Source organism: Mytilus trossulus, chromosome 4, assembly GCF_036588685.1.
Source record: "Mytilus trossulus isolate FHL-02 chromosome 4, PNRI_Mtr1.1.1.hap1, whole genome shotgun sequence".
Classification (NCBI taxonomy): Eukaryota; Metazoa; Mollusca; class Bivalvia; order Mytilida; family Mytilidae; genus Mytilus; species Mytilus trossulus.
In genome coordinates this window covers 80,084,064-80,215,336 of record NC_086376.1, presented here as the reverse complement: position 1 = coordinate 80,215,336, position 131,273 = coordinate 80,084,064, and the positions used below count along the sequence as shown (strand labels likewise).

The following is a 131,273-nucleotide window of genomic DNA, read 5'->3' as shown; positions in this document are numbered from 1 at the left end:
AACAATAAGTGAAAAAAAATCACACGATAGGAAACCTAAACACTTTTCTTATGTATTCACTGAATCGTGAAATGAAGTCAAGGACAACAGTCATGTGTCTAACAGAAAATTAATATCATAAGGCATTCAATGCTAGGTATGACGTTTACAGGTCTTCTAGACTTCCCTTTGAAAAATATAATTAAAACCAATAGTTTTCGCCGCCGACACCAGATATTTAAAATAGATTTGTCTAGCATTTTTCAGCTTTCGTCGCAGGCGAGGCAAACATAACCTTTCAAACCAGTCATATTCGCCAAAAAAACTAGCAAGCTAGACATTTCTTTATCCACTTTTACTATTAAAATCAATTGAAAGATTCATAAATTTGCACATTGGATGATATGTCGAGCCCCATCTCCCTTTAACAGGAGCTTCACTAAGAATATAAACCAGTTTGCCAGTATAGTGAAACAAAGCAGGCACTTGTGACAGTGAGTCCCAATGATTTTTTTAAAACAATATGAAAATAATATAACTGGAGGAATCACTATAGTAGTGAACCTCTTAATTATCATGAGTAAAAAATATCTTTACTTGAATACATATTTATAAAAGTATTATGCCAGTTAAGCTATCTAGAATACCAATTAGAAATAATCATTTGTGTGGTAAGAAAGCTTTGGGATTTGTACGGGGCCAACGTATTGATCCTAAGGTATTTTTTTTCAAGGTAAAATTTTTTTTGTTGGTGTTCACCTTTTAACCCTTTTTACCTCCATTATGACCTGTACATGTAAAATCTTATCTTAGCCATCCATACACAAGTTGTACAATTTACTTATGTCATAAGTATGTACTATAAGATAAACTAAATGTCAGATGTTGTCATGATAATATCAAAATCTCTTTTACAATTCTTGTGCATGGGGTAAATACTTAAAATCGTTTACCTATTAAATGTATGAAACAAATACTAGATCCTTCTACTGTTAAAATAAATCATTAATCATACACATCAAGTAAATATAATAATGAACCCAGTATATTGATATATAAACGACATTTCTCTAGAGGGGAAGTGGATGGAAACTCATCAGTTTCTAACAAAATTAATGATTGTTTCCTCTTATTTTCCCTCTTAAACATGATTGTGAGCGTCCACAAATACCCCTAACATGAAATCCTGAAAACAGCACAGCATAAAACAAACCATAAACAATCAACAGTTTGGTCTTAATATACATGTATTCTTTAACACAAGACAGAGACATGTTTACACATGTATATGTCTCTGCACAGGCCAATTACCTTGACTTTATAAGTTTAGACCCTTGAATGATCTCCAATTGGGAACATATCTGACAAGTTTGATATCATTTGAATCAAAGGTCATAGCACGAATATTTGTTTAAATCAGATGAATTCTGATTTATTTATTTGTTTTCTTAACACTCTATTTGTTCTTAAAAAGTAAACCAAAATGAATGATCCTATAGTAAGATTTTGCCTCCGCGTGCATTCAATTTGCATTTCAAATCCAAGCAATCGTCATGAAATAATGAACACATATACACAAAATGTTTCTACAAGCTTTTGGTAAATTTATCTTTTAAAGAAACATTTAAAACGACTTTCCTGAATTTTTATACTGAATGGGCTAAAGTCCAACTTTTAAAACTGAACATTATATAAACAAAGTGAAATATTTATGACTTTTTTATCCATCACTATCCTTTTTCTTTCGTGTTTCAAATATGTGATTTGAAAAGAGCTCTCCTCCTTCGTGTGATCCTTGTAATTTGACCAAGATTTTTATTTTGAACATTGTAGTGCGGTGTTATTGCTTAGTTTTTTTCTTATTTAGTTACATTTTAAATGATTCGATCAGATAACTATCTTGCTAGAGCATTATCCAATGTATACATTACTTTTACGTTCGTTTCTGTCCCCTGCGTAGACAAAAAACTGAAATTTGTTATTATTTGAGGTATATAATATACACGGTTCCTGATACAATCACCGTAACTATCACCGTGGTTTGTGCGCATGCGCAAGAAACGCCCACCGAATTTCCTACTTTCATTTTTGAAAAATCTTCTATTTGGAGATAGATTTGTACGCATCTATTTACATTTTATCTGCGAAAGAAAATACACTTGCTCAGTTGCTGAAGTGGCTCTCTTTCTCGTCCTGAAGAGCACACATAACTTCTAAAACGTAAAAAAAATTATGTGAAAGGTATGAAAAATAATGCATTGTAACAATGAAAACATACATCATCTTTAAATGCAAAATAACATTTTAAAGGAAAAGAGGCTTCACCCCCCCCCCCCCCCCCCCCCCTTTTTCCTTTTCCAACTACAAAATGTGATCTGGTTCAAAAGAGCCGGACAATTAATACTTTTCATGTGTATGTGTCAGGTCAGTGTTCATAGGAGGTGGCCGAAATGTTTTCTTGGGGAGTCCAGAAAGTTTTCAAAAGATTGTTATGGATAGTGCATGTATGACATGTATGAGGGGGATAGGACCTTTATCAGGGGTCTCATTGGGGTGTTCCGATCCCGGATCCCGCTTACTGTTTTATCAGATTCCCGTATCCTGCTTACACTATATACGTAAGCAATTCTCATTTTTTTGTCATTTCCCTGGTCCCGCAAGACCTCACTTCCCGTTTTCATGACACAATAATTTGACTTTCACGTGGCATGCTTACAAATGAATTGGCAATCCCATGTCACGCTTAGACATCAATGAGAACCACTTTATCGGGACTCCAAGATCAGGTGTTTTTCGGAATTGACTATTTAGGGATCCAGGAATTTTTTTTTTGAATTTCGGGATGTTGGGATGTCAGGATTTAAATTCGGGAATTCAGAATTTCATGTTTTTAAGCCCAAGATTTTGGGATCAGGACTCCTCCTACCCCCGGTCATGTATGAGGGCGATACTTGTAATCCCGGGAAATCTTGGTACCTCTGTCTTAATGAATAACCGTAAAAAAAAATTGCCAAATGACAATTATAACAGTAATCACCACTCTATTCATCTATCAACACACTGTATATATTTATCACCATTCAGTATTAATCCTCATTCTGTATTAATCACCACTTTGTACAACACAATATATCTATCACAATGCTATATATTTATCACCATTCTGTATTAATCACCACTTTGTACAACACTGTATACATCTATCACCATGCTATATATTTATCACCACTCTATAAATCTATCAACACACTGTATATATCTAAAACCACAGTATATATTTATGGCCACTTTGTACGACACTGTATATATACCTAACACCAACAGTGTTTAATTTAGATCTTTCTGTATATATTTTTCATTATTGAGCACAATATATATCTATCACCATCTACAATATCTATCACCTAACTTTATCTCTCTATCACCATACTTTATCTGTCTATCACCATACTTAATATATATACCACTTCAGATATATATATATATATGTTTACATGCACACGTATAAAAATTGTGGTTTTTATCCATCACAATCATAGGTTTGAATGTAGTTTTCAATTTAGACTTGTTTATATAATTTGCGAAAGCAAATTTACAGATCTAACATTGTTTGGTTGATGTTTAGACGAGTTGTATATTATATATATATATATATATATCCACTAACTATCCACTAACTATATATCTATGTCCTTACTATACATCTATCACATCACGTAATCTATCACTACACTTTATATCACCAATCACCACTTTATATTAATATCACCATACTGAATATATATATATCACCACTTTATAAATCAATAACTGCTTTATAATTCAATCAACACACTATATATAACTAAAACCACTGTATATAACTATCACTGTTCTGTGTAAATATCAATTTGTACAATACTGTATAAATTAACCACCAAAAGATGTTTATATTTGTATCTCTCTGAATTTCTTTCCATACTATAGACCTCAACTGCCTCCCTTTATATGTTTATGACTTCACTGTTTATATTCATCGCCTTGCTAGATATCTTTTAGGTAGCTTCACATATCTCTTCCCACAATTCATATATTTATCACCTAACATTATACACCAATCACCCCACTTTATATATCTATCACCTCACTGTTGTCTTTCACCATACTATATATATGCATCACCACTCTTTATAAAGCTGTCACCACACTTTATATCTAGCACCGCACTTTATTTACCTATCACATCACAGTTTTACCTATCATCTCTCTTTATATTTGTATCACCATACTGAATATATCTAGCACCTCTCTCTATATATATGACTTTTCTACATTCTTGTAATCATGCTCATGTTCTATGTACATGAAAATAGGAATATGGTATAATGAATGTTGGTCAAACAACCTTATTGAATATATGTATATATCCTGTAGTAACACATTTTTATAGTGACTATTTTAACACATGAAATTTCATTTTTATCATACCACACACCGCATATCTATTGATACAGTCTCTTTATCTATTACCATACTCTCAATATCTATCACTACATCCCTTTGTGTATTACCACATTATAAACACCTATCTCATGGTATATATCAATCACTACACTCTATAATTATCATCATACTGTTTATATCTAAAACTTAATTGAAATCTCAATGACCTGAGTAAATATTTAACACCCCAATTGATACATCTTTCACCTTTCTTCATATATCTATCATCTTACTTGATACATTTATCACCTCACTTTATATATTTAGCACTTCACTATAGCTATATATATTGATATTGATATCCTCACTATATATACATATGTATATCAATCACATCACTTTATTTATATATCTATCACCTCACTTTATATATCTATCACCTCACTTTATATATCTATCACCTCACTTTATATATCTATCACCTCACTTTATATATCTATCACCTAACTTTACATATTTTCCCCTTAACTTTAAACATCTGTCACCACAATGTATATCTATCACCACACTTTGTATATTTATCACCTCATTTTATATATCCATCACCACGATTTTCATATCTATCATCACACTTAATATATCTATCATCACACTTAATATATTTATCACCTCACTATATACGTCTATCACCACACTGTTCATATGTCACAACACTATATATCTATCACCACACTTTGTATATCTATCACCAACCTATATACATCTATCACCACACTGTTCATATGTAACAACACTTTATATAACTATCACCACACTCTAAATATCTATCACTACACTTAATATATCTATCACCACACTTTATATATCTATCACCCTACTTTATATATCTATCACCTCACTTTATATATCTATCACTACACTTAATATATCTATCACCACACTTTATATATCTATCACCCCACTTAATATATCTATCACCACACTATTCATATGTCAAAACACTTTATGTATCTATCACCACACTTTGTATATCTATCACCACCCTATATACATCTACCACCACACTGTTCTTATGTCAAAACACTATATATCTATCACTACACTTTGTTTATCTATCACCACCCAATATACATCTATCACCACACTGTTCATATGAAACAACACTTTATATAACTATCACCACACTCTAAATATCTATCACTACACTTAATATATCTATCACCACACTTTATATATCTATCACCCCACTTTATATATCTATCACCACACTATTCATATGTCAAAACACTTTATGTATCTATCACCAAATTAAATACATCTATCACCACACTGTTAATATGTCATAACACTTTATGTATCTATCACCTCATTTTATATATCCATCAACACAATTTTTATATCTATCATCACACTTAATATATCTATCATTAAACTTAATATATTTATCACCTCACTAAATACATCTATCACCTCACTAAATACATCTATCACCACACTTTGTATATCTATCACCACCCTATATACATCTATCACCACACTGTTCTTATGTCAAAACACTATATATCTATCACCACACTTTGTTTATCTATCACCACCCAATATACATCTATCACCACACTGTTCATATGTAACAACACTTTATATAACTATCACCACAATCTAAATATCTATCACTACACTTAATATATCTATCACCACATTTTATATATCTATCACCTCACTTTATATATCTATCACCACACTATTCATATGTCACAACACTTTATGTATCTATCACCACACTTTGTATATCTCTCACCACCCTATATACATCTACCACCACACTGTTCTTATGTTTCAACACTATATATCTATCACCACACTTTGTTTATCTATCACCACCCAATATACATCTATCACCCCACTGTTCATATGTAACAACACTTTATATAACTATCACCACACTCTAAATATCTATCACTACACTTAATATATCTATCACCACACTTTATATATCTATCACCCCACTTAATATATCTATCACCACACTATTCATATGTCAAAACACTTTATGTATCTATCACCACACTTTGTATATCTATCACCACCCTATATACATCTATCACCACACTGTTCTTATGTTACAACTCTATATATCTATCACCACACTTTGTTTATCTATCACCACCCAATAAAAATCTATCACCACACTGTTCATATGTAACAACACTTTATATAACTATCACCACACTCTAAATATCTATCACTACACTTAATATATCTATCACCTCACTTTATATATCTATCACCCACTTTATATATCTATCACCTCACTTTATATATCTATCACCACACTATTCATATGTCAAAACACTTTATGTATCTATCACCACACTTTGTATATCTATCACCACCCTATATACATCTACCACCACACTGTTCTTATGTTACAACTCTATATATCTATCACCACACTTTGTTTATCTATCACCACCCAATAAAAATCTATCACCACACTGTTCATATGTAACAACACTTTATATAACTATCACCACACTCTAAATATCTATCACTACACTTAATATATCTATCACCACACTTTATATATCTATCACCTCACTTTATATATCTATCACCACACTATTCATATGTCAAAACACTTTATGTATCTATCACCACACTTTGTATATCTATCACCACCCTATATACATCTACCACCACACTGTTCTTATGTTCCAACACTATATATCTATTACCACACTTTGTTTATCTATCACCACCCAATATACATCTATCATCACACTTAATATATCTATCATCACACTTAATATATTTATCACCTCACTATATACGTCTATCACCACACTGTTCATATGTCACGACACTATATATCTATCACCACACTTTGTATATCTATCACCAACCTATATACATCTATCACCACACTGTTCATATGTAACAACACTTTATATAACTATCACCACACTCTAAATATCTATCACTACACTTAATATATCTATCACCACACTTTATATATCTATCACCCTACTTTATATATCTATCACCTCACTTTATATATCTATCACTACACTTAATATATCTATCACCAAACTTTATATATCTATCACCCCACTTAATATATCTATCACCACACTATTCATATGTCAAAACACTTTATGTATCTATCACCACACTTTGTATATCTATCACCACCCTATATACATCTACCACCACACTGTTCTTATGTCAAAACACTCTATATCTATCACTACACTTTGTTTATCTATCACCACCCAATATACATCTATCACCACACTGTTCATATGAAACAACACTTTATATAACTATCACCACACTCTAAATATCTATCACTACACTTAATATATCTATCACCACACTTTATATATCTATCACCACACTTTATATATCTATCACCCCACTTTATATATCTATCACCACACTATTCATATGTCAAAACACTTTATGTATCTATCACCACACTTTGTATACCTATCACCACCCTATATACATCTATCACCACACTGTTCTTATGTCAAAACACTATATATCTATCACCACACTTTGTTAATCTATCACCACCCAATATACATCTATCACCACACTGTTCACATGTAACAACACTTTAAATAACTATCACCACACTTTAAATATCTATCACTACACTAAACATATCTTTCACCACACTTTATATATCTATCACCACACTTTATATATCTATCACCACACTTTTCATATGTCAAAACACTTTATGTATCTATCACCAAATTAAATACATCTATCACCACACTGTTAATATGTCATAACACTTTATGTATCTATCACCTCATTTTATATATCCATCAACACAATTTTTATATCTATCATCACACTTAATATATCTATCATTAAACTTAATATATTTATCACCTCACTAAATACATCTATCACCACACTTTGTATATCTATCACCACCCTATATACATCTATCACCACACTGTTCTTATGTCAAAACACTATATATCTATCACCACACTTTGTTTATCTAACACCACCCAATATACATCTATCACCACACTGTTCATATGTAACAACACTTTATATAACTATCACCACAATCTAAATATCTATCACTACACTTAATATGTCTATCACCACACTTTATATATCTATCACCTCACTTTATATATCTATCACCACACTATTCATATGTCACAACACTTTATGTATCTATCACCACACTTTGTATATCTATCACCACCCTATATACATCTACCACCACACTGTTCTTATGTTTCAACACTATATATCTATCACCACACTTTGTTTATCTATCACCACCCAATATACATCTATCACCCCACTGTTCATATGTAACAACACTTTATATAACTATCACCACACTCTAAATATCTATCACTACACTTAATATATCTATCACCACACTTTATATATCTATCACCCCACTTAATATATCTATCACCACACTATTCATATGTCAAAACACTTTATGTATCTATCACCACACTTTGTATATCTATCACCTCCCTATATACATCTATCACCACACTGTTCTTATGTTACAACTCTATATATCTATCACCACACTTTGTTTATCTATCACCACCCAATAAAAATCTATCACCACACTGTTCATATGTAACAACACTTTATATAACTATCACCACACTCTAAATATCTATCACTACACTTAATATATCTATTACCACACTTTATATATCTATCACCTCACTTTATATATCTATCACCACACTATTCATATGTCAAAACACTTTATGTATCTATCACCACACTTTGTATATCTATCACCACCCTATATACATCTACCACCACACTGTTCTTATGTTCCAACACTATATATCTATTACCACACTTTGTTTATCTATCACCACCCAATATACATCTATCATCACACTTAATATATTTATCACCTCACTATATACGTCTATCACCACACTGTTAATATGTCACAACACTATATATCTATCACCACACTTTGTATATCTATCACCAACCTATATACATCTATCACCACACTGTTCATATGTAACAACACTTTATATAACTATCACCACACTCTAAATATCTATCACTACACTTAATATATCTATCACCACACTTTATATATCTATCACCCTACTTTATATATCTATCACCTCACTTTATATATCTATCACTACACTTAATATATCTATCACCACACTTTATATGTCTATCACCCCACTTAATATATCTATCACCACACTATTCATATGTCAAAACACTTTATGTATCTATCACCACACTTTGTATACCTATCACCACCCTATATACATCTATCACCACACTGTTCTTATGTCAAAACACTATATATCTATCACCACACTTTGTTAATCTATCACCACCCAATATACATCTATCACCACACTGTTCACATGTAACAACACTTTAAATAACTATCACCACACTTTAAATATCTATCACTACACTAAACATATCTTTCACCACACTTTATATATCTATCACCACACTTTATATATCTATCACCACACCATTCATATGTCAAAACACTTTATGTATCTATCACCAAATTAAATACATCTATCACCACACTGTTAATATGTCATAACACTTTATGTATCTATCACCTCATTTTATATATCCATCAACACAGTTTTTATATCTATCATCACACTTAATATATCTATCATTAAACTTAATATATTTATCACCTCACTAAATACATCTATCACCACACTTTGTATATCTATCACCACCCTATATACATCTATCACCACACTGTTCTTATGTCAAAACACTATATATCTATCACCACACTTTGTTTATCTATCACCACCCAATATACATCTATCACCACACTGTTCTTATGTCAAAACACTATATATCTATCACCACACTTTGTTTATCTATCACCACCCAATATACATCTATCACCACACTGTTCATATGTAACAACACTTTATATAACTATCACCACAATCTAAATATCTATCACTACACTTAATATATCTATCACCACATTTTATATATCTATCACCTCACTTTATATATCTATCACCACACTATTCATATGTCACAACACTTTATGTATCTATCACCACACTTTGTATATCTCTCACCACCCTATATACATCTACCACCACACTGTTCTTATGTTTCAACACTATATATCTATCACCACACTTTGTTTATCTATCACCACCCAATATACATCTATCACCCCACTGTTCATATGTAACAACACTTTATATAACTATCACCACACTCTAAATATCTATCACTACACTTAATATATCTATCACCACACTTTATATATCTATCACCCCACTTAATATATCTATCACCACACTATTCATATGTCAAAACACTTTATGTATCTATCACCACACTTTGTATATCTATCACCACCCTATAAACATCTATCACCACACTGTTCTTATGTTACAACTCTATATATCTATCACCACACTTTGTTTATCTATCACCACCCAATAAAAATCTATCACCACACTGTTCATATGTAACAACACTTTATATAACTATCACCACACTCTAAATATCTATCACTACACTTAATATATCTATCACCTCACTTTATATATCTATCACCCACTTTATATATCTATCACCTCACTTTATATATCTATCACCACACTATTCATATGTCAAAACACTTTATGTATCTATCACCACACTTTGTATATCTATCACCACCCTATATACATCTACCACCACACTGTTCTTATGTCAAAACACTATATATCTATCACCACACTTTGTTTATCTATCACCACCCATTATACATCTATCACCCCACTGTTCATATGTAACAACACTTTATATAACTATCACCACACTCTAAATATCTATCACTACACTTAATATATCTATCACCACACTTTATATATCTATCACCCCACTTAATATATCTATCACCACACTATTCATATGTCAAAACACTTTATGTATCTATCACCACACTTTGTATATCTATCACCACCCTATATACATCTATCACCACACTGTTCTTATGTTACAACTCTATATATCTATCACCACACTTTGTTTATCTATCACCACCCAATAAAAATCTATCACCACACTGTTCATATGTAACAACACTTTATATAACTATCACCACACTCTAAATATCTATCACTACACTTAATATATCTATCACCACACTTTATATATCTATCGCCTCACTTTATAAATCTATCACCACACTATTCATATGTCAAAACACTTTATGTATCTATCACCACACTTTGTATATCTATCACCACCCTATATACATCTACCACCACACTGTTCTTATGTTCCAACACTATATATCTATTACCACACTTTGTTTATCTATCACCACCCAATATACATCTATCATCACACTTTATATCTATCATCACACTTAATATATTTATCACCTCACTATATACGTCTATCACCACACTGTTCATATGTCACGACACTATATATCTATCACCACACTTTGTATATCTATCACCAACCTATATACATCTATCACCACACTGTTCATATGTAACAACACTTTATATAACTATCACCACACTCTAAATATCTATCACTACACTTAATATATCTATCACCACACTTTATATATCTATCACCCTACTTTATATATCTATCACCTCACTTTATATATCTATCACTACACTTAATATATCTATCACCAAACTTTATATATCTATCACCCCACTTAATATATCTATCACCACACTATTCATATGTCAAAACACTTTATGTATCTATCACCACACTTTGTATATCTATCACCACCCTATATACATCTACCACCACACTGTTCTTATGTCAAAACACTCTATATCTATCACTACACTTTGTTTATCTATCACCACCCAATATACATCTATCACCACACTGTTCATATGAAACAACACTTTATATAACTATCACCACACTCTAAATATCTATCACTACACTTAATATATCTATCACCACACTTTATATATCTATCACCACACTTTATATATCTATCACCCCACTTTATATATCTATCACCACACTATTCATATGTCAAAACACTTTATGTATCTATCACCACACTTTGTATACCTATCACCACCCTATATACATCTATCAACACACTGTTCTTATGTCAAAACACTATATATCTATCACCACACTTTGTTAATCTATCACCACCCAATATACATCTATCACCACACTGTTCACATGTAACAACACTTTAAATAACTATCACCACACTTTAAATATCTATCACTACACTAAACATATCTTTCACCACACTTTATATATCTATCACCACACTTTATATATCTATCACCACACTATTCATATGTCAAAACACTTTATGTACCTATCACCAAATTAAATACATCTATCACCACACTGTTAATATGTCATAACACTTTATGTATCTATCACCTCATTTTATATATCCATCAACACAATTTTTATATCTATCATCACACTTAATATATCTATCATTAAACTTAATATATTTATCACCTCACTAAATACATCTATCACCACACTTTGTATATCTATCACCACCCTATATACATCTATCACCACACTGTTCTTATGTCAAAACACTATATATCTATCACCACACTTTGTTTATCTAACACCACCCAATATACATCTATCACCACACTGTTCATATGTAACAACACTTTATATAACTATCACCACAATCTAAATATCTATCACTACACTTAATATGTCTATCACCACACTTTATATATCTATCACCTCACTTTATATATCTATCACCACACTATTCATATGTCACAACACTTTATGTATCTATCACCACACTTTGTATATCTATCACCACCCTATATACATCTACCACCACACTGTTCTTATGTTTCAACACTATATATCTATCACCACACTTTGTTTATCTATCACCACCCAATATACATCTATCACCCCACTGTTCATATGTAACAACACTTTATATAACTATCACCACACTCTAAATATCTATCACTACACTTAATATATCTATCACCACACTTTATATATCTATCACCCCACTTAATATATCTATCACCACACTATTCATATGTCAAAACACTTTATGTATCTATCACCACACTTTGTATATCTATCACCTCCCTATATACATCTATCACCACACTGTTCTTATGTTACAACTCTATATATCTATCACCACACTTTGTTTATCTATCACCACCCAATAAAAATCTATCACCACACTGTTCATATGTAACAACACTTTATATAACTATCACCACACTCTAAATATCTATCACTACACTTAATATATCTATTACCACACTTTATATATCTATCACCTCACTTTATATATCTATCACCACACTATTCATATGTCAAAACACTTTATGTATCTATCACCACACTTTGTATATCTATCACCACCCTATATACATCTACCACCACACTGTTCTTATGTTCCAACACTATATATCTATTACCACACTTTGTTTATCTATCACCACCCAATATACATCTATCATCACACTTAATATATTTATCACCTCACTATATACGTCTATCACCACACTGTTAATATGTCACAACACTATATATCTATCACCACACTTTGTATATCTATCACCAACCTATATACATCTATCACCACACTGTTCATATGTAACAACACTTTATATAACTATCACCACACTCTAAATATCTATCACTACACTTAATATATCTATCACCACACTTTATATATCTATCACCCTACTTTATATATCTATCACCTCACTTTATATATCTATCACTACACTTAATATATCTATCACCACACTTTATATGTCTATCACCCCACTTAATATATCTATCACCACACTATTCATATGTCAAAACACTTTATGTATCTATCACCACACTTTGTATACCTATCACCACCCTATATACATCTATCACCACACTGTTCTTATGTCAAAACACTATATATCTATCACCACACTTTGTTAATCTATCACCACCCAATATACATCTATCACCACACTGTTCACATGTAACAACACTTTAAATAACTATCACCACACTTTAAATATCTATCACTACACTAAACATATCTTTCACCACACTTTATATATCTATCACCACACTTTATATATCTATCACCACACCATTCATATGTCAAAACACTTTATGTATCTATCACCAAATTAAATACATCTATCACCACACTGTTAATATGTCATAACACTTTATGTATCTATCACCTCATTTTATATATCCATCAACACAGTTTTTATATCTATCATCACACTTAATATATCTATCATTAAACTTAATATATTTATCACCTCACTAAATACATCTATCACCACACTTTGTATATCTATCACCACCCTATATACATCTATCACCACACTGTTCTTATGTCAAAACACTATATATCTATCACCACACTTTGTTTATCTATCACCACCCAATATACATCTATCACCACACTGTTCATATGTAACAACACTTTATATAACTATCACCACAATTTAAATATCTATCACTACACTTAATATATCTATCACCACACTTTATATATCTATCACCTCACTTTATATATCTATCACCACACTATTCATATGTCACAACACTTTATGTATCTATCACCACACTTTGTATATCTATCACCACCCAATATACATCTATCACCCCACTGTTCATATGTAACAACACTTTATATAACTATCACCACACTCTAAATATCTATCACTACACTTAATATATCTATCACCACACTTTATATATCTATCACCCCACTTAATATATCTATCACCACACTATTCATATGTCAAAACACTTTATGTATCTATCACCACACTTTGTATATCTATCACCACCCTATATACATCTATCACCACACTGTTCTTATGTTACAACTCTATATATCTATCACCACACTTTGTTTATCTATCACCACCCAATAAAAATCTATCACCACACTGTTCATATGTAACAACACTTTATATAACTATCACCACACTCTAAATATCTATCACTACACTTAATATATCTATCACCTCACTTTATATATCTATCACCCCACTTTATATATCTATCACCTCACTTTATATATCTATCACCACACTATTCATATGTCAAAACACTTTATGTATCTATCACCACACTTTGTATATCTATCACCACCCTATATACATCTACCACCACACTGTTCTTATGTCAAAACACTATATATCTATCACCACACTTTGTTTATCTATCACCACCCAATATACATCTATCACCCCACTGTTCATATGTAACAACACTTTATATAACTATCACCACACTCTAAATATCTATCACTACACTTAATATATCTATCACCACACTTTATATATCTATCACCCCACTTTATATATCTGTCACCACACTATTCATATGTCAAAACACTTTATGTATCTATCACCAAATTAGATACATATATCACCACACTATTCATATGTCATAACACTTTATGTATCTTTCACCACACTTTCTATCACACCTCAATTTATATATCCATCAACACACTTTTTATATCTATCATCAAATTTTTTATATTTATCACCTCACTATATATATCTATCACCACACTTTGTTTATCTATCACCACCCAATATACATCTATCACCACACTGTTCATATGTCACAACACTATATATCTATCACCACACTCTAAATATCTATCACCACACTTAATATATCTATCACCACACTTCATTTATCTATCACCACACTTTTCATATTGATCACCACACTGCATATCTATCACCACACTATTCATATGTCAAAACACTTCATGTATCTATCACTAAATTATATACATTTATCACCACACTGTTCATATGTCAACTAACTTCATGTATCTATCATCACATTTTATATACAGTCTCTTTATCTTTTACCATACTCTCAATATCTATCACTACGTCCCTTTGTGTATTACCACATTATTAACACCTATCACCTAACTATCAGCTCACGGTATATATCAATCACTTCACTCTATAATTATCATCATACTGTTTATATCTAAACCTTAATTGATATATCAATGACCTGAGTAAATATTTAACACCACAATTGATACATCTTCCACCTTTCTTCATATATCTATCATCTTACTTGATACATTTATCATCTCAATTAATATATTAAGCACTTCACTATAGCTATATATATTGATGTCCTCACTGTATATACATATATATATCTATCACCTCACTTTATATATCTATCACCTAACTTTACATATTTTCCACATAACTTTAAACATCTGTCACCACAATGTATATCTATCACCACACCTTGTATATCTATCACCACACTTTGTATATTTATCACCTCATTTTATATATCCATCACAATGATTTTTATATCTATCATCACACTTAATATATCTATCATCACACTTAATATATTTATCACCTCACTATATACATCTATCACCACACTGTTCATATATCACAACACTATATATCTATCACCACACTTTGTATATCTATTACCACCCTATATACATGTATCATCACACTGTTCATATGTCACAACACTTTATATAACTATCACCACACTCTAAATATCTATCACCATTCTTAATATATCTATCACCACACTTGATATATCTATCACCACACTTTATATATCTATCACCACACTTTATATATCTATCACATTATTCATATGTCAAAACACTTTATGTATCTATCACCAAATTATATACATCTATCACCACACTGTTCATATGTCACCTAATTAATGTATCTATCATAATTATATGGTCATTTTTTTATAAATTTTCTATTAACAAAACTTTGAATTTTTCAAAATACTAAGGATTTTCTTACCCCAGGAGTAGATTACCTTAGCCGTATTTGGCACAACTTTTTGGAATTTTGGATCCTCAATGCTCTTCAACTTTGTATTTATTTGGCTTTTTAACTATTTTGATCTGAGCGTCACTGATGAGTCTTATGTAGAAGAAACGCGCGTCTGGCGTATAAAATTATAATCCTGGTATTTTTGATAACTATGTATAAAATTATAATCCTGGTACTTTTGATAACTATTTGTATATCTATCACATAACTTTGTATATCTTTCACCTCACTTTATACAAATATCACCCACTGTGCATTGTAACCACACTATGCATATCTTTCATCTCACTTTATATATCTATCACCTCATTTTATATATGAATGGCCTCGCTGAAAATATCTCATTGACAGCACTGTTTATACTTTTTCACCACATTTTATATATGTATCTATTACCTCACTGCACTGTTTAAATCAATTACAACATCATCAATACTTGTCACCAGCCAGTATATATCTTAATACTATTCTCACTCAGCAATAGTGATGGTAAAGTTTTTTTAGAAAATGATACTCAATAAAAGATATATATAGTGTGCTGGTTGATATATTCCACTATTGCTACAGTCACTGTATTCATCACCACACTCTCCATATCTATCCCAACACTCTCAATAGCTATCCCAATACTATGATTATCTATCACTACACTCTCCATTCCAAAGCCAACAGTCGTCATTATGTATATCATAATTGTCTGTATTTATATCATAATTGTCTGTATTTATATCATAATAGCCTCTATTTTTTTTATTGAGTTAAGCCTGCCAATTGATATTTTATCGTGCGTTTTGCTATGTTGTGATGTCATGCTATTGTTTCAGAAAAAGGGAGAAGGTTTGGTACCATTAAAACTTTTAATCCCCCTGCAAAATTTTTCACCTGTCCTAAGTCAGGAATCTGATGTACAGTAGTTGTCGTTTGTTTATGTAATTTATACATGTTTCTCGTTTCTTTTTTTTTATATAGATTAGACTGTTGGTTTTCCTGTTTGAATGGTTTTACACTTGTAATTTGGAGCCCTTTACAGCTTGTTGTTCAGTGTGAGTCAAGTCTCCATGTTGAAGGCCCTACATTGACCTATAATGGTTTAATTTTTTTAATTGTTATTTGGATGGAGAGTTGTCTCATTGGCACTCACACCACATATTCATATATCTATCTATATATATCATAACAGTCTCTATGTATATCCCCACATAATAAACACCTATTATCTTACTTTATTTATTCATCACCTCACTTTATATATCAATCACCACAAACTCTATATATCTATCCACATACTTTCAATATCTATCCAAACACTCTCTATATCTATCCCCATGCTTTTGATATCAATCCCCACAATCTCTATATCTTTCTCCTCAGTCTCTATGTATATGTCCTCACTATATAAAACCTACTCCATTACTTTATTAATCAATCATCTTACTTTATAAATCAATCACATTCTCTCTTTGATTATCATCAGACTTTCTACATCTTTCCCACAGTTTCTATGTTTATTGCCACATGATATTTAATCTACCACCTTAATAAACATACATATCACCTTAATTTATTTATCAATCACCTCACTACATATATCAATCACCACACAATCTCTATATCTATTCTCATACTCTCTATCCCCACAGAGTTATGCATACTTTCAAATAACAAACACTGATCACCTTATTTTGTATACCTATTACCTCACTTTATATATCAATCACCACATACTCTATATCTATCCCCATGATCTCTGCATCTATCACCCACTCTCTATATCTAAACCAACAGTCTATGTATATCTCCACATATTAAATACCTTTCACTTTAATTTATTTATCAATCACCTCACTTAATATATAAATCACCATACTCTCTATATCTATCCACATACTCTCTATATCCACCACAAATGTCTCTCTGTATATATCCACATATTAAACACCTATCACTTTACTTTATTTATCAATCACCTCACTTTATGTATAAATCACCACACTCTCTATATCTATCCACATACTCTCTATATCCACCACAAATGTCTCTCTCTATATATCCACATATTAAACACCTATCACCTTACTTTATTTATCAATCACCTCACTTAATATATAAATCACCACACTCTCTATAATTATCCCCATAATCATTGTATCTATCCCCACAATCTCTATGTATATCACAACATTATAAACACCTATCACTTTACTTTATTTATCAATCTCCTCAGTTTATACATGTTATACATCAATCACCACACTCTCTTTGTTTATCCCCATATTCTATATCCACCATAAAAGTCTATGTTTATCTGCACATAATAATTACCTATCACTTTACTTTATTTATCAATCACCTCACTTTAAACATGTTATACATCAATCACCACACTCTCTTTGTTTATCCCCATATTTTATATCCACCCCCAAAGTCTATGTTTATCTGCACATAATAAACACCTATCACCTTACTTTATTTATCAATCACCTCACTTTATATATCAATCACCACATTCTCTATATCTATCCCCATGATCTCTGTATCTATCCCCCACAATCTCTATGTATATCACTACACTATATACACCTGTGCCTTTAGTTAAAATACCAATCACCTCACTTTGTAAATCAATCATTTCATTTTATATGTATCACCTCACTCAAAATATCTTTCACCTCACTGTTTATATTTTCACCTCAATTTGTATATTATGTCTATCACACCACTGGTTATATCTCTCAAAGCCCTATTTATACCAATTTCAAAGTGGATATGAGCATAATAATAATCCACTTTTCTGTACAGAAATCTGTTTATGTGTTTTTAGATTTTAAACTAAAAATTACTCAATGTGACACCTATCATTGTTATTTTTTTTTCAGAAAAGGGAAACTAGATATTTGAGAGATAGAAAATAGAAGAAAAGGAAAAGGTAAGCTTCATTGATATTGATAGTATTATACATATGAATGTAAAGAGTTAATTAGCAATCAAACAATCCTGGTTGAAATGAAATAATTGAAAAAAAATGTTTTTTTAAAGAATAACTGCTCAAAATGTCATGCAATATTTTATGTAAATATCATGTCAGGTAACTTTTCAATAAAAGTAGCAAATATGGTATACTAACTGTGGGTCAATGATTCTAACATTCAAGATGAGTAAACCTTATAAATATATTGCTTCAGTGTTATTGTACTTGTAGCATTGTCTACATAATACATCTGCTGGAACACACATAATGTATATACCACCACATATTATGTATCTACTACATCACATGATATAATTATGGCCACATATAATATAGCTACCACCACACATAATCAACCACCACACTATTTTGTTGATCACCACACTGTTTGTCTATCAACTCACTGTGTTTATATATCACCACACTATGTTTGTCTATCATCTCACTATTGCCTATCACCACACTATTGTCTATCATCACACTATGTTTGTCTATCACCACACTTTGTTTGTCTATCACCACACTGTGTTTGTCTATCACCACACTATGTTTGTCAATCACCACACTATGTTTGTCTATCACCTTACTAATGTCTATCACCACACTGTGTTTATCTATCACCACACTATGTTTGTCTATCACCACACTATGTTTTTCTATCACCTCACTATTGTCTATCACCACTGTGTGTATATCTATCACCACACTATGTTTGTCAATCGACACACTTTGTTTGTCTATTACCTCACTATTGTCTATCACCACACTGTATATCTATCACCACACTATGTATATCTATCACCACACTATGTTTGTCTATCACCACACTGTGTTCATAAATTACCACACTATGTTTTTCTTTCACCACACTATGTTTGTCTATCACCACACTACACTATATACACCTGTGCCTTTAGTTAAAATACCAATCACCTCACTTTGTAAATCAATCATTTCATTTTATATGTATCACCTCACTCAAAATATCTATCACCTCACTGTTTATATTTTCATCTCAATTTGTCTATCACACCACTGGGTATATCTCTCAAAGCACCCTATTTATACCAATTTCAAAGTTTGTTTTTAGATTTTAAACTAAAAATTACTCAATGTGACACCTATCATTGTTACTTTTTTTCAGAAAAAGGAAACTAAATATTTGAGAGATAGAAAATAGAAGAAAAGGAAAAGGTAATCTTCATTTTTATTTATTTGTCTATCACCACACTATGTTTGTCTATTACTTTAGTATGTTTGTCTATCACAACACTTTATATTTTAAGCATCACAGTTTTCATATTCACCAACACATTCTTATTACCAATACTAGATAAAAAGAAATAGTTATGATTAAGCCTTGTTTTCTCCCTATATTGACATTTCATAAAAAAGGTAAATCATGGTTCTTTGAAATGCATTTCTAATGAAAAAAATGATTTGAACTTTTCATTTAAATGATTGATCTCACAAATGAATTGTATTTCTGCATTACAAATTTTACAATTTGATACAATCTGGGGATTATTTGCTGTCTTTGCATTGATGAAACACTCCTATTTACTCTCAGATGGAAAATAAATGTCAACTGTTTGAGACATTTAAATTTTGTATTGTATTAGACTAATTATTTATTCAACTGAACCATATATTGTTTTGTAGGTTAATCAAGATGTAGTGCTGGCCACACACTTAAGAAAGAATAAGAACAAGAATGTCTTTACAGAATAGGGGAGACTATTTTACTGCACTTAGATTTGTGTTTTTGTTATAATTAACTGATATTGTAATTTGTCCTTGGATAAAATATCTGCAATGTGGAGGACAACTGAACTGTGTTCTTATATATTGAAGACCTACAATGATTTAAAATGCATGAACTTTATACTACTGGAAAATGGTTATCATTAAAGTAACAAACACAGAATTTATTTACATGTATAAAATGTTATCTGAAAGGTGAAAGGTGAAAGTAAACAGATTCCTGGTTGTTTGAATACAAATCAAAGCAGTTGTATTGTGTAGTTAAGAATATATTTACGTTGTTTATGCATTTATATATTGGAATATTTAGAATTGTACAATATGTTTAATTTTCTAAAACCTTCGTTCTATGTTATGTAGGTTTGATTTTCATGAAATAAAAAGTTTAAAATTTTATTATTACTTTTACTTAATATCAATGTGATTATTTTCCAGCAACAATTGCTATATGATTGCTTTTCTATATATATAATGAAATTCTTCATCACTTTATTGACAAGAACTAAATATTGTGTCTATGATGATAATAAGAAATTGTAAACAGTCTTATGATAGGGAGACTTGGAATATCTTGAAATGGTTGTATATTAAACTCATGAAATAGAGTTATTGGTTTCCGAAATTTTTCAGATTATTCCGGAGGGAACATCTACAATCTTTTATGAACATTTTATATATTACCGACTGTAAGACATAGGTACTTTAGTCAGGGTGAAATATCCAAAAGACACTTACATAGTAGGGTGTATTATTGATATTTGAGCGGGAACATCAACAATGCATCATACACAGTTCTATGGTATTTTTCTAAATGCAGGAGAGATATATATATAGGTACACTATTATGGATGATATTCTCCATGAAAATTTATTCAGTAGCTGCAAGTGTCGAACTACGATGACATCTACAATGCTTCATACACATTTGATATTTACTAACTGTAAGGGATATATAGGTTTATTAGTAAGGATGAAATTTTTCCAAGAACATTTATACAGTAGGCTGCAAGTGTTGATATTTAAGAGGGAAAATCTACAATCCTTTATACACATTTTGTATTTTACCGACTGCATGACATATAAGAAATGACAGAAATATGAAATATTTCCAGGAAAATTATAAAGCTGTGGTTTGTGCTCATAGTTGAAGTCCGTACTGTGACCTTTAGTTGTTAATTTCTGTGTCAATTTGGTTTCTTGTGGAGAGTTGTCTCATTGGCAATCATACCATATCTTCTTTTTTGTCGAGCCTGCAACTTTTGTTGCAGAGAGCTCGACATAGGGATAGTGATCCGGCGGCGGCTGCGGCGGCGGTGTTAGCTAACTTCTTAAAAGGTTTATATTTTAGAAGGTGATAGACCTGGATGCTTCATACTTTGTATATAGATGCCTCATGTTAGGAAGTTTCCGTCAGTCACATGTCCAATGTCCTTGATCTCATTTTTATGGTTCAGTGACCACTTGAATAAAAAGTTCCAATTTTTTGTAATGTTGAATTCTCTCTTATTATAAATAATAGGATAACTGTATTTGGTATGTGCTTACCTTGCAAGGTCCTCATGTCTGTCAGGCAGTTTTCACTTGACCTCGACCTCATTTCATGGATCAGTGAACAAGGACAAGTTAGGTGGTCAAGTCCATATCTCAGATATAATAAGCAATAGGGCTAGTATATTTGGTGTATGGAAGGACTGTAAGGTGTACATGTCCAACTGGCAGATGTCATCTGACCTTGAACTCATTTTTATGGTTCAGCGGTTATAGTTAAGTTTTGTGTTTTGGTCTGTTTTGATAACTAATTTCTCATACTTTAAGCAATAGGTCTACTATATTTGTTGTATGGAATGATTGTAAGGTGTACAGGTCTAGCGGGCAGAAGTCATCTGACCTTGACCTCATTATTTGGTGTATGGAAATATATTATGATCTATATGTCAGTCCCGCAGGTTTTATTAGACCATGACCTCAATATCATGGTTCATTGCACAATGTTAAGTTTTTGTGTTTTGTTTTATTTTTCTTAAACTATAAGTAATAGGTCAACTATAATTGTTATAAGGAAGCATTGTTAGCTGTACATGTCTGCCTGGCATGGTTCATCTCACCTTGACCTCATTTTCATGGTTCATTGGTCTTTGTTTAGCTATCTTGATAAATGTTAAGTTTATGTGATAGTTGTAATAAAGCTTTTTACTTAGGACTATCAACATAATACCAATGATTAGTAACGAAGACGAGATATATCAGTGTGTGCACTCTTGTTTATAATTATGAGGATGTAAGTGGTGATATTTGAGAAGGAACATCTACAATCCTTCATAAATAGATATAAGAAGATGTGATATGAGACAAATCTCCATCTAATTAACAAGTGGTAAAAGTTACCAATTATAACATTTTATAAATCAAAGTTCTGTCTTCAACACAGAGTTTTGGCTCACACCGAACAGCAAGCTATATAGGGCCCCAAAATCATTCGTGTGAACCATTTAAACAGGACCACAAACGATCTTATTTAAATGGAAAAAAAACGTGAAACACTTATGAACCACGTCAACAAACAACACCCACTGAACATCAGGTACCTCATTAGGACAGGCGAAAAAACAAATGCAGTGGAATTAAATGTTTTGATACCAAGGTACCAAGCTTAACCCTTAAATGAACGATAGTGTGACATCACAACATATAAAACCTCACTATAAAATATGAATTAAAATGGGTTAACTTAATCAAAGGACATATTAGTGAGTTTGATATATGCCACAATGATAATACAAAATCATTAAAATAAGGGATTATATGTTAAACAATTTCACAAGGATAACCACAACCTTTATTTTAAAGGTACACATTTGGGAGTTTACCGACTTTAGGAGCTATATAGCTACTTAGGTATAATTGAAATCTATCAATGTACATTTATACAGTAGGCAGTATGTGCTTGAATTCGAGAAACAACACCTACAATCCTTTGTGTACATTTGATATAATAAAAATTGCAAGATTATGGTTAGAATTTGTGAATCTGCACAAACTATCGTATCGTTTATGTTTGCACCACCACAAAACGTAAATCGTTAGTTCTTTATCTGTGTCTTTATCTTCAAGTTGTTTTTGTATTTACTTTTGTGGTACATGCGATTCATCATATCTGCTCATTATTTTACTCATTGTAATGATCACCATCTGCTCCAAAACTCCTAACCGAAATGTAATAATCTTTTGGCATAATGTTTACTCTCTAATGTTGTAGTGCAATCTATATGCTAGTAGAATTTTGGGTCAGAACTGTATGTGGGTTTCTTTGCCGAAGCATGAACGTATTTTGCAATAGGTTTATTTGAGAGATACATATTGTTAAGGATTTTTATAGTGAAAAGGATTTTGAGGTTTATACAAATTCTTGCCAATTTTTATCCACAAACTCTAAAAATCCTTTTTTACAATGATTTATACCTTCTTATAATCTTAACCATATTATATGATATTTTACACCTAATTTTCTAAAACCATATATTACAATAAATTAAACTTTCTCATGATCTTAACCATATAATCTTTTAGCATCCCATTTTTTATCAGATTTGTTATAGCGTATACTTTACACTTGGAGATACAGTAATATTCCCATGAAAAGCCAGAAATTAACTGGCACGCAAGCTCAAAATATAATTGTAGTTATCTTTAAGGCAAATTCGTTTTGGCATTACTTGAAAAAAAATCTGTATGCACTTAATCTGGTTAAACTTGGATGTAATTTTTTCTAGTTATCTTACTCAAACCACATTTTCTTATATAAAAATGATTTATAAACATTAACAATTTAAAATGCATGCAGGAGGACATATCTTTTGATATAAGACAACTTATAATTGCAAGTCTCTTAAAACACACAACAGCAATAAACTATATAACAATTAAATATTATACTCTGAATGGGCACTTTACACGAAACATGCGTCATAGGACTTTGAACACATATACAGCAATCCCTAAATGAACCTGTATTCACTGTTTATAAAATATCTCAATTATTTTATAAATATAAGGTTAAATTTTTAGCAGTTAATATACAATTTCACGAAAGGCTGTTCTCTCAGTCTCATTGATAAAAATGAACAAAGGCATTGTCTTCAAAATAACCGATGTTGCTTCAATTTTATTCGCTGTTTCAAACTGTTTTCCTTATTTTCTAAATAGCAGACAAACTTGGTCCAAGTTGAGGAGTAACTTTTAATCAATTATGCGACAGATATATCAAGTGTCCATAAAGCACTTAACACTTTTTCAACATGGTATTGAAAAGTCCAACATTATAGGTGTAAATCATATTTTAACTGGTGTTTTCACATCAAACTTTAAGATCAACGGGTTATAGTTTATAAAGTATCATCATTCATCGAAACATTTAAGAAATTAAAATATTTTCTTCATTCCATTGTAAAATATGTTATAATTCTGAACATCGGACAGACGCTAAAGTAGTTTTTAGTCAAACAAATGTGTTAATGCTACGTCCATTTCTATTATTACTGAATAACTGAATGCAAACCAACAGAAAAATATATCGAAAACTTCTTCAAATCTTGTATCTTGTATGTAGTATTAACAAATATCAGTATTTCTTCAATCATTCTAAACCACCCACTGAAAAAGATATGTTTAGTGAAGATTTTTTGTGTGGTTTGTGTTGCTAAGTCTTTATGTGCTTTTTATGCTGATGTTTGTGTTTGTGATTTGGTCTTTTTCTTTTTTTATCCCTGATGTTGTCACTTTATTTTCGACTTCTCAGTTTGTAAGTCCCTTTTATATCGATCGCCTCTCTAAAGCTCAACTTCTTGGAGGTTTTAAATAACTGCATCTCCTGTATGTTCCCTTCAAATCGATTGATAGTTGTGACTTCTTGATTTGCGTACTTCATTTCTATTTCATAGGTTAAAGGTTTTTTTAAAATAGCCAGTTGTTATCAGCAACTAATAGCATGTCCTCTTCGGTCAGGAAAATGATGAATATGGCACATATACTTATAAAGACCCATAGTGATATCATGTTAGCTATATATTTTCTCCATGAAAACTGTATATTAATGTTTGGCAAATAAAGTAAAAACGCATGACTGTAGGTTTTTTTTTAAATTTTCCACATTGTTCTTAGGTTTGTTCGTGTGTTGTTGTGAACAAAAGTGTATTATCAAAAGATAGTAACGACCGTGTAGATTCCATTCACTACAAAACGTTAAAAATATCTACCGGTACCTTCATGATATTTTTTGCTTTGAATAATTAAGACTTGATTCTCTCAATGCTAATATGAAGAGATCAATTCTTTCGGCTTATGTCTTTCGGGATTTGATATTTCACCTTATAAAAAATTGCCAACTATTATCAAAATCATGAGATAACGTCTTTTGAGTAACAAACACGTTTCAGCTAATCAACTGTGTCAACTCTTTAATAGTTTCAGTACATACAAACAAACAAAATACTCAGAATCACGGCTGATACAAGCTGGTTCCCAGACTCCAGAACAATACCAACTGCCTATACCTCTTACCATCTCATAACCATAAACAAAACATATACAGACTGTATATGGGAATCACAGACAATAAAAATAAACTGTAGATGTATCTTACAACCACCGAAATACAAAGACTGTTTTTAGAACCACAGACTATTTACATTTAAATTACTTTTAAGAACCACAGACAATACATTCAGACTGTGAGGAGAACCACAGACAAAACACACTAACGTACCTAACAATTAGACAATTCATTAAGAACACATGCAATACATATAGGTTTAAGTGGATTAACGACCCACCTTTTATGTAAGTTTGATTACACATTGTTGTCAATATAATGGAATTTTATACACCTGAGAGGTTAAGCTAGCTATAAAACCAGGTTAAAGCCACCAGTTTCTACATCAGAAAATGTCTGTACCCTTTCAGTAAAAAGACAGGTGGTATACCAATTATGTCTGTGTTTTTTTCAAACATCGTTATACATAAATGGAATTTGATGTGACAGTCATACAAGCGCTACAAAGCCAGGTTAAATCCACCATTTTTTGCATTTAAGAATGCAGGTACAAAGTCAGGAATATAACAGTTGCTGTTTATTCATTTGATGTATTTTATCATTTGATTTTGCCATTTGATCAGGAACTTTCTGTTTCTGCTTTTCCTAGGAGCTCTGTAATTTTGTTATTTTACTTCATGCAAATGAAGCATATTCTTTTTGCTGTGCATGTTCTTATTTTGTGTCATGGAAGAATACCCATATCATGTGTTATTCTAATACATGAAGAAAATCTAGAAGTAATCTTTCAACTTAAAATTGTTTCACACATGCTTAAAAATTAAACACTTGAAATGTGGTATGATTATCAAGAAGATAACTATCCAATGGAGACTTTCAAAAATGGCAAAACACATACCATATTGTATAATTTAGTTCAAAGGAGAAAACCAGCCATGTCATTAGTGTAGAAAACTTGGGGTCAACACATTCAGAAAGTGAGTAGGTTAAAATCAATCCAGGTTAGTCTGGTGTAAAATCATTCTGTAATTGCCAAAAGTGCATTGGATATAAAACATGTGTAAGGCAATTTCCTATATAATTTACATTTCCAAGGGACATTACTCATGGAGATATAGTGGATTAATTGAAATGAATTTCAAACTAACCCCAATTATTGCTAAGATAAACCTTCAATATGAATTTCGTAGCAATCCTATGAATGATGTAGATTTGAAAAAGCTTTCCATGCAATTTTTCATATGATTTATATATCCCAGGGGAATAACTCCATCAATAATAATTGTTTGGCACTGCTTATGACTCCCCTATAAAATGAATTCTAAACACTAACTTAACTAGGAGCTACATTCAGTTTAAAGGTAATCAAGTATAAAGGCATATTAAAACTGCTTCTGAAATTTCTAGTTGTTACAGATACACATGTTAGAAAAAAGGTTAAAAAAAGATATGCATTTGTCACTTTACTAGGAGTATCCCATGTTGGCAAAGAACCCCAAGCATGAGAAGGAAAAATGACATAAAGTATCTAAGAACATAATATAACATGATTTATTGTACGTAGCTCTTTAATACTAATTGAATATAACTAAAACACAAATCTAAGTGCAGTAAAAATAGTCTCCTCTGTTCTGTAGACATTCTTGTCTCTCATGCTTTCTTAACTGTGTGGTAGGCACCAAATCTTGTTTAACCTAAAAAAAATAACAATATGGTTCAGTTGACCAAATGATTATTCCAAAACAATACAAATTTTAAAAGCTTCAAACAGTTGTTATTTACTTTATATCTAAAGACAAATAGGATGTTTCACCATTGCAATGGCAGAATCCCAAGATAGTATCAAAATGTAAAACTTATAATGCAGAAATTCAATTCACGTGTGAGACCAATCATTTAAATGAAAAGTTCAAATCATTTTTTTCTTGGGTAATTACTTTCCTTTGATTTACAACTGTGATGATTAAAAGAAAAAGTGTTGTGTTAGACAAACATAGTGTGGTGATAGATAAACATAGAGTGGTGAGAGACAATAGTGTGGTGATAGACAAACATAGTGTGGTGATAGATATACAGACTGTGAGGACAGATTTATACAGTGTGGTTATTGATTATGTGTGGCAGTAGATATATTATATGTGGTCATAATTATATATTATGTGTGGCAGTAGATACATAATATGTGGTGGTATATACATTATGTGTGTGCCAGCAGATGTATTATGTCAACAATGTACAATAACACCGAAACAATATATTTATTAGGTTTACTCATCATGAATGTTAGAATCATTGACAGACAGTTAGTATACCATATTTGCTGCTTTTATTGAAAAGACACCTAACATGATATTTACATATAATATTGCATAATATGTTGAAGCAGTTATTCTTTAAAAATATTTCTTTTAAATTATTTCATTTCAACCAGGATTGTTTCATGCTAATCCACTTTCAAATTGGTATAAACAGGGCTTTGAGAGATATACCCAGTGGTGTGATAGACATAATATATCAATTGAGGTGAAAATCTAAAGAGTAAGGTGAGAGATATTTTGAGTGAGGTGAAACATATAAAATGAGGTGATTGATTTGCAAGGTGAGGTGATTGGTATTTTTAGTAAGGTGATAGGGTATATTGTGTGGAGATGTACATAGAGAATTTTGGGGTCGATATAGGGTTAATTGGGATAGATATAGAGAGTGTGTGGTCATTGATAATTCATGTGAGGTGAAAGTATGTAAAGTAAGGTGATATGTGTTTATAATGTGGACATAAATAAAGGTACTGTGTTGATAGATATGGATAGCATGGGCATAGATATAGAATGTGTGTGGTGATTGATATATAAAGTGAGGTGATTGGTAAAAAAAAGTAAGGTGATATGTGTTTATGATGTGGTCATAAACATGGAGACTGTGGGGAGAGATGTTGAGAGTATGGGGATAGATATACAGAGTGTGTGGTGATTGATATATGAAGTGAGGTGATTGATAAATAAAGTAAGGTGATATGTGTTTATTATGTGCAGATATACATAGAGAAGTTTGAGGTAGATATCGAGAGTATGGGGATATATATAGAGAGGGTGTGGTGATTGATATATAAAGTATGGTGATTGAATAATAAAGTAAGGTGATAGGTGTTTAATATGTGGAGATATACATATGAGACTTTTGGGGTAGATATAGAGAGTGTGTGGTCATTGATAATTTATGGTAGGTGAAAGTATGTAAAGTAAGGTGATAGGTCTTTATAATGTGGTCATAAACATAGAGACTGTTGGGATAGAAATGGAGAGTATAAGGATAGATATAGATATTGTGTGGTGATTGATATATAAAGTGAGGTGATGGATAAATAAGGTAAGGTAATAGGTGTTTATAATGTGGTCATACACTTAGAGACTGTGGGGAAAAGATATCTAGAGTATGGGCATAGATAAAGAGTGTGTGGTGAGTGACATAGAGAATGTGGTGATAGACACAGAGATGATGGGGATAATTATAGAGAGTGTGGTGATTGAGATATAAAGTGAGGTGATTGATAAATTAAGTAAGGTGATAGGTGTTTATTTTGAGAAAATATACAAAGAGACTTTTAGGGCAGATATAGAGAGTGTGTGTGTGGTGATTGATTTAAAAAATGAGGTGATTGATAAATAAAGTAAGGTGATAGGCTTTTATTAAGTAGAGATATACAAAAAGACATTCGGGGTGGATATAGAGAGTATGGGGATAATTATAAAGAGTGTGGTGATTGATATATAAAGTGAGGTGATTGATATAAAAGTGAGGTGATTGATATAAAAGTGAGGTGATTGATAAATAAGGTGAGGTGATAGGGTGTTAATTTGTGGAGATATACAGACAGACTTAACGGGTAGATATAGAGATTATGGGGATAGATTAAAGAGTGTGGTGATTGATATATAAAGTGAGGTGATTGATAAATAAAGTAAGGTGATAGGTGTTTATTTTGTGGAAATATACAGACTTTTGGGGCAAATATAGAGAGTGGGGGATAGATATAGAGAGTGTGTGTGGTGATTGATTTATAAAGTGAGGTGATTGATTTATAAAATGAGGTGATTGATAAATAAAGTAAGGTGATAGGTGTTTATTAAGTGGAGATATACAGAAAGACATTTGGGGTGTATATAGAGAGTATGAGGATAGTATGAGGATAGATATAGAGAGTGTGGTGATTGATATATAAAGTGAGGTGATTGATAAATAAAGTAAGGGGGTAGCTTCTGTATAATGGGGAGATATACATGGAAACTGTTATGATATACATGATGACTGTTGGCATAGTTATGAAGATTGTAGTGATAGATAATCATGGTATGGGGATAGCTATTGAGACTGTTAAGATAGATATGGAGAGTGTGGTGATGAATACAGCGACTGCAGCAATGGAGTAAATTATCAACCACCACACTTTTTATCTGTTATTGAGTATCATTTTTTATAAAAAAAATACTTTACCATCATCACTATTGCTGAGTGCTGCTTGGTTGTAAATCTTTTAACTATTTTTGTTATTTCATTTATCTTTTCTTCAATTTTCACAAATGACCTGTAAATCCCTGGAAAATCTTGTTTGGTATTTCTGTCAGAAGAACACAAATATAAATAATCAATTTCATAATTGCTACATGATAAGTGTACAATCTTATACAAACATATCTCAGTGGACATTGCATATCTGCATATAATCTTCCACTGTAAATTATACAATGACCAGTCTATTTCTCTCACTTATAGAAGATACAACAATAGTATATCGTCTAGTGAAAAACAGAAAAAGAATGATGATAGATGTAATCGTTGTGTTACTATAAATATGATAAGATGGTGATACATAGATATAGATTGGTGATAAGTGTGGACTTAGTTATAGTTGGGTTATGTGTACACAGAACAGTAGTATGATATATACAGTGTGATGATATATAAACAAAAGGATGATATATATATACATACTGTGTGGTGACATATATCAATGGTGTTGTGATTGATTTAAACAGTGTAGTGAGTTAATAGATACATATGTGCAGGGGATACATATATAAAAAAATATATATAAAATGTGATGAAAAAAATCAACAGTGAGGTCAATAAGATATTTTCAGGGAGGTCATACATATATAAAATGAGGAGATAGATATATAAATTGAGGTGAGAGATATAAAAATTGTGGTGACAGATACAGTGTGGTGATATATGTATAAAGTTAGGTGATAGAGATATAAAATGTAGTAATATATGTACAGTGTGGTGATAGATATATTAAATAAGGTGATAGATATATGAAATTATGTCTAACTTACATAAAATGAGGAGATAGATATACAAATTGAGGTGATAGATATATAGAGTGAGGTGATAGATACATAAAGTGCAGTGATACATGTTTAAAGTGAGGTGATACATGTTTAAAGTGAGGTGATAGATGAATAAAGTGATGTGATTGATATGTATGTACATGTATATAGTGAGGTCATAGCTTATAGTGAAGTGATAAATATATAAAGTGAGATGATAAATGTAACAAGTGAGGTAATAGATATATAGTAAGAATAGAGAAATAAATAGTTTGGTTATAGATAAATAGTGAGGTAATAGATATAAATAGTTTGGTCATAGATAAGTGTCTGGTGGAAAGAACATTTACAATGATGTCATCAAGATATTTTCAGAGAGGTGACAGATTCATATGAGGAGGGACTACATATATAAAGTGAGAAAGAAGAAAAATATTGACAGTCAGGCCAATAAGATATTAGCAATGAGGTGATACATCAATAAAATGAGGACATTGATATATAAAGTGAGGTAATATATATATATAAAGGTCGGTTTTAAATTATAGTTATGACCAGTTAGGTGATAGATGTATAGTGAGGTCAAAGATATATAAAGTGTGTTGATAGATATATAAAGTGTGATGATAGATATATAAAGTAAAGGGGTAGCTTCTGTATAATGCGGAGATATACATGGAAACTGTTATGATATACATAGTGTTGTGACATATGATCAGATACGTGTTAGATATATACAGTGTGGTGATAGATACATAAAGTGTGGTGATAGAAACATAAAGTGTGGTGACATATGACCAGTTAGGTAATAGATGTATATAATGAGTTGATAGATATATAAAGTGTGGTGATAGATATATAAAGTGTGGTAATAGATGTATAAAGTGTGGTAATAGATACATAAAGTGTGGTGATATATGATCAGTTTTGTGAAAGATGTATGAAGTTAGGTGATAGAAATATAAAAGTGTGGTGATAGATATATAAATTGTGGTGATAGATATGTAAAGTGTGTTGATAGATATATTAAGTGTGGTAATAGATACATAAAGTGTGGTGACATATGATCAGTAAGATGATAAATGTATATATTGAGGTGATAGATATATAAAGTTTGGTGATAGATATATAAAGTGTGGTGATAGATATATAAAGTGTGGTGATAGATACATAAAGTGTGGTGACATATGATTAGTTAGGTGATAGATATATAAAGTGTGGTGATAGATACATAAAGTGTGGTGACACATGATCAGATAGGTGATAGATATATAAAGTGAGGTAATAGATACATAAAGTTTGGATACATATGATGAGTTAGGTGATAGATAAATAAAGTGTGGTGATAGATATATAAAGTGTGGTAATATTTACATAAAGTGTGGTGACATATGATTAGTAAGGTGATAGAAGTATATAGTGAGGTGATAGATATATAAATTGTGGTTATAGATATGTAAAGTGTGGTGATAGATTTATAAAAGGTAATGATAGATGTATATAGTGTGGTGATAGATACATAACATGAAGTGATAGATACATAAATTGTGGTGACATATGATCAGTTAGATGATAGATGTATATAATGAGTTGTTAAATATATAAAGTGTGGTGATAGATACATAAAGTGTTGTGACATATGAATAGTAGGGTAATAGATGTATATAGTGAGGTGATAGATGTATAAAGTGTGGTGATAGATATATAAAGTGTGGTGATAGATATGTAAAGTGTGGTAACATATGATTAGTTAGGTGATAAAAGTATAGTGTAGTGATAGATATATAAAGTGTTGTGACATATGATCAGATAAGTGATAGATATATAAAGTGTGGTATAGATTTATAAATATATAAAGTGTGGTGATATATATTTATATAATAGATGTATATAGTGAGGTGATAGATGTATAAAGTGTGGTGATATATATATAAAGTGTGGTAATAGATATATAAAGTGTGGTGACATATGATTAGTTAGGTTATAGATGTATATAGTGAGGTGATATATATATAAAGTGTGGTAATAGATACATAAAGTGTGGTGACATATGATTAGTTAGGTTATAGATGTATATAGTGAGGTGATAGATATATAAAGTGAGGTGATAGATACATAAAGTGTTGTGACATATGAATAGTAGGGTAATAGATGTATAAAGTGTGGTGATAGATATATAAAGTGAGGTGATAGAAACATAAAGTGTGGTGACATATGATTAGTTAGGTAATAGATGTATAAAGTGTGGTAATAGATACATAAAGTGTGGTGACATATGATCAGTTAGGTGATAGAAGTATAAAGTGAGGTGATAGATATACAAAGTGTGGTGATAGATACATAAAGTGTGGTGACATATGATTAGTTAGGTTATAGATGTATATAGTGAGGTGATAGATATATAAAGTGAGGTGATAGATACATAAAGTGTTGTGACATATGAATAGTAGGGTAATAGATGTATATAGTGAGGTGATAGATGTATAAAGTGTGGTGATATATATATAAAGAGTGGTGATAGATATATAAAGTAAGGGAGTATATACAAAAAGTGTTGTGACATATGAATAGTAGGGTTGAGATGTATAAAGTGTGGTGATAGATATATAAAGTGAGGTGATAGAAACATAAAGTGTGGTGACATATGATTAGTTAGGTAATAGATGTATAAAATGTGGTAATAGATACATAAAGTGTGGTTATAGATACATAAAGTGTGGTGACATATGATTAGTAAGGTGATAGAAGTATAAAGTGAGGTGATAAATATACAAAGTGTGGTGATAGATACATAAAGTGTTGTGAATTATGATTATTTGGGTGATAGATGTATAAAGTGTGGTCATAGATACATAGAGTGTGGTGACACATGATCAGTTAGGTGATAGATGTATAGTGAGGTGATAGAAACATAAAGTGTGGTGATATATGATCAGTTAAATGAAAGATGTATAAAGTTAGGTGATAGATATATAAAGATAGGTGATAGATATATAAATTGTGGTTATAGATATATAAAGATAGGTGATAGATATATAAATTTTGGTTATAGATATATAAAGTGTGGTGATAGATTTATAAAAGGTGATGATAGATGTATATAGTGTGGTGATAGATACATAACATGAAGTGATAGATACATAAATTGTGGTGACATATGATCAGTTAGATGATAGATGCATATAATTAGTTGATAAATATATATAGTGTGGTGATAGATACATAAAGTGTTGTGACATATGAATAGTAGGGTAATAGATGTATATAGTGAGGTGATAGATGTATAAAGTGTGGTGATAGATATATAGAGTGTAGTGATAGATACATAAAGTGTGGTGACATATGGTCAGTTAGATGATAAATGTATATATTGAGGTGATAGATATATAAAGTGTGGTGATAGATATATAAAGTGTGGTGATAGATATATAAAGTGTGGTGATAGATACATAAAGTGTGGTGACATATGATTAGTTAGGTGATAGATATATAAAGTGTGGTGATGGATACATAAAGTGTGGTGACATATGATCAGATAAGTGATAGATATATAAAGTGTGGTATAGATTTATAAATATATAAAGTGTGGTGATATATATTTATATAATAGATGTATATAGTGAGGTGATAGATGTATAAAGTGTGGTGATATATATATAAAGTGTGGTAATAGATATATAAAGTGTGGTGACATATGATTAGTTAGGTTATAGATGTATATAGTGAGGTGATATATATATAAAGTGTGGTAATAGATACATAAAGTGTGGTGACATATGATTAGTTAGGTTATAGATGTATATAGTGAGGTGATAGATATATAAAGTGAGGTGATAGATACATAAAGTGTTGTGACATATGAATAGTAGGGTAATAGATGTATAAAGTGTGGTGATAGATATATAAAGTGAGGTGATAGAAACATAAAGTGTGGTGACATATGATTAGTTAGGTAATAGATGTATAAAGTGTGGTAATAGATACATAAAGTGTGGTGACATATGATCAGTTAGGTGATAGAAGTATAAAGTGAGGTGATAGATATACAAAGTGTGGTGATAGATACATAAAGTGTGGTGACATATGATTAGTTAGGTTATAGATGTATATAGTGAGGTGATAGATATATAAAGTGAGGTGATAGATACATAAAGTGTTGTGACATATGAATAGTAGGGTAATAGATGTATATAGTGAGGTGATAGATGTATAAAGTGTGGTGATATATATATAAAGAGTGGTGATAGATATATAAAGTAAGGGAGTATATACAAAAAGTGTTGTGACATATGAATAGTAGGGTTAAGATGTATAAAGTGTGGTGATAGATATATAAAGTGAGGTGATAGAAACATAAAGTGTGGTGACATATGATTAGTTAGGTAATAGATGTATAAAATGTGGTAATAGATACATAAAGTGTGGTTATAGATACATAAAGTGTGGTGACATATGATTAGTAAGGTGATAGAAGTATAAAGTGAGGTGATAAATATACAAAGTGTGGTGATAGATACATAAAGTGTTGTGAATTATGATTATTTGGGTGATAGATGTATAAAGTGTGGTCATAGATACATAGAGTGTGGTGACACATGATCAGTTAGGTGATAGATGTATAGTGAGGTGATAGAAACATAAAGTGTGGTGATATATGATCAGTTAAATGAAAGATGTATAAAGTTAGGTGATAGATATATAAAGATAGGTGATAGATATATAAATTGTGGTTATAGATATATAAAGATAGGTGATAGATATATAAATTTTGGTTATAGATATATAAAGTGTGGTGATAGATTTATAAAAGGTGATGATAGATGTATATAGTGTGGTGATAGATACATAACATGAAGTGATAGATACATAAATTGTGGTGACATATGATCAGTTAGATGATAGATGCATATAATTAGTTGATAAATATATATAGTGTGGTGATAGATACATAAAGTGTTGTGACATATGAATAGTAGGGTAATAGATGTATATAGTGAGGTGATAGATGTATAAAGTGTGGTGATAGATATATAGAGTGTAGTGATAGATACATAAAGTGTGGTGACATATGGTCAGTTAGATGATAAATGTATATATTGAGGTGATAGATATATAAAGTGTGGTGATAGATATATAAAGTGTGGTGATAGATATATAAAGTGTGGTGATAGATACATAAAGTGTGGTGACATATGATTAGTTAGGTGATAGATATATAAAGTGTGGTGATGGATACATAAAGTGTGGTGACATATGATCAGATAAATGATAATTATATAAAGTGAGGAAATAGATACATAAAGTTTGGATACATATGATGAGTTAGGTGATATATATATAAAGTGTGGTGATAGATAAATAAAGTGTGGTGATAGATATATAAAGTGTGGTAATAGATACATAAAGTGTGGTGACATATGATTAGTAAGGTGATAGAAGTATATAGTGAGGTGATAGATATACAAAGTGTTGTGATAGATACATAAAGTGTTGTGAATTATGATTATTTGGGTGATAGATGTATAAAGTGTGGTTATAGATACATAAAGTGTGGTGACACATGATCAGTTAGGTGATAGATGTATAGTGAGTTGATAGATACATAAAGTGTGGTGATATATGATCAGTTAAATGAAAGATGTATAAAGTTAGGTGATAGATATATAAAGATAGGTGATAGATATATAAAGATAGGTGATAGATATATAAAGATAGGTGATAGATATATAAATTGTGGTTATAGATATATAAAGTGTGGTGATATATTTATAAAAGGTGATGATAGATGTATATAGTATGGTGATAGATACATAACATGAAGTGATAGATACATAAATTGTGGTGACATATGATCAGTTAGATTATAGATGTATATAGTATGGTGATAGATACATAACATGAAGTGATAGATACATAAATTGTGGTGACATATGATCAGTTAGATTATAGATGTATATAGCTATAGTGAGGTGATAGATATATAAAGTGTGATGATAGATATATAAGGTGTGGTGATAGATCTGTAAAGTGTGGTGATAGATATATAAAGTGTTTTGATAGAAATACAAAGTGTGTTGACAGATATACAGTGTGGTGACAGATGTATAAAGTGATAAATGCATAAAGTTAGGTGATAAATACATAAAGTTATTGGATAGATATATAAAATGAGGTGAGATATATATATATATATATAGAGAGAGAGAGAGTTAGGACATTAATATATATAGCTATAGTGAAGTGCTAAATATATAAAGTGAGGTGATAAATGTATCAAGCAAGGTGATAAATGTATCAAGTAAGGTTATAAATGTATCAAGTAAGGTTACAGATATATAAAGAAATGTGTTAGATGTATTATTTGTTGAGTTACATATATAGTCACGTCAAAGATATATCAATAGAGGTTTACATATAAACAGTGAGATTATAAATATATTGTGTGAGGTGATTGATACATAAGGCAAGATGATGGGTATTTAAAGTAAGTAATAGGTGTATATAATGTGGTGGTATATACAGATACTGTGGGGATATATATAGAGAGTATGGTGATTATTATAGAGTGTGGTGATTGATATATAATGTGAGGTTAAAGGTATCTTAAGTAAGTTGATAGGTGAGGCAATAAGGAGATATACATAGAGACTTTTGGGATAGATATAGAGAGTATAGGTATAGATAAGTATATATATAGAGAGTGTGATGATTGATACATTAATTGAGGTGATAGGTATTTAAACTTAGGTGATAGGTGTATATAATGTGGTGACATACAAAGAGACTGTTGGGATAGCTATAGAGAGTATAGGTATAGATATAGGGAGTGGTGGTTGATATGTGAGGTGATAGGTATATATAATGTAGTGATACACATAGAGACTGTAGGGGTAGATAAAGACAGTATGATGATAATTATAGAGTGTGGTGATTGATATATACCATGAGCTGATAGTAAGGTGATAGGTGTTTATAATGTGGTAATATACAAATACATTCATCATAGATACCAGGACTAAATTTTGTATATATGCCAGACACATGTTTCATCTACAAAAGACTCATCAGTGACGCTCGAATCCATAAAAGTTTAAAAGGCTGAATAAAGTAACAGACTGAAGTGATAGATATTGAGAGTATGGTAATAGATATAGAGACTGTAGCAATAGATATGCAGTGTGTGGTATGATAAAAATGAAATTTCATGTGTTAAAATAATCACTATATAAATTTGTTACTAAAGGATATATACATGTATTCAATAAGGATGTTTGACCAACATTTATTATACCATATTCCTATTTTTATTTACATAATACATGTGCATGATTACAAGAATGTAGAAAAGTCATTGATATAAATATTGTGTGATATGCTGTAGCAGTTTTCCTAATAATTATTTTCTAACGAACCCTTCACCATCACTATAAACAGAATTGCTGAGTGCTTCTTTGTTATAAATCATTAAGTTATACTTGTTATTTTATTTGAAATTAAATATACCTTGTTCTTTTCTTCCATTTTCACCCATTACATCTTTGTCCTTTTAAAATCGTGTTTTGTATCTCTGTAAGAAAATTCAAAATATAAATAATAATTCCTACATGAAGTCATTATAGGTTTACAAGCTTATACAAACATATATCAATGGAAAAGCAGAATTTGTTGGAATTTCTCTACCGTTTTAAAATTTAAAAAAATTAAGAAGCTAATAACCTAAGTTAAATTTTAGTATTGTACAAGTTTTACAACTTAGTTATACGGTATTAACTGTTTTATTGTATAAATTTCAAAATTGTTATAATCTAATCAAAGAAAATTGATGTGATTCATTTTACATTATGATCATACTGATGAAGGTTAACCAAAATATTTATAAATAATTACTTCATTACGGTTTTGTTTACTTTTAAGGGTTTAATTATATATATCAAGATGAGGTGGTGAAAGATATATAGTGTGGTAATTTATAAATATAAATATGATAAAGTGGTGATACATAGATATAGAGTGGTGATAAGTGAGGACATATATATATATAGCAAATTTACAGATATAACATTGTGTGGTTGATGTTTAGACGAATATATATTGTAATTTTTGAATATAGTGCGTTGAAGAATATACAGAATAGCGATTATATATAACTTATGATATATAAGCAAAGTGGAGGTATACATATATACTGTGTGGTGACAAATATAAACAGTGCGGTGATTGGTTTAACCAGTGTAGTGGTAGACATATTAACAAAGTGGTGATGGATATATAGGGGTGACAAGTATCAATTGTGTGTTGAATGATATACATGTTAAGTGTAGTTATATGTACTATTAGTGTTGTTATATATATATAGTGTGGTTGTTGATATATATAGTGTGGGGATATCCAATATAATCAGGATAGTTGGTAGCTAATAAAAAAAAACCTGAATCAATCCATTTCTTTCCTCTAGATACACCAACTGTATTTGAAGCAGTTTTTTCATGACATAGCTTCTTCTTCTTCCAAATATGATGAATATTCTGGCAAGTTGTGCATGATTAAAATGAATAATCAAAATGAGAAGCAGTTTTCTTCTTGATGTGTACCATTGTATTACTTCCTTTCCATCCGAATTTATCAAGGTCCATTGTAGAATAGCAATCTGAAAAAATTCATATAAAAAATAACATTACAAATTCAGTAAATCAAAAGACATTCTACCATATCAACAAACTGTGATATAAAGCCCATTCTTACTTGTAAACATATATTAAAGCTGTTTTTTTAACTTTTTAACATATGGATATACGAATCTTTAATATATAAAAAAAAATATGTAATAGATCTATATAGAAAGACAAATTTATTTTTTAGATTGTGGTGATAATTGCATAGTGTGAATAGTGTAAAAATAGATATACAGTATGTGGTGATAGAAATACATATAGTAATGATAGCTATTGGGAGTGTGGTGATGGATAAAGAAAGTGTGGTGATAGAAATGTAACATGTGGTGATAGATTTGAACAATGTAGATGTATTGAGTTTGGTGATAGAATAAAAAGTGTAATGATAGATAAATAGTGTGGTGATAGATAAATTTAGTACAGAGATTTATATATATATATTCATGTATTGTAGTACGCTGCTAGATTAAAACTGACGAGGAAAGGTAACACACGGCCACCGAAAGCTTTATTTTTGTGAAGCCCAGGTGGTCGTGTGGTCTAACGGGACGGCTGCAGTGCAGGCCATTTGGTGTCACGATATCTCAGTAGAATGGGTTCGAATCCCGACAAGGGAAGAACAAAAAATTTGCGAAAGCAAATTTACAGATCTAACATTGTTGGGTTGATGTTTAGAAGGTTGTGTATATATATATATATATATATAAAGAGAGGTGATAGATATATTCAATATGTTGATATAAATATAAAAAGAGATGATAGGTAAAAGTGTGATGTGATAGATAAATAAGGTGATGTGGTAGATATATGAGGTGTGGTGACATAAGACCAGTTAGGTGATAAATGTATATAGTGAGGTGAAAGATATAAAAAGTGTGGTGATAGAAATATAAAGTGTGATGATAGATATATCAAGTGTTGTGACATATGATCAGATAGGTGTTAGATACATAAAGTGTGGTGATGGATACATAAAGTGTGGTGATAGATACATTAAGTGTGGTGATAGAAACATAAAGTGTTGTGACATATGATCAGTTAGGTAAAAGATGTATATAGTGTGGTGATAGATACATAAAGTGTGGTGATAGATACATAAAGTTTTGTGACATATGATGAGTTAGGTGATAGATATTTAAAGTGTGGCGATAGATACATAAAGTGTGGTGACATATGATCAGTTAGGTGATAGATGTATATAGTGAGGTGATAGATATATAAAGTGTGGTGATAGATATATAAAGTGTTGTAACATATGATTAGTAGGGTGATAGATGTATAAAGTGTGGTTATAGATACATAAAGTGTGGTGACACATGATCAGTTAGATGATAGATGTATAGTGTAGTGATAGATACATAAAGTGTGGTGATATATGATCAGTTAAGTGATAAATGTATATAGTGAGGTGAAAGATATAAAAAGTGTGGTGATAGAAATATAAAGTGTGATGATAGATATATCAAGTGTTGTGACATATGATCAGATAGGTGTTAGATACATAAAGTGTGGTGATGGATACATAAAGTGTGGTGATAGATACATTAAGTGTGGTGATAGAAACATAAAGCGTTGTGACATATGATCAGATAGGTGTTAGATACATAAAGTGTGGTGATGGATACATAAAGTGTGGTGATAGATACATAAAGTGTGGTGATAGATACATAAAGTTTTGTGACATATGATGAGTTAGGTGATAGATATTTAAAGTGTGGCGATAGATACATAAAGTCTGGTGACATATGATCAGTTAGGTGATAGATGTATATAGTGAGGTGATAGATATATAAAGTGTGGTGATAGATATATAAAGTGTTGTAACATATGATAAGTAGGGTGATAGATGTATAAAGTGTGGTTATAGATACATAAAGTGTGGTGACACATGATCAGTTAGATGATAGATGTATAGTGTAGTGATAGATACATAAAGTGTGGTGATATATGATCAGTTAAGTGAAAGATGTATAAAGTTAGGTGATAGATATATAAAGTGTGGTGATAGATGTATATAGTGTTGTGATAGATGTATATAGTGTGGTGATAATGTGGTGATAGATGTATATAGTGTGGTGGTAGATATAACGTGTGGTGATAGATACATAAAGTGTGGTGATATAGATTTCTATTGAGGTGATTTATATTTATTAATATGGTGATATATAATTAGAGAGTTGAAAGTCTATATATACAGTGAGGTCATAGATATATACATAGAGTGGTAATAAATAAAAATATAAACATCTTTTATGGTAAATATGTATAACATTGTATAAAGTCATGATTTTATACAGAATGGTGATAAATATAAAAAATGTATTGATAGAAGTATAGAGAAGTAATAGATTATTAGTGTGGTGATATATATATATATATATATAAGAAAAGTATTAAAAGATAATAACGGTTTCAATGCATCACTTTTTTACTAGTACTTTCACTGCTTCCGCAGATCTTCAGGTAATGTGACTTGGTGTCACGATATCTCAGCATACCATATCTCGGTTACCAGCATACGGACTTTACTTAACTTTTTCTTATCTACTTACGTATGTATTGGCATGATTTTTTTTTTTTTGTTACCAGCATACGGACTTTACTTAACTTTTTCTTATATATATATATATATATATATAAAGAGAGGTGATAGATATATTCAATATGTTAATATAAATATAAAGAGAGATGACAGGTAAAACTGTGATGTGATAGATAAATAAGGTGAGGTGTTAGATATAAAGTGTGGTGACAGCTTTATAAAGAGTGGTGATTTATATATATATAGTGTGGTGAAAGAGAAAAATGTGAGGTGATTCATTGATTGGTGTATAATGTTAGGTGATGGATATATGAAGTGTGGGGATAGAAATGTGAAGCTACCTAAAAGAAATCTAGTGAGGCGATAAATATAAATAGTGAGGCCTTAGACATATAAAGGGAGGCAGTTAATGACTATAGTATGGTGTAAAAGGTATTCAGAGAGATACAAATATAAACATCTTTTGGTGATAATATATACAGTATTGTACAAATTGGTATTTATACAGAACAGTGATAGTTATATATAATGCTTTTAGTTATATACAGTGTGTTGATTGAATTATAAAGCAGTAATAGATTTAAAAAGTGGTAATACATGTATATATATTCAGTGTGGTGATATTAATATAAAGTGGTGATTGATAAATATGTTGATGATACAAAAGTGTAGTGATAGATTAAGTGAGGTGATAGATGTATAGTAAAGACATAGATATATAGTTAGTGGATATCTATATCTGAAGTGGTATATATATAAAGTATGGTGATAGAGAGATAAAGGGATAAAGTGATAGATATTGTAGATGGTGATAGATATATATTGTGATAAATAATGGAAAATATATATAGAAAGATCTGAATTAAACACAATTGGTGTTAGATATATATACAGTATTGTACAAAGTGGTGATAAATACAGAATGGTGATAAATATATACAGTGGTTTTGGATATATACAGTGTGTTAATAGATTTATAGAGTGGTGATTAACATATAGTGTGGTGATAGATATATACAGGAGTGTTGTACAAAGTGGCGATTGATACAGAATGGTGATAAATAGATAGCTTGGTGATAGATATATACAGTGTTGTATAAAGTGGTGATTAATGCAGAATGGTGATAAATATATACAGTGGATTGATAGATTTATAGAGTGGTGATAAATATATAGTGTGGTGATAGATATATTTAGTGTGGAGATTTTAATATATTGGTGATATAGTGTAGTGATAAATAAAGTGAGGTGATAGATATATAGATTGGTGAGAGATATAAAAACAGTAGGATGATAGATATATACAGTGGTGATAGATGTTTGCAATGGTGATAGATATATACAATGGTAATATATATCATGTATGTTTACATTGGTGAAAAAAAAAAAAAAAAAATTTATTATAAATATTGTTTTTATTATAAATATTTTTTAACTCGATATATCGCATTCCCGACCTGTTGATTATTTTCATTTAATCTAGGTGTGGTTAGTTTGATCATACATTGTAGTTGTTCATTGGTCAATATTTGATTATGACGTAAAATTTTCATGCTTTCATCTGAAATTCCCATTGTGACGACATGAAAAGACAGAGAAATATATTTCACCTCCAAATCTTGTGCAATACTATATTTATCCACTCTTGACTGTGTCAAAAACAATTGATTTTAATATGGCCTAAAGGAATGTGTACTTTTTTATCGTCAAGGATCAAAAATTACTGTTATAAATGTCATAATAAAAATATTGTCTATTGTCTATATTGTCTATTGTCATTTGGCAATTTTTTTTTAACGGTTATTAGTGAAGACAGGGGTACCAAGATTCCCAGGGGATTACAAGTATCACCCTCATACATGTACATGACCGGGGGTAGGAGGGGTCATGATCCCAAAATCCTGGGCTTAAAAACATGAAATCCCGAGATCCCTTATTTAAATAAATTTAAATCTCTACATCATGAAATTCAAAAATAGAATTCCTGGATACCTAAATAGTCAATCCCAAAATCCTGAAGCTAAAAACACCCAATCCTGGTGTCCCGATAAAGGTCCTATCCCCCTCATACATGCACGATCCATAACAATCTTTTTAAAACTTTCTGGACTCCCCAAGAAATCATTTCGGCCACCTCCTATGAACACTGACCTGACACATACACATGAAAAGTATTAATTGTCCGGCTCTTTTGAACCACATCACATTTTGTAGTTGGAAAAGGAAAAGGGGGGGGGGGGAAGCCTCCTTTCCTTTAAAATGTTATTTTGCATTTAAAGATGATGTATGTTTTCATTGTTACAATGCATTATTTGTCATACCTTTCACATGTTTTTTTTTTATAATTTTAGAAGTTATGTGTGCTCTTAAGGACGAGAAAGAGAGCCACTTCAGCAACTGAGCAAGTGTATTTTCTTTCGCAGATAAAATGTAAATAGATGCGTACAAATCTATCTCCAAATAGAAGATTTTTCAAAAATGAAAGTAGAAATTCAGTGGGCGTTTCTTGCGCATGCGCACAGACCACGGTGATAGTTACGGTGACTGTATCAGGAACCTTGCATATTATATACCTCATTATTTCCAAATCCAGATTTTCAAATGATTTAAAATGCAGAGCATCTATTTTACATTATTTTCAGTGAAGGTATGTGAAGCAAGAACCTCAAAATACACTTTCATTACACCAGCACAATAAACTGCAGTAGATCTAGAACAGTTGAGGATAAAACAGTTCCAAGGAAAAATTTATATAAGAGGGGTGAGAGATACCTGTAACCTAGTCCAAATAATTATGACGTCTGGCAAGGCTATTTTAATTTTTTTCTGGGACGCCTTCCAGTCGTAGGAAGGCGTCACAGAAAAATAATAAAATAGCCGTCCAAGACGTCATAATTATTTGGACTACCTGTAACCATACTAGGGACATTCAAACTCATAGATTGAAAATAAACTGATTACGCCTTAGCTAAAAAAGAAAAAGACAAATGGACAAATAATAGTACCGAAGACACATCGTCATAGAAAACTAAAGACTAAGCAACTTAGTAAGATGATCCTCAGCAAAAACTTGGGCGATCTCAGGTGCCCTGGAAGGGTAAGCAGATCCTGTTCCACATTTGGCACCTGCTTTGATGCTCATGTTATTGCAAATCAGGTAAATTGTCTAATTCAGTAGGTCACATTCGTGAAAAGAGAACAGGATTGTAGTTGAGACATAAGGAACATATTTTCGATATCATCTGTGTCAGAAACAAATATTAAATATTAAACCGTCAACCAACTCGTCATGACGTCTTTGAAATTTACAAAGGGATGATTCTATCTTCCCCATTTGGAACTTTTGGTTTAATAGCGTCCTTGTGAGCAGCAACCCTCTATCAAGGAAATTATGATGGGGAAATACAAGCCCAGGAATTATGTATCAACATGATCCATAGACAACTTTTGAGTTCAATGCATATCCGTCAAAAACTCTAGTTAAATGAACATCATTTGTGCATTTAGGGGCATCGTCACTTCTGTTCTAATTTTGAGCAAGTGGTTGCAGGTGCTGCTGGAATGTGCCATTTTGTAAAAAGTATATTTGTGTACATGAATAGGAAATTATCACGCCAATATTCTTTAGAGGGAAGCCACAAAACTTTAATATAATCACAAATTTTCATATTCACAATTTAATCATAGATTACCCTCTTGTTCATCAAAAGCAGCTTACAATTATCCTGCCATGATTTGCTTACTATAAGTGCAAACTTATATAACAACCCTTGTGCTAAGTCACTAATTGTAAGCAAAATCTAGCCTCAGTATTCTGTAAAAAAGAAGATGTGGTATGATTGAAAATGAAACAACTCTCTGCTAGAGATCAAATGACACAGAAATTAACAGTTATAGGTCACTGTACAGCCTTCAATAAGAAAAGCTCATACCACAGTCAGCTTTAAAAGGCCCTGAAATGACTATGTAAGACAATTCAAAAGAGAAAACTTACAGCCTAATGTATGTACAAAACTTGAATAAAACACAAATAAGTAACACATAAACAAATGACAACCACTGAATTACAGACTCCTGAATTGGATCAGGTACATACATACAGAATGTGATGAAGTTAAGCATTTTAGCAGGATCCAACCCCCCCCCCCCTTAGCTTGGACAGTGGTGTAACAATACAACATAAGAACGAACTATAAAAATCAGTTGAAAAGGCTAAACTCATCAGATGGATAACAATACAAATATCACAAATACAAGTGGCGGCCTGTACTTGTACATCCCAATTCTGTTTGCTTATCAAATTTTGCTATTCATTTGTTGGTCACTATTTTTAAGGCTATGACAGCCATCTTGCGCACAAAACCCCCATGGGCATTTTGAAAAATTGGCAGGTATGATATTTAACCCCACCACATTTTTGCACCACTCTGAGGTCAGGAGCCTCTGGCCTTTGTTTTATTAGTCTTCTATGATTCTAATTTTAGTTTCTTGTGTCTAGTAATTTAGTATGACTTCCATTATCACTGAACTTGTATACATTTTTGTTTAGGGGCCAGATGAAGAACGTCTCTGGTTGTGGGTCAGTTTCTCACTGCATTGAAGAGCCATTGGTGGCCTTCGGTTGTTGTCTGCTCTTTAGTCAGGTTGTTGTCCCTTTAACAAATTCCCTATTTCCATTCTTAATTTTATCTTGAAATAGCTTTAATAATGATTTTTTTTTCACAGTTGAAGTCTGCAGAAGAAATATTTCAAAGTCATTTTACTGCTGACGAAAAAGAAAAAGGTTTAAATTTGTTGCTGTCCTTCCAAACAAGATGTTTGAAAACTTTTTCTTCCACACCATCATCAAGTCCTACGGGAGCATTATCTAAGCTACACACATCTATATCATTGGTAAATCCAACACATAATTTAGACCAAATAAGAGCAGTTCAAGAGGATATAGCATATGAAGCTACTATTGTCAGCAATGAAATGTGTACATTGAATACATCAACAATAAACAGCCAATCAACAAATAAATTTATTGCCGAGTCAATAAACAAGGAAATTTATGAAAAAATCGTCAGAGATGAAGAATCCACCAATACTCTTAATGATAGTTTTGAAACAATAAACACAGAAGCCTTTAGAACACTGGTTAATCAGAATTACAATAGAACACTGGTTAACCTGGACTACAGTAGAAGCCATGATAATTTTACTAGTGAGAAACCATATACATGTATTGACCAGATTGACCACAGTGATGACTGCAGTAATGTGGGAAATGAAGTTGTGATTGAAGAAGAATCTCTGCACTCTCAGTCTAATGTTAAAAGTGTAAAAAAGAAAAGAAAAACAAAGAAAAAAGTTGAAAAGGACCCATCAGTCCCAAAGAGAACTCGTCGTCGAAACATTATCCATGTCTGTAAAAAATGTGACTTGACCTTTGAAAGTGGAAAAGCATATAGGGAACACATGAAATCAAGTCATAGCATTATTAACTTCAAATGTGATAAATGTGGAATGGGTTTTTATTTTACCCGTCAATATAATAACCACATGGAATCTCATCAGGAATATAACTGCACTACTTGTGAAAAGTTGTTTCACTCATTCACTGAATATTCCGATCACTGCCAAGTTCAGCATGCCATAAATGTTTCCAAAGTTGATTTGATGAAAATACATAACACTTGTAAATTATGTGATAAATCTTTTGACACACCCAGTAGGCTATATACCCACCACAAAAAACATCATACAGGTAAATATATGCATATAGACTAGTATTATGTACTCTAGCAAGAAACAAGCCATTTTGAAAGGGGTGGGGGTTACCTAACATCATGAAAAATTTACATAATTTAATAGAAGAAAATAATGGACAGAGGATTCCAAACCGGGGAACACCCTACAGGATCTGCCAATGATACTATGTAGTACTGTTTCTTTAGTATTCAACTATATATATAACAGCATTCAACCAAAAAGAAAGCTGGATTTTAAAAAAAGGCAATACAAACTTGTGGCAACGACAGGACAAATATACATGAATTACAAACAATGAGCTATTGACTTGATAAACAGATCAAAATGCAAAATATTTTTTTTTACCATGTTGCTTGATCACATGATGATGTTCTTTAATTTATAAAGTATGATTTTATAATACTGTGGATTCATTTATATTCGTTGGATACCAATTTTCGAGAATTCTGTTGGTAAAGGGGAACCAAGAATTTAAATGTTCAATGAATAACAAATTTTCTTAAGCAATGTTAAGGAATGTATGCAGTCTTTGTAAAAACCATGAAATTAAATATGCAAGAACATACATAATTTTCTTTATCCACGAAAATTGGTTCCAATGAAAAATAAATGAATCCACATGTACAGTATGACAATGTCTGATGAATACATGAACAAGAATGAGAAGAGATAGAACAAAAAAGAATTTGCAGATGTTTTGTATAATCAACTTCTTTTTCAATTATCAATCCAGAGCTTATAAAAATACTTTGGGAATATTTGTTATAAACATTAAGGATGTGAACCTCATGATGTGTAAATATGATATCTGCATGTGTTTGTTTTACAGAAGGACCGATAATGTGTAAACCATGCCAACAGATCTTCTCAACAAGACTCAGTTTAAGAAATCATGAAAAAAGTTATGCACACCATAAAAAAAGTGGACAGAAGTTTACATTAGAAAGGAATTTGTTATGTTCAGATTGTGGAAAATCATTTTATAGGTAGGTTAGACCAGGTTTTAAAACATATCCATAAGTACCAGCCCAGGACTACATTTTCTCAATCTAATAAACATTTAATTTACTTTTCTTACTTTTCTACATTGGTTAGAGGTATAGGGGGAGGGTTGAGATCTCACAAACATGTTTAACCCCGCCGCCTTTTTGCGCCAGTCCTAAGTCAGGAGCCTCTGGCCTTAGTTAGTCTTGTATTATTTTAATTTTTTGTTTCTTGTGTACAATTTGGAAATTAGTAAAGTGTTCATTATCACTGAACTAGTATATATTTGTTAAGGGGCCAGCTGAAGGACGCCTCCAGGTGAGGGAATTTCTCGCTACATTGAAGACCTGTTGGTGACCTTCTGCTGTTGTTTTTTTATTTGTTCGGGTTGTTGTCTCTTTGACACATTACCCATTTCCATTCTCAATTTTATTAAATCTCTACACTTGCACCTCATTGTTTATATGTCGCACAACATAAACACAAGGAGGAGCAAGTGCAGAGATTTTATTTTAATTAGATTGGGAAAATGTAGTCCTAGACTGATACTTGAAATGGATATATACAAATATATATCCGAGATTGCATCCTGCAATGTGTAACATACAGACAGAAAGGGCACAATATGAATTGTTGTTTAGCAATGGAAAATAATGGCTTGTGTTAAAGTACTAGACTACTAGTGAAGAAGTTTGATTTCTGTACTCCAAACATCATGTTATTTGTTAATGTCACACAAGGAAACTTATTGCTCTAGCTTAAAAAAATGGGAGACCTCTCTCAAATGCAATTACAGTGTCAATTCCCTTCATATGACAGAATTAAAAAAAGAACAAGACTAAGGTATGATGTTTCCTCCAACATTGGCAGTTGGATCAACCGTTGTTACAGTTTGTCATTTCCTGTACCTGGGTAGCCAGGGTAGGTCCAGTCAATCTAGCATAAATTTGACCCTAACCTTAAAGTAATTGCAACAGACGATTTTTTTATGTTTTAATCATAAGCATTATACCCCTTATAAACACAGAAGAAAGTCTCATAAAATCTAACTTGAGGAAGACTAAAAATTAAAAAAAATCATGATTTAAAATTTCTATTGAGATTTGAATTGAAAAGGGAGATAACTCTGCAAAAAAGGCAGAAATATCAATGAAAATTGATACAAAATTATAGATTTACCCTTCTTGAGCACCTGAGTCCACCCCAAAATTTTGGCAGGGGTCATGTTGCTTAGTCTTTAGTTTCGATGTTTTGTCTTCTGTACTAATATTTGTTTGTTAGTCTATTTCTTTTTAGCCATGGTGTCGTCAGTTTATTTTCAATCAATGAGTTTGACTGTCCCTCTGATATATGTTTGTCCCTCTTTTGCATAGTTTTTATGTTAGAGATTGTTATTAGTTCAGGGTTGAGTGTCTGCTGACATTTTTAACCCTGCCATATTCTGTATGTGCCTTTTTAAAACAGGAGCCTGTAATTTAGTGCTTATTGTTTATTGCTATGTTACATATTTTATTTTGTTTGTTTATTATTTTGTAGAAAAATTAGCCAGTTATTTTTCTCGTTTGAATTGTTTAATGTTAGTAATTTCTGGGCCTTCATAACTGATTAAAGGTATGAACTTTGCTCATTATTGAAGGCTGTACAATGACCTAAAGTTGTCAATTTCTGTGTCATTTTGGTCTCTATTGAAGAGTTTCCTCATTTTCAATCATACCACATCTTTTAACAAATAACCAGAAACTGTAAAATTCATGTTAACCTAATAGTCACAAATTTTCATATTTGATTTATTTCATACTAAAACATTCATCCAAAGGCAAATCACAAAAAGTCTAAAATAAACCAAAAAGTTACATTGTTACAATTAGCAATGCATGGACTAAATAATATGAAACAGCATTTTATGTGTATTTTTAAACTTATTACCGGGTAACCATTTAGAAAACCTTCAAAGACTGCGGACGGTCATTTAATTTCATATAAACATAAATAGAAATAGATAAAAGGCATTTGCTATAGGATTTTCTAGGTCTGATGATTTTGTGCAGAGTGATGTCCCTTGGACTTTATTAAAAAAAAAATCATCAAAATTTTGTTTCATCATCCTTGCAGATATTGACTTAATATTTGCTATATAGCTTACACTATGACAAGTTGTAGATAAAGTTAAGACTTTGTTCCATTACAATGAATTTTTAATTAGTAGGGACTATGTATTACCAAGCAATTCTCACAGAATGCTTGGTTTTTACCTTTTTTAACTGTTATGCCTCCACTTAGGGACATTATGTTTTTTCGGTCTGTGCTTTTGTTTGTCCATTCATTATATTTTAGTTCGTTCATCCTTTCCTCCATTTGTCCTGCTACAGGTTGAATTTTTTGGTGTATGTAGTTTTTGAAGAAGATGAAGTCCAAGCAACTTGAAACTTATTATACATGTTTCCTATGATAGGATCTTAATAATTTTTCTACCCCAATTTCACAGTCCACTGAATATAGAAATGATTATGCTAGTGGGGCATCCATGTGCTATGGACACATTCTTGTTAAATTTTGATTTATTTTTTGGTCCATTATTCTGTAGAATTATCCCATTATTTTGTATTCTGTAAACCCCACCTAAACCCTTCTATATATTCCATAATAAGTTGTATAAGTATTCTTTATATTTTATTTATATTTTTCTACATTTAATTAAATATGTTGTTATGTTTATTTTTTTCAGTAAGAGTAATTTAGCTACACACATGAAATATCACAAATCAGAAAAGAAATATGCATGTGAGCACTGCAATTTCAAGTGTTATTTCAGTGCTAGATTAAAGACGCATATAAAACAACACTTTGATTCAGAACGAAGATTTGTCTGTGAAACTTGCGGAGCAGCTTTCCATACCAATCAAATTCTCCAATCACATATTGGATATAAACATAGCGATGCAAGGAATTTTTGCTGCCATATATGTTCATCAACTTTTAAGGGCAGAAATGCACTTACTCGTCATATCAAGGAACATTCAATTGAAAATCACAAGAAATGTTTTTGTGGCAGAACTTTTTCACGTATTGGAGCACTTCGCCAGCATATGGAAAAAGTTCACAGTGAGAATGCAACTGAAGCAGTTCGTCGTAGGTCAATGATGAGGGTTAAGAATTCAGAGAATAAAACAGATCTTTTAACTAAAAAATCAAGAAAGAAAAAGAAGAAGCTAACTAAATCCACTAACAGTAAAATGTCCAAAAGTGTGGGAAATACTGATATATCAGCTGCCGTTAAAAAAATTACAGATTCCAAATTTAAACCTATAAAGTCATCTGCTGAGAAACCTGTTCAACACGTCCAAGGTATTTGTATTGCAAACTTCAAATATGCACCACTCGATATTATAAATCAGGCATCCAACACATTAATGGATGAGAACATAATCAAGAATTCTGGTGAGATAACAAAGGCTGAGACATTTGATCAGTCAGAACATGCTAAGAACAATCAGCTGATTCCTGTTCAACCAGAAAAAAATGACAAACTACCTCTGTCCAGTACTGATTTGAGTATGCATAAACAAAACAGCTTTTTAAAATCAAATGTCAGTGACACTGTCAAAACAGAACCATTATCTTTTCTTAAAGAGAAAACAGTTGAAAACCCAAAGCAAAATACTTTTGTTGAGTCAGCACATAGCTATAGATTGTTTTGTATTGAGTCTGATCATAACTACAGCAACATGTCTAATGGTCAGTCAGAACAAATTGAAAAACTACCAGTGTCCAAGGAGTTTTGTATTATACCGAAACAGAAATATCTATTACAAACAAATGTCAATTGCAATGATCAAAATGAAGCAGGACGTGATCTTCAAAACAAAAAAATAGAACAACCCAAACTCATTCTTCCAAAAGGACCAACTAATTATTCTCAGTTCGGACCGCCAACATATCAGCCCAATACTATTTCCAGCAACATATTGCAAGGACAGAGCACCACAAGTTATAGATTCAATTGTCCATTGGTTTTACCACAAAATACCAGTGCTAAAACACCTCTTCTTATTTTATGGAGACCTCCACCACCAAATTGATATTATTTTTATAGTATTCTGTTGAACTAAGTTTGAAATTCTTGTTATTGTATTCTTGTTTTAAAAGTTTCAATATGAAACATATATAACAATATTGTAGTACATGTAGTAATAAACCATTTCAGCCACTGAGATTTTTTAGGTTCTTTATATTCCTTCTTAACTACATGGAAGACATTTTACTTTCAAAATCATGAAGATGCTATAATAGATTAAATTCTGTGGCAATGTCATGTAAATTTTCCATCACAATATTACCGTATATCTTTTAATGAATTTCATGACAGTCAAATATATGAAATTAGATAATTCTTTTTTAAATGTTGATTCCAATGTACCTAATTGCATTTGGTTACCGCAAAATTTGAAAAAAAATTTCGTCGTATATTGCTATCACGTTGGCGTCGTCCGAATACTTTTAGTTTTCGCACTCTAACTTTAGTAAAAGTGAATAGAAATCTATGAAATTTGAACACAAGGTTTATGACCACATAAGAAAGGTTGGGATTGATTTTGGGAGTTTTGGTACCAAAATTTTAGGAATTAGGGGCCAAAAAGGGCCCAAATAAGCATTTTCTTGGTTTTCGCATTATAACTTTAGTTAAAGTTAATAGAAATTTATGAAATGTTGACACAAGGTTTATGACCACAAAAGAAAGGTTGGGATTGATTTTGGGAGTTTTGGTTCCAACCGTTTAGGAATTAGGGGCCAAAAAAGGGCCCAAATAAGCATTATTCTTGGTTTTTGCACAATAACTTTAGTTTAAGTAAATAGAAATCAATGAACTTTTAACACAATGTTTATGACCACAAAAGGAAGGCTGGTATTGATGTCCCAACAGTTTAGGAATAAGGGGCCAAAAAGGGACCCAAATAAGCATTTTTTTTGGTTTTCGCACCATAACTTTAGTATTTATTAATAGAAATCTATGAAATTCAAACATAAGGTTTATGACCATAAAAGGAAGGTTGGTATTGATTTTGGGAGTTTTGGTCCCAACAGTTTAGGAATAAAGGGCCCAAAGGGTCCAAAATTAAACTTTGTTTGATTTCATCAAAAATTGAATAATTGGGGTTCTTTGATATGCCGAATCTAACTGTGTATGTAGATTCTTAATTTTGGTCCCGTTTTCAACTTGGTCTACATTAAAGTCCAAAGGGTCCAAAATTAAACTAAGTTTGATTTTAACAAAAATTGAATTCTTTGGCCTCTTTGATATGCTGAATCTAAACATGTACTTAGATTTTTGATTATGGGCCCAGTTTTCAAGTTGGTCCAAATCAGGATCCAAAATTATTATATTAAGTATTATGCAATAGCAAGAAATTTTCAATTGCACAGTTATAAATTCAGCAATAGCAAGAAATCTTCAATTGCACAGTATTGCACAATAGCAAGAAATATCTAATTGCACAATAGCAAGAAATTCCAATTGGATTTCAAGTGGAGTTATCTTTCTTTGTCCAGAATAGTAGTTGAATCAACTTAAATCATTGTTTTATACAATATACAATGTATATTCAATTTTACTACCAACTGATAGATGACAATCTTTACCATTCAGTCATTGTCAGTGATAACAAGCACTTTTTTTACATTTTGATATTTTATGATGTATTTAAATGAGTATTTATTGTTGCAAACTTCATTAGAAATTTGAATTGAGATCAGTTTTGAATAAGGGAAAGGGGGATGTGAAAAAAATTGGGGGGGGGGGGGGGGTCAATTTTTTTCATTTCAGATTTCATAAATAAAAAGAAAATTTCTTCAAACATTTTTTTGAGAGGATTAATATTCAACAGCATAGTGAATTGCTCAAAGGCAAATTTTTTTTTTAAGTTCATTAGACCACATTCATTCTGTGTCAGAAACCTATGCTGTGTCAACTATTTAATCACAATCCAAATTTAGAGCTGAATCCAGCTTGAATGTTGTGTCCATACTTGCCCCAACCGTTCAGGGTTCAACCTTTGCGGTTGTATAAAGCTGCGCCCTGCGGAGCATCTGGTTGACAAATGTTTTAAAAAATAGTTTATTATAATAATGTTATTGTATTAAGGGTTTTTTCACAATGATATGAGATTTTATTTTGATGCAATAATTGTTATACTTTTTTTCTCATCATTTGTTTTAATTGACTAGTTTAATTATATGTTGAACATAATGCTGCATATAATATACACTGATTATATAAATGTTTAAAGTTTTCATATGGCATTGTTATTATATTAAAACAGTCAAATAAGCACTGAACAATCCCTTTGATATTTACATGAATTGTTGATTTGTTTGGTTTTTATTTAAAATGGGAGGAGTCATATATTTATGACCTTTTATGCAATTTTTTTTATCAGCCAATCATTTGGGAGAGACCCTGGCACTTATATGATTTTCTCTGCAAAAAATTCTTATGATTTGATACAAGTTTTTCTTTAAAAACTATTAGATGTTTTTATCAACTTATGATTTGTAATTTAAAGTGTCACTGTGAATAAAATAATTAACTCTACTGGGACCAGGTATTGTCAATGCTGTCCTTGACCAAAGTTTTTATCCTCATTTGTATCCATCATATTGTTCATCCTCATCTAAGTATGTTAAATTTAACAAAAGTCTCCTCTGTCGAAACTACTTGGCGAAATTTAACCAACCTTTGGTCACAATCATAATTGGGTATCTGGTGTCAAGAAATGTATCAAATGACCCAATCTGCTATCCAACATGGCAGACATGGTGAAAAATAGCACATTGGGATCAATTGCCAGTGTTGTCCATAATCTTGAAATCTACTATAAAAAGGGAAAATCTAATAGGGAAGATACGTTTTGTTGAGATCTGCCTACTGTTTATTTACATCAAAACTGTTCTTATTATAATCATTGTCCTAAATGATGAATTTTACATTTTTTGTTAAGCCTCAACTTATGTTTCAGAAAGCTCGACATAGGGATAGTGATCTGGTGGTGGTGGCAGCAGCAGTATTGGCTAACTTCTTCAAAGCTTTATTTTTTAGAAGGTGGAAAGCCTGTTGCTTCATACATGTATATACATGCCTTATGTTACGAAGTTTCTGTCTTTCATATGTTCATTGTCTATGACCTCATTTTCATGGTTCAGTGACTACTTGAAAAATAAGTTAAAAACTGATTTTTTTGTTATGTTAATTTCTCTCTTTTGTGTTTTGGATAACTATATTTGGTATGTGCATACTTTGAATGGTCCTCATACTCGTCAGATAGTTTTCACTTGGCCCTGACCTCATTTCATGGATCAGTGAACAAGATTAATTTTTGGTGGTCACACCATATCTCAGATACTATAAGCAATATGTCTAGTATATTTGGTGTATGGAAGGATTGTAAGGTGTACATTGACCTCAACCTCATTTTCATGGTTAAGTGGTTAGACACCATTTGCGAGTATGGTCTTGAGGAAACGATGATAGTCCGTCGGACGGGGACGATAAATGGCTGACCCGTGTTAAGAGAGAGCCATATCTCTTGCACATTAAAGATACCCTTGTAGATTTCGAAAAAGAGCAGGCTAATGCCGCTACAAGGCAGCACTCGCACCCGCAAAGTGGAAAGGGATTAATATAAGTTGCAAAACTTGTTTCCCAATCCACTATAAATAAATATGTTTAAACTAAGTGGTTAGACAGCTAAGATTTGTGTTTCAATCTGTTTTTCTCACACTGTATACAATACTAAGGTACTATATTTGTTGTATGGAATGATTGAAAGGTGTACATGTCCAACTGGCAGCTGTGATCTGACCTCTACCTCATTTTCATGGTTCAGTGGTCAAAGTAAAGTTTTTGAGTTGAGTTTTTTTTCTTTCTTTCTAATACTATATGCAATAGGCCAAATATTTGGTGTATGAAAATATTTTATGATTTACTTGTCAGTTTTAAATTAATTTACATGATATCTGATAAACATATAATGAGGAATTTCACCAGGGTGGTTTGATATAATTTATAATTTCTATTACTTGGTGGGAAAATAAAGAGTTCATTTCTCCATAATATATCCTGATCAGCTAACTATTATTTGTAGAAACCTGGTTTAAAATATTAACTCTTTGATGACGAAGAAAGAGACAGTGGAAGAAAAGCAATTAACAAATTTATTTCATTCAACCTTTAAATAAACAATAATAAATAATCATGTATGTACACAAATATTCCACAACAATATCATGTATAAATTTGCATATCTAAAAAACAAAATTGGTTGAATTCTATCACATCTACTTACTAGTATTTAATATAAGTGGTGATTTTATTACAAACCTGTTGAAGAATTCTTTCACAAAAAAGATGCTCAAGATTTAAACAATACAAGACTTGTTTATGTTTTCAAAAGAAGTAAAATTGCTTGTACACAAACAATAATCATATAAAACCATATGACTTATAAAAGAGAACGAGGCATTTCACCAAACAATTACAACTGAACTATTACCACAAAATATCCTTCAAAGTCATCAATTTTAGTCATAAGATTTTTTTCTGAAACCCTGGAAAGGATACCAGGGTACAAATTCAATGATATACTCAACAAATATTGCACACCATCATATGTGTAGTAAAATGCAGGATAACACATTGTTGTGCAAAACACTCTAGCAGCATGAAGACCTCTTACATCTTAAATGCAAACAAATATTATAAAATTTTTACTCTACAGAAACATAAAAGTACAATTTCATCTAAGAATGTTTGTGCTGTTTTTTCAAAAACATACATGTAATCCATGGAAAGCACTTCTCAAACTGTGATTTTGTGTCAAATACAGTGAAAATGTAGGTGAAATTCCAAGTTTGCCTTTATAGGTGATAACCTAATGTTAAATATGGCCTCCCTTGAGGACCATGTATGTTTAAATTTAACAGTTTTACTATTTTTTTTCTAAGTTTACATCTAACAAAATGATTGCTTATAACAACCAATCCATACAGTCTTCTTGTGAAACATTCAATAGTACAAAAAATGTCATCACTAAATAAGAGTGCATAAACTTAACAATTGGCAAAGAAAAATACACCCAAAAAAGTAACATTTATAAGACTTTTGGAGAACAGCAGTTTCTGTTATAAAGTTTTGATATGATAAAGTTAGATATTGATGAATTTAAAAAATAAAATGTTGTTAGTTTAGTTAAATAAACAATCTTATTTAGGATTTTGTAAGAGGTCATTCTATCGAAGTGAATTAAGTGGCAACCATTGGATCTTCCGCAATTTGTTTTAATTTTTTTTCACTTTTTTATCAAAGTTTTAAAAATTGATTAGGTTACTAAAGGAAGAGAAATTACTTCATAAATATAGGAAATCTGGAAATAAGGTTTCTTATTTGTAATAAGCAGTACTGTAATAAGTAATTAATAATAAAACAATAATAAAATAATAAAAAAAATGTAAAGCAAATACAAAGAAGATTATGCGTCAACAAATAAAGTCCTACAAGCTTTATGAAATGGGAGGAAAACAATGAAACAACTTAGTCTGTCAAATCCAACCTCGACAGTTTTGAATGATGACCTTACGACCTGTTATCTCATTTAAAAGGATCTGAGACCTTAAAATTGATCAAAACTTTTTATTCAAATGTTTTATTATTTCTTTCAATTTCTAATCAAGACCTCGAGACCTTAAGGGAGTATCCTAGTCGAGCCCCATCAAGAAGTAATGATTGGTTTCACTCTTATACACCCTTGGTAGATGGAAAGTTATATGATAAGTATGAATTATCATTGAACTGCTACAACTAGTTATGAAATACAGTTTGTTTTCCACAAACAATACTGGACAAAAATCTAAACAAGGTAAAGGTGACACTTCTGTAATTAACAGTTTTCTGATATCTTTGTTTTATACTATTTTTCTGATACATTGTATTTATGTTTTTTTTTTCTGTTTTTGGATTTCTAAGTTATTTTCAGATTTCAGATATCTTTATTATTTGCAGTTTTTTTTTTTATGATACATGTATTTAAAGTGTTGCTGTTATAACAGCTTTTACATTTTATGTCGTTTTCTGATATATCTGTTGTTTTTAAATACAGACAATAAAAGAAATTTAGAAAAAAAGAACATAGTAAATATGTTAATATATCAAAACAGCTATGCATATAACAAGCACTATACAACATTTAAAAAGAAAAGAAAATATAATTCAAACTAAAGTAAATATTACATAACAACAAGCTCGATGATAGTCGTTCCAAGCAATATATAACAGAAGGCCTGATACAGGTATTTGTTTGTTCTTATAAGAACATATCACAAAATTAGTCACTAACATTTTAAAGCAAAAAAAAAATTCTAAAAAAAATATCACTTGATATAAAAAAATTAAATAATAGTCATTTATATGTGATGGTTTGTCAAAATTCCTCTGGTTTGTTAGCATTTCAACCAACAGCCCTTCAACAGACTACATTAAACTAAATATAAAACTATCTTCTTATACATCTAAAATTCCAAATAGATACCTGTAGCATTAATTTCCCTAGAAAACATTATAGTTTGAAATTATTTATTCCTAAAGCTACTTATTTTCCCTCAGTTGTTTTCTAACTGCATATGAATTTTCTATCACACTTAAAACAAAACAAATAAATGAATCATGAGTCAGTTTTTTTAGGTTTTTCTGTACAAAAAGAATACAGTAAAAAATTATTCAATATTTAACAATATCATGGGACAGTATGGCTTTTTATTTGGCTTGATAAATTCGAAGCAGAGTGAAATATTTCAAATAAAGAAGCTCTTATCGAGTGTTGAGCAGGTATTGTATCTAATTATTAAAGAATTATTTCAAAAACTAAACATTTTTAATAAGGAACTAATTCTTTTATTCTTTTATGTATAGTACATGTATTTCAACTCAGATAAACAGGGAATATAAATGCAGTATCTCAAGATCCTTTACATTTTAAAGCTATCAATTTTAAAGAAAGAAAAAATATTTGAACTCAGCTCTGCCAGAGGAATATCACTCTCATCTGTCATTATCATCAGACCACATTGTTTTTGGACAGGTTTGTAAACACCATAAAATACAGTACAACTGAAAGCAAAATGGAGGTATAAGCAAAACTGTGAATAATTGTGTAAAGTGCAAACACCCAAACAGAATTACAATCATGCCAAAATAGACATTTTCTAGTACACAGTGGCACTGCTAATGATACACTTATTCTTAATAGTAAAAACAGGGTTCTCACTAAGGATTTTTAAAGGCAGGTCCTGGGACTCGTCATTTTTGGCCATGGTGAGTCCAACAGTAAGAAGATATTTTATTTTAATATAATTTGTTATTTTGGTCTCCATGACCTAATAGAGTAATGAACTGACATTAAATTTAGATTACTTTAAACTTTTGCTATAAAATAATGATATTTGTGTTCAGTTATACAAAATATTTCAATCTTTGGACTCACCAGTTTTGAAAATGGTGAGTCCAGACAGATTTTAATGAGTCCAGGACTCATGGACTCGCCTTAGTGAGAACCCTGGTAAAAACTTAAAGTCCCCTAACATATACAATTTTTTTACATGAGAAGTTAAATGCATACAACAGATTTTCTATCAGTACTTTTACCGCTGAAGTGGGAAATAGATGCTAAATAAACAACAGAGCTATTACTTTCATCTTTCTAAATTATTAAATTGATAAAGCTAATTGATATATATAGTCCTACAACCTAGTTTTCATGGTTTCATTGGATTTTTGTCTTGCTTTGAAACAAGCTGAACACAAATAATCAGTTTTTTCACTGCCATAAAATTCACATCCTTGAGTTTGACAGTGTTTTGTTCCTGCAGGACCAACAGGACGGTTTGTGGACTGAACACTTGTGGTAGTTGAAATTGGTTTACTTGGGACAGGTACCGGTTCTGGTTTCCCATTTGTCCCTGACATAGATGCAGGTCTTGCTGTCTGTTTGTTAGCAGTCATATTTTGAATTTTTGGCAGAAGTTTTGGAGAAGGTTGTGTTTTCAAATTAACTTTGTATTCCACATTATCATAATCTGGTGATGGTGTCCTTAACCTTGAATATTTATTCAATGGAACATTTCCTGTAGAACGACTCCTAGTATCAGCAGAATTTGTGTTTGGTGTTGGATTTGGTTTATTACGAAGATTAACCTTGGCTAATTCTGATGCCTCGTCCTCATCTACATGAGTATAAAACTTTGACTTCCCATAGGTTTCTACCTCAGAATTCTGTTTAGGACCACGTCCTGGATACGTAGCATAATTTTCCTTCAATGGCCTATTACGGTCAAGAGTTGCATTTTTTTGCTCTTCAAAACATTTTGAACAAAGATAATGTGTATCTACATTTCCAATAAATTTGCATTCAGAATTGACACATCTGACTGGTGTTCCAGATATATGCAAATCCTGTAAAGAAGCTCCTATTGAACGTCTTCGTATTTCATCTCCAGCAGCTTTCAGGAGTGAACGTTCCTCTCTAAAACGACCTTCCGCACTTTTAAGATAATTCCCGATCATTTTAGTTTGCTCATCTATTATCTTAACATTAAGTTTGGCTGTCCATACAAACTTATGTTCCTGATCAATCATGGCTGATATTGTCATGGGAACCTTTGTACTCTGTGTAAGTCCACTTCCAATTGAGGCTTTACGACTTTTATCATTATCTGGACCCATCGCTTTGAGAGATTTTCCAACATTTCCAAAATTTTTCTTTAACTTTTTACCAACAGTCTTACCTAAACTCCCAAACTGTTTTGACACACTTTGTTTAGATCCTTTTCCATCCTTCTTTTTCTCTTTCCCTAAACAGGCTACATTATCGTCAGAATCATATGATCCACTAGATTTACGATCAGTGTCACTATCCACATCAGATTCAACATACGGAATACGTTCCAAATCCATATATTTTTGTAACAAATTCATATGGTCTTCACGAGAAAGAGTTGTTTTTACTTTGGCAAGAGTGTTACCTGTACCAGTAGAAAAGTTAAAGTTTGCTCCTGGATCTACGTTGAAATGTAACTGTAATAGATTGAGATCTGGTCCAACTAATGGAATAGATACTGAAAAATAAAGTAAACACATTTTTGTATACTTTATTTCTAATATAATCCTGATTTCTAATATAATCATGATAATAACATCAACAAATACTGTAAAAAAAAATAATTTTTAAGTATAAGTTCAATATAATTATGATAATTACACCAACAAATACTTTAAAAAATATTCAAGTACCGTTAAAAAAATTAAAGGTCAAAATTCAATTATGTGTATCTTATAATAAAACTGACTTAACAAATAAGTTGCTAGTTCATGCTGTATATTTCCAGTCACAAAAAAAAAAAAATAAATAACCCATCACACTGTTATTTCAGATTGTACATGTTTAAATAAAAACCTTTTTAATATTCTGTAACCATCCAATGTCTTAGTTCAAATATTGTCTTTTTATAATTAATCCGTTTAATTTCAATTTCTGAAAATTAAAAACTGTTTATCATTGAAATTGTGAAGGATTTTATTCATGTTCTCCTGTCTCTGGTGTCAGTATGATGAACATGTACATGTCATACTTCTTTGTTTGTTTGTTTGTAGTAAATTAATCATTCAGATGAGTATATTACAAATATTCAATAGCGATATATCAAACGATTATTTTACTACTTTTACAAAGGGAGATAATTTAAAAGGTTGTTTCTAAGTTAAAATAAGTAAACAAATCCACTTCCAACTTTCTTTTGATTGTTATATTGAAAGTATTCTATACATACATGGAAGACTAGGTTTATCTTTCTGAGATTTCTCTTTTTCCATTGGAACAAGAGCAGAAAAATGTGCAGCATCATACGTCAACAATAATGGTGATCTATAACACGTTGCTGGATTGCATTCTAAGGGGAGATAAATCCCTCCAAAAGGTATTGGTGCTAGAGCGTCACCATGAGTATCCTTTAACATGGTATCTGCTACAATAATTATGGCACGCTGTAAAACATGAGCCAGGACAAAGACATGGAATTCCTCTAAACTTTCATAAACAACTGGGTCTACATCATCACTAGAATTGCTGAAAAACAAAAACAATAAGACTTCATGTAATTGAGACAGAATGGCAATTGAATAAAAATTTTGGATGACTATCTTTACATCTTATCCAGAAACTATTCATATAAGTCTATGTATGTTGATGTATTTCTTAAGAGAAACTAGAAAAATACTATCTCAAATTAGTACAATTTAATAGGAATTGTAAATAAGTGACATTCCCTGACTGTTTATGACATCATTATACTTATTTCATTGGATGTTGGATGTGTAATGCTTGATAATTAAGTCTTAGATGTATGATTTTTTTAATTAGTTGTTAGTGGCATTGAACTGGCTGTCAGTAACTGTGAATTCTCTCAGTTCTGTACTTTAGTGTCTTTTTTGTTGTTGGGATATAGAAGTACCTGGCCGTGTCCACTCTGTGTTCTTGTTAGATGTATTTCTCTTTGTATCGAACTAATTTTTATAGTTTGTTCTTATGTTTTACTGTTACACTATTGTCCCATTGTCAGGCTGACATGTTTTATCTAGCCACATTTTTGTGCCTGTCCAAAGTCAGGAGCCTCTTTCCTTTGAAAGTCTTGCATGTTTTGCAATTTTAGTTCATTGATATGCTTTGGAGTTCAGTGTGACGTCCATTTTCACTGAACTTGTACACCACTTTATCTAGGGACCAGCTGAAGTCCACCTTTGAATGCTGGATTTTCACTCTTTGCTGAACATTAATTGATGGCCTTTAGCTGTTGTCTGCTCTTTGGTCAAGTTGTTGTTTCTATGACATATTCCTCATTTTCATTCTCAATTTTATTCTAAATTGAGTCTTCTTATTTATTTTTTAAGTAATGCCTTTGTTAAAGATCACTGAATCCTCTTACATATTTCAGCCATTAATTTATATTACCAAGTATTACCTGGTAAACCCTGAGTTTTCCCAGTTATTCTATCTGGACGTGCCAATAAATAGATTTGTTTTAGACTGTTGTTTGATTTAATGTTGTTTTTCTTTTGTGTATACAATTGATTATATTGAACTTTTTTTATCTGTATTGGTATCTTTATTTTGTTCGAGTCATACCTATTTGTGACAGGGCTGTCACAACAGCTGCTGTTTCTACGATTGTTCCATGGAAATGATCTGGGGGTAGATGATGCTAGCTTTAACACACTATTCCATTCTTTTTGCCATTCTTCTTCAGTAAACACTAAACCATACTGTAAGATAGAAAATGTTGACAAGATTTATTATATAAACTTTAAAAACATACAATATATGCACATTGCAGGAAAATATATAAATTGATAGGAAAATTTATAAATTGATTGGCACAATCTTTATACCTGTTTTGTAGTGATATGAGTACAAAGGAATTACTGTATGTACCTTTCTTTTCTTGTACTTAATTTTTGGTATTTCCAAAGAATTTGCATATATTTAAATTTGCATTTTTTTAAAATATCAAAATATAATTATAAGAGACATATAAAATGTTCATTTTTCAAATTATTATTTCTTTCAATAAATAAAACAAAATAAACAATGATTAATCCATAATCAAAACAAACATCTGTTCCATAAAAGCTAATATTCAATTGAATTGTAAGTTACACAATACACTGTCATATTCAGCTTTTGTCATAATTTGTTAGCTTTTGTCTTTTCATCCTTTATTGGTTTTCTGTATGGATCACTGATGTTGTTTAAAGTTTCACAGTTCATTTGTGGTTACACTAAATGTTACAGTTGTATTTTCCAGTGATACTTGTTGAATGACTTTTATGTGCATGTTTTCTGCATGCATATCCAACAAAAACAGTCTAAAAAAAACCTACAAATAGATCACTGACAGAGCAAACCAAACCAAACCAAAATATGGGGGTGATATCCAGGATCTCAATGCTCCTTGTCAAATAATCCAAGTAAGATGCTTTTTTAATTATGACACTACCAGTATAGTACACAGTTAAAACAAATCCCAGCCAATATCATGGTCATTAGACTAGAGTAGAGACAAAGACCAAGAGACCATTGGTGGCCTTTGACTGTTTTCTACTCTTCGGATTGTTGTCTTAGACACATTCCCAGTTTCCATTCTTAATTTTAATACATACCTGTACATATAGTGGAGTCTAATAAATCAGAGATCCATTACATACCTGTAAATTCAGTTGAGTCTGGTGCCATCTCCATCTTCTTTTAAGTGCTGTACAATATGGTTTACATGTTAGGGAGTCATACAAAGCTTTCCTCAACATTAACTGTCTATCATGTATACCCAACATTGCTGTAAAGTAATTTATTAAGAAAATATTCTAAGAATGAGTAAGATATCTATCAATCAAATATCACTGAAACATAGCTGATTTGGGAATTGGATTGAAATCCATAGATGCCTAATGCATTTACATATCAAATATCTGTGATCTATCGAGTATCAAAATACTTCTTCCACAAAAATCTTTATTAGATAGTACATGTATTGAATTCCAAAGTTAATGACCATGGTCCTCAATGCTCTTGGTACTTTATTTGGCCTATTAAAACAATTTTGATTCAAGCGTCACTGACAAGTCTTTTAAAGACAAAACATGTGTCTGGTGTAAATACAAAATTTTAATTCTGGTATCTATGATGAGTTTATTTAATTGCTACCAAAGTTATAATGCCTATAGCTATAGCTAGATTTTTTATCTTTCTAATTAAAACTAGACAAGGACTTTTTATTTCCACTTTATCTTATTCATTCATCAGGTCATTTATGAAACTACTATCTTAAATAATCGTCAACATCATTGTTACATGAGTTGTTTTTCTTCCAGCTGGAAGTTGTTTGAAAGAATTCAAAAATATTATTCAAAGCTTGGAATTAAATTGTAAAAGTACATTTCTAAATATCAAAAGAACACTTGTTTTTGGGACACTTAACAACGTAAATATAAAGTGTTGGTTTTATATAACTATTTTAATTACCAAGTGAAGCTGCATGTAGTAGACAGTTTCCATCCCCAGAGGTTGCCATGGGTATCAACCTTTGACAAATTCCCATGTCTGCCCACCAGTTTAATCTCCCTGTAATTAGAATCAATATTGTAGCATACTGACTGATCTATTCAGATTATTTTTCTGAATATAGAAAGATAACAACCTCCCATATTTTCCCATTCATTAGCTCTTTATTTACTACTCAGTAAAAAATAATTTAAACAATTTGCAACTTAAACTGTCTCACACAATAAAACATTATTTCAGCTGCTGTGATTGGCTGATACCTAATGATGTCATAAATATTTAGCTTTGATGGAAACAAATTTGTCGTTGCCCTATTCAATGACATTTTTTTTGCATTTGAAGGAATGAAAAACATTCAAGAGAAACAATTTCTCATCTTATTAGCTTCTGATTTATGATATTTCTCAATTTATAATATATCAACTTGATTGCTAAAGCTCCTATGTTGCAAATTTGAAAACTGCTTGTTTAATACTGTAAAATAAAAGCCTTATGAACTTTAATGTGACACTTTTTGTTGAGTGAATACAGCCAACAAGAAAGATTCACATATTGATGAGCTGCTGATATTTCATGATATCACAGTTTATCAATTCATCACGCTATTTCTCATCTTGCTAATAACTTCTCCTCAGACATTGAAACATAGCTTATAAGTTCTGATTAAATCTCAAAGCTGAGACATAAAAGTTGACATAGGTAAAGGAAAGGAAGAAAACCTTAACAGGCCAGACTGCTGTCAAATTCATGTCGATTTTCCTCAAAATTTTCAGACATGATTCATAACATTTATCTGCCAAAAAAATCTGAACTCATCCGAACTCATAATATAATTTTGACCAAAGTAGAACTGAGATCAAATGAACCAATCACTGGTTAAATTTAAAAAAAACAGGTCAGGAAAAAGATAAATTGGGTCAGAATTAAAGAAATTTATATTGTATTACTTTTACACTTCGAGAAAAAACAAATGACAAATGGTGAAAAGTTTACTGTTTAGAAATGCTCATGTTTTGTTTTTAAAGATATTGAATAAAGTCTTTCTCTAAACTTTGCATGTCGTGATTATATTGCATCCCTTTTCCTTCAGGACATGGTCTCAGTTTTTGCATTTAATAAAAAAATCTTTAAAATCATTATCAACTATTAAACTCAGTGAAACCTTTTTTTTAAAATCTATAAAAAAGTAAATCTTCTAAGAAACAGTAAGATATATTTGACATTTTTTAAATTAGCATCAGAAACAGATTAATGACAAAAGTAATTTGAACACAGCACAGCTATCTAAAGAAACATAAAAGTAATGCCTTCTTTGAATGTTAGTGACTCAGAAATATTAGAATTGTATAGTTCCTGATTATACAAGGTATTAGTTGCTAGATCAATAGTATTAAATCAGTTAATGTATACTTGATCTAAGTGGTGGTATTCAGAAATATATAATTGGAGAATCCATTCATTAATGTCAATGAACCTTACACGAACACTAATACCATGAATACCAGCTGATTATTCCAAAATGTAATGTTTCATGTATAGTACTAAAGTGTGTCAAATTACGTTTTTAGTGAAAAATATTACAATTTACAACAATTTCTTTCTTAATGTACAATAGTTACTTTTCTAATAGAAAATACTGTTGAATCATACTTATTTGTAAGGTACCAATTTTTGTAGATTTCTTGGATATATATATGTAGGACTCAAATCTATGGCGGGTTCCAAATCTATGGCAGATTCCTAATCTATGGCAAATGTGACGTTATAAACGACAAACAACTCAAATCTATGGCAGATTTTTGTTTTCTCCAAATCTATGGCAGATCTAACGTATAACGTCACAATGCAATAACGCCATATTACATCGTCGCCGCTGCAAACGATGGCGGTACCCATAGAATTGAACACCATTCTAGATGACAACAATTTGGCGATGGTCTACATAAAGATGTGACCCATTATCCAGAAAAGGGACACAATGTGCTGTACCGGTCGAAGTCTGCGATGAACAAGGACACCGCTTTTTTCAGTAACGGATATTTCAGAAAAGGAGTTATCATAGTATACATTTTACTGTCTTCGGTTGGCAAAGCTTATAAAGTGAAACATGAAATTAACGGATACCAATTTTATTTAGGTCGTCATAAAATAAAAAAAGATGCCATAACGATGAATAACATATTATTTGAACATTCAAACTGTTTATTTTTTATTTATCCAGCTTTTTTTCATTTATTAAAGATCCACCTTCTTGTTTGTTAAGGGACTAAACGTTAATTACTAGTTGGTTACATGAATGCACAGATTAGAAAATGTTTATTTTTACAAGGCACATCATTTCAATCTTGAAGTCTGTATTTTTGTTATGAATTCATCATTTACGGTTGTTTTTTTTGCCGCCATGATTTTGTTGACCAGTATTTATTGTTTATTTCACAAATGTTTATAGACATGCTTCCGTTGTCGTACACGTTCGCTAGTTTAAATAATGCAAGTTAATGATCGTATGTGTACTGCATTTTTTTTCCATTTGCAATTCATTTTTCATAGACTTGGACACACTAAAATTCCGCCAAAGATTAGGAAATTACAAAACTTGCCATAGATTAGGATTGTAAAATATCTGCCATAGAATTGGGATGGCATGACGTCACATTTACCATAGATTAGGAATCTGCCATAGATTTGGAACCCACCATAGATTTGAGTCCTACATATATATAGGTTAAAGCACAATTTGAATGTCCACTCAAGTTCACATTTTCTATAGATTTGTATGCTAAAACCGCAAAACCACAAAATCATTATAATATAGTCACCAAAATATGATTTTTCCTGAATCAAAGAAAAATTAGAAAATGGTCACTACGAACATAAATGAATACAGTACATCATTGCAGAATATTATAATCCCTGTCATGTTACTAATGAAGAACCATTCTAATCTTGCAAAATTCAACTTTTTCCAATATACTGTACTGATATGTGGTCTAATGGCATTATCATGCTCATCTTATGTGCCAGGAGTCCTGGATTTGATTACCGGTAAATAAAAGATTTTATAAATGATATTTGCTGGTCCCCCCTCCTTCCGAAACTTATTATTAAGAGATGACCTGTCTATCTGCGGTCAGGATGTTGTGTTGGACCTGTCTCCTGCATACTGTACCTTGTAAGCTAGTGTCAGATAAAAAAACTGACTTTTACTTTGTAAGCTAGTGTATGAATTTTCAGTATAAACCTATACCCAAGTCTTTTAACAAATATATTATAAATTTCTGGTTATTATTGTGTATTGTCCTGTAGTATTATTAAAAGCTAGTGTTATACAATGCAGAATGGTTACCACAACATGTTATTCTACTGGTTAACTATTGGTGTCATAAGTCCAATATTTGTAAATGGTTTCCTTTCTTTAAAATAATTACCATTTTCTTTCATTCAATATAAATGCAGTTTCCTTTTCTAATTTAGCATGCATTTACCTACTTTCATTTGTCATTTGTTCATTCAAGAATGTGTCAGCTGAATTTTAAGAATTGCATAGTCATGATTGTTATTATATAACTAAATTATCTTGTCTATGCATGACTGAACATATTCATTTTTTTTATGTATAAATATTAAGGCCGTTACTTTTTCTCATTTGAATGTACATTTTCATTTCAGGACCTTTTATAGCTGACTATGTGGTATGGGCTTTTCTCATTGTTGAAGGCCATGTTGTGACCTATAGTTGTTGATTTCTTTTTCATTTTGGTCATCTTGTGGACAGTTGTCTCATTGGCAATCATACCACATCTTCTTTTTTTATATCTTGAGATTAATGACTCAATATGGGAAAGGTTGCACATAAATTTTAGTTATTGTTGGTCTGAATTTTATTGTCAAAATACAAGATTTGTATACCTTAAGGGTTAGCTATGAAAATAAAAACATACATTTAACCTTTAACTTCAGATCAATTTACCACAATACTAAAGAATAGACTAGTTACCACCTAGTATAGCAGCTGCATGCTTTTACATATAAGTGAATCCTTTTTTCTTTTAAACTTTTTTTAAGTATCTAACAGTAAAACATAACTATTTTACTTTCTTAATTTACATTATAATTTCCGAATTTTGAGCCTTGCAAATCTGGTGGGTTTTTTTTTTGTTTTTTTTTTTAAACATCCTTAATACATTTATACAAATCTATATGCATCAATACTTTAACACTTTTAAAAATGAAGTCCATTTGATAAAAGTCATTAACTTTATCTCCACTATTTTTTAAAATCAAGTTTGACTTATAGCATACATGTTACTTAATGTTCATTTTTCTATGAGGAGACTTCTAAATATACTTGTGTAACCTGAAATTTTGTGTAAGAACTTATAATAACTGGTTTTGGTGGAATTAACATTCACGATAAATCCAGAAAAGCCCTTCAGATGCACAAATATTATTCAGTGTTATTTTTAATTACTCCAAAAAAATAAAATACAATGAACCAACAAAATTTGACCAGAACTCACACCATACTGTAAGAGTTGTCGACACAACAAAGCTTAGACTATATAAACATTTGATTAACATGAAGGCACTAGTAGATTTGTATCTAAAATTAGTCATTTTTCATTCTTTACTACCTACATAGTCAATTCACATAAGATTCAGTTCTTTGACAATATTATACATAATATCAGTGGCAGATTTAGGATGCCCTCACCCTTTTTGTGGGAAAAATTTGGTTGATAATTTAGGCAATCATGGAAACATGATTGTAGCTGGCCCCTATTAGGCAGTCAGTAATCCCCCACTTATGAAAGTTTCTGTATCCCCCACTGATTATGGTCAGTGGTTGCCTCAACTCTCTTGTCATAACTACCTACCTGCTTGTTCTAACGACACAAGGGTGGAAGTCTCTATCAACTCTTTCTCAAGGAATGCCCTGAAGTCAGCAGTATACACGGTTAGATCTGGTAACATAAACGTTTGTGTGTACAAGTGATCCTTACTATCTTCTTCAATGTCATGGAGAAGCTTGTTTTGTGTCTGCTTAACAAGAGTCTCATTTTCCATAATCTTTGATATACCTCTCTTTAAAACTTTGGGTGCTACAAAAAAATTAAAGAATTCTATTTCAATTGAGATTGTTCTAGACATATTGTATAAGATCATGACATTTTTGAAGTAGAAATAATTTCAATTCTAGTGAATTCATGTACATTATTCATTCATCTTAAGAAACTCGTGTTATTTCAACAAAGGTAAACAGTTGGTCTAAGGTCTTGTTTAAGTTCAAAAGTGACTGTGCCAAGAAAGATCTAACATATGATGGTTTAACTCAAACTTGCTAGTGTATAGGAATATACAGATATTAGAAATTTTAACATTTCCTATCTTTTAAAAACTCTTCATTGGTACATTGTATTTTAACTTGAGCTAAGAGTAGAATTATCAGAAACAAATATATAAAATCTTATTATATCCAAGAACGCAATAAAGAATAGGAGGAAGAGTATTAAACACATATTTGTAAACTTTGGCAATATTTGGCAAACTTATTAAATAATTTAAACAAGGAATTAATTGAAACTGGAATAAATTTGAATTCTGGAAAATAGATGAAAAATTTATGATGAATACTAACCAAACTAAAAGGGTTAGCCATGCACACATGGATAAAGGGGGTTAGTAAGTTCATACTGAAATGACAATGAAAGTAAAAATAACCATGGCTAACCCTTTTTAGTTGGGTTAGTTTTCATCATACATTTATAATCAATTTTCCAGAATTCAAATAATTCCTTATTTTTACTAAGTTGAAAGAAACATCATGTCACATTGATGATGCAAACAAAACTATCATATTATGTTGACATCAGACATATACAGGATTTAAGACACTCATTGTATAACATTTGTTGGCACTTGGCAATATGGTTAGAATATCTATCCATACATTTTTTATAAACTTTTTCTTCAAATAATTGCTTGTTGCTTGAGTCTTTGGTAATTTCAGGTAAGAAAACTAAAACTGCAATCAATTTAATTAGTACATCTTAAATAATTCATTTGAGAATTATGATAGAAAAAAAATATTTCTGACATGCAACTTACAAGCTGGAGGTGATTTCATTGGTACATTGGTTTTCTGTACTTGCAAACTAGAGTTATTCCCCTTGGCAGGAGTTGATGGTAAAAAGACGGAATCTGTACTCCCAGTACTAATTCTGTTGGCACTGACATTGATTTGTGATATATTCTGACCCTTGGCAGTTTGATCAGGCTTTGTAGGAGCTGGTTTAGCAAAACTTTCACTCGCAGGACGTGGAGCTACTGTTTTGTTATCATTACCTAAAATATAACAAATATATAAATATAACAATGAATTGTACATATTTGACATTGAATCAAAATCCAATTACTGTGGATCAACATATCTAAAACCCTTTATAATTGAAGGATAGCTTCCTTAATAGCTCCATTTCCCGTTCTTAAATATATAAATATATAAAGGTTTTAACTACAACTACCACCTAAATTTTTCATTATCAATGATTCATGTAAATTAGGTCAAGGTTAGATGAACCCAAACATGTACACTTGCAATCATTCCATACATTTTTTTTTATAGTATCCAACAAAGAGACCCAAATATAAAAAACTATCAATTACATTGACCAATTAACCATGAAAATGAGGTCAGGGTCAGGTCTTACCCTTCAGTCAGACATGTACATCTTACAATCATTACATACACTATATATGGATAAAAGCTGGAGGCCATTTTGTGGCATAAGCATAACAAATAACAAGTGCAAATGTTTTTTATCTTGTTTTTCATCAGTTTATTGTTAACAAATGTTATTTATTGTAAACAAGTGTAACTAAAGATCATTTTGCCAAACATATGCATGAAAAGTACAGGATACATGTATGGATTTGTGAAACTGAAGTTATCTTTCATATTTTTTTAATACTGAACAGAATACATTTTCTTGATAACTCTATCAAACAAAGTTTTATCATATTATGATTTGCTACATCAATTAATTCCTCAGATTACGTAAATAAATAATTAAGTACTCAAAATTGATTTTCTGATTAACCTTCTAAAATCTTGAAATTTTTAGCTATCACAATTGAAAAACGTTTCTGAATTTGAGAAGAGAAACTAACATCTACACTATTTATCTATTAAAACATTTTATGAATTGAAAATAAATGTATCTTCACTAATTAATAGATCATTTGACATTGTAATGTTGAATTGATCTTTATTCTAATATTATCTTATTTACATTCCATTGAAAGTATTTTTTAATATGAAATCAATTACACAATGATGAGTTACAGATCAATTGATGCTCAAATCCTAAAACAATTCATTGTTTTCTAATTCAAAATATGATTTCTATCAAAAATATTATTTTATAATTACTGACACATGTTTTATAATTACAATGTTGAATGAGTGGTCTAATAGACTGAAGAATATTATAGTTTAAACATCTTTCCTAATGTCCTCATTTTTCATATGGTTCTTATACATTTACTTCAGATCTCAAATTATACTGCTAATTATGTGCATTTGAAATTGCTATGGATCTGAGTTGTAAATGATAGGTATTTTATTCATATAAGCCTATTGATTAAATAGATGGCCGATGCTAACATTAGGCACCATTTTCATGGGCTATAACACCTTAGAACTTGTTCCACAATGCATTTATGATTAAGTTATTTTTTCAATTTAACAACTCAAAATACAGAAATGTTGGTTTAATAACTTAAATACATTCTGATTCTGAATCCAACTATAACTTGAAAAAGTACAAGTCTATGGCTTTTATTTAGATACTGAAATCCTAATAAGACAATCACTCTAGATCGTTTGTAAGCAAGCAGTTCAACCTTTTAAAGCCCTTAATGAATGACTTAAAACTGTCAAATTGTGCAAAATAAACATTAAGACTTATTGTATAATACATTTGACTACTGTTGAAGATAGAGTGTTGATATCTTTTGACCTTTTGTGTACAACAGTTGGGTTGTACATCTAATCAATAAAAAAACATGCCATCTTCTACTACATTTGTATTAAAAAGTACCAAAGATAAATCCATCCAGTTTAAATAACTACTCTATATGCTAAGAACAAATGCATAATTTACTGGAAACTGTTAAAGGATTAAAACTTGTTCACAGTTCAATAAACACAACAATTTTCAGATCTGTTTCAAATAAAATTTTGTCTCTGCTACTTGAATAAAACAAAATTCTTGCAAATAAGACTTGTGATTGTGCAAATATTTTACAACAAGTGTATGTCATGTATGTATCTCTAGGTCACAATGCATATGCTCCGCTTGTATTATCACATTTGTATGTTCAATGAACAGTGAAATGATGGTCAAATCTGTAATTTGACATATGTTTTAAAAATTCACATTAAAAAATAAAAATATCTACACAATGCCTTCTAAAACTATAGGCAAGGATTACAAGCATACCACAAAATGTAACTATAATTTTACCTGAATTAACTTTTATTGGTTGACTGAGTGGTCTACCTGCTGGACCTTGACTGGACCAGGCTCCTACTGCTGGTTTCTCCATATTACTTGGCCTTACAGTTGCTGGTGTTTGTATGTGTCCAGAATTAGCTGTTGCATGTCCTATTCCAGTCCTAACATGTTCTACAGGAATTGGGCGAAGTGTCGGTCGTAACTGGCTGTTGTAAGGAGTAGGTGGATAGTATGGTCGGATTCTGTTAACTCGCACCAGTTCATCAAACAATCGAATGGCTTGATTAGGATCCCAGTTTGCTTCTGAAAAAGAAATTACAAATCAATTTGTTATATACAATTTTCCATAATATATTGACTGTCCTAAAGAAATTTGTCACCTATTGACCTTGACACAACTCTTATGTCATATGTACTTTTACAATGAAAACTTATTTTTACTTGAGCTTTAGTTTTGTGGTATTATGATGAATAACCTATTGCATTTGACTTTAAAAAGTTTTTTACAAATGCATGCTGTCACAGTCTTCCATAAATAACTGTATTACTGGTAAAAATATGTTCAAACTTATATCTTATGATTTATTTAACTTTAGGTTGTAAAGGTGATGATGACAGGACTTATTATCTCATTTTTAACACTTTTTTTAAAAATTGAATTAGATGAGCAATTTCGTTTTTCATTTCATTTTTTTTTACCTTTTCTGGTATAGATTTGATCTATTCTTCAACCAGATGCTCCGCAGGGCGTAGCTTTATACGACCGCAGAGGTTGAACCCTGAACGGTTGGGGCAAGTATGGACACAACATTCAAGCTGGATTCCGCTCTAAATTTGGATTGTGATTAAAAGTTGACACAGCATAGGTTTCTGACACAGAATGAATGTATTCAAATGAACTTAAAATTTTTTTTTTCTCTTAGAGCAATTCACTATGCTGTTGAATATTAATCCTCTCAAAAAAATGTTTGAAGAAATTTTCTTTTTATCTATGAAATTTCAAATGAGAAAAATTTAACCCAATTTTTTATTCACATCCCCCTTTCCCTTATTCCAAAACTAATTTCAATTAAAATATTCTAATGGAGTTTGCAACAGTTACTACTCATTTAAATACATGATGTAAAAAAACTGCTTGTTATCACTGAATGGTAAAGATTATTTAAATTTATCAGTTGGTAGTAAAAAGTGAATATACATTGTATATTGTATATAACAAAGATTTAAGTTGATTCTGGACAAAGAAAGATAACTCCAATTAAAAAAATTCTTGCAGATATTTCTTGCTTACTATACTGGACAAAGAAAGATAACTCTTAATTAAAAAAAAATTTGCTATTTCACAATATTGTGAAATTAGATATTTCTTGCCATTGCACAATACTTAATATAATAATTTAGATCCTGATTTGGACCAACTTGAAAACTGGGCCCATAATCAAAAATCTAAGTACATGTTTAGATTCAGCATATCAAAGAGGCCCAAGAATATAATTTTTGTTAAAATCAAACTTAGTTTAATTTTGGACCCTTTGCACTTTAATTTAGACCAATTTTAAAACTGGACCAAAAATTAAGAATCTACATACACAGTTAGATTTGGCATATTAAAGAACCCCAATTATTCAATTTTTGATGAAATCAAACAATGTTAAATTTTGGACCCCGATTTGGGCCAACTTGAAAACTGGGCCAATAATCAAAAATCTAAGTACATTTTTAGATTCAGCATATCAAAGAACCCCAAGGTTTCAATTTTTGTTAAAATCAAACTAAGTTTAATTTTGGACCCTTTGGACCTTAATGTAGACCAATTTGAAAACGGGACCAATTAAGAATCTACATACACAGTTAGATTCGGCATATTAAAGAATCCCAATTATTCAATTTTGATGAAATCAAACAAAGTTTAATTTTGGACCCTTTGGGTCCCTTTTTCCTTAACTGTTGGGACCAAAACTTCCAAAATCAATACCAACCTTCCTTTTATAGTCATAAACCTTGTGTTTAAATTTCATAGATTTCTATTTACTTATACTAACGCTATGGTGCGAAAACCAAGAAAAATGCTTATTTGGGTCCCTTTTTGGCCCCTAATTCCTAAACTGTTGGGACCGAAACTCCCAAAATCAATACCGACCTTCCTTTTGTGGTCATAAACATTGTGTTTAAATTTCATTGATTTCTATTTACTTTAACTAAAGTTATTGTGCGAAAACCAAGAATAATGCTTATTTGGGCCATTTTTTGGCCCCTTATTCCTAAACTGTTGAAAATAAAACTCCCAAAATCAATCCCAACCTTTATTTTGTGGTTATAAACCTTGTGTCAAAATTTCATAGATTTCTATTAACTTAAACTAAAGTTATAGTGCGAAAACCAAGAAAATGCTTATTTGGGCCCTTTTTGGCCCCTAATTCCTAAAATGTTGGGACCAAAACTCCCAAAATCAATACCAGCCTTCCTTTTATGGTCATAAACCTTGTGTTAAAATTTCATAGATTTCTATTCACTTTTACTAAAGTTAGAGTGCGAAAACTAAAAGTATTCGGACGACGACGACGACGCCAACGTGATAGCAATATATGACGAAAATTTTTTCAAAATTTGCGGTCGTATAAAAAGAAAACAACCCCTTTTTGTAAATTGAAAAAAATGTAAAATGAAGTTGTGGTAGATAAACAATGTTGAGATTAATGAACAAGGCTTACACAGAAACTTTTTTGTATTATAACTAAACCTGAACAGTTTTAGTTTAAATGGCCACATACTTTTCAGGAAATTGAACACATACTGGTACATGTATTTAGAAAAATTATCGATTTGAAAATAAAAAGTCATGTCCTTTCAGTGACAACAAGTAAAAATACCATTCATATATAAATGTATCAATTACCAAAAAATCGTTTGCTAAACATGTCTACAACCTATTTTCACTCATAATTATGATATGACATAATCAATTATAAAATGTAAACCCACCCAATCTTTACACATAGCCTGTATCCATATCCCTGATTAATGAACAATAACAGCTGATGTACTTTATACAGTTGTACATGATGATTCATATAATCATATAACAATCTTATAAATACTCTTTCCACGAAAAAACTTTTAATACAAACAATACAAACTTAATAGTGTCATTTCCTTTATTTTTGTTTTTTACTTTCCTTATATATAGATTGAAAAATTGATTTTATTTAAAAGAGAAATTTATTTGAAAAATATAAATATTGTACTTATATGGGGTTAAAAGTCAAACATTCGTTTTGTATTGAGGCTGAAATTACTGTATTAGTAATCCTTTAAAATGAGAAGATATGCAACATAATCATGTTTGTACTCATCTTAATCAAAATATTATTTATAGTTATATTTTAAAATATTCAAATTTTAAAGTAAATTTGGATTTTATTAGATAAATACTTACCATCATAAATTCTGAGTGTAACCCCAATTGCGTCATAGGTCAGATGGAAAATCCCAACTAAAAATAAACGTATTCTCACTGGTCCGGACATATACCCCTGTTTGCCCATATTCTTCCATTCAATTTCCTCAAGACAGAAAACATAAGGAAAGGGGATGAAGGGGAGGTGGGTGGGACCTATAATTTATGATGGTAAGTATTTATCTAATAAAATCCAAATTTACTTTAAAATTTGAATATTTTATAGCTATAAATACGTTACCATCATAAATTCTGAGTAACAGAATCTAACGTAAAGCTGAATCCCCTGTAACAGAAGAAACAGGAGGAAAGTTCAATCTTTGTGCTGAAACTATAGGTCCAAGAGAGTATAAACTCTCGGCAAAAGTAGCCATAGATTGGAGGTAGTGAGATATAAAAGAGTTCTCATTTCTCCAGAAACCTGCAGACAGTACCTCTTCCAAAGATGCACTGTTAAACAGAGCCCAGGATGTAGAGATACCCCTAACATCATGAGCTTTAACATTAAAACTATTTAAAAGTTCTGCCTTAGAAGAACCATAAGCTAAAGATATGCATTTGCATATCCAAGTAGAAATAGTTTTAACAGAAAGATCTGAGATTCCTTTTTTAATAGGAATAAAGAGTCTTGAGTTAGAAACAGAACGTAAACTACACGTTCTTTCCAGATAAATAGAAAGGATTCTTACTGGACATAAAAGTACAGAAATAGAATCGCTAGGGAGTGCAGGAATCACAACTGGTTCTGCACCCTTATCTGGAATCTGATTCTTTGCCAAAAAAGCAGGATCCGTTAAAAGAGTAACAGAAGATTTATCCCTGTTAAATCGAAGGCAAGCATCAGAAATAGAGAAGGCATGGATTTCACTCCTTCTCCGTCCAGAAGCCAAAGCTAAAAGAAAACAGCATTTATAGGAAAGAAACCTTAAATCTATTGTTTCTGCTGGTTCAAAAGGAGGAAGTTTTAAAAAGGATAAAACTAGTCCAAGGTCCCACTTAGGAACTAAAGTTTTTTGTCTTGGTCTTTCAAGACTAAAACTACGAACCAAAAGAGAAATATGTTCATTGATTCCAAAATCTGGGCCACCAGAAATATGAATAGTTATTGAGATAGCTGATCTATATCCCTTAAAAGTAGAGGGACATAATCCTTTGGATTCAAAAAGAAAAACTAGAAAGTCTGCTAATTGTTGTACAGTGACTTGGAAAGGATCAATTTCCCGCTCACTACACCAATCTGAGAAGATTGACCATTTTGCATCATAGACAATGCTAGTGGAGTCTCTGACAGACTTTGTGAGATGCTTGGTTGCTCCTTCAGAAAAACCTCTCTTTCTGAGGCTAACCCTGAGAGAAGCCAGGCGTGTAGATGAAGTTTTTCTGGATTTTGATAAAGAACCTTGCCCTTGATTTGAGACAGAAGGTCTGGTCTCAGAGGTAGAACTAGAGGACAAGCACATGATAGGCGCAGAAGGTCTGGAAACCAAGACTGTTTTGGCCATGCTGGAGCAATAACTATGATCTTGCAATTTTCCCCTGCTATTTTCTGAAGTACTGGGGAGAGAAACCTGAAAGGAGGGAAGGCGTACCCGAACATTCCTTTCCAAGATAGGCTCATTGCGTCTACTGCAAAAGATTTTGGATCTGGAACCGGAGACACAAATGTTAGAAGTTTGTGATTGAGACTGGTCGCAAACAGATCTATCTGAGGTGACCCCCAATGAAGAGTCACAGCTTTGAAAACTACTTGAAGTAGTTCCCACTCCGTGTTTACTGGAGCAAGAGATCTGGATAGAGTGTCGGCTAGAATATTGAGGTGCCCCGCAATATGTCTCACCACTAGATGAACCTGGAGTTGAAAACACAGAAGGAGAATGTCTCTGGCTATCTGATAAAGAGAAGGTGAATGAGTTCCTCCCTGATTCTTGAGATAAGCTACAACTGTTGTGTTGTCCGTGGCCAGAATGACAGACTGATTCTTTAGAGACATTTGGAAATGATTCAGTGCAAACAGAACTGCTTTCATTTCCAATACATTGATATGCTCTTCCAAAAGATCTGGACTCCAGACTCCCGAGATTGTAAGCCCCTCCAGATATGCTCCCCAACCGAGGGTGGAGGCATCTGTGAATAATGTTAGACTGGGAACTTGAGGGGACAGACATAGGCCCCTCATTACATTTTCCCGTACTAACCACCATTGAAGGTGTGGAAATAAAGGCTGAGTGATTGGAATCAATGCTTCCCATTCTTGTGAAGCTGCAATCCATAACTTGTGTAGATAAAACTGAAGCGGACGAATGTGAAGTCGTCCCAATGGAATTACATCTGCCAGAGAGTTCAATAGACCCAGAAGTTGCAAGAATTGACGTGCTGTGACTGATTGAACCGTCAGGAATAAATGTATTTTCTGACATAGTTTTGTAAATTTCTCCTCTGGTGGGAGGACTAGGCCTACACTGGTTAGGAAATGTTCTCCCAGGAAAACAAAGTCTTGAGACGGAATTATCTCTGACTTTTTCCAAGAGATAAGGAAGCCTAGGGACAGAAAACAATTGATGACCAAATCTGTCTGAACCCTCAATTTGATTGGGCAAAATTCCTTGAGAAGGGAATCGTCCAGATAGGAATGAATCTGAATAGACAGGGAATGTAGGTGAGCTATAGCAGCCTGCATGATTTTTGTAAACGCCAAAGGGGCTGTAGACAGGCCAAAAGGGAGAGCCTTGAACTGGAAAACTTTGTTGTTCCAAACGAAGCGAAGGTATTTCCTGTAAGTTTTGGAAATGGGAATGTGGAAATACGCGTCTGAAAGATCCAGAGAAGTAGTCCACATTCCCGGAAGGATTGAAGCCCTGATGGATCTGTTTGTTTCCATTTTGAAGTGGGGAACAATAAGAAATTTGTTCAGAATAGATAGGTCTATGACTGGCCTCATTCCTCCAGTCTTCTTTGGAACCAGAAAAAGACGGGAATAAAATCCCGGAGACAGAGTTAAGATCGACACCTCCTCTATTGCAGCTTTTTGTAACATAGTGTCCACTTCTACTGACAGAAGTTGACACTTGACTGGGTCTTGTGTATGAGACAAACTTATTGGAACTGCAGATAGAGGAGGTGGGTTCTTGAACTGAAGTGTTAATCCCCCTCGAATTATTGACAGCACATAACAGTCTGAGGTAATTTTCTTCCACTGATTTAGGAAAAAACTTAACCTCCCCCCTACTGGTATTGATTTTTGAGGAACTTGTTGTAAATTTTCCCCTGGGGAAGCTGTCAATAACGTACGAGGGGGCAAGAACCTAGGTACTAGACCCAGGTTTCTTGGAACCCTTAAAACCACCAGAAGGCTTACCTGAGCTTTTTCCTGAGTTATTGGGTTTGTTCTGCGGTTTGCCGTAGTTATTCTTCCTTTTCTTAGCAGAAGAAGGAGGACCACCTGAAGCAGAAGTACTATTAGAACTAGATGTAGCATTAACCGACCTCTTGCCATTAGTAACTTGTACACTAACTTTGACTGGAGGAGGATTTTTGCTGAGTTCCTCTTGAACCCGCTGTAAGGGTAAACCAAACATCTTGTCAGAGAGTGGAGATTTCAGTAAAGAATCTTTCAAAGGCTCAGCTATAAAAATGTTTTCAAGAAACTCTGCTCTTTTTGATAGGGTGCAATTAGCAATAGAACCCATTAAAAGCAACTGAGATGAACCTAAAGCTTTATCCAGTTGAAGTAAGAAGGATCGTACTTCTGCTGGAACAACCGAATCTTCGCTGTTAAGCAAATGTCCGGTTGCAGCTAGAAAATGTTCGGCTGTGCCAAGAACTTGAGAAGCACTACGAAGGAGATTCTCAGTCTTTGACCAAACAGGTTGAGTGAGACGAAGACCATCTACTGGCTTTTTTCCCAATAAAGATGACATAGATTTGTCACAACTGGGAACAAGTCTACCCAGTGAAGAATCAAAGATATCAGAATCCTTGTACTTAACCTGATCAGTAAAGGATGACATTCCAAATCCTGAGATATTGTTATTAGAAACCTTTTCACTAGCAGAATTAGCGATACCTTCATTAATAAATTGTAAAGCAAAAGCCATATGGCCAGATTCAGGAAAAGAATTGTGAGAAGTCACAGTATCCTGAGAAATACCACAGGAAGCCTCAAAAGTTGAAGAAGGTTTCTTCGGCTTGGAAGGAGAGAGAAAAGGGATATGTGCTTCATCCCTCATCAAGGTATACACCTTATCCCTAAGATCCTTCCAGGAAGGAGGATCCTCAGTCTCCTTGGTGGGAGGTTGTTGAGCTGACTTAGAAGAAGGCTCAGGGGCCGTCTTCGATACCTTGGGAGAAGAAGAACTTTCAACATCCTCATCAGTGAGGAAAGCCCTTTCATGACTCCCAGGGGAAACAGAAAGCTCGTCATCCTCCCTCTCATCACATTCTACAGACTTAGCTGGAGAAGGTTGATGAGAAGAAACTCTATTTTCCAGTTGAGTCATACGACTGGATAGAGTATGGAATTCTGCCTTGAAAGACTCACCAAAGTCTAAAAGTAACTTCTGTAAACCATCCAAAGGTGATGCATGATCAGAAACCTGAGTACCATGTGAAGAACTAGAAGCTTGAGAGTCAGGTACCGTGGTAGAAGGAGCTACTGCAGAAGTCAAAGATACTGCTACGGGTAGAGCAGGAGCTAAAGGTGGTGCAGTAGCTACCCCAGAAGGGGGACCATAGAAATTGTCCCTATAAGGCCAAAAACCAGGTTGGTTTGGCATAAACCCACCATAAGGGTAAGACTGTGGCCAAGGTGGCTGAGACCATGAGGGTAAAGGTTGTGTGCCCGTGTTGGGAAGCATATACCCACAATAGGATAATGGGGGTCTAGAACCTGGCAAGTTCAAGCCCATAGCTGTACCTGGGACAGAACTAATAGTACCCGCTGAATTAACAGACCTAGATAAAGTATGAGTCACCGAAGTTGACGTAGGTACCCCCCCAAAATGCATGGCCGAACCTTGTGAAAGGGTCGGATAGGTAGCATTACCAGACACCGTTGTCGAAACTCCGGTCAATGTACTGGTAGTTTGGGGGGGACTTAAAGGTAGTGACCCATCTAAGAGATAGTCCGAACCAGGAATACTTACATACGGACTATTCAAATTAAAGTCCATAATAAATTTTACTTTAGTCAAAAAAACACAAATAATTTGTTTAGAAATTTAAACAAAACAAGGGAATATATTTCCAATAAAATACACAATATATATGAAAAGCAATTAAGCTATTCAAAAAACTAAACACTTCTCTGTTGAATCTGTTTGATGTGCACGTGTGACCGATGTCGCAGATGGAAATTGAATGGAAGAATATGGGCAAACAGGGGTATATGTCCGGACCAGTGAGAATACGTTTATTTTTAGTTGGGATTTTCCATCTGACCTATGACGCAATTGGGGTTACACTCAGAATTTATGATGGTAACGTATTTATAGCTATAAAACTAGATGTGTCAAAGCGACACAAATGGCCCTGTCTCAAAAAGTCGAAAAATCTGTAATACCAATAACACATGGACACAGGTAGTCTCACATATCAAAAATCAGCTCAAGATGTGGAGAAAAAAAGTCTGTATAAATGTGATTTTCAACAATTCTCAAAGTTGTAAACTCTTAATTTTGGCAAATATTAATGGAGCGGAACAAAACTTATACTTGATCTATAACTCATCATGAGTAATTCACAAACCAAAAATCAGCCCAATATTTGAAAGGGTTTAGAAAAAAAGTCTGTATAACTGTGAATTTCAACAATTTATCAAAGTCCATAGCCTGTAATTTCGACAAAAATTAACGGAGCAGAACAAAACTTAAATTTGATTTGTAACTCATCTTGGTTAACTAACATGCCAAAAATCATCCCAACGTCTGAAAGAGTTTAGAAAAAAAGTATGTTTAACTGATTTTCAACAATTTATCAAAGTCCAAAGCCCATAAATTCGTCAAAAATTTGCGTAGCTGTAACTCATCATGGTTAACTCACATACCAAAAATCAGCCCAATATCTGAAGGTGTTTAGAAAAAACTCTGTATAATGGTTTGTTGCGGAATGACGGAATAATAGACTGACAGAATTTCGGAATTAGCAAATTTCGGACAAGGGTAAAACTATATAAAAGGAACCTTCTGACCAAATAAAATGTCATAAATATACTTTTTTCTTAGGGAGCATTTACCAATATACGTTTACGTATACTCTTTTACTTTTGAATCATCAAATGGAATGAGCTTGTACAGACATGTAGTTAAAAAATGAACTAACAAGTATTTGCACCAAACCTTAAAACATATATACAGTATACCCATGCTTATTATTTATTTTCTTACAATCAGCAGAATAACAAAAGGAACATAGAAGCATGTTCAGTAAAAAACAATCAAAAAAATTCAGTAAACTGTACAAATTATATTAGTATTAAAGTGGCCAAAACCACAGGTAAAAGTACTTATTAATACATGTACCATATCAAAGATACCAATTACTGAAATCAAGCTCAAAAAGCTTACTTAATCACATGGTAATACCAGTAAGCCAAAAGAATGCTTTTAAAAATAACTGAACTCAAAAACTAGAGCATACTCTTTGAACTTCTATTTGTTGACCCGGACGATAAATCACAAATGTAACTGAGTTTTTATTGAGCTCCAGGTGAATATGAGCTATTGTTAAAGTGATTAGCATTGAGATTCCATCATAGAATTGTCAGAAGGTAAACAACATTCTTGGTATAATTTGTCATGTCCTATATCCTTCAATATATTCCAATTACAAAATGTAGTTCTGTCTACAGAAAGAGGCTCAAAATGGAAAATAAGATCATGCAGTATAACGGTAATAGCCCTGTTTTATTATTAGTAATGGGCATCACTACCCTATCAAAGTTCTTCATTATTGATGGTTCACCTAACCTTTAAATCATCTTTTTCATGTTTCAGTATTACTAATGCAATATGTTTGGAAGGACAAATTTTATTGGACATTGACAAATATTTTGAAGGATTAGATTCCACATATTGGACCAGTCCGTTAATAGAAAAGCCAATTTTCTGATTTTTTTATGTGTATAATTTCTCAAAACATGAACAATAAACCTACATTGTGTCCTTCAAAATCTTCTTTTCGTCCATATTTAAATCATTCAGAAGTGTATGAAAAGTATAACTACGTCTAGTGGTTATGTTTGACATCCAAAGTATAACTATGACGTCACATTGTTTTGATGCCAAAGAGATGTCATTGTTTTCATTTTTAAGTTGTATAGGAACAGGAACAGGAATATTTATGGTCAAAAGGAGCTGCTTCAAAAAACTGAAATTTCACTGCTCAACTAATTATGCCCATGTGCTTTCTGATAAAACATGTAAAAAAATCCACAGGGAAAACTTGTCTGCTTCACCAATAGACAGTTTGATTAAGAATGACTGCATCAACTTTCAAGCAGCAAAGGTTTTCAATTTAACCACTAAGTGATTATGATTCAACAAATAATATTAAAAATAAGTCTCAGACTATAATCTTCACATAGGCCAAAAAATATAATTATGTGTTTCCCCTACTCTAATTTTTGGTGCCTACTCTAACACTTATTATGCCATTTTGGAGCAAGCCCTGTTAAAGTCAGTCCCTAGTAGTAACCAGCTAAAAAATTATATTTCCTACCTATAGCTACCTACCATATTTTTTCAGCTCTTAAGCAGAAACAAATGTATCATTTTTTTGCCTAAACTCTGGTCTTAAAATAATAAATGACAAAAATTTAGGATTCTCTTATTTACTAGTAAATGTATACACCGAATTTAATAAAATACAATTGAAATATTTGTAGTCTAATTAAAGAGCAAACCAGTTTTTATTGTCTGGTACTGATTAAAAGAGGCACAAAGAATAACTTCATCAAAACATTCAATCTTCATATCAGTAAATCAAGAGGAAAAGAACAATTTGACTATGTCAATCTTGAATATATGTAAATTAAAGGCCAACACAGTACATGTATTTTTAAAAAAAGTTTAAATGATCCCTTCCCTAATATTGAGATACATGTATCTAGTATTTTCCAATAAATTTCAAGTAAAAATGTAGTTAATCATGTACAAAATTGCATTTCTCTCTTCTATAAATTGATATTCATTTTGACTATATCTCAACACAGAACCACCTGTAGGATTTCATTCTTTGCTGTGCTATTCTTGAACTAAGTATTGAAACTTAGTGACCCTTAATCCCACTATAATTATTTAATAACATGTCAAGTTTTTTTTTATACAATAAAAGGTATACTATCTCTCCCAGTCCCAGTCTCCCAATAGATCCCCTAATGATACCAACTCAGTACTAAAAAGGGGACATAATTGGTCTTCAACCAATCATATTATTGATTATATTTACATTATACAATAATTCTACCAAGATAAACTTGGATTTCACACAATATAGACATTAGATGTTATTCACTTGGGACAGATAGCTTTACTCTTTCTATTCTATCTTTAATTAATGGTTGTTGTTACCCACAAGTGATGTTTTCGTCATGAAATACCATTAGTTTACCAATCCCAGTACACTTTTTACTCTTCACTGTTATAGCAAAACTAAGCAAGATCTATTTTCAATATTTGGTGATAAAAGCAGAAATTTAATTCCTCAGATACATGCAATATTGGATACAAACTTCAGACCAGAGTAGTAAAAACGCATTTTCTATTATACCAAACTAAATATCTGAATATTTTCTTACAACATAAAATCCATGTAAGAGTACAATGTGTCGACTGCTGATTACAATACAAAATTCTAAATGTCTTTTATAGCAACTCATTAATTTTATAAAATAAAATACAGTCCTATAGAGTTAACCATTTTACATTGTAAAGCTTTGTAAATTCTGAACTTCCATCAAATTTTGACATTACTGTAATTAATTGTTAAATTTAAGTATATAATCAGAATTTCAACAGACGGAAATGAAGATTTTCCCATGCTTTTGCAGAGAATTTTTCACAAACTTCATTTGTAATATACTGATTGAGACTTCTTATGCACTTCATGCAGTGTTTTCCATAAAGTTCAATGCATGATACTGCTTCTATGACTGGATGTTATTTGAAATTAGCAGTGAGAGCAGACATGTACACAAATTGATTTAGAACAGTAACACTTAAACAGACTGTATGAAGTCTTGTTTAATGCATTCAGGTGGTCTTATATACCTAATTGGACTTACTTATGAGGATTTCTTGAGCCACACTAGGATCACAGTTGACACGGTCCACACACATTTATATACCTAATTGGACTTACTTATGAGGATTTCTTGAGCCACACTAGGATCACAGTTGACACGGTCCACACACATTTATATACCTAATTGGACTTACTTATGAGGATTTCTTGAGCCACACTAGGATCACAGTTGACACGGTCACAGAACTGCTGCATCAACCTTTGTTTCTCCATTTCTTTTTAATTCTTTAGATTCATTTCATCTTTGCAAGCAAATTAACTATCACATTTGCATTTTCTACAAATAAAATATAAGAGATTCAAAATTTAAACTCTGTAACAATAAACAGTGGTAGATCATATGAGGGTAGCAACCCCCCTTTCTTTCAACAAAAAAATAAATAAATATAGAACTGGTAAAAAATTTGGTGAGTCAAAAAAACAAAAATTAGCTAAAGCTTAAACTGGAACATTTATTTCAAAATTAACACATAGGGATGAACATCTCAGCATAATTTGGGCAAGTCAAGCAATCAAAATTAGATCAAGCTTAAATTTTTACTTTTATCTTAAAATTAAATCATGAATGAGGTTTAACATCTCAGTATAAATTGAAATATAAACGTAACTTCAATTATGAGTTTTAAGTGTGAAAAAAACAAAAGAAAAAAAAATCTTTCATGTGTTATTTTTAACAACAAAAAGAATCTTTTGACTTTAATTTTTGTACACCACAAATCTAGTCTATTAGCTTGTAAAAATGTACACCATTTCTTTACAGCAAGCACGTGCACAGTACAGCAAATTTGTAAATAAAAAAACATCTATGAACTCTTGCACTTACATGGAGATTTTTAAAAAGATGTTTTAATGTTTTCAAATCCTTAAATATATCTATACACATGTATGTACATACATAAACCATGTCCAAATAAGTCATACATTTAAATGATTCATTTGGCAATGTTTATAAACCATGTACCGGCTACTGAACTCCAGTGTAAACAAGTTTTTATTTGATCATACTCGGCTGATTCACATTAGAATATTTCAATCACATTTAAAAATAACTAATTTAATGTGACAAACAATAAATAGTTTACAACATTTTATATTTAATGTATCATCTTAAGTAACAGTGGAAGGTAGACTGTTATGAATGAACAGTGTGTCATAATCAATACCCAAATAATTAATCTTCAATGTACAATGTATTCAAGTATAATTGCTGGGATTGAATAATAAAGTACTGATCATTTAACCGGTTTTTGACACTGGTTCAAAGCTTAGCCTTTCATTTGAACTCAAAACTTTTATATTGAAGAAAACTGAACCTATATATGCAAGCCTGTTTCAATATTTTCAATTTACCCTACACTATGATTTTTTTTTAATTGTTAATCCAATTTTCTGTCAGATTTCTAGAATAGAACTATAGGTAAGTCACATACTTCTTTCAATGTAGGTAGAAAAATGTGCATATGATAAACAAAATAGCCAAATAAATCTTGTACAAAGAATACAGAATTAAGGAAGTGGAGTTCACACAGAGGTTTAAGAAAGTTTGAAATAAGTTAAATATTAAATTTCTAACATTTATCACAAAGTTTGTGAATTTATTAAAAGAGGAAGTAATAGTTGAAACTTGAATAAAGAACTGAATTAATAAAAGTCAAATATTAAGTAATTAGTTGCTATTATAAAGTTTTAAACAATAAAACTTGTGCACAGAAAACTTGTTCACATGGACAGTGTGACCCCAATCTAAGACTGCACAATGTTTGTTGCATTGAATATCTTTATTTTCATGTTACTTTTTGGGAACATTAACATGACGTGTAAATTCTGTCTAATTCTTTACAAGAAACAGGCAATATATATAAACTTGTACATGCATGAACAAGTTTTATAAAATGATTCTGGTTTCCAAATCCATAAGATAATGTGCATGTTGAAGGAATAGTTAGCATTATAACAAATATGACACAGTTCTATCAAAACTGACAAGACAGAAAATCATTCAGTTTTAAATGTGCATTCCTCTTTTGGTTTTTGTTAAATTCCTTCTTTTCAAAATGAGAAGGGCAGTAACTCCTTCAAAAGATATGCCAAGAAATCATATCAAAATTTATTTGTATTTAAGAATCAACTGGGAAGATATTTACAAAAGAATTTTCAAGATGGTCTTTATTATTCACATACATGTACATGTACGTCATATATACGACTGGATTAAGTAAATAAATAAACCAAATGTAGTTATTCCTTGCATGTATAGTGTAAATTATGTTGCTTGGTGATCTCTGTTAAAATATCTCTGGTTGATTTTGGTAAATCTCTGGTTGAACCCTGGTATCTTTCTGTTTGACTCAGGCAAATCTCTGATTGTAATTATAAATAATCGTTTGAGCTGAAAGCGAAAGCAAGTAAGGCAATCGAGTTGAGATGAATGATAATCTGTTTATCACTATTTTACCTATGACAACCTTGTCAATTTCATGTCAATTTCGTTAGCAATACCATGTGCCTGCTTAGTTTCTAGATATAATTTTTCCATCTTAAGTGAGTAGCATGATTTGAAAATTATCGGAAAAATAGATCAAACAAAAATGCACAAAATAGCGACAACCTGGTATACATGTATTTTTTATTGATCCTGGTAAATCTCTGGTTGAACCCTGGTATCTTTCTGTTTGACTCAGGTAAACCTCTGATTGTAACCTGGTTTCTTGTTCATCCTGGTAAATCTCTGGTTGAACCCTGGTATCTTTCTGTTTGACTCAGGTAAACCTCTGATTGTAACCTGGTTTCTTGTTCATCCTGGTAAATCTCTGGTTGAACCCTGGTATCTTTCTGTTTGACTCAGGTAAACCTCTGATTGTAACCTGGTTTCTTGTTCATCCTGGTAAATCTCTGGTTGAACCCTGGTATCTTTCTGTTTGACTCAGGTAAATATATGATTGTAACCTGGTATACATCTTTTTCTTATTGACCCTGGTAAATCTTTAGTAAAACCCTGGTTTATCTCTTGTTGACCTTGGTAATGCTCTGGTTGAACCCTGGTATATGATAATTCTTGTTGACCCAGATTAATCTCTTGTTAAACCTTGGAATATATCTTGTTGACCCTGGTAAATCTCTGATTGATTCTAGAAATCTCTGGGTGAACCCTGATATCTTTCTGTTTGACTTTGGTGAATCTCTGATTGTAACCTGGTATACATGTGTTTCTTGTTCATCCTGGTAAATCTCTGGTTGAACCTTGGTACATGTACATGTATCTCTCTGTTTGACTTAGGTAAATCTCTGATTGTAACCTGGTTTCTTGTTCATCCTGGTAAATCTTAAGTTGAACCTTGGTATCTCTCTGTTTGACTTAGGTAAATCTCTGATTGTAACCTGGTTTCTTGTTCATCCTGGTAAATCTTTGGTTGAACCTTGGTATCTCTCTGTTTGACTCAGGTAAACCTCTGATTGTAACCTGGTTTCTTGTTCATCCTGGTAAATCTCTGGTTGAACCCTGGTATCTTTCTGTTTGACTCAGGTAAATATATGATTGTAACCTGGTATACATCTTTTTCTTATTGACCCTGGTAAATCTTTAGTAAAACCCTGGTTTATCTCTTGTTGACCTTGGTAATGCTCTGGTTGAACCCTGGTATATGATAATTCTTGTTGACCCAGATTAATCTCTTGTTAAACCTTGGAATATATCTTGTTGACCCTGGTAAATCTCTGATTGATTCTAGAAATCTCTGGGTGAACCCTGATATCTTTCTGTTTGACTTTGGTGAATCTCTGATTGTAACCTGGTATACATGTGTTTCTTGTTCATCCTGGTAAATCTCTGGTTGAACCTTGGTACATGTACATGTATCTCTCTGTTTGACTTAGGTAAATCTCTGATTGTAACCTGGTTTCTTGTTCATCCTGGTAAATCTTAAGTTGAACCTTGGTATCTCTCTGTTTGACTTAGGTAAATCTCTGATTGTAACCTGGTTTCTTGTTCATCCTGGTAAATCTTTGGTTGAACCTTGGTATCTCTCTGTTTGACTCAGGTAAACCTCTGATTGTAACCTGGTTTCTTGTTCATCCTGGTAAATCTCTGGTTGAACCCTGGTATCTTTCTGTTTGACTCAGGTAAATATATGATTGTAACCTGGTATACATCTTTTTCTTATTGACCCTGGTAAATCTTTAGTAAAACCCTGGTTTATCTCTTGTTGACCTTGGTAATGCTCTGGTTGAACCCTGGTATATGATAATTCTTGTTGACCCAGATTAATCTCTTGTTAAACCTTGGAATATATCTTGTTGACCCTGGTAAATCTCTGATTGATTCTAGAAATCTTTGGTTGAACCCTGATATCTTTCTGTTTGACTTAGGTGAATCTCTGATTGTAACCTGGTATACATGTATTTCTTGTTCATCCTGTAAAATCTCTGGTTGAACCTTGGTACATGTACATGTATCTCTCTGTTTGACTTAGGTAAATCTCTGATTGTAACCTGGTTTCTTGTTCATCCTGGTAAATCTTTGGTTGAACCTTGGTATCTCTCTGTTTGACTTAGGTAAATCTCTGATTGTAACCTGGTTTCTTGTTCATCCTGGTAAATCTCTGGTTGAACCCTGCAGATATCTCTGTTTGACTCAGTTAAATCTCTGATTGTAACCTGGTTTCTTGTTCATCCTGGTAAATCTTTGGTTGAACCCTGCTATCTCTCTGTTTGACTCAGGTAAATCTCTGATTGTAAACTGGTTTCTTGTTCATCCTGGCAAATCTTTGGTTGAACCCTGCAGGTATCTCTCTGTTTGACTTAGGTAAATCTCTGATTATAATCTGGTTTCTGGTTCATCCTGGTAAATCTTTGAGTGAACACTGCAGGTATATCTCTCTGTTTGACTTAGGTAAATCTCTGATTGTAACCTGGTTTCTTGTTCATCCTGGTAAATCTTTGGTTGAACCCTGGTTTATCTCTTGTTGACCCTGACAAATCTCTGGTTTGTATTGTGTTGACCTGGTTGACCCTGGAATATCTCTGGTTGAATCCTGGTAAATTTCTGGTTGACACATATATTTAGGTTAAAGTTTGTCCTAATTGGCTGAATGCTTTCAGTTACAGAACATAGAACATACAATGTATATATGATAAACTACCACTACTGATCCAACATACAGAGAATAAGTAGATTAACTTGTTTTAAACACCACATTACATAATAACACAACTCGTGTAATTATGCATTCAATCAAACGATGCAGAAAATACTCTTATGCAGATGATTCTAGTCTCCTCCAGGAAATTTTGTACATTCAGAGTCTGTAAATTTGACCGACTATAACATGACAGATTCCTGAGATGTACAACATATTGCTGGTTAGCCATACCTGTAGCCAGGGGGGGGGGGGGGGGGGGGGGTAAATAAGCACTGTTAAAGTCAACATTCTGTTCGAATTGTGACTGTTAAAGACGAGTTTGTGAGTCCAAATTCCCCCACCCCCCCCACCCCCCACCCCACCCCCTTTTGGAAATTCCTGGCTTAAGGCCTGTTAGCATAATACAATATGAGAAATCAAACAATTATATACAATTGCAATAAAGTACAAACAAAATGCAAATACCTAGAAATACAAGATGTATATACACTGTATATAATAAAATACATGAGTCTTACTAAATATGCTTAACTTTATATAATTATATGCATGAACTTTTAAAATAATAATAAAATTTATTTCAATTGAAGTTTTGTGCTTGATCATGTTGAAAGTGCATTTATATTTGTAATCAATAGGAACTTGTTCATAAAAAGTTTTAAAATAAAAACTAGAAATATTATGTAGAAATTTTATGTTCTTTGAAGTGCACATTCCTGTGCAAATATTTTTTGGCAGACAATTAATAAACTTCTTTATCAACAATTTACTGCAACATACAAATGAACTCTGGCTTTATTACAAAGAAAACAAGGAGAAACCTAATGTTATAATTTGATAATATTATTATATAGTGTCGATCTAATTACCTCAAATTACCGTGTATGTACTGCAGTTCTGAGTCATAACATGTACATCTTTATATCTTATTCTGTAATATCAGGAAAGAAAATGGAAAATAAATCTTTCCAATATATACATTTGTATATATGAATGAAAGGTGATGTAAGGTTCTAGGGTCAATGAGACAATAATCCCAAAAAACACAAATCAACCTAAAGAGTCACTGTTTGGCCATACCAGTGACAGAAAAACACCCACTCGAGGATTAGTCTGTAATAGCAAGGTTTCTAAACAAGTTATTAATAAATTTTACGGAGATGACAGAATGTTGGACGCACAAACTAACTTTGAAGGGGGGTCCTGAAAATTTTAGTGAGAAAGAAAAGGTCCTTTTTAGAGAGTATTTAATAAAAGTATTCCAAAAGATCATGAAAAATTGAAGAAGCTTTCCATATTGAGTTGGGTCCATTGTTGGCAATTTGTTGCAACAACATTATTGGTCAAGAATTCTTGCTCCTTCACAATTTTATGAACACTTTTAGAGATTTTACATAAGAGAAATGGGCATCTTTATAGCTTGTTGTTCGGTGTGAGCCAAGGCTCCGTGTTGAAGGCCGTACTTTAACCTATAATGGTTTAATTTTTAAATTGTTATTTGGATGGAGAGTTGTCTCATTGGCACTCACACCACATCTTCCTATATCTATCAAATCCTTATTTTTTTACAACATTATTTATATGCATAGAATGAAAGCATGTACAGTAGCCCTAAATCAGCCTTCCGAATGGAAGCGTAATTACAGTAATAGCTATAGGGAGCCCTATTCATCAAATATTCAATAGTCATACCTATAATATATTCTGAAGTTTTAACTGACAGTGATTTCACTCAAACACAGGTTTTTTGTTTACCTAGTCTCTGCATTTTGAACAATTGTCTATATGTAAGTAAAAAACCTGTGTGATGCAAGGTGTACAACACATACCTTCATCAGTCATGAAAAGAAGAATAGGAAATTAAACCCCATAAAACTGTTGTAAACAATGAGACACATTGATCAATACACATTACAGGTTAATGAGAGATTAATTAAGGAAATAGATCTAGAGATAACAAGGTAATCAGGAAATAATTCACAAAAGTTTTCCTCAACTTTCTAGTTACAATTCATTTTCAGTAAACTGAATTTTCTCAGGTGAATCTAGAGAGAATGCACATACACTTGGCGATAAAGAAACTTTGAAAATAAAAAGAAAGGCCTGTCATATACATTTCAAACATGCAAAGTGCATTTATGTATACATTTTTTTGTTCAAATTTGTACTAGACAAAAAACTAAAGATGCAGTGACTTGACTTGAAATTTTTATTGATAATTGTAATTTTATACATTTTGTTTATGGGCAAACTACATTGTACATGTACTGGGCTCAGACACACAATGCATGATTTTATGATTAAATTTATACTGTCATTCAATTTCAGCCAAATTTGACACCACTTGACATTTTTGCAACCATCCAAAGAGAAAAAATGACAGTCCCTCAGGTTTTTTTTATAATAAAAATCAAGACAATATTTCAAGCCCTGTTTCAAAATGAGAAAGCCATTTATAAAAAAAATATTACAATTTAATTGTTTTGAATATATCAGTAACAAAACAGTTCAAAAGAAATGCCTTTTTCGACCCCAACAAAAAAAGGTACATGTAGCTATATCATAATAATAATCTAGAAATGCATTTTTATGGGACAAAAACTAAATTACAGAAATCTGTATTTTTCAAGAAAATGATACCACTTGAAGAGGAACATAGACTTCAAAGAAATGTAAATGAGTTGTCAATAACCAGGCTGTAATTGAAGGTTTTCAGACAGGACTTTCATATCATTGTAATTGAAAAATCATATTTATTTGTCCATTAATGTTTTGTTGCTGAGTTTAAATGTTTCTATAATATAAGAATCTTTATTTAGAAAATTAACAAACACATGAGCATTTAACAAATAAAACACTGCAGCATGTTAGACTAATATACCCCTATATTGATAGACAAACCAATTGTTTCCAAAGATACAGAGTTTCACTATAATTTAAATGCAATTTTTACATTGATATTTACAAATTATGAGAGTGGAGTTCGAAAGAGTCTAAAAATAAGATGTGATATGACTATCAATGAGACAATTATTTTTGACAGACAAAAGGAAAAAGATGTTAACAATTACTGGTCATTAAATGACCTTCAACAATGACCAAAAGGTCACATGATGACTAATTGAGAAACAGTTCAAATCTTAACAGATAAATGGAACTGCTAATAAAGTGCTTCGCTGAGCGCAGCCTGATACGACTGCAGAGGTTGAACCCTGAACAGTAGGGGCAAATTTGGATTGTGATAAAATTTTTGACATAACATAGGTTTCTGACGTGAATCAAATGTCAAGATCTTACAAATCTGTTGCGTACTACTGTGCAATTAAAGATTTCTTCTTGAATGTTCGAAAAATTTTGAAGAAAAAATTGAACTCCTTAAAAAAATTGGAACTACCCCCAACTTTTGAAATCCCCCTTGGAGTAATTATCCCCATACTTTATCCAAACCTTTACTTTGTAGTATGGAAACTTGTATAATTTCAGAGAGATCCATACACTTAAACACAAGTTATTGTCTCGAAACTAGAAAATGCCTGGTTTTGGCTCTTTTTTGGTCCCTAATTCCTGCATGAATAGGGTATTAACCCCCAACTCATTCCCAGTCTTCCTTTAGAGATATGAAACTTTTATGTGAGAATGATGAATTCTTTACTTACATGTACATGTATAATGATATTTTTTGCTGGTATTTACTGATTATGTCAAACTCATGTGATTTGCTATGGTGGAGCTGACCAGTTCACTGTAAAAATTGCACTCAGTCATTTTGAAATTCAAATAACAGTAGTAAATGGATAGAGTCTATCCGATAGAGTGAGGATGACAATCTTGACATCATCAAAGTGAAACAGGATTGATAGCCTGTTCTGTATAAATCAGTCTGAAAGGTTCCCCAATTCAATTTAATGTTTGTGTATTGATGTCCATGTGAGAAAGTATATATCTACATTGTTCATTGTTCATTGTATACATTTGTATATGCCATTTTGAAACTTGATATCAAAGTTATTATTCAAGCCAGTTTTGCCAATAGGGAAAATTAATTGGCTTTTTAGTTAAAAATGAGAGATATTTATCCTTCTTCAACTACAATGTATGTACAACACTACACACAGATCTCAAGATAGAATGTGTATTATCAAAATACTCTGTCTTGTAAATATTGTACATACTTGCATGTCTTCTCTATACCTATGTATATGGTTTATTGAGAATAAAGATATATATATACAAATTTTTGAGTCATATTTGGGACCTTATTAGAACAAAATAAATATTAAAATTTTCTCCCATTTCCAGTTAAAGTTAATTTAATCTCCTCATTAGTTGGACAAACCTCCAGATGTTATTCCAAACAGGGAGATTGTTATTTCCAGTGTCCCTTTGAAGTAAAAATGTATGACAAATTAATGGTTCACGTAGTTGATTATCAACAAAATCAAGTTTCCTAAAATCAAAATTCATTCACCAGTTTGAATCTTTGATTATGTTATATTAAAGTTAAAAGTTTGAATTACACTTTCTCTAAATAGTAAATTATGGAATGAAATCATTCAAAAAATACAAATGTACTTCATTCAGTTAAATGTGTAATTAAAGCTTTGATATACAGCATTTTCAATCATATCAATATAACTAGAGGCTTTAAAGAGCCTGTGTCGCTCACCTTGGTCTATGTGAATATTAAACAATGGACCCAGATCATTCAGATGGAATTATGACAAAATTGTGTTTTGGTGATGGTGATGTGTTTGTAGATCTTATTTTACTAAACATTCTTGCTGCTTACAATTATATCTATCTATAACAGTAGTTTCTGTGGAAATGTTAGAGAAAATCTACAAATTTTATGAAAATTGTTAAAAATTGACTATGAAGTTCTTACTTTGCTGTACATTATTGCTGTTTACAGTTTATCTCTATCTATAATAATATTCAAGACAAATAGATCTTGACCTGATCAACATATTAACTTCCTGTCAGATTTGCTCTTAATGCTTTGGTTTTTGAGTTATAAGCCAAAAACTGCATTTTACCCCCATGTTCTATTTTTAACCATGGCGGCCATTTTGGTTTGTTGGCCCAGTTACCGGACACAATTTTTAAACTATATACCCCAATGATGATTTTGGCCAAATTTGGTTTAATTTGGCCCAGTAGTTTAAGAGGAGAAGATTTTTCTAAAGGGTGATATAAACAGTTTCGTACTAAAAACTAGGGGTTATTCCCCGTCTAAAAATAACCATGGAGGAAAACCCCTGTTTATTTACTTACTTGGTGAAAAAGTATCATGTTTTTTGTATTTGATTGTAAAAATTAGTTAATTAGCTTTCAATTAAAACTGGTTGAATGATTGAAATAATTTTAAAAATTATATTAAATAAACATGTTTCGAGGGGAGACAACACTGTAAACAGTCTGTTTTTTTAGCAGTGAAAATTGAAAACTTATTTGCAGCCACTGTAGCTCTTTTCGGAGCAGGAAACCGTACCCTGAAACAAGATTTTTTTGAAAGGCCAGGTAAAAACCTACAAAATTCATACAGTTTTGATTATGAAAAATGTGCATGGATCATGTCTTCATGGGTGTGCACTTGACCTGATTTCAAGTTTTTTATGTTAAAATTATACCTTTTTTCCCCCCATGTTCATTGGATGAAATTTTTATAATATATTAAAAGTACACATTATTTTTATTTCATTATAAACTAGGGAACATTCTGATTCCAGTGATATCTAGTTTTATACAAGTATCTTTATTAATCAGTCCACCAGTAAGGGTCACACATGCATGGTCCCTCAAAACATGACGTCATAGAAAAAAACTGTTGATTGCACCCAAAAGATTATTAAAATTTACGAAAAATGGTTAAAAATTGACTTTAAAGGGCAATAACTCCTAAAGTGGTCAATTGACCATTTTTGTCATGTGACTTATTTTGTAGATTTTACTTTGCTGAACATTATAACTGTTTACAGTTTATCTCTATCTATAATAATATTCAAGATAATAACCAAAAACAGCAAAATTTCCATAAAATTACCAATTCAGGGGCAGCAACCTAACTACGGAGTGTCAGATTCATCTGAAAATTTCAAGGCAGATAGATCTGAACCTGATAAACAATTTTAGCCCATGTCAGATTTGCACTAAATGCTTTGGTTTTTGAGGCATAAGCCAAAAACTGCATTTTACTCAGTTGTTTCAAAGGAGAAGATTTTTGTAAAATTAAAGCCGGATGCAGGACGATGAGGGACTACAGACGCCAAGTGATGAGAAAAGCTCACTTTGGGCCAGGTGAGCTAAAAATAAATATGAAAATTATAAAAATGCATGTAATAATCATAACCTTTTACTGTGTTTTGTTGAGTTTGATTTTTTGCTTAATTAGCGAACCTTGAATCCTTAATAAAACATTTAGCTGAAACATTGTAAATTGTAAAGCACAACAAAACCATTTTCAGTCTTTATTGTGTTACATGTACATTGTACCTGTGCCATAATCAGATCACATTTGCTGTTTATAATAATGAGGCCCCATCCCAGTAAGGTGAAGGTCTCATGTAACAATTTCACGTTAAAACAAACTAGACAATTCTAAACTGATCTGAAATCTGGTTTTGAATCTTTTTCATGGATCAAAAATCCTTTGGAATTAGTCTACATGTATATCCCCCTTTTTTAAAAGCTTTTCAGAATTAACACTACATGTACATTCTTGTGATGAATCACTCACTGAAATCTGAGTAGTCTGTGAATCTGTAACTTCTGAAAGTAGTATTGCAGAGTGTCATCAAAGTGAGAGGGTTAGTGCTATAAAACCAGGTTAAATCCACCATTTTCTACATTTGAAAATGCCTGTACCAAGTCAGGAATATGACAGTTCTTGTCAATTTGATTTTGATGTGTTTTGTTATTTGATTTTGCCATGTGATTATGGATTTTCCTGTTAGTTCAGTATTTTTGTGATTTTACTTTTTTCTAGAGTCCAGTAATCACTGAAACCTGTGTTGGGAGTCTGGGAATCACTGGAAACTGTGATGGGAGTAAGGACATGAGTAAAATCTGGGAATCACTAGAATCTGTGATGGGAGTAAGGACATGAGTAGAGTCTGAGAATCACTGGCAACTGTGATGGGAGTAATGAGTAGAGTCTGAGAATGATTGGATCTGATTGGAGTAAGGACATGAGTAGAGTCTGAGAATGATTGGATCTGTGATGAGAGTAAGGACATGAGTTGAGTCTGAAAATGATTGGAATTTGTGATGAGAGTAAGGAAAGGAGTTGATTCTGAAAATGATTGGAATTTGTGATGAGAGTAAGGACAGGAGTTGAGTATGAGAGCATTTGGAATCTGTGATGAGAGTAAGGACATGAGTAGAGTCTGAGAATCACTAGAATGATAGAATCTGTGATGGGAGTAAGGACATTAGTCTGGGAACCACTTGAATCTGTGATGGGAGTTGGGGCATACATGTACATAGAGTCTGGGAATCACTGGAATCTGTGATGGGAGTAAGGACATACATAGAGTCTGGGAATCACTGAAATCTGTGATGGGAGTATTTAAAGGACATACATAAAGTATGGGAATCACTGGAATCTGTGTTGGGAGTTACAAAATTTATAGTAGAGTCTGAGAATAACTACAATATTTACAAATAGTCAAAAACTTATATAAGGACATAAGAGCTATGGTTCTGTTGCTAACTGAATGCATAAATGTACATCATCATCATTACGACATTAGACATTACATGATTATAGTTATTATACTACATGTACAAGGACAATGGACATATCAAAGGTCGTCGGGCAACTGTAACGATATAATTGCAACTGCAGCTATATAACTGCTGTTTTGAGATGCCCCTTTACCTAATAATTGACAGAATTTCAGATTCCTTTGGTAATACAGTCAATGTAAACCGGTCAAAAAAATATCGACTGCTATAAAATTTTGAATCAATTTTGTTTACAAAAACAACGTGCGCAAAATTAGACAGCCAGTGAAACGCATTCTTTTCAAATAAAAAAAATAAGGATTTTACTTTAGCAACATTCCTAGAGCTTAATGCATAAAAGTGCTACGTTGGAAAAGTGAAATTAATGTTTACCTTTTTGATGCAAATACACAACCGGAAATATTCTGTTTCGATTTATTGCGCATGTGTCATTGATGAAAATAGTAAAAAGTGAAACAACCACGGGACACAATTCAATTCAATTCAATTCAAAGCTTTATTTATAGTCGGCATGTCATATAACAAATAAACATAAGCTCTCTGAGCTTTTATAACCGACAAACGCATACATTTACATAACAATAATACACAATACAAATATTAAAACATAAAAGACATAGAACATACATTTCATGCACATTTAGGCTGCACTATTAAATACTATATTATACACATGCATAAGCACTAAAAGCAAACATAAAAACTAAAGCACAGCATTCACAAATTATAAAAAGCTTAGCAAACATTCACAAGAAGCAGCACTATTATATTTCAAGCTATAACATAAAATATAAAACTATGCACATGCATTGCAATGGCATGAGTTGCCATTCCATGAGTTTATTAGACTCTTGAATTGGGTAAAAGATGTTTCAGTTCTAAAGTGGTTTGGCAACTCATTCCATAGTTTGGCAGCAGAATATCTGAAAGATTTCAAGCCATACCTTGTTGTTCTTACGTCTGGTATTTCAGCTAAATTTTGGTATCTGAAAGAATATTTTGTTTTTTTAATATTTATAAGGTCATGGAGGTATACTGGATTTTCATGATTGAGTGTTCTAAAGACCTCTATTGCCATGGTTCTTAGGCGTCTTACTTTAAGTGATGGCATTTTTGATTTTAAAAGTAAGTCTTCATATGTGCTGTTGTGATCCTGGTAAATGAAGCGAAGTGCTCTTTCTTGTACTTTTTCAATTTTTTTAGTGTTGGCCTCGCTGCAGAAATGCCAGGACAATGAACAGAAATTAAAGTTTGACATGATAAAGGAGTGATATATTGTTAATTTTCCAAGTTTGTTTAAGTATTTGCCAAGTCTTTTTAATACATTTAGTTGTCTGGATGCTTTTTTGCAGATGTTTGATATATGCGTGTTAAAATTTAGTTCAAAGTCAATGGTGATGCCTAATAGTTTGACCTCTTTTTCACATTTTATTTTGTTACCTGCTAGATCAAATGTAATGTTTTTGCCCATTGTTTTTTTGCCAATTGCCAAAGCTTGAAATTTTTCAGGGTTTGCCTTCATTTGATTGGAAGAAAACCATTCTATTAGAGCCAAACTGTCTTTTTCAAGTGTGGAGATAACGGTGTCTATATCTCTATTTGCATAAGATAATGTGTTGTCATCAGCATAATTGTAGAGTGAACTGTTTGTGGTGAAGTGAAATATGTCATTAATGAAGATGTTAAACAGTATAGGACCTAGAATAGAACCTTGTGGTACTCCTTTGTATATGTTTTGCCAATTGCTCAGACTAGAGCCAACTCGAACACATTGTTTCCTGTTAGATAAGTAATTTTTAATGAGTTTTAATGAGGAAGTTGAAAGACCATATGCTTCAAGCTTAAGCAGTAGAAGATCGTGAGGGAGACAATCGAAAGCCTTAGATAGATCCATTAGAATTGAGCCAATAAACTTATTTTGATCAAGTGCCATTTTCCAGTCCTCTATAATCCTGAGTAGAGTAGTTTGACATCCATATTTTGGTCGAAATGCAGATAAGTATGGATGAAAGTGTGTATTGAAGTATTCAACTAGCTGGTTGTAAATTGCTCGTTCAAAAAATTTTGAAATTGCTGGAAGTATACTTACTGGTCTATAGTTGCCCACATCAAGTACATTGTTCTTTTTATGCAATGGTACAACTTGTGCCTCTTTTAATTTGTCTGGAAAAGTGGCTGATTTAATAGTCTTGTTTATCAATTCAGTTATTGGTTTTGTGATAACTGGTTGTGCTAGTTTTAGAACCTTAACTGATATGCCATCTATTCCTGTTGCCTTTTTTATGTTTAATTTTTTAAGTTGTTTATCTACAAATTCATTTGAGATGGCACTAAATTCTAGTTGTTGTGTGGCAGTTTTGTTTTCGTGTATTTTTTTAACACTTGGATGGTTATTATTAGCAGGTGTGTTGTTGCCAATATCTTTAGCCACATTTATAAAGAAGTCATTGAAGTGTTCTGCTACTTTCTTTTGATCACTTATTATGTTTTCTTCATCACATAGAATGATATTTTTTGTGAAGTTGCTACCTTTGTTTGTAATAAAAGGTTTAATAGTAGGCCAGAAATCAGATGTTTAATCAGAGTCAAATTACATGCGATTGGTGCGGTAAACTTGATTTTTTTCTTGAGTTTTTTTTTAGGCGAATTTGTTAGTGCAAAACTAGTTTTAGTTTGATAAACTTTCAATTTGATAATGGGAACCAGTTAAATTTTATTCGATATTTTTCAGTGGTGAAACATTTAATGTTTGATAGAGGGCAGGCAATGAGGTAGCGCTAGCGGTCCCACAAAATTGTTTTTAAATTAAAAGAAACTAGAGAATATGAAAAAAATATGTAGAAGTAAAAAGTAAAATCACAAAAAAAAAACTGAACTCCGGTGAAAACTCATAAATCAAATAGCGCAATCAAAAGCTCGACAAACCGACATCAAATGAAAATTTAATATACAATGTCTACAATTTCTTAAATGAATGGACACCATGCAACTGTCATACTCCGGACTTGGTACGGACATTTTCTTTTGTAGAAAAAAACATAACGTACAGATTATAGTTAGTTCAGTATCATACAAGAGGGGGAAATGTCCTTTCACCGTCAAGCGTTAATCGTCCGTTTTTCGCTACCGTTAGCGTCATCAATCGAGTCTATTTTTTTTATCGTCATTCGTCAAATCTCATTTCATAGATCAGAGTATCGCTAGCGTCAAATAGGGTATAATGTTTGCCGCAAATGTTTGTCAAGTCAGGATAAGTCTTATAATAATAAATATCGGTATAGTGGCATATATATAATCATTGTATAAAATGCATACCCATGTTAAAATGAGTGTATAAAACGATTTAAACAAATTATTTCTATTTTAATATGTCATAACTTTAATTGCTTATATAATAATAAATAGAGAACCGATTTTCGGAATTTATTCAAAATTGAATGAAATGTTTTGGACAGTATTAAAGTTCGATTTCCAACGTTTTCATTTTATCATTTTACCAGACTTGTGGTATTTGGTTATTGACTGAAATATAAGAATTACACATATGTTTGAAGATTCATAGCCTGAGATCGTCTTCTGATGTTGATGATAATTCTGTTTTAATATATGTTTTAATTTGTATTGAAAAGTTAGAATATGAAGGAGAGACACTCTGATTACACCAGAGAAACGTCATGCCATGAAAGGAAATACACAAACGTTACAAATCATAACTTTAATTCATGACAGTTGAGAAAAAAACTTAACTTAATTTGAAGAAAAACAACACCACATTATTGACAGGGATAACAGAATTTCTGCAAGCCAAAACACACCAAAACAAAACAAAAAAAAAAAAAATACTAAATATACTGAACTATGTGAATTACATTTTTTGCTTTATCCTACATATATATATAAGTCTTTTGATGTTGTCCCTAAAAGCTTAAAGCCCTACTCTGAATCTACATTATTTGCCTTGAGACCAAAACATTGTCAAAAAATTTGTTAAAACCAACTTGTGTTTCAGATTAAGAAAGGTTTTGGGAAACGCACAGAATGCAAAATTTGTATCATTTCTTCCATAGCTTTTTATGGCAATCAGCGACCACGAAACTGTTCGCCGAAATTTTTTGTTCGCTTCGGTCCGCTCGGCGAATATGTTTGTTGGCAATTCTTTTAAAAAGGATAGTTCCCTTCAAACTTTACCTTGTACGTATGCAATATATGATGCATTTTCGAATTCAGTAGATTCACTTAATTCCAGAAGATGATGATTAATTCTAATAAATTTGGTACATAACGGCTTGAATATACATGATCATATATAAGTGCACTATTTATCTAAACAAAAAAAGGAAAAATTGTGTGTTTTCAAATATTATAAATATAAATGTAAAAAAATAGATAATCAAAACCTTGTTTTAATGAACATGAAAAATCATGCATCAACAGTGCAGAAAATGGATAATCTGTCCTTTTAGTCCACGAAAAATTAATAACCGATCACAAACAAATCCTCTTTTTTTTCAAATAAGGAGTGTTAGAGGGGATGGACAGAGTTAAAGGCATTGAATTGAGGGTTTGAGGAGGGAAGTGCAAACATCTAACCGATCTGTCAATAAAATGACTATTGACAGAACGTTAGGTGCCTGTGATCAAGATGACATCTTTCAAACTTTAGATGAATGTAATTGTTTTATTAAATATTTCCTTGAATTGTGTATATATGAACGTATGACAGGAAACAATATTTTCTTTCAATAGTTACATCCGATATTTATAAGCAGTCACGGCTAGACAATTCAATTAGTAAGAAAGACACATAGCTCCATCCACGTCTTCCAAAAAAAAAAGAGTAAGTATTATTATATCGTAGAAATTAAACAACAGTTATCAAAGTTACAAGGATTATTTAGTACGCCAGACGCGCGTTTCGTCTACAAAAGACTCATCAGTGACGCTCATATAAAAATATTTATAAAGCCAAACAAGTAGAAAGTTGAAGAGCAGTGAGGATCCAAAATTCCTAAAAGTAATGCCAACTAGTTATTACTCAGTTGAAAATAGATATTTCGGTAGTCCGGAATTATCAGAAATTTTAAATGTATTTACAAAAAATTGGTAAATCATTTGTTAAGTAGCTTAACCTTATTTTAAAATCGGGAAAATATTCAAACACATCAAAAAAATCTTTCCTAACAGCTCATCATAAATCAGGAGATCAAATGTAAAAATGGTACGCATCTTTTACCTCGCCAGAATAGTAACGAACACAAAATTAATTCTGCATGACAATACCTTCGATTTCTTTCCAATTCAATTTAAATTCTATGAGCTGATATTCTGAATCTGGTGAAATTCTCCTCTGCCCAAAATCTTTTAGAATATTAAAATACTTTTCAAATGCAAAGTTTTGTTCACAATTGAAGTATATGCACACTTTGTCATCTGATATTAAGTTTGTTTGATTTTGCCAAAGATTTATCGTCGTTTCTTTCAATTTTTACATGTTTTCTTTTTGTTTCCATCGACCTTCAATCTGGTTGTGAAAAATTCGTTTTTTCCCTGTATATTCACAGATCCATACCAAGAAGGTATATATACATTAAGTTTAAATAATGAATTAGAAAACAATATCTTGCGTCATCCAAATTTGAATTTATAAAGCCGATAATTTGTTTTAGAACGAATCTGCACAATGTTTCAAAGGGTTGTTAGCATATTGACACGGTTAACAAATGTTTTTCCTTCACAAAATTCAAAGCACTTTTTTCTTCTTTTTCTCGCTTGCCACATTACCGAATATGGATCAGCACCTATTTCTACAAACGTACCCCTATTAACACGACAGGTTCCAGGTGAAAAAAATCTGCTTTGTAAGTTGGTGAGGTTCGTGTTGATCGAACAATCTTCAATTTGCCTGTAGACAGTGTTTTTTTTTTTTATTTTCTTAATTATCTTCGTTCAAACGAACATATTTTTTTTTATGTGGAAATAACAATAATAACTTTACAATCTATATACTGAACGACTTTAGAAACGCAACACTATCTTTTTAATTTTTTTTTACCAAATTTATTTTTATTGTCTTACAACTACTTTCATGCTTATCATGCTTCTTTCTCCTAAAAAAAAATCAAAATCTGACTTACCTGTGGTTACTGAACATACCGAATTTTAGAAGTCGCACGAATTTCTTCAAGCGAAATTTTGGTGCCATGAAAAATTGTTTCCGTTTTTTTTTTTATTTGTGAAACAGTTCTTTCAATCCTTTGCCTTACTTATTTTTTTTTAAATGTTGCATCTGCATTTTGCCAAGTCTGAGAAGTAAAAAAAACGAAGAACTGGATTAGCCCTTAGAATACTGCAAACATGAAAACATAAATGTGCTGCAACCATACCGCATGAATTCAGAAACTCGTCCTTCTGTCCTTCCGACAACGATACAAGTAGACAAGATTTGTTGCTGGCCATCAATGAACAGCAGTGGCGGATCCAGAGGGGGGGTTCCGGGGGTGCGCACCCCCCTTTATTTTTGCCGATCAATGCATTTGTATCGGGACATATGTTTTGCACCCCCCCCCCCCCCTTTTGTCCTGGGTTAGCACCCCCCTTTCGAAAATTCCTGCATCCGCCCCTGAACAGATCAACGTGTAGTGACAATGAAACATCAACAGAATTTGATTATGCAACGTCATTTGCCAATCATTATGTTTACGGCCGCAACGTGAACTGCTAACCAAATTGCCGATTGCCATTGAGTACAGATTCATGCCATAAGTGTTTCCCAGGAACTGCATTGCCAAAGAATTGACTGAAGGAAAACCTGTAAAGCCCTCAAGTTCCAACCGCATAATTGCCAAAACCAAATTATGGGTTGAAAAATGCAAAATCAGAAGGTGTAAAATAGAACCCAAAAAATGTCAGACAGAATCTGTTGACCTTTCTGACAATCATTTTGGCGTTTGTAACAGGCAGTCATCGCTTTTGACGTTGACACATTCATTCAAATAATCAAGTGTTGCGTTTCTAAAGTCGGTCAGTATACAAAACAAGAGAGAGAGGTTTCAGAAGTCTTTAGTCAGGAGTACAAACGCATGTGTTTATATATTTTTTTTTAAAACGACAAAGCTTCTTCATGACTGGTTTTCGAATGCTCGATACACTACATTAAAAAAATTAGGATATATTTTTAATTCTCTTTCAAGATCTTCTGGTATAGTTCTGTGTTGAGTCTTGTAATATTTTTACTCACTAAGATTTTTTTAGTTAATCAAAAGTAAAGAAAATAGAAAAGGTGACAAGTTTTCTCCTTGTCGAACACCAGCAAAGTATTCCGAATTATAATTCAAACACAACCAAATCACCCACCAGGACAGCATTTTTTCCAATCACAGAAAGGATTTTCGAGCATGCGTATTTTGTTGCCATATTTAAGGCAATTAAGCATCCTTAAGTTCAAAGGGCACAACCCGAAACTATACCGACTACGTCGGAAAAAATACCACCCAATCGGACGAAAAATAAAATCCAAAACACTTCACAAGGAATCAACCCCTCTCTGTATCTCAGAAACCGTTGACGCCACTCCAAATCTGTTGACATACTCATGTTGCAGAATTTTATTAGCAATTAGAAAAATCTCCATTAAAATAAGTTGAAAATAAACAATCTGTATATACAAATAGGTGAACATTACCCAACCTGACCATTTCGCATTTCGCGTGCAGTACGTGGACTAAGCAAGCGGTCTCCGAATTTGGATATTTTGGTGTTTTCTGTGAAAAAAAGATTGTTTCAAAGACAAATTAAGGAAGTACAAAACACTACATGTATACGTCATATCACAAATATTTCCGACTTTGCATGGTTTTGGAGGAGTAGCTCAACATTATACCATGGCATCTTACCATTTATATTATTCAATAACATTTTATAAAACAAACCATCTCGCCATATTATGCATGAGACGACAATTGTATAGCTATTGTTGTGAAATATTTTAAAAACTGACTGTGAGTTCAATGGTGTATTTTGCAATGAATAGAAATAAGAAGATGTGGTATGAGAGCCAATGAGAAAACTCTCCATCCAAGTCATAATATGTAAGAGTAAACAATCATAGGTCAAAGTACGACCTTCAACACGTAGCCTTTGCTTAACCCAAATAGCATCAAAATTTGTCTGATCATATTTTTGTCACATATATATATATAATGACGTTTCGACATCAAATAATGAAGTAAACCAAACCACATCATATAAGATTACAAGCACATAATATAATGACACAGCCACATAATATAAAGATATTTGCATATAATATTATGGTAACTGCACATCATATAATGATATGCACACATCATATAATGATATGCACACATCATATAAGTATATTAGTATATTTGCACATCATAAAAGGATCTTTTCACATAATATAAGAATGTTTGTTCATCATATAAGAATGTTTGCACATCATATAAGAAAGTTTGCACATCATATAAGTACAATCGCACATCATATAAGTATATTTGCACATCATATAAGTATATACACACATGGCACATCATATTAGTATATATGTACATCATATAAGTATAAATGCTAGTCATATAAGAATGTTTGCACATCATATAAGTACAATCGCACATCATATAAGTATACTTGCACATCATATAAGTATATACACACATCACATCATATTAGTATGTATGCACATCATACAAGTATATATGCAAGTCATATAAGTATTTATGCACATCATATAAGTATGTTTGTACATCACATAATGATGTTTACTTACTTACTTACTTAGGCCCTTGGCTCCTCCGGGGAGCATAGGCCATTGACGAACTCCCTCCATCTAACTCGATTTTGGGCAAGCTTTTCTAGTGTGTTCCAGTTTTGTCCTTGCTGTTTGATTTCTGATTCTGTATCCCTACGCCAGGTGTTTCTTGGTCGTCCTCGGTTTCTTTTTCCTTGAGGGTTCCACTTAAGTGCCTGCCTTGTAATGCTGCTTGCTGGTTTTCGCAGTGTGTGGCCTATCCATATCCATTTTCTTTTCTTAATTTGGATGTCAATCTGTTCTTGTCCAGCTCTTTTCCATAGGTCTTCATTTCTTACTTTATCGAACCATCTGATGTTCATGATTCTCCTTAGGCAGTAGTTTATGAACCTTTGGAGTCTAGTCAACATTGTTTTGGTTGTTCTCCATATCTCTGATCCATACAAGAGCACTGATTATACGTTGGAATTGAAAATTGTCATTTTTGTGCTTCTTGAGATGTTCTTGGCACTCCATACTTTCCCTAGAATGTTAAAGATGACTCTGGCTTTGTTGATTCTTGCTTTTACATCAGCGTCTGTACCTCCTTCTATATTGACAATGCTTCCCAGATAAGTAAACTCCTCTAGTTCTTCTATGTTGTTGTGTTCAACTTTATTGGTTGTTTACTTTTGGTGTTGATCTTCATAAGTTTTGTTTTTTCTTCGTTTGGTTTGAGTCCTAGCTTTATAGATGTTGAAGAGAGAAGGGTTGTTTTTCTTGCATTTGTTGTTGTGTACTGGATATTAGGGCTATATCATCTGCAAAATCCAAGTCTTCTAGTTGTTGCCACATTGTCCATTGGATTCCATTTCTTTTCCCTTCAGTTGCTTCTTTCAGGATGTAGTCTATTGCCAAGAGGAAAAGAAAAGGTGATAGCATGCAGCCTTGTTTTACTCCAGCTTTAACATCAAAACTCTCACTGAGGTTGCCTTCATGTATAACTCTGTATTTCATGTTGTTATAGGAGTTTCTGATGATGTTTATGAAAGGTTGTGGTATTCCATAGTGTGCCATGATGTTACAAAGGGTTTCTCTGTCCAAGCTGTCGAATGCCTTTTCGAAGTCAACAAAGTTAATCAGCAATGAGGTGTTCCACTCTAAGGACTGTTCAATTATTATGCGTAGTGTGGCTATCTGATCTATGCATGATCGGTCTTTCCTAAATCCTGCTTGCTGTTCAAGGAGTTTTTCGTCTATAGCCTTAAGAAGTCGTATAAGGAGAATTCTATTCAGTACCTTTGCTGCCACTGATAATAATGCAATTCCTCCGTAATTTTTGCATTCTTTAAGGTTGCCTTTCTTCGGTAGTTTTATTAGGTGGCCCTCATTCCATTCTTGAGGCATTTCTTCTTGTTGCCATACATCACGGAACAGTTTATGTAAGAGGTTAGCTGTTAGGTCTGGACTGGCCTTAAGGGCTTCTGGTGGAATGTTGTCCGGACCTGCTGCCTTTCCTGACTTCAACTTTTTTACAGCTTGTTTAATTTCTATTTTTGTTGGTAGGTATAAATTTTTATGAAGCTTTTCATCTGCTTTGTTGATAACTGATGTATTAGCTGGAGGTTGTCTATTCAGAAGTTCTTTGAAGTATTCAGCCCATCTAGCAATCTGTTCTTCAATAGTGGTAAGGACCTTCCCATTTTTGTCTTTAACTTGTTGACCGGTTTGTCTGAACTTGCCAGCAAGTTTTTTGGTGGTATCATATAGATCTTTCATGTTTCTCATGTTTGCAGCTTCCTCAGCTTGTGAGGCAAGATTTTCAATGTATGCTCTTTTATCTTTTCTTACACACTGTATAACTTCCTTGTGTGTTTTGTTGTAGTCAGTTTGAGCATCAGCTTTTGATTTTCTAGTTTTGCTTCTATTCAATTTGTCTTTTTTCTCTTTTCTCTCATTAACTTTCCTAAGAGTGGCTGGTGTAATCCATTCTTTGTGGGTGTGTGTTTTTCTACCAAGAATTTCTTCACATGTGCTGTTTATTACCTCTTTTATCTGACTCCACTGGTCTTCGATGTTATCAAGTTCTTCTAGCAGCTGGAATTTGTTTGAAAGTGTTATTTTGAACTGTTCTTTCTCTGTTTTTTTGTCTTAAGAAGTTGACATTGTATTTCACCCTTGATGAGTTTTTCATGGTGTATACTTTCCTTAGTTTCATTCTTATTTTTCCAATCAGAAGGTGATGGTCTGATGCAGCATCTGCTCCCCTCTTTACACAAACATCTTGGAGCGATCTCCTCAATTTGTTGTTTATGCAGAAATGGTCAATTTGGTTTTCTGTGACAATGTCTGGTGATACCCATGTTGCCTTGTGGATGCGTTTGTGTGGAAATATGCTTCCTCCAATGACAAATTTATTATTGGCACATAATTCTACAAATCTTTCTCCATTTTCATTCATTTGACCAAGTCCATGATTTCCCATTGATTGCTCATACCCCATATTGCTGTTTCCTATTTTGGCATTGAAATCGCCCATCAGCACTGTTAGATCTTTGTCTTTTTGTTGGTTTAGAATTCCATTTAAGGTGTTATAGAAATTGTCCTTGTCATTATCATCGGCATTATTTGTTGGTGCATAGCACTGTATAAAATTTGCTCTTATTCGCTTATGTTTTGTTCGAAATGTTGCTGTTATTATTCTTGAACTTATAGGTTCCCAAGATATAAGTGCCCTATTGGCTTCCTTTGACATCATCATGGCAACTCCTTCTGTATGTGGACTACCATCCTCTTGGTGTCCAGAATATAAAATAGTTTCACCAGTAGCAAACATTGTCTTACCAGTTGAAATCCATCGAGTCTCGCTCAACCCTAGTATTTCTATGTTGTACTTTTTTCATTTCATTGGCTATGATTGCTGCTTTGCCACTTTGGTACATGGTTCTTACATTCCAGGTCCCAAGTATGGAGGTTGACTTAGGTGTCAGAAGGTTAATCGGCTTTGCAGCTTCGTTTCCGCTTTCCCTGCAATGCGTCATGTCTCTTGTTGTTGAAGAGACCCTCTCTACCGAGTCGGTAAATATACTTCTATTCGTCAATGTTTCTGTAACTGTAAATGTTTTACAAGGCAAGATAGTTGGTCTTGCGCTCAACCCCCAACCTGGAGGGCCAGGGATTTTGTTCTCAAGGTATCCTTCCTCTAGATAAGCTGTCTGCCATGACTTACGAGCCTTATCTAACCGGTTTGATTTTGGAGTTGTTCGTTCTCCTAGATGGGTTGCCTTTCTTGGCTAACGACTCTCATCTATCCGGCTATTTACCCATAGCTGGGCAAGGTTGAGGAGTGCAAGGGCATGTCCACACGCCGGTGGGCCTACACACTGCATCCCTGGGGCCCTTGCTGCTCCGAGATCCTCTACAATTATGCCTAGGATACTAGACCCTAGTTTACCGTGTGCTGTCGCGAGGAGGCATTGTAGAAGTCTTGAATAGTGTAGCGGCTATGTACTGTCAAAAAGACTTACTCACTCGGCTTTCTTTTCACCTGCAAAAGCAGGCTAGCCAGCGGTGGTATTAGAGCCTATGGCTCCAACCCACACTAGACGCATACACAATCCTGTGGCACAGCCAACAACACACACATATATATCATATAATGATGTCTGCACATCATATAAGGATGTTTGCACATCATATAAGGATGTTTGCACATCATATAAGGATGTTTGCACATCATATAAGGATGTTTGCACATAAAATAATGATCTTTGCACATCATATAAGGATATTTGCACATCATATAAGAATGTTTGAACATCATATAAGAATGTTTGAACATCATATAAGAATGTTTGCACATCATATAAGACCATTCGCTCATCATATAAGTATATTTGCACATCATATACGTATATAAACACATCATATTAGTTTGTTTGAACATCATATAATGAAGTTTGCTTATCATATAATGATGTTTGCACATCATATAATGATGTTTGCACATCATATAATGATGTTTGCACATCATATAATGATGTTTGCACATCATATAAAGACTTTTGCACATCATATAAAGGTGTTTGCAAATCATATAAAGGTGTTTGCATATCATATAATGACAAGTGCACATAATATAAAGGTAAATGCACATCATATAATGAAAATGGTTATAATAAGACAGTGTTGGCGTTCCATATAAAACAATAGTTACTTTTGATCTCTTGTCACGCACGATGACCATTCTCTTTACATAATAAAACATATTTTTTTTTATATACATTCAACATTGCAATATACCAAACGACAGCATATTTATGATTGCTAATTAAAGTCCACACATAAACAGAACAAGTCCTCTGCTGAAACAAATGGAAACTGCACTAAACGATCTACAAAAGACAAACAACAATGTTGACAAAAAACTGTTTTCGAATATATATTTGTGCATAAGTATATCTAATAAAAAAATACTTGTGTACTGGCGAATGGTCAACGCCCTTATCGGTAATCTCAAATCGAGTCCAACGTATTTAAATATACTTTTTATTGCAGGAGCGTTGTGAGGTTCTCTTCGAAATATGATTTTTCAAACTTCATTTGGTATCTTCTGGAAATCGAGAAATCGAGAAATCCTAAGCTTTAGCAAGTCAACAAAAAATATCATTTTGTTTAACTTTCTCTTGTTTTTTTCAGGCAAAATCATGAAACTTACTGCATTACTTGTAGTTCTGGGTATTTTGTCTGGAATAAGTGAACCAGCTTTAGTGTTACCATGCGATTTTTATGTTCAATGTAACTGTACATGGAACAACCATTTACTAATAACTAATTGTTCAAATTTAGAACTAGCAGAACTTCCATCATTTCCATCAAACGTTAATGTCCTGGATTTAAGTTTTAACCTATTTGGAATACTGATGGATAAAGGTTTTAAACATCTACATCATCTTATTCAACTGAATCTAAGTAACAATAACATGTTTCTTCTTCACCAAGATGCCTTTTACGGACTAACTAAATTACAAAGGCTTCATCTCAACGACAATGAACTGTCATATAACTTGAAAACCTTTCCAAGACTCGTTTTCAAAGCTTTGAAATCATTAACACATTTGAATGTCGCAAATAATGAAGGTGCAAACAAGTTTCCAGGTGAAGTAATTTCATACCTAACGAATTTGAAAGATCTCGTAATAGATGCTAGAATAACAGAACCAAATGAAACAGCATTTGGAAAAGGATTCTTGCCATTAACCCATCTTCAAAAGCTTACTATTCGTTACTGTAACATGCACTTCAGTAACGATACTTTTAAAAATTTGTTATATCTAAAATCAATCAACCTTTTTCACTGTACGATACAGTCCTATGAGATTGGTACATTTTGCGGAAGACATCTCAAGTTTCTAAATTTGAATAGGATTCAGGAGCATGAGCATTATATAAATGCCATAATGAATGATATCAAAAATGCTACAGTGGACGTTTTAATAATGAATCGTTTTTTTCGTCGTCAGTTTAATTCCTTAGGATATATACTTAAAACACTGAATAAGACTGCAATTCAAAAGCTGTATATAAACGGGAATGGCATTATTCATACAGGAACCTTTATTATTTTACCTAAATCTTTGTTGCATTTAGATCTATCTAAAAATGATTTGTGTGACTTAGAATTTGTAATGCCAAATTTAATTTTCTTGAATTTAAATGAAAATCGTTTAGGTAGTTCTTTACAATTGTACAGATACAGTCACTCCAAAATAACAAATCTAAAAGTCATTTATCTATCAGATAACGGAATTGACAGACTGCTTTTTTCAATTTTTCACGGACATCCTCTGTTAGAAATTATTGACCTAAGCAGAAATACATTATCTGACATCACCTTTGACCTTGCTCAGTTACAAAATTTGAAAATGCTCGACCTTTCAAGTAATAGAATTAGTAGTTTAAGTCCAATGTCAATAAATGGTATCAATGAAATATTTAAGAAATCTGATTTAAAAATCAACTTGTCAAAAAATGTGTTGCAATGTAGCTGTGAAACTTATCAATTTCTAAAATGGATGGCAGATAATAGTAATCACTTTATGCCGAGCAATGATTATAAGTGCAGGTTCTCAAATGGTTCTATCCTAGAAATTCAGGAGTTTAAACATACATTTTTACAGATAGCGAGAGAATGCGAATCCCATGCAGTGCTTATAATTTGTGTTTCGATTGCCATTTTTGCAATGCTGACAGTGACAATCGTAGGATTAGTATATCGTTACCGTTGGAGGATCCGTTACTTGTATTACATGACAAAAAGCAAATATAAACAAAACAAACCTGTTGATAACTGTTATCAACATAAGTATGATGCGTTTATTTCATATGCAGACAGTGAAGTAGATTTTGTTCTGAAAGATTGCATTGAAAACTTTGAACAACATGGAAACAAAACATTGTGCATACACCAGCGTGATTTTATTCCCGGCGAAGAAATAGCAAATAACATTATAAATGCAATTCATGAAAGTAGGAAAACTATCTGTATTATAACTAGATCATTTTTGGATTCATATTATTGTATGTTCGAATACAATATGGCCAGAATGGAAAGTATTTATTCTAGAAACGGACAAAATATTCTATTTTTAGTATTCTATGAACAGATACGTCCAAAGGAGCTCCCGTTGATTATGTTAGAACTTGTGCAGCAACGTTCCTATATAGAATATCCACATGATGAACAAGGAAATGTAGTTTTCTGGGCTAAATTACTTGAAGCTATTAGTTAACTGCATACCAATACCACTTAATGATAGAACTAACACAGCATCAACCCATCACGCACTATCCAATCGATACACGAGAAAATACTGTCTGTTTTGGAAAGCTGACATGGATTTCAATGATGGTGTGTTTTGTTTTTTGTGTACACATCGAGAAACAACAAACGATACATTAACGCCTACGGCGCTATATTCATGTTGATAACTATTTTTGACATTGTACAATATCTTGTTTCCCAAGACTGTTGAAAACTTCTGAACACTTAACCATTGCATATGTACTTTTTGATATTTTGTTTTAGATGCATGATTTTTTAATTTCATTTAGTTGTTATTGGCTTGTCACTAGCTATCCGTAACTACAAGCATTCTCAGATCGGTACTTTTCAGTGGCGGATCCAAAACATTTCATTAGTGGGGACCCACTGACTGACCTAAGAGGGGGCCCGCTCCAATCACGCTTCAGTTATTTCATAAATAATCAACCAAAGCTCCCTTCCCCCTAAATCCGCCTCTGCTTTTGTTACTTATCTTTATGCTTTGTATCAGTAATGAGATCAGCTCGATCCGCTCTTCGTAATTCTGCAACGTATCGAGTGGATCAACTTTAACTGTTTATAAATTTTTATAGTTAATAGTTTTTTTCTTATGTTGTATTGCCGTTAGTTTTCTCGTTTGGATTGTTTTGCAGTGGTCATTTCAGTGTTTTTTTTATAGCTGACTTTGAGGTATTCTTTTAAATCGTAATCGAAGGCCATAAGGTGACCTCAGTAGTTGTTTAAAATTTCTGTGTCAGTTGACTCTTGTGGAGAGTAGTCTCATGCATTTGCAATCATTCCCCATCTTGTTACCTTTATATCAGGTTATTCGTGTGTTGTTCTATTTCATCACTGTCCAAGACCAGAACAAACATTTTGGGCCAAACAAGCATGTAAATTCCAGTTACATTATGTATGTGTCTGCCCACAAGTCTAGCTATTATTCAGTGGTTGTCGTTTGCTGTTAATATGATTTACCTTTTAAAATTTCAATAAAAGATCGACATATCTTACATGTATGTAAAATCTTACTAAACATGTGACAAGACTCATCTACTCATATACTTGACCTTGATCTGACAAAATCTCAATAGACTCAAAATCAAAGCAAATGGTTACGATTATCAATCTTTACCATTCAGTAATATAAATTTATTTGTTTGTGTCAAATCGTTATGAAAGGTACCAGGATTATAATTTAGGGCACAGGACGTTTGCGCTTTTTTACCTGTAAAACGATAGGACATTTGCGCTTCAAATACTATGGACATTTGCTCTTTTAATTTCGATTCACCTGTAATAAATTGACCGGACATTTGCGCTTTTTCTCTAAAGTAGTCTACCTGCAAATAAATTTAACTTAAACATGTATTTATCAATTCATTTTAGTAAGACAAATGGTCCAGAATCCTTCCATGTCCACTATAATGAACAGTTCTACTCAACTCAATCAATTTATTTTTAAATATATATTTGAAGAGTATCATTTAACAACAGTCGGCGAATTACATTAAGATTCGTTCTTATGATGATCGGCACCCCAGTCATGCAAGAATTGAGAAAGAGAAACTTAATTATTTATTTGAAATGTTGGCGCAATACCAGTCAATACAGACAACAAGGGCTAAATTTGTTCACTCTTTGGACATCAGATATCAAGCGAAAACTGATCTGTGATGGCTATACGTGATTTAATATCTTTAAAATATTTACTTTTAGCTCTATATTATCTTTAAATATATGTCAAAGTGCTATGACATGAATGTGCTATGAAATGTACTATGAAGTGATTTTGATGTTTATAACCATAAAGGAAAATATGACTTTAACTCTGCCAGGTTAGTAGTATAGTACTTGAACGACTCCAGCGCACCCCCTCCAAAAAAAAAAAAAAATTTGACCCCCAAAAAATTACCCTCATTTCAAGTAAAAGAGCCCTAAATTTTCATAAAAAAGCAAAAAAACACCCCAAAAAACACCAAATTTTCTTACTCCCAAAAAAATTTTTTTTTTACTTTGGAAAAAAACGTTATTAAAAACACCCAAAAAACAACTAAAAAATTCCAAAAAAAATAAATAAAAAAAACCGGGAGAACAGGCGAAGAAAGAATTCTGTGGGATTTAAGAGAAAAATAAAATCAATTTTTACTTTTAAAAATGAAAGAAAAGCAAGCGAGCGGAGCGAGATACACTCCGGTTATCCTTAAAAAATGGAAGCGAACTGTTCCCCTTAATAAATGGAAGCGAACGATTCCCTTTATGAATTACCAAAATATCCCCATTGTGCTATTATATGTGGACAAACAGGATGTGGAAAAACAGAGTTTGTTCTTGATTTATTAGAAAAAGAATATAGTGGAGTTTTCAAATATATAGTCATACTTTGTCCAACCATCCAATGGAACAAAGCATACAAAAATCGTGAATGGATTGGTGATGTTAGAAAACCAAAAACAAAAAATCTAATAATTGTTAATCCTATTGTAGAAGTGAGAGAAGCGAACGGTTCCCTTTCTGAAGAAGAGAAGCTACAAGAACTACTAAGAATGTTCTTTAAAAAATATGCTGGTCATCCAACATTATATATCATTGATGACTGCAGTGCAACAAAAGAACTAACAAAGAAAAAAGATATGCTGTCCGAGCTTGCATTTTCAGGAAGACATGCGGAACAATCAGTGTGGGTCATTTCACAGAGATACAACTCTGTTTTAAAAGATTTAAGAGAACAAACAAAATGGTTATGCATGTTTTACACAAAAGATAGAGATAGTTTTGATAATTGTCTAAGAGAAAATGATGTTATTCCTACTTTGGAAGAAAGACAAAGAATAAAGGAAGAACTTAAAAAAAAGAAACATCGTAAATTAATATTAAAGACAGATCAACCTACTGATTATTGGTTACTTAATTGATTTTTTTAGCAATTCTCAAGTAATGCTTAAGTAATGCTTAAGTAATGCTTAAGTAATGCTTAAGTAATTCTTAAGTAATTTAACCAAAATAAGTAATTCTTAAGTAATTTAACCAAAATAAGCAAAATAATGCTTAAGTAATTCTTAAGTAATTCTTAAGTAATTTAACCAAAATAAGTAATTCTTAAGTAATTTAACCAAAATAAGCAATAAAAAAAAGCAATGCTGTTGGAAATACTAACAATTGCAACAAACACTGCAGTCTTATCATTAGTTGGATATGTTGTATTTAATTTTTTTAAAGTTAAAAATAAATTATATCCGTTTTTTGAAACGTATAAAATGAATGCTGAAGAATTATTAAGCGAGCAAATTGTGGAAAACATAAATATTGATGATGAAGCGAGCGAAGTGAACGGTTCCCTTCAAGAAAAAAAACGCGAAAGATTATCATCCGTTGTTGCTGGTGGGAGTAGTAAACAATATCTGGGTAAAGAATTACAACTGTCAGATATTGATAAAATGACAACAGAGCAAATAAACAAACTATACTGTAAATATGAAGCAAGATTGGGAGCTAGTATGACCAAGACATTAGGAAACTCTTTTATAAATTTATATGTCATGGGTGTATCAAAGTTTTTCAAAGTTGTTAATCCACCAATTTTAATACAAGACTTAAAGGAAGATCCTTTTATCAATAATGCTTTAACTAATACATGTTGTGAACTGTACTATAGATATGGAATGTATCTTGCTCCTTTTACTGCAATATTAACAACAGCAAGACATATTGAACCACTCGCTTCGCTCGATTTCCGAAAAAAAGATGAAAATAATGACATAAAAAATGATGAATGAAAATCCTGAACAAAAAGAAAACAAAGAAGAAAAAAAAGAAGTATTTAAAAAACCCAAACCAAAAGACCCAAAAAGAGTAGCTGCTGGTAAGAAAGGTGCAGAAGTAAGAATAAGAAATGCAGAATTGAGAAAAAAAGAAGTGGAAAAATTAAAAAAAGAAAATTCAAAAATCAAACAAATAACAAAAGATTCTGATACAGAAACAGATTATGAATTAAACGAACATATCCCTTCAGTCAAGAAACACTCCAGTTCCCTAGTTGATTATAAATTTGTACTTTTTTCTATAAGTATTGTTGGATTGGGATTGTTTTTTTACAACCAAAGTAAGAAACCAGAAAGAATGATTAAAGAAATAACAAAACCAGAAAAACAAAAGAAAGAAATTGATCCTTTTGAATTTAATTAAATTTAGTACATTAAAATGACAACTCAAAAAGACGGAAAACAAATAGCAAATATGTTATATCATGCTGGAGTGGAAACATTGTTAACAGTTGGATATGCAGAAATAGGTAAAAAGGTATTAAGGAGGCCAGCACCAAAAGTGGATTTTAATATGAATGATGTTGTAATGTTATCCATTGATATATTACTTGCGATAGCAACAAAAGATATGTTGATTAAGCAAGGTATTATACCTGCTGATATTATGAAGTAATTTTTGTTTTTATAAAATGGCAAGTGCTTTAACAATGATGCTTGGTGGGGCAATAACAAATGCTTTTGCATTTTCAGGGAGTAATTATTTATTTTCACATATGGGTAGTAATGCAAATGAAGAGAAAATAAGACATGATAAAGCTATAGAAAAATTAGAAAAAGCACAATCCGAATGGAATAAAAAAAGAATACAAAGATTAGATTTTATAAATGAACAATTACAAAAGGAACATCATGCGGTTCAGACTTTTGATGATGTTAACCAGGCAATGAAACTATACTATCGTGTCACGAATAAAAAATTAACTTCATTATCACCTAAACCTACATTAAGTGATTTTTATACTCCATCAGAAGACCAGAAAAATAGAGAGATTGCATTTGTTGTTGGTGGTATGACATTAACTGGTTTTATTGTTTGGAAATTAAAATAAATTAAAATCCAAAAGGTTGAGTATCTATTCCATTATCTAAAATATATCTTTTGTCGTCGAATGAAGACATACTTATTTTATTTACTTCATTAACAAACATTTTGTGTTTGCTCGAGTTCATTGTACACATTTTATTCATTTTGGTTTTATTATTGAACAAACAATCTTTATAATCATCAAATTTAATATCTTTATTTATTGTAGTTTTTCCAATTCCTTTTAATTTTTTTTCTTCACTTAAACACATTGTGTCTGTTAATGTAAAAGAATATGCTTTACTTTTTAAATAAACTATTTCATTCATAATTTTCCCATTAAGTTCATCTTTAAATTTACCAATTACTTTTTTATTTTTTTCTGAATATAAAGGGTGATCTTTTGGATAACCAGACGTATCAAGTTCATCTATCATTTCTTCCATGTCTTTATAAATATCTTTGGTTTTTACACTCAAAATCATACTATCAGTATCACTTGCAACTAATTCATTCTTTTCCCATAATTCATTAACAACATCATAATAAAAGCTATACATCAATTGTTTTGAGTAATCCAATATAGCCTGTCCTAAATAAATAGGTTTATTAAATTTAACAGAAGGAACATTATTTTCAATTGCAACAAAGTTATCATTAAATATTATTGAGTCTTTAAAATTTGGTTTTTTTATATATTTTTTTACTTCTTCCCTGTCTGTCAATAATTTTATTTCACTTCTTCCTCTGATATTTTCTAATGTTTTACCATAGAAACTATTGTTCATCAGTTTCCAAAGATCTTTTTCAAAATCTGATTTTGCTTTAGTTCTTTGTTCTGTATTGAAATTTATGTATTTTGCTAACCAATTTGATTCTTTAAATGAAATTGTTCTGTAAACTTTTGTTACCTTTATTCCAAGTTTTATATATTCTTTTAAAATGCTATCGTGAATTATATATTTTTTTTTATCTCTCAATGTTAAAAATAATTTTTCTTCATTACCTAATGGTTTGTCTCCCAATAGATTTAATTGGTAATCAGATAATTCTTCTTTTTTTATTTTCATCTTTTCTGGTGCTAAAGGATATTTATATGTTTTCTTTTTACATTTTTCTGTGTATTTTAAATCACATTCAATTAAACATCCTCTTCCTTTTGGAATTTCTTTATAATATTTTAAATCTTTTTCCCATTTAAAATCTCCTGTAGGAAGTTTTTGTGACATAGCCCATCCATATAAATTATTTGCATCTAGATACAACAAATAATTTTTTTCAAAAAATTTATTTAAATCTTTTCCTTCTTTTAATCTTTTTAAACACTCTTTTTTTTCATGTTCATCTATTATTCTATAATCTTTATCATAATTTGAAGTATATTTGTTGAAGGCTTTTACATGTCTAGGACCTAATACTCCAGAAAATCCTCCTCTTATTCCTTTCTCAAACATTTGTAACATATCAACATCAGTTAATAATTCTAGTTTTACTCCAGTAAATTTTAACCCGCATTGCCAAGTCAATCCCGGAGCAGAATAACAATAGCATGGATCTATTTTATGGTTTTCTAAAAAGAAATTTCTAAATTTTTCGAATGCATCGGCTAAGATAAGAACATCAGTTTTTAGATATAAATTATGATAGTCTAATAAAGTTTTACAATTATAATGTTCCCAGACTCTTTGTGCATGTTTGTACTCTTCTTTTGTAATTGTTTCTTTTTTTAATTTAGAATAAAATTTTTCTATTTCAGGAAGTTTTTTATCTTCAAATTTTTTTATAGAATCTATGTATTCATATGGATAGAATCCTTTTTCTTTTAAATGAGCTATATTACCTTTAAACTCTTTTTCTAAAATAGGAAACTCATCCATTGATTTGGCAATATCTGATAAGCCTTTTAACATAAATCTATATGAATCTAGGAATCTTAATTTTTTATAATTTGATCCATAATCTATAGAAATATAATTTTCTGAGTTTTTAGAAAGAAGTTTTACTTTATTATATTCATCTTCATATTTCATTAACTCTTCTATTAAAAAGTGGAAATCATAATTCGATCCATTATGAAAGAACACGGGTATTAATTTTGTTGCTTTACCTTCTTTTGTGTTACACGATTGACACGCTGCTCCTCTATATTTACCTGAAAGATGATTATGTTCTCTTACTTTTTCGCTTTCTTTAAATTCTTCTCCACAAATATAACATCCGGTTGCTTCTTGAAATTCATCTTCTTCATGATTATTTAATATTGGTTTTTTCTTTTCGTTAAGGTAGATCTTATAAGTTATTTCTTTGTATATCTTCATTACTTTTTCCACATATTTTTCTACTGCATCATCACCAACATAAGAAAAGTATTGTGGTTTATATATTTCTGGATAATCAGAATGAACATAAATACCATAACTATTTATTTCTTGTTTACTTATTGGTTTTATATAAGATTTATTAGGATCTGGAGTACAGGATTGTATAGGAATATTATATGCTTCGAAATCAGAGTAGATAACAAATGGTAATTTATTTTTAAAATGATGATTATTGAATTTAAGAATATTTTTTCCTGGTTTTGGCATTATGGTTTTACAATGTTTGTTATCATAACATATTTTTTTATGTTTTATTAGTGTTTCTTCTCTTTGAAATCCTTGCAAACAGTTTCTACATATAAACGATTTATTTCTATTCTTATCACACATAAAACTATTTAAATCTTTAATTAGACAATAATGAGTATTTTCGTTACTTTCAATGTATAAGAGATCAATTACGTTTTTACTTTCTACATTTGATATATAAACTGGATGTAAAGATTGTTTATTTGTTTGATCCTCTAAAGCAAATACATTTATACTTAGATTATTTTGTTTCTCTACTTTTGGGATATCTTTTATTGAAACAGGATATTCAATTCCTTTCATGTTAATTTCATTTTCATATTCTTTATATTTTGTTACTCTTTGTTTGTCTTTATTGGCTGGAAATAAACTTGCTAATATTGACCAAAGAAAACACTTATTATCCTTTTTATTTTGGACATTAATAATATTACTTGATTTAAATTGAAGGGGAAAATAAGACGAAGCTTTTTGATATTCATATTTATATAGTTTTACTTTTACACTTTTGATACCATCGAAAACAAAACCAGATCCTCTTTCTTGAAATTTATCTACCCAAGCTTTAAATTTATCTAACAAATTATTGTAAAATGTAGATAAATTGTTTTGTGTTAGGACAACTTTAACAGGATGAGAGTAATGACTTTCTATTCTATCAAATGCCATAGGAGTTGTAAATTCACTTGTTATTATTATCTTTATTTTTAAAGGAAATTGATTAATAACTATTTTATCTTTTAATAAGTTTATGTATTTAGTTGCATTGATTTCTTCTATATCATCAATAGTAGTTTCAGTAATAAGATCTTTAAAGGATTTTTTAGATCCCATTTTGTAATATTTAATTTTTAATTATATTATTTTCTTGGATATAAATTCCAATAAAAAGGATTTCTTTCCATAAATTCTTTAAAAGCTTTTTTATATTTTTCTTTGTTATTTTGATAATGATTTTGTTTTGAAGGTTTTAAACATTCTTTACATGCAGATTTAACTCCCAGTGGTTTGTCTTTTGCTTTGTAATATTCACTTAGTAACTTGTATTCATTACATTTTGAACAATGTTTTCTTTCATCCATTTTTAAAAAAAACATTTTAGTTACTTCAAAATGTCTAAAACAAATCTAACAAATAAATTAGCAGATGAATTACATCATAGAGTTATAAAATCTTTTCCTAAAAGACGTGTTTATGTTCATTCAATAGATCAAACATGGGCAGTTGATTTGATAGATATACAACAATATTCAAAACAAAATAAACACTATAAATATTTATTAGCAGTTATAGATGTTTTTAGTAAATATGGTTGGTTGATTCCATTGAAAAATAAAACAGGAGTAGCAGTGAGTGAAGCATTTAAAACATTATTTAAAGAAAGAAAACCAATATATATTTGGTCAGATAAAGGATCCGAATTTTATAATCGACAAGTAAAAGAATTGTTAAAAGATAATAACATAAAGTTATATTCAACTGAGAATGAAGAAAAATCCAGTGTAGTGGAACGATGGATAGGAACAATGAAACAACATATGTATAAATACTTTACTGCTAATGAAACTTTAAAATATTATGATATATTAGATAAATTAGTTAAAAATTATAATAATACAGTACATTCTTCAATTAAAATGACACCTGTTGAAGCAAGTAAATTAAAAAATGAATTAACAGTGTATAAAAATTTATATCCAGAAAAAGAAGAGAAAATTAAAAAAGCTAAATTCAAAGTCGGAGATAGAGTAAGAATAACAAAAAAAAAGGGTAAATTTGAAAAGGGTTATACTACTCGTTGGACTAAAGAAATATTTGTAATTGAAAAAGTTTTAAATACAATTCCTTTTACTTATAAAATAATTGATTTAAAAGGCGAAGAAATAACAGGTTCTTTCTATGAACAAGAATTAATGATGACTAAGTTTTAGATCTCTAGGTAGATTTAAAATCCATTGAATAAATCCATTAAATCTTAAATGTCTGTTTTGCATAGCAAACAGTAATTACTGGTTTGAATAGTTGAAACGTTGTGAATTTGATATTTAAATCTAACTACAGTCAATTGTAATATTATATATATTAATAAAAGAACAAATTCAATAATATCGACAAAATGTAAGAAACATACTTGAATTCGTTTGTTAAATCATGCATCAAACTAATTAACTGCGTCAGTAAAAGTTTAATAGTTGTAAACAAAATTCTCAGGTAAAATTTACAATAACCTGTAGTTAAGTAAGTATTTACTGCATCTAAGGAGTTGTTTACTGCATCTAAGGAGTTGTTTACTGTAACTAAGTAAGTGTTCATTGTAACTAAGGAGATGTTTACTGTATCCAAGCAAACTGTTTATATTTAATTCAATAGGATATGACTTTTAAATAAACTAAATCGATCATTGTAAATATTTACAGGTAACAAAGTGCGGTTTTTAATTAAATTTGCCATTTAATATTGCTACAGTAACTTCAAAATGGAATCTGAATTGAGAAGATGTTATTTAATTAAAGTGTCGGATGATTTAGAGAAACTTGAAACATTATTAGTGAAACGTAATAATACGATAAATATACAAGATATGGATATAAACAGCATAAAAAAGGAAATTGAATATTTAACCGAGAGAATAAATAAAACTAAGGAAGATTTTGGTGACAGAAACAAGAGACGGATTTGGCTTCGATTAACAAGACAAAAAGTTAGTGCAAAGACTAAGCTTAAAAAATTCATAACAAAAAGAACCTGTGAGAATGAAGAAAAGACTATATTGGAAATAAAGAAAAGTGATTTAATTTCTGAACAGATTAGGATAACAGAACTTGTTCGTCAAGACAGTAATTCCTAGTAATTAACTTCTTTAAATCTTCCATCTTCAAAATTAATTTGTGCATCTTGTATAACAAACAGATAAACATTTATTAATTTATTTGCTCCTGCTGTTTTAGTTATTTGGATAGTAATACCTTCAGAAGCATTTTCAATTCTTCTACCTGAACCGTGTAATGAGTTGTCATCTGTTGAACGTAAATCTAACCATAATGCATAATTAGTTGTAAGATATTTTTCTAATGTTGTATAGGATAAATTTAAATCCTTTAAAACTTCTTCTGTTGTTTTATTTCTTTTTGAATTTAAAGCAAAGAATTTATTTATTTCATCCCATTGTTGATATGCTTTCATTCCTTGACTGTATAGTTGATTTGGAACACCTTCTATTGTCATTTCTACTTTTGTTATGTTAGGATTATAATAAGTTTCGGTACTTGTTCTTTCAGGATCTTCGAACAACATTAGAATTCCTTTCATACTTCTAGCTGGAACATTTAAATTTATATTCCACAATGTATCAGATTTGTTTTTGGTTATTTTTCTATGTCTTAGTATTCTATCGTACAAAATAACCATCTTACCATTAACTTGTTGTCTTATCTGTCTTGCTAATTCTGCATCAGTAACCATATCAAATTCTAAACAAATGTTTTTGATTGTATAACTTGCAGATGTATCTGTTGATTTAATAACATTGCTATAATTATTAAATGTAAGTTCATATTCAAGTCTATCACCAAGACCTGCTTGATAAAAAGGCATATGAGTTTCTAATAGTTCAAAATCAAGTGGGATACAAAATCTTGCACCATATGCAGTTGCAATTGCTTCATCCCCTATGTTTGATGCTTTATCATCCGCACCAACTCTGTGTTTTAACATGTTTGTTTCACCAATTCCTTGGTATGCCATATTTAAACGTTCAGATGTAGATTTCCATAAATCAACATAACAATGATAAATATCACTATCATCAATTGACATAATTTCATTTCCACTTATACGAATTGTTGTTTTTTTAACTATTGTTCTTCCTATGTTTTGATATATAGTTGCATTGTCGTCTGTAGATGTGAGTTCTATTTCAAATGCCAATCTGGTTGTTCCAGGAACAATAACATCATTATTGCTTAGATTGGGGAATCTCACTAATAGCTGTTGATTTTGATCAATAGTTGAAGGATTATTTGTTATTGATACACTTTGACGAATACCTTTCACACCACGGGGTTCTCTTATTTTTCTGTAAGGATTTAATTTGTTTCCGTATGCCGACATTTTTAAGGATTAAATTTGTTATAAAAATAATTCAATTATCACTGATACTAGAGTATTGATACATGTAGAATTATCACTCTCACTAACAAACCCTATAATATCTCCAGCCTTAACTTCAAAAGGTGTATAAAAGTTATGATAACTGTGTGTGTCACCATTACTTAAACTTATTCCGTAACTATATGTCTTATAATTATTAACAGTTATCATAACATCTATATTATCTGAGTTTGTTCTTAAACTTACCAAACTAATACCCAATATTTGTCCTGGAAAGTTCATTACATAATAACCACCACCACCATCACCAAAATTAAACTTTTGTCTTGCATGTATTGAACCATCAATTCCAGCATTTATACTTATTAATTTTTTGTCTGGTTTATTTTTAATATTACTAACTATATTTTCAACATTTAAAACTCTGATGGTTAGGGCAGCGACACTCCGGCGTAAATCTCTATCCTTAGTATCCATTGTTTGAAGCTCACTCTTCATATTTAATATTTCCTTTTTTATTTCCGATGTATCTACGTTTTTTTTTTTGACACCAAGTATGCTCATTTTATTAAATAAATTATATAACTTCTAAAACACAATTAATTGGTAAATGATTAATTATCTTGTTATTATTTTCATCTCTTATTTCTAATTTCAATTCTGTTATAACATCATTTACTAAACACTTATATTCCGGATGCTCAAATCTCGCTGTTATAACTTCACCAAACTCTTTATTCTCGACTGGAATAACAGCCAATAATGTACTTGGCTTACCATCAAGATAATTATGAGAAGTGCTAACTTGTTCCAAATGGATATATAATGATTTATGGATAGCAAAATCCACAAATTTGTTTCCATAATGTAATTCATTAGGTTCGAATTTACGTTTATTATTAAATCCTAACATATTTCCCAAACCCTTACTTATCTTTAACTCAGTAGTAGTGTTTAATGAAGCGATACCATTTGCTTCATTTACGGATAATACAATATTTTCTTTTTGAAATTCATCCACTATTTGTTGAAAACTATAATAACCATTCATAATCCTTTGCTGTTCCTCTCCGGTTTTTGTTATAAACCCATGATAAACATTATACCAACCTATACTGTATCTTATAAATTTCAAACCAATACGTTTATTTCCATTTCTGTTATTTATGTATTGTTCTAAGTTTATTGTATTATCAATATTTGAAATAGTATGAAACATTTTTAATATAAAAAAATGATAACAAAAGAATTTAAATATAATCCTAATGTTTCATATAATCCAGGTATTAAATATTCTGAAAAAGATCATCAATTAAAAACAAATCTTGTAAATCAAACAATATTTTTAAATCAAAAAGAGAACTTTAAAACATCTTTTCCTGATTTATTTCAAAACTATCAAAACCCATCAATACACACTAACGAACCATGGAATGCCTGGATTCATTCTTCATTTGATTGGTGGCAATGTCAGTTAAATTTTGCAGTTTGGTGTGCAAGTACAGGATGTGGTGTTTCTTATAATGATCATATACAAAATACTTCAAATCTTACAAAGTCTTTTTATATGTTTCATTTATATTATTGCATTGCAAGAATTTTAAAAGAACTTAAATCACCTTTACCAACAGATTCTTCTTTCTGTTATTACAAGAACCCATATGACAAAGCTGCATATCAGAAATTATGTGATGAATTTAATATTTCTCCAAATACAAATTGGAGACAAAAACTAGAATCATCATGTCAAGGATTAGGAAGTTTTGAGCAATATTATAAACCAAGTGGAGAATATAGACAAAGAAATAAAATTAAAGGACCTTTCTTTAGTACTCATGATACTATTAAGCATGAAAAAGATATAAGTATGGCTTGGACTACTTTTATTTTAGATAATGGGAATGGGTTTACACAATCTGGTGTTGAACGTATTAATGAAAGTATTAAAATTTATGTATGGGCTTTGTTAGGTGC

The 131,273-nt window shown here is 31.6% G+C and overlaps 4 protein-coding genes and 2 long non-coding RNA genes across 10 annotated transcripts; 4 read left to right on the top strand and 2 right to left on the bottom strand.

The window, feature by feature from the left end:
- Positions 1 to 1,988: 1,988 nt before the first annotated feature.
- On the top strand, positions 1,989 to 22,360 carry LOC134716084 (uncharacterized). Its single transcript, XR_010106828.1, has 4 exons — positions 1,989 to 2,220; positions 20,147 to 20,196; positions 21,383 to 21,432; positions 21,901 to 22,360. It is a non-coding gene; the product is annotated as an uncharacterized LOC134716084 (long non-coding RNA).
- Positions 22,361 to 29,087: 6,727 nt separating this feature from the next.
- On the bottom strand, positions 29,088 to 46,542 carry LOC134714228 (uncharacterized). Of its 2 annotated transcripts, XR_010106515.1 has the most exons (5): positions 46,416 to 46,542; positions 41,309 to 41,527; positions 40,384 to 40,447; positions 32,042 to 32,165; positions 29,088 to 29,244 (listed from the first exon to the last, which is right to left on the bottom strand). It is a non-coding gene; the product is annotated as an uncharacterized LOC134714228 (long non-coding RNA). The 2 variants fall into 2 exon arrangements; XR_010106516.1 differs by lacking the exon at positions 32,042 to 32,165.
- A 127-nt stretch (positions 46,543 to 46,669) lies between these two features.
- Positions 46,670 to 55,043, top strand: LOC134716083 (zinc finger protein 791-like). The gene is made up of 4 exons (XM_063578833.1): positions 46,670 to 46,741; positions 48,820 to 49,843; positions 50,678 to 50,834; positions 53,558 to 55,043. The coding sequence occupies exons 1-4, from the start codon at positions 46,706 to 46,708 to the stop codon at positions 54,909 to 54,911; spliced, it is 2,571 nt and encodes an 856-aa protein (XP_063434903.1). The 5' UTR covers positions 46,670 to 46,705; the 3' UTR covers positions 54,912 to 55,043.
- A 7,154-nt stretch (positions 55,044 to 62,197) lies between these two features.
- On the bottom strand, positions 62,198 to 102,556 carry LOC134716082 (OTU domain-containing protein 7B-like). 4 transcript variants are annotated; one of them, XM_063578829.1, is made up of 10 exons: positions 102,515 to 102,556; positions 89,393 to 89,535; positions 76,514 to 76,807; positions 74,094 to 74,330; positions 72,863 to 73,087; positions 67,947 to 68,045; positions 67,133 to 67,260; positions 66,054 to 66,190; positions 64,702 to 64,997; positions 62,198 to 63,990 (listed from the first exon to the last, which is right to left on the bottom strand). In XM_063578829.1, exons 2-10 carry the CDS (start codon positions 89,469 to 89,471, stop codon positions 62,618 to 62,620), a joined length of 2,868 nt encoding a protein of 955 aa, XP_063434899.1. In that variant the 5' UTR covers positions 89,472 to 89,535; positions 102,515 to 102,556; the 3' UTR covers positions 62,198 to 62,617. The 4 variants fall into 4 exon arrangements, with proteins under 4 accessions (XP_063434899.1, XP_063434898.1, XP_063434900.1 ...); XM_063578828.1 differs by lacking the exon at positions 102,515 to 102,556 and adding an exon at positions 90,082 to 90,333; XM_063578830.1 differs by lacking the exons at positions 89,393 to 89,535; positions 102,515 to 102,556 and adding an exon at positions 89,239 to 89,278.
- A 4,369-nt stretch (positions 102,557 to 106,925) lies between these two features.
- Positions 106,926 to 117,996, top strand: LOC134716079 (toll-like receptor 4). Its single transcript, XM_063578824.1, has 2 exons — positions 106,926 to 106,979; positions 115,587 to 117,996. The coding sequence occupies exon 2, from the start codon at positions 115,595 to 115,597 to the stop codon at positions 117,677 to 117,679; it is 2,085 nt and encodes a 694-aa protein (XP_063434894.1). The 5' UTR covers positions 106,926 to 106,979; positions 115,587 to 115,594; the 3' UTR covers positions 117,680 to 117,996.
- Positions 117,997 to 126,301: 8,305 nt separating this feature from the next.
- On the top strand, positions 126,302 to 128,037 carry LOC134716838 (uncharacterized). The gene is made up of 2 exons (XM_063579850.1): positions 126,302 to 126,729; positions 127,656 to 128,037. Exons 1-2 carry the CDS (start codon positions 126,302 to 126,304, stop codon positions 128,035 to 128,037), a joined length of 810 nt encoding a protein of 269 aa, XP_063435920.1.
- The last annotated feature ends 3,236 nt before the right edge of the window (positions 128,038 to 131,273 follow it).

Excerpts from the sequence above, each read along its gene's own strand:
- LOC134716838 (XM_063579850.1), top strand. The coding sequence starts at position 126,302 with ATGTCTAAAACAAATCTAACAAATAAATTAGCAGATGAATTACATCAT. Across the intron at positions 126,730-127,655 it reads GGAACAATGAAACAACATAT|TAACTTCAAAATGGAATCTG; the intron begins GTATAAATACTT and ends ATATTGCTACAG.
- LOC134716083 (XM_063578833.1), top strand. The coding sequence starts at position 46,706 with ATGCAGAGCATCTATTTTACATTATTTTCAGTGAAG. Across the intron at positions 46,742-48,819 it reads TTACATTATTTTCAGTGAAG|TTGAAGTCTGCAGAAGAAAT; the intron begins GTATGTGAAGCA and ends TTTTTTTCACAG. Across the intron at positions 50,835-53,557 it reads TGTGGAAAATCATTTTATAG|TAAGAGTAATTTAGCTACAC; the intron begins GTAGGTTAGACC and ends TATTTTTTTCAG.
- LOC134716079 (XM_063578824.1), top strand. The coding sequence starts at position 115,595 with ATGAAACTTACTGCATTACTTGTAGTTCTGGGTATTTTGTCTGGAATA.
- LOC134716082 (XM_063578829.1), bottom strand. The coding sequence starts at position 89,471 with ATGGAGAAACAAAGGTTGATGCAGCAGTTCTGTGACCGTGTCAACTGT. Across the intron at positions 73,088-74,093 it reads AATGAAATCACCTCCAGCTT|CACCCAAAGTTTTAAAGAGA; the intron begins GTAAGTTGCATG and ends ATTTTTTTGTAG. Across the intron at positions 63,991-64,701 it reads AGATAAACCTAGTCTTCCAT|TATCTATTCCATTAGTTGGA; the intron begins GTATGTATAGAA and ends TTTATTTTTCAG.